Raw genomic sequence first — 144,179 nt, 5'->3', positions numbered from 1 at the left:
GACCTCAAGTAGCAGAAAACGTGATTTGGAATGACTTATATAACTTGTACATTTATTATGTCATGTAATAAAAAGTCAGCAGCAAGGAAGACTTCAGGCTTGTTGGATTCACACTGGTTTCCTCAGGTTGTCTTATTTATAGGTTTTCAGCAGCAGATGGGGCACCATGTTTTCTTCTTCAAGCAATGAAGAAGATGGAGGAGGATGGGAAAGGGAGCAGGAGAGGGAGAGAAGAAAATGAAAGGAAAGAAAGAGAGAGAGAGGCAACAAACAGGGAATAAAACTTTCTCTTCAATCCTACTTACATATTCACCCCTGAGTCAATAAGAATGTCCAGGTGCATTTATAGAGGTCTAAATAAAGGTATGTACATATAAAATATATTGATATATGTGGATATAAATATATTTATATATGTGGATTGGGGAAATAGATCTATGTGCATATATTTATTGGTTTAATATTAAGGTTACAGATGGACATTGGGCCTCCACTCAAGTACTTCCTCAATGCAAGAATACTTTGTTCTATTAAACTGACATTCCATGATGTTCACTTCCCCTTTACAATTGCTGAAAACAAATGGGTGCATAAGCAATTGTGGTAAAGAAAGCTGATGGTGCCCGGCTATCAAAAGATATAGCATCTGGGGTCTTAAAGACTTGAAGGTAAGCAAGCGGCTATCTAGCTCAGAAGCAACAAAGTCCAAAGGAAAGAAGCACAGCAGCCTGTGTGATCATGAGATGTCAAAGGGATCAGGTATCAGGCATCAAAGAACAAAAAATCAAATCATTTTGAATGAGAGGGAATGCAGATTGGGGACCCAAGACCCATCTGTAGGCAACTGAACATCCCTTTTCAGAAGGGTTGCAGGGAGGAGATAAGACAGTCAGGGTGCAGTGTAGCAACAATGAAACATACAACTTTCCTCTAGTTCCTAAATGTTTCTCCCCACCTACTATCATGATCCCAATTCTACCTTACAAATCTGGCTAGACCAGAGGATGTACACTGGTACAGATAGGAACTGGAAACACAGGGAATCCAGGATGGATAATCCCTTCAGGACCAGTGGCGAGAGTGACAATACCGGGAGGGTGGAGCGAAGGTGGGGATTACAAGGATCTACATACGGTCTCCTCCTTGGGGGATGGACAACAGAAAAGTGGGTGAAGGGAGACATCAGACAGTATAAGATGTGACAAAACAATAATTTATAAATTATCAAGGGTTCATGAAGGAGGGGGGAGCAGGTAGGGAGGGGCAAATGAGGAGCTGATACCAAAGCCTCAAGCAGAAAGCAACTCTTTTGAGAATGATGATGGCAACAAATGTACAAATGTGCTTGACACGATGGATATATGTATGGATTGTGATAAGAGTTGTACGAACCCCCAATAAGATGATTTAAGAAGAAAAAGAATGGCCAGGTGACGACCTTGAAGTGACTGACTTCAGCCTGAAATTTTAAAACAATCATTAGGAATGAATGATGAGCTTAGCCTTGGTTTTTCAGCCTTAGCGATATTAGAATTTGGGACCACATAATTCTTAGTTGAGGGCGCTGCCCTGTGAATTACAGAAGACTTCACAGTGGATCTCCAGTCTGAGGCCAATCACCCCATGTGAGAAACACTGACTCAGACTAATCGTCTGGGGCAGAATGGGCATCAGGTCTTTCTTGCCATCGTGTAAATGTGAGCCAGGGCATTTCCACTCCTTAATGGCTTCTCTTCATGGGGTGCTTTGGTAGACGCCAGTCATTTAACGAAGAAGAAAAACATTCATTCAAGGAGTTTAACAATTCTCAAAAACCCAGAAACCCAAACCCACCATTATCTAGTCTGTTCCAACCCATAGCCTTTCTGTATAGGGTTGCTGGGGCTGCAAATCTTTATAGGAGCAGATAACCTCATTTTCCTCTTCTGGAGCAGCTGGTGGGTTTGAACCACCGACTTATAGTTAACATCAACGTGCTTCTGTGGCAGCACCACCAGGACTTCTTTGAGGTAGGTAGATATTAAACTATTCTACCATTAATTATCTAATTTTAATTGTGATATAAGGGATGATATAGAACTCTGATACTTGACCGCATCAGTACTGATATAATTGGATGTCAACACCAAATGTTGTGAACATTTTGCATCAGCGCTCAGAGAAACATCGGAATCTGACCAGATGCACGTGGATTTTGTAAACAAAAGCAGTTTGTGTTTCTGTCACTCGACATTAGTTGGCGTTGTTGGTTCGTACACGTTGTTTAAACCTTTTGTGGCTGTCCTCCAAGCGGTTTTGCTTTATGTGTTTTAGTTTTTGTGGCTTTTTGAACTGTTTTTAGATAAAAACATGGGTCCTAAGAAAGAGTTTTTAGAAAAGAATCATTGTGATAAGGAGCTGGTTAACCGTGTTATCAATGTTGATGATAATTTAGTAAACCCCTTTAGAAAACAGTTAAGGAAATGCCAACAGCAGACCACATTAGACAGATTTTTTTTTTAAGAGAAAGCCAGCCCGGTCCTAGTGAAAAATGGCAAAGGGGGAATAAAAATTTCTGGAAAGCGATTTTCTGGAAGGCGATTCCCCTTCTAAACAAAGGCTCTGTCTCCACACCTTCTCCCCACATCCGTGTCCACAGATCCAGATCCTCATCAGTCTCAAGGTATGGGACATTACTGTAGTTGTCGAAAACTGTTTTAATATTGTGTTTCTTATTTAAATGATATTATTGAACTCTGAACTTATTTACTTTGAAATTTTTGTGTAATGTTTTGTATAAAAAGTCAAGCTTAGGGTAAAAACTTAGTGGTGGAGAATGGATTAATCCATTTTCAGTTATTTCTTATGGGAAAAATTGATTCGGAACTTGACTGCATCGCATCTCAATGTTCCTTCTAGAACAGATTAGTGTTGAGGTCCAGGGCTCAACTGTAACTGGAGGATGTATCTCCTGGTCTGGAGAGATACCTTAAACAAGAGGGGCATTAGCTAGGCAAACAAACAAACAAACAAAAAACCCAACAACAACAGACTAAACGACACTTCAAGAAGAGAGTACATGTATAACGACTGGAGATAGAAGAGAGGTCTTTTGGGGAACATAAAGAAAATCAAGGTGGGACAGGGCAAGACAGAGGGGTAAGGTGTACAGAAGCTTGGCTGGGAGGAAAGCCATGTCTTGTAAACCATGTTGAAGCTTACAGCTTATATATTAAAAGCACCAGAAAGCTACCCAAGGATTTTTTTTAACTGAGGTTAAATTGCCATAACAGAATCATCCACTTTGAAGTGAGAAATCCTGTGATATTTAATATAGTCATAGTGTTATATGTATAAGCAATACCCCTATATAGTCCCTAACATTGATCAGCACGTCAAAAGGAACCTCACACATCCATTAAACAGTCACTTGCCCCCTCTGCCCAGCCCCTGTGCAATACGTGATCATTATGTCATTGTGGTTGCTTCCCCTTAGCATAACGAGGTATACCTACATTGTAGCATGTCTCAATGCGTCATTTCTTTCTTTCTTTTTTAAAATCATAGCTTGGGTGAAAGTTTAAAGAACACCACCATTTTCCACTCAACAAATTAGACCCATTTTGTTTCTTATAATTGCAGTTTTCCCAATGTAACAGCACTCCTTCCACTTCCTCCCTTATAAAAATAAAAATCTCACTGCCGTTGAGTGGATTCCAACTCATAACAACCCTGCAGGACAGGGATATGGTGGTACGGAGTCTTCCATGTCACCAGCAAGAACTGGTTTTGAGGTGGTGAGTGTTGGGTTGTGGATGTAGAGTGGCAGAGTTTGGAGTGTTAAGTAGGCAGAAAGGATGTGGAACGTAGTCAATTCCCCTGGGAGATATTAGGGTATGTAGGAAAGTGGGGTGGAGAGGGTAACAGGAGGGAGAAGTGAAAATGAGTACGAGTTCTTCAGATGGAAGATCTTTGGCTATTTTAAATTGTTAGTCGGGAGTGAGGGAAGAGGGTCGAGATTTGAAAATATAAGAGAAAGCGAGGTGGAGATGGATCATGCAAAGTTATTAGAAAGGCAGGAGGGAATGGGACTTAAACACATGAGCCACAGAAAAGAGAAGGAGTGCCTTTGTTATCATAATCAGAGAGAAGGAGTAAAGATCTGAAATGCAAGGGGACGTAATGCATTAGTAGCCAGGAGTTCATGGACAGAATTTCTGCTTGGTCCTCTTGTTAATGGAAAATAGGAAACTCGGTGTCTGTACCCAGGGTGAGAAAGAGCTTCATTTGGTGAACGCTGTGTAGGGTTTCTAAGAGCCAGAACCGACTTGATGGCAGTGAGTTTGGCATGTTTATTTGGTGTTAAAGTTAAGCAACCGTTTTCACTGCAGGCCTTTTCAGACTCTTAAATATACAAGAGTTTATGGAGGATGTCCAAGAGGGACCATGAAGAAATAGCATGACTCAAATGTGTTTGAGTCCAGAGCTCTTTATGCGCACGGCAGTTCATGAAGCAGCGTTTTCCAAGATCCCCTCTACAAATACCGAGCAGCATCAACCCCATTGTTTTATGATGGGGGAACAGAAACCCAAAGATGGGACAGGGACTTTAGGAATCGCTTGGCACTGATTATTAGCAGCTGTGGAAGACACTTTGACAAAGCGTACACTGGGTTTCCGTAGGGCGAGCTGCAGTGTCAGTAGCCCTCTCAGTCTTGTTGGTACTATACAACTCCAGCCCCTGGTGGCAACTAGGACAACGAGGCTGGACTTTGAAATATAAAGGGAGACAGATCCAAACAGCTATACAACTTTAGGTGTGGCATGAAATGATAGGCAGTTTCCTTTGATGAAGCTAATTATTAACACACTTGGATGTGAGCTAAAACCAAGAAGGGGAGAGTCTACTCAGACACATCTTGGGGAAAAAGTGATGTTTCCAACAAAAATAGGCTAAAATCCCCAGTGCCTGGAGCCTCTATGGGACCAAGTCTCCTCTGACATCGATGGAATGATCTTAGGTTAGATTCTACTCAAATGGCAGCTGGGGGTAGTGGTGGAAGGAAAAACTTGAGTCAGGACACAGCTCTGTAGGCTCTGAGTTCAACCTTCCTGGAGTCCATCACATACCTGCATGTATTCAAGGGGATCATTATGACATCGTTCTCACAGGGAATGTGATGATTTAACAAAATAATAGGAGGGTGAGTTTAAAAAGTGTTGCTAGTAGGGGTCTATTTCACACATGCTCGGTTTATTCCAAATAAGATGTGTTTAAATGTGTCTGCAGACAAGTTCTCTTTGTTATATACTTGTCTTAGTCTCATTTGGGTTCCTTAAAAATGCTTTTTGTGCCATAAAAAAAAGATGTGAGTTCAGGTCTGTAGAAATCGTGAACAAAACTCAAGTGACCATATCTCTAAATCACTGGAGCTTTGCAACAAGTTTGCAACATTGTCCTACCTAAAACTTCAGTTTTAGATGGATCAAGCCATACGTGGAAGGTCAGGGAGACCTCAAAGATGACTCAAGAGAAGGGAGGCCATCAACCTTTATAAGAAACTGGCTAAAACTTCAGAGCAGATGGAAGAAGACCCCAGCATTATCACTGATGGGGAAGCTGCAGAAGTGGGGAACTCCCGTGGATTGGCAATTCCAATCTCAAGCAATTATCTTGGCCTCAGGAAACTTTCCGCTTGATGTGTGCCAAAAGCATTGTGTGATGAAGATCAGCTAGCTCAAAAGATCTTCAGAGCCTACGGACCAAGTTGTCACTGGGGAAGAGTTTTCGATTTACCAATATAAACCAGAGAACAAGTTCAATCAGAACAGTGCTCCAGAAGGTGTTTTCTGGGCCAATGAAATTCAAGATAGAGGTGCGAGCTCAGAAGGTCATGACAACTGTTTTATATTATTGTTGCTTTTTTGTTTAGTTGGTCTTTTTTTTTACTCTAAAGGGGTAATCTTGATATATTTCTTTTCAATGGACAAAGAACTACCACAGGGGCTTAGTGGAAGGTTTAAGAAAATAAAATTATCATCGGTGAGGAAATTTGTGTTGTGGAATTGCTTTCATTTCTTTCATTGTTAATGGTTGTATTGGCACTTCATCCACATATCGTACACTCCAATAGTTCAGTCATATCAAGATGAGCTGTACAAGCTTTATACCACAGTCAGTTTTAGAACATTTTCTTCTTCCTTGTACTCTTTGTTACTTGTGTAATCTTTTTTTTTCCAATTTTGGCGAAAATATGCACAACAAAGCATTACTTTTCTAGCAACACAATGTACCTTCTCATTCTCTGGAGGTACCAAGGGCTGTCCCAGGAGAACTGTGTTGGGAAACCTTACACTATCTACCCTACAGTCTTGATCTTGACCCTTCACACTATTTTGTTCCCCAAATTCAAAGAACATTTTAAAAGAATGCAATCGGAGTCGCTTGAAGACACCCAACCTACTATTGGACTGTACAAGTTGAAGAGCACAGATTTTTTTAATGTAAAGTTCAGAGAGATAGAAAGATCACTTCACAAGTCGATAGCCCTAAATGGAGGACATATTGAGAAAACAATAGTTTCATCTTTTTAATATTTTTGTTCAACAAAAGTTACTATGCTTTTTGGACTTAACCTATATGCCCTTGTATTTATGAAGGGCTTGACTAGGGCCAGTCAAACACAACAGTGCCCAGTCCTGTGCCATTGACTTCGCTGAAGGGCTTCCTCTTTTGCACTGACTTTGCACTTCACCAAGCAGGATGCGTTTCTCCAAGAAGTGGCTCCTCCTAACTTGTCCAAAGAATGTGGTTACTGCACATGACATGCCTTGGCTGGGCCTAAAACCTGGTTCTCCCAAAGAGAAGGTGAGGATTTTATCACTGAAAAGGTAATGCCAGCTCTCCCTGGGAGCAGTGGTGCCGCCCTGTTCCATTTCACCAATCAAGCAGCCCCCAAAGCTACTCTGACAAAAGGCAGAAGCATAGATATAGGTGTTAAGCAAGAGAGAGAAGCATGATTGAGAGACACTACACTGGTTTTTCTAGTGGCTTGGGTCTGTGAGATGTCCCTGTGATCCTATTAACTCAAACCAGCTCCAATTTGGAAACAAAGTGATAAAATGGTTGAGACACGTTTTAAACCTGAGTCCCCTGGTTTCTATTCCACAACTCTGATTATTACCTCACAGGGTTTGTTTGGACCTGAGTATAAACCAAAAAAAAAAAAAAATCTCCTCCCAGAGGAAGGAAACCAAATATCCGCTGCAAACAACAGATTGTGTCTGGGATTAAGTGTTCCTAGTTTCAAGAGAGGCAGACTTTTGACCTTCCAGTTGCTGCTGTCCAAGCCTGACTGCCAGGCTGCTGAAGGTATAGCTGAGGCTCAGGGCACTGGAGCCTCTGAAAGCACTTTGGTGCCTCTTTATAAGAGTTTTAACTCAGTGGATTGTAGATGACATAATCTCGATTTTAAATACAATGAATCTTTTTTGTTGACTCTGATTATGTCATGAATGTCCATCTTCCCAAGCTTCATTGTGTATATTGCTTTTTTTCCTGGACTTTGAACTCATTTGAACCAATTCAGTCATGGCCATTAAAAGGAAATTGAAACAGTCTCAATTTTTAAAAAATTTGTGTTATTCTAAATGATAACTGGAACAAGGACCATAACAAGTCAAAGTTCAGGAATGGGAAATTCAGAGGAGACATAGTGAGCCCTTTCAGGAGCCTGCGGTTGAAGATGGGATTGTTGCCAGGCTGCGGATGATGACAGACATTTCATTTCCAAGGGGATTAGGTGGCCACCATCTCTGAGTGAAGCATCGTTGTTTCTGACTCTACCCACATGCCAATGGGCAAGAGATTTGATTATTATACAGCGTAGACACAACCCTTGTTTGTCAATTGGGAAGTGGCATTTCTAGCAGAGTTTGGGAAGTTTCCCTCTTCTTGTTATAGTTCCAGTTCATCCACATTTTTAAAAGTTGGAGTCTGCTGACTAAACTCTGATGGACTGATTGAAAGCCCTGCATTTCAGTCTTCTCTTCCTGCTGTGGAAGACCTGCCCTGGCACAGCTCCGACTTTAGTAGGCCGGAGGAGCAACTGGGGAGTTTGTTAAGCTGCCACTGGATGCCTCCTCTCCTGGAATTCTGACTCAGTTGGTCTAGGAGGATGTCCAAGAGTCTGTTAATCGACCTCCCACCGGATTCTCAGGAAATGGATCTACCTTTGACAACACTCTGTCCTCGTTTTTGATTCAGACTCTCTTGGAAGAACCCCAAAGCTGAGAATGTATGGGTGGATAATTATAAATATATATATTAATTATAAAAAATACATATTTTTTCCATAAAAATGGAAAGTAAGGTTGTATGGGCTACTTTGTCTATCTGAGTCTTGATTGCCTTGCTTGCTGAATGGGGCCGATATTGAAAATACCTCTTCTTTAAAGTTATTGGCTAGCTCAGATGAGGCAAATATACGTGAAGGCAGTTTATGAATTATATAGTCAATAGTACTAATTATTTTGTATTAAAATGGAAAATCATACTGGAATGAATCTTAATAATTATGTAATCTAAAACATATATTTTCAGCTAGCAAGAGCCCCAGCAGGAATCATGTTTTATTTTCCACTTTATTCCCAGCTCTAGCTCAGTGCCTGGTGTGTTAAAGCTGGCTCAATTTTGCTTGTTAAGAGCTCAATGTATTTAAGATTTTGAATGCAAATGAGTCATCATCCAAGATGCTGATTGGCTGACACCAGTTCTATTTGGTGGGGTACTAAATAATAAAGAGGAGAACGCACTGATTATTAATGCAGAGAGCATAGGAAAAACCAATGAATAGGAGCACAAAAATAGTACCAATAATTACAAGACTTACAAAGGCTGTTATATACTTTATGAGTCAAAAATGAAGTGTGTGTGACATGAAATGAATCATTCTGACTAAGAGAAGGAATCTTACTTATTCAAATGTATTTTGTCAGCAGTAATCCTCTCATGAATAATGTGTATCCTGAAATAGGAGTGATAGGTTTTTTGGTCTACAAAATAGATACAATTCTTACTGTAAAAAAATCATAGTAATTCAATATTATATTAGCTCCAGCACACTTAAATTTTCTTAAATCTTTGGCAATATATGGCTGACATCATACATTGAATTTAAAATTGGATGGACCGGAGTAAGAACATCATGTTTTTCTATTTATCTTCCTCTGGAGTAATCTTTAGTATTGCTCTATGCTATTTTCACAAATTCCTTACTCTTCCTATTACCATACTCATATTTGTAATAATTTCTAGTGTTTTTATCAGTAGGAGGGAAGGACTATGTTTCTTTGATCAACTGATACCTTGTTTCTAGCACAAAATTGAGATCAAACTATTTGTTTTGCCATCGCCATTGATTGATTTGTTAAGACTCCTAGTGGTGTAGTGGTTATGCCTTGGGCTGTGATCTCCATGGTCAGCAGTTTGAAACCGCCAGTGGCTCCAAGGGAGAAAGACTGGGTTTTCTACTCCCCAGAAGGAGACTACTATACCTTTCTTCTGAGTAGGCTTGAGCAATCAGCATTTCAGTTACAATTCAAGTGGGTTGACTATTTGTACCACCCCAAACCTCTCATTTGATTTATGTTGTTCCTTTGCTTCTGAGCTGCAAACTACGGAGAGACCCACACAGGAGGCAGGCCAACGGGTATCCAAATTTCTCCTTCATACTGATAAGCTGATGGCAGAATATGACTCTGGAGTCGGCTGCCAAGTGGGCTGCTAAGTTTCCCTTATGAATTAGTGTAGCCAAGATTTCTTGTTAACTTCCATGATCCAGTTTCACTTTTTCCTTATGCATAAAAATCACATTTTAGATGGGTCATGGTCACTAAAATAAAGTCCATATTTCCCAGCCTCTTTCTAGTCAGTTATGACCATATGACCAACTGCTGACTAATGGGAGGGACTCTTGAAGAAAGTTTTCTTTGTTTTCCTCTCTTCTGCTGACTGGAACGTTGGTGTGATGTATGGCATCCAAGAAGCTATCTTTGACTACCTTATACCACAGAGAAGTGGTGGTACCTACATTTGGCAATGATGTGACAATATGACCAAAAAATCATACTCTCTCATGGTTATGAACTACCATATTATCCTTGAGCTACTTACGTCTGGATTTCATTTACAGAAGAGAATACATTTCTGATGTAAACAATATATATTTTAGGTTTTCTGCCATTTGGAGTCTCAAACTTAAGCTTAAGTAATACTGATGATACCAAGCTGTGTGGGCAATCATGAATCTCCTCCATAGGAGCAGCATCTGAACCTAATGGCATTCAGGAGAGAACCAATAAAAATTGATTCATATTCTCTCTCTTCCAAAGAATAGAAATGACTGAAATAACAAAGAGAGACCAGCAATGTAACACCAATGGAGACCACTTTACATGGGAATTAGAGAAAGGAAGTTGTCCTGAGGAAGTTATTTGAACTTTTGGAAAATATAGATGCATCAAATATTGAAAATTGTGTGAGTGAGAGGAAGAAGCTCAGGGGAAGAAAGAAGGTGGGAGAAACATTGAAACTAGATATCATAAGAGAACATTTCTTCTTTTTTTAGGCACAATTGAGTCACTTTTGGCTAATAGCAAACTTATGCACAACAGAATGAAGCTGCCTGCTCCTGCACCATCCTCAAAATTGTTGTATTTGAGCTGATTGTTGCAGCCACTCTGGCAATGCATCTTGTTGAGGGCTTTCTCTTTCAATCTGTCTCTACTTTACCCAGCATAAGGTCCTCCTCTACGGGATGGTCTCTCCTGTTAACATGTCCAGAGTATTTGAAGTCCCACCATCTTTGCCTTTAAGGAGCATTCTGGCTGTACTTCTTCCAAAACATGTTTGTAACCTCTTTGGGCAGTTCATGGCTCTTTCAATATTCTTCACTAGCATCATACTGTATATACTAGAGTATAACCCAACCCGAATATCAGCCACAAAACTGCATTAAAAATGTGCTGAAAAACTCGGCTTATACATGAATATATATGGTAATTCAAATTTATTGATTGTTCTTTTTCTTATTCTCTGTACAACTTTCATATGCTTATGAGGTGATTAAAAATACCATAGCTTAAGTTAGGTGATCTTTAAGTAACATTCAGTTGGTCACATTTCTATGGAATGGGTACAAATGTGGGTCTCTTCTTTTATGTATTATTTATTTATTTATTAATCATTTTATTAGAGGCTCATACAACTGTTTATATATGAGGATGGGGAAATAGATCTATGTGCACATATGTATAGATTTAGTATTAAGGAAGATATGGAAATTGGGCCTCCACTCAAGTACTCCTTCAACGCAACAATAATTTGTTCTATTAAACTGGCATCACAATCCATATATACGTCAGTTTTGTCAAGCACATTTGCACATTCATTCACCTCATAATTCTCAAAACATTTGCTCTCTACTTAAGCCCTTGACATCAGCTCCTCATTTTCCCCTCCCTCCCTGCTCCCCACTCCCTCATGAATCCTTGATAATTTATAAATTATTGTTTTGTCATATCTTGCATTGTCTATTGTCTCCCTCCACCCACTTTTCTGTTGTCCATTTCCCAGGGAGGAGGTTTTATGTAGATCCTTGTAATCAGTTTCCCCTTTCCACCCCACCCTCCCTGCACCCACCCGGTATCGCCACTCTCACTACTGGTCCTGAAGGGATCATCCGCCCTGGATTCCCGGTGTTTCCAGTTCCTATCTGTACCAGTGTCCATCCTCTGGTCTAGCCAGATTTTTAGGGTAGAATTGGGATCATGATAGTGGGGTGGGGAGGAAGCATTTAGGAACTAGAGGAAAGTTGTATGTTTCATCATTGCAACACTGCACCCTGACTGGCTCATCTCCTCCCATGACCCTTCCGTAAGAGGATGTCCAATTGCCTACAGATGGGCTTTCGGTCTCTATTCCGCACTCCCCCCTCATTCCCAATGATATGATTTTTTGTTCTGATGATGCATGATACCTGATTCCTTAGACACCTTGTGATCACACAGGCTGGCGTGTTTCTTCCATGTGGGCTTTGTTGCTTCTGAGCTAGATGGCCGCTTGTTTACCTTCAAGCCTTTAAGCCCCCAGACTATATCTTTTGATAGCCGGGCTTCATCAGCTTTCTTCACCGCATTTGCTTATGTACCTGCTTTGTCTTCAGCGATTGTGTTGGGAAGATGAACATCATGGAATGCCAGTTAATAGAACAAAGTATTCTTGCATTGAGGGAGCACTTGAGTGGAGGCCCAATTTCCATCTCTACCCTAATACTAAATCTATACATATGTGCACATAGATCTATTTCCCCATCCTCATATATATAAGTATATATGTGCTTGCCTTTATTGAGACCTCTAGAAATGCTCTTTACCTCCAAGCTCTTTCCTCTATTTCCTTTTACATTCCTCTTGTCCCACTATCATGTCCAGCCTTCATTAGGGTTTCAGTAATTCCTCTCAGTTACATTAGCCTTGGTCACGCCCTACTAGGCCTCCTACACCCTCCTCACCACCTATTTGGATAATTTGTTGTTGCCTTGTCCCTGGGTTTGTTAACACCACTACCTTCCCTCCACCTCTCCCTCTCCCATGTCCACCCCGAACTGTTGGTCCCATTGTTTTCTCCTCCAGATTGTTCATACTGTGGATCTCTTCTTGTCAGTTGACCAAGTAGCTGTCCTCCCCTCTTTGTATAGATAAGTGAGAGCTTCCAGTGCCTCCTCAGCTTGTTGAAACTGTTCAGTTTGTATCCCATCAATTCCTGGAGACTTATTTTTGGCTAATGCCTCAGTGCAGTTTAAACTTCTTTCAGTACCATTGGTTTATGACCATATGCTGTACATGTAATGGTGGAATACTGACTAGTTCTTTTTGCTACAGTGCAATCTTTCCATCTTCTTTTGGTACTTCCTGCATCATTAATATTTTGTCCATAGGATCTTTTACTATTGCAACTCAAAGCTTGAATTTTTTCTTGAATTCTTTCGGTGTAAATTGTGAAGAGAATGTTCTTCGATTTTTAAAAATATTCTAACTCCAGGTCTTTTTGTATTTAATTATAATATTTTCTGTTATCTCTTCATGCTTCTCTTTGAAATTTTCTGTTCAGCTCTTTGACTTGATTCTTTCTCCAGTTTCTTTAGCTACTCTATGAATAAGTACATTTTAGAGTCTCTTATGACATCCACTTTGATCTTTTCTCTCTTTTCTGTCTGTTGATGTCTTTGTGCTTTTTTCATGAACGATCTTCCTAATGTTCTACTACACATTGCTCATGAAGTCTTCCGTTGTTAGTGTTCAATGCGCCAAATCTTTTCTTGAAATTCACATGGAATACGTCCAAGGTTGTGTTTTGGCTCTTGTGAACTTGTCTGAATTTTCTTCAGCTTTAACCTGGACTACATATGGCATGTATTGAAGGGAACACTCCTTGATCATCCTAAAGAGCTGCAAGCTCTTCTTACTTCCAGCTATCACGGTTGTGTTACTTGCATATTGAAGGTTGTTAAGCTTTCCTCCAATCCTTTTTTATATGGTCTAACTTCTCTGATTATTTCCTCAGCATACAGATTGAGTAAGTATGGGGAGAAGACACAACCCTGCCACACATCTTTATTGATTTCAAATGACTGCCTCTCGATGCACATACTGTTCACGAACACAATGAAGTGTTCTGGAATTCCCATTATTTTCAACGCGATTCATAGTTGGTTATGTACAGAAAAAAGTTCCTTTCATGATGAATAAAACCACAAGTAAGCACTTTTCTGGTATTCCCTGCTTTGAGCCAAGATCCACCTGACATCAGCAATGATATCACTTGTTCCATGCCTTCTGAATGCGCTTGGAATTCTGGCAGCTCCCTGTCAATGTACCACTGAAGTCTTTATTGAATGATCTTTAGACATTTTTACTTGTATGTGATATTAACGGTATTGTTCATCATTTCCACATTCAGTGTGATCATTTTTTCTTTGGAATGGGTACAAATTTGGATCTCTCCCGTTCAGTTGGCCAGATAGCTGCCTTCCAATTTTTTTGGCATAGACAAGTGAGTGCTTTCAGTGCTTCTTTGGATTGTGGAAACATTTCAATTGGCACGCCCATCTATTCTCAAATCCTTCTTTTTTGGCTAATGTCTTCAGTGCGTCTTGGACTTCTTCCTTCAATACCATTGGTTCTTAACCATGTGTTATCTTTCAAAATGGTTGAATGTTGATAGTTCTTTTTAATATAGCGATTCTTTGCGTTCCTTCCATCTTACTTTTATGCTTGCTGCTTTGGTCAATATTTTGCCCACTCTTTTAATATTGCAACTCGAGGCTTGCATGTTTTCTTCAGTTATTTCAGCTTGGTACATGCTGAATGTAACCTTCCTTTTCGGTTTTCTAGCTCCAGGTCTTTGTATCTTTAATTATTGTTCTGCACTTTGTCTTCTCAACATGCCTTTTGCAATTTGTTGTTCATCACTTTTACTTCATAATTTCATCATTTTCTTTAGCTACTCTGTGATCAGGACCAAGTTTCATATTCCCTTCTAGTATCCACTTTGATCTTCTCTTTCTTTCCTGTCTTTTTAATGATCATTTGCTTTCTACTTGTATTATGTTTTTGATGCCATTCACAGCTCGTTAGGTCTTCTACCATTAGTGTTCAAATTTATTAAGATTAAAAAAATTGATTTTTCCATGATTGACCACTGGCCTTGTTTGGCAACTGATATTGAGTGTCTCCATCATCTCTTTCCACAGATGTAATCTATTTGATTTCTGTGTATTCCATCTGGAGAGAGCCCCATGTATAACAGATTTTTTATGCTGTTGGAGGAAGGTATTTATATTTATTTGCAATGAATAGTTGTTGGGCTTATAAAATTGCAAGATTCTGCATTCTCCAGTTTTGTTTCTGTCACCAGTGCCATATTTTCCAACCACTGTTCCTTCCTCTTTGTTTCCAAACGTTGGTGTTCTAATTGCCAGTAATTATCAATGCAACTCAATTCAGTCAACTTTAAAAAATTGACCTAAGACTGGAATTTTGGTAAATTATTAACTTTATGCATTGGCAGCTTTAGGATTTAGTACATAAATCTGAGTCATAGATATAGTGGCTGGATTTCCTAGTATGCAGATACGTATTATCCTATCACAGATAGCATTGCACTTCAAAATATATCCTGATACGTCCTCTTGTAAAATGAATGCAAAGCCATTTCTCTTGAATCTGTCATTCTTGGTGTAGTAAAACATCTGATTGTGTGATTCTAAATAGCAAATACCAACCAGTCCATCAGCTCACTAAAGTCTAGGATATCAATCTTAATGTGGACTATTTCATTTTGATGACTTCCAATTTTCCTAGATTCACACTTCGTACATTCCAATTATTAATATGGCTGTTTCTATTAGTTTAGAGCTGTGTCCCATAGCTAGTGAAGTCTTGAAAGCTTTACTCCATCAAGTCATTCTGGTTGACTCTACTTTGAGGAGGTAGCTCTTCCTCAGTCCTAGTTTGAGTGACTTCCAACCTGGAGGCTCTTTCCCCAGCACTCTATCTGAAAGTATTCCACTGTGACTCATGAGGTTTTTAGTATCTGACAATGTTCTCCTATCAAAAAGGCTTTCGGTAACTATTTTTACAAAGTTGAAAACATATTCCGCCTTTGTAAGCTATTCTTAGTCTGGAATCGCTGCTGAAGCCTGTTTATGTTGGGTGACCCTCTAATATTTGAAATTCCACTGACATAGCTTCCAGAACCATAGCAACATGCATGCCACCACAGTACAATAATCTGACATATACATGGATATATCTTAATATATACACAGTGAGGAGAAAAGAAGCTGGCGATAGGAGCAATTGTTTTCTCGAGGCTGGGATATAAAGCCCTACGTTTTAGATCTGAAAGATACCTACGAGAGCACCTGGTCCAATAATATTCAGTAATATTGATAGATACTAGAGTGGTTAAGAATCCCCCCCCCCCAAAAAAAAAGATTGTAACAAGATTCCAATGAGTGCTATTGAGAAAAACCAGGACTAGAACTCTTATCTCTCATAGGCCTGGGACTTTCCATGAGGACTTCGACAAATTGGAAAGGGAAATAGAGCTATATAAGTTGAAAAGGATGATATCAACAAAAGTTGAAAACTAGAGATTGCTCAAGTGTTCCACAGATATTAAAGCAGACCATTGTGGTCACAGTCAGGGATTCATGTTGTGAAGCAGGAGGATTAGCAGGACCTATGTATGTAAATCTTTTGCATGCCCGATAGAAGAATTTGAGTTTCTATTTTGACAAAGGAGGGACGTAGGTTTTCAAAGATGGTGATTGTTATGAAGCCCTCTATTGGTTGTTCTTATATGCTAATGAGTTGGCTCCAGCTCATGTGACTCTGCCTACCATGGAAAGTACACTTGCCTGGTTCTGCATTATCTTCATGATTGCTGATAGGTTTTAATCCAGTAGGAAAATATTCTGGTTTGATCCATAAGGTTTTCATTGGCTAAGTGTGACGTTTTCACAAGTTTTTTTTTACCTAGTTTTTCTGATTGTGCAATTTTTGCTGAAACCTGTCCAGAATGGATGACCCTGCTGGTATTTGAAATATTGTTGACACAACTGCCAGCATCACAGCATCACGAAAACCAAACGAAACCAAAAACAGTATGACAAACACGGTTGGTGGGTAGCTCTACCAGGCCCTGTAACTACACTGTGAACCCTGATGGGCAGAAGAACTTGGCGAAAGCACCTCCCCAAGTCTGTCTGGGTTTCTGAGAGTGGTTCAAAGAGTCTGAGCCCCTTAGCACAGGGGACACACCCACTCACCCAGCAGACACGACTGGCATTCTCCTCCTTGATTTGATTGTCTGACATTATCAATGCTGTCAAATTTCAAATTTCATGCTGCTGCATACCTAGGGAAACTTTGCACATCTTTTTTTAAAAAATTACTTTACTGGGGCCTCATACAACTCTTATCACAATCCAAATGTACATCCATTGTGTAAAACACATTTGTACATTCGTTGCTCTCATCATCCTCAAAACATTTGCTATTCACTTAAACCCTTGGCATCAGCTCCTCATTTCCCCTCTCCCTGCTCCTTCTACCCCATGAACCCTTGATAATTTATAAATTATTATTTTGTTATATCTTACACTGTCCAAGAAATCCCTTCACCCACTTTTCTGGTGTCCATCCCCCAGGGAGGAGGTTATATGTAAACCCTTGTAATCAGTTCCCCCTTTCCACCTCACCTTACATGCACACTTCTGGTATTGCCACTCTCACCGCTGGTCCTGAGGGATCATCTTCCCTGGATTCCCTGTGTTTCCAGTTCTGATCTGTACCAGCCAGATTTGTAAGGTAGAATTGTGATCATGATAGTGGGGGTGGTGGTGGTGGTAGGAAGCATTTAGGGACTAGAGGAAAGTTGTATGTTTCTTTGTTGCTACACTGCACCCTGACTGGAATGTCTCCTCCCTTTGGCCCTTCTGTAAGGAGCTGGCCAGTTACCTACCAATGGGCTTTAGTTCCCCACTCCACACTCCCCCTCATTCACAATGATATGATTTTTTGTTCTTTGATGCCTGGTACTTGATCCCTTCGACACCTTGTGATCACATGGACTGTTGTGCTTCTTCCTCGTGAGCTTTGTTGCTTCTGAACTAGGTGGCTGCTTGGTTACCTTCAAGCCTTTCAGACCCCAGACACTATAACTTTTGATAGCCAGGCGCCATCAGCTTTTTTTCACCACATTTGCTTATGTAACCTATTGTCTTCAGCGAATCATATTGGGGAGGTGAGCACACATGGTATGATTTTTCGTTCTTTGATGGCTGATAATGGATCCCTTTGGCACCTCATAATCACACAGCTGGTGTGTTTCTTCCATGTGGGTTTTATTGCTTCTGAGCTAGATGACTGCTTGTTTACCTTCAAGTCTTTAAGACCCTAAACAATATATCTTTTTTTCAACACTATATCTTTTGATATCCAGGCTCCATCAGCTTTCTTCACCACGTTTGCTTATGCACACATTTGTCTTCAGTGATCTTTTCGGGAAGGTGAGCATCACGGAATGCCAGTTTAGTAGAACAAAGTGTTCTTGCATTGACTGAGTACTTGAGTGGAGGCTCAATGTCCATCTGTTACCTTAATACTAAACCTATAAATACATGCACATCTATTTTCCAGTCCTCATATATAAGTGTATTTACATAGGTACATGTCTTTATTTAGACCTCTATAAGGGGTCCTTTGCCTCCTAACTATATCCTCTATTTCCTTTTACTTTCCTCTTGTCCCACTATCATGCTCAGCCTTCATTTGGGTTTCAGTAATTCCTCTTGGTTACATTACTCTTGATCATGCCCTACCAGGCATCCTACACCCTCCTTACTACCGATTTGGATCACTTGTTGTTCCCTTGTCCCTGAGTTTGTTAACACCACTTCCTTTCCCCCAACTTCCCCTCTCCCATGTCCCACCGCAACTGTTGGTCCCATTGTTTTCTCTTATAGATTGTTCATCCAGCCTATCTTATTCAGATAGACCTGCAGAGATAATGCCAGGCACAAAAATAAAACAGAGCAAAACAAAGCAACAAAAGAAAACAACAACAACAAAAAGCCAATGTAAAAAAAGAACACCAACAAAAAAGCGTGTAGTTAGTTCAAGGACTGCTTGTTGGCCTTTAGGGGTGTTTGTCGAGTCTGATGGGGTGCCAAGCCCTGGTCCCAAAGTCTATTTTTGGTATTCCCTGGGGATATCGTTGCTCTGTTCCCCAGGCTGTTCTGTTCCACTCCCTTAGTGTTTTGCCTTGGTGGGTATGGTGGGATCAGATTGGGTGGAATTCCCACACTGTGTTTCCAGTGTTGTCCCCTGAAGAGCTATGGGTCAGTGAGGGATGTCATGTCTCATTTTGGGGCCAGCCATATGGTCTTCTCTCTGCATTGGCTGCTCTGAGCGGGAATATTGTCCTCAATGCTTGGTGAGCCAGGATAGTTTTGCACATCTTATGTTCTGCCAGGAACAGCTTCCCTACATTCTTCGCTGTAACAACTCCCCCTTAACCTATTAGCAGTCAGGTCAGGCCAGGTTATGCTGCAGTAAAGAGAAATTCAAGATTTTAGTGGAGTAAACCTAGGAAGTGCACAAAGTGTATTTCTCATGCATGTTACATATTTATTGAAAGTCATCAAAGGGACTTCCAGGACTTAGTCTGATGGAAGCACCACTGGAAAACAGGCTTCCATGATTTTAAAGGCATGGAAAAAAGAAAACAAAGCAATACAGCTTTTAAAATCAGGTTCTGATCCTTAAAGCCTTTCCTCTAGGCAGTGGTTCTCAATCTCCCTAATGCCACGACTCTTTAATACAGTTCCTCTTATTGTGGTGACCCCATAAAATTATTTTTGATGCTACTTCATAACTGTAATTTTGCTACTGTTATGAATCAGGCAGCCCCTGTGAAAGGGCCGTTTGACCCCAAAAGGGGTCAGAACCCACAGGTTGAGAACTGCTCCTTAAGAAGAAAGGGGAGGTGGACTTACCTAGCCCAGCCTGGTTTCATGGGGGAAGTTAGTCAAATCCTTCCCAGAGAGGAGAAGATAACACAGCTTAGTGCCGCTATCCACACTTCATGTTTATCGATGACCCCACAAATCCCATCATGCTCTGTCTTTCCATAGTGACACAAACACACATCTGTTCTCCTAATTCTTCATCGCTTGCTATATCCCATGGACTGGGTTAAGCCTTTTGTTCAATCCTACCCTTTATGTAGTCAGTAGTATTATTAGTCAGTAGTATTATTAGCCAATTTTACAGAGTAAGACATAGAGGTAGAAAGGTTAACAGTAAACCAAGTGAGATGGCAGGGATTAAGAACACCTGATCCCCAAATCTTTGATGGGAAGCCCCTTGGAACCACGCTGTCGCTGATGCCTTTACTGCCTGGTGTTTTGGACCCATAGAAGACGCTGTTAGATGATGCTGAACTGGGCCCCAAAGAGAATCCTTTCACTCTTTTAATCCAGGTAGGTGGGGCATTCACTGTTTTAGACAGCGGCCTCTGCTAGAGAGGTGACTATATGCAATGGACTTCTCCAGATGCAATACACAGAAATAAAATTGCCCATATCTTTGAAAAGAGATGATATAAAATTGGTTGACATTCAACCATTTTAGGAGATAGTGGATAATTAAGAACCAATGATATTGAAAAAATATTCCCAGCTGCATTGAAGACATTAGTAAAAAATCTGGTTCTAAGAATTGACTAAATACCAGGTGAAATGTTTCAACAAACTGATACAGAACTAGAAGCATTCACTCATCTTTGCCAAGAAATTTATAATCTAGAAGACATCCATATTTGTGCCCATTCAAAAGAAAAGTGAGTCAGCAGAATGTGGAAATTATCCAGAAATACCTTTAATATTAGACCCAAGTAAAATTTTATTAATGATATTAAAATTTAAAAACGTTGCAGTAATACATTGATAGGGAACTTCCAGAAGTTCATTGCAGAGTCTTGAGAGGTCATAAAATGAGAAAAATCATTGTTGATATCAGACGGACCTTGGCTGAATTCAGAGAATATCAGAAAGATGTTTATTTGTGTTCCAAAGGCATTAAACTATTTGGATCATAATAATATCATGAAGAATGGAATTCCTAAATAGTCATGTTCATATGTCTCCTATACATAGACCAAAAGGCATTCATTAGAACAGAATATGGGGATTGTGAACGATTTAAAATTTGCAAGGTGTGGGCCATGCTTATATCACTTTACCATGTATGCTGAACAAATATTCCAAGAAGAGGGCTACATGAAGACTTAGCACAGCATAAAACTGGAGGGAGGTTCATCACCAGCCTGTGGTGTGTAGGTGACGCAATCTTGCTCGCTGAAAGTGAGCATGACTTGAAGCACTAACCGGTAAAGACAAAACACTTCAGCATTCAGTATGGATCACACCTTAACATAAAGAAAACAAACATCCTCACAATTCAACTCACAGACAACCTCACAATAAACAGAGAAAGGATTGAAGTTGCCAAGGATTTCATTTTACTTGGATATACAATCAACGCCCATGGACAGAAAAAAAAAATCAATGGATAGAGTGTACTGAGGAAAACTGCTGCAAGAGACCTCTTTAAGATGTTAAAGACCAATGAGGTCACTTTGAGGACTAAGGTATGTTGACCAAAGCCATGGCATTTTAAAAGTCTTCATCCATCTGGGAAAGTTGGACATGGACTGAGGAAGACTGTGGATGTGTGTCTTTGAACTCTGGGGTGGGTGAAGAACTCGGGCGAGATCCGTAACTACCAGAAAGAAGACCGAAAGCATCTGGGAAGAGGAATGACAGTGATGTTCCTTAGAAGGAAGGATGGTGAGAGTTGATCTCACAGATGTTGCATGTATTATGAGGGAGCTCCAGTTCCTGGAGAAGCACATCAGCCAAAAAAAAAATAATAAATAAGAGGAAGACCATTAACAAGATGAACTGATCCAATGGCTACAACCATGGGCTTAAAGAGCAACAATTGTGAGGATGGCGCAGAATCAGGCAGTGTTTCATTCTGGTTTTTATGGGGTCCCTGTTGTACAGGGGAAATATCTAGAGGGCATTTAACAAGAACATCAGCATCTTTTATATACATATATGTAATAAGAAAAGTTAATATAGCCGTACCGTACATACTTGTGTATAATAAGCCTTGCTTTTCAGCACATTTTTAATGCAGCTTTTGTGGTAAAATTAGGTGCCTCGGCTGATATTCAGGTCAGCTTATGCTCAAGTATATATGGTATCTTCAATCCTACCACACATGCAAGACGACTTACTTTTAGATGGGGTAACTGAACCTGAAGGAACCAAGTCTATGCCAAGGACTGCATCGTCTCAGCCAGCAAGGAGGACCCTAAGTGACTGGAGTTTGACTCCTAACCCTGCATTTCTTCCATATCTTGACGTTATTCATTCCTGGGCCGTAGTAACGCCTTAAAGGGGAAAAATGAAAGGAGGCACTTGACTGCTTGTCCATGTGTGTTCCATGAAAACAAATGAGCTTTCCTGAAACTTCTGAACTCTGGAAAAGCACTTTAGTCTCTAATTCAGACCTGCTGGAACCATGTTCATACCGCCTTGAAGAGTAATGTTAGTGGGCGGTCTGTCTCCTATGGTTCAGCAAGGAGGTGGACGGGATGTTCTTTATCCTGGGAAAGATAAATTGCCTGTTTGGAAGGAAAGCTAAGACAAAAGGCCCTGTAGGACAGATAATTCTCTGTTTGTGATGGGTTTCTGCAAAGATGAAATCAAAGGGAACATGGGGAGCCCCGGGTTGCCTCCACCTGGAGCACATAATGGAACGGGGGCAGATGCCTGGGTGCTTCACACACACAGTGTTCATTAGCTGGCCCTGACCCTGGTGGTGGTGCAGTCAGCCAGCCAACTCGCTGGGACTCACTCCTCCACCTGCGTTTGCACAACCTGATTCACTGCGTCCAGACTGTAGGCCCCTGGGAGGGCAGATGATGGTGACCATCGATCACAGAGACAAGGCCATGAAGATGGTCTTGCTGAGGCAGTGTCACCTTCAGAGGAGTCCAGTGAAGGTGGGGGAAATAGGAGACGATGATCCAGCCAGGGAACAGGACTGGGCTCAGGAGGCGCAGAGTTTGTAATCATACAGAAATCTCCCAGTGTTAGCCAAGCGTCCTGTATGGTTTACAATGTGCTTAACCAATGACATAGTGTCTCAGAAGAACTGAAATTGATTTTCTCATAGGTCAGGAGGTTAACATTTCAAATTAGGGTCTCTGACTGGTTGAGTCCTTCCTTGTAGGCATTCCTTGCTTCCTTTGTGTATAAACAATCCTGATGTGGCATCTGTCTTCATTTCTGTGTGGGCTTCTATATTTGGGTCTTACCTGCTCTTTTGATATCTCAAAGTGATTAGATTTAGGACCTACCCTACAATACATTGTCTCAGATACTGTGGACCTATTGCCAGTCCCAGGAGAAGGCCATCATGCTTAGAAAAGTAGAGGGTCAACAGAAAGGAGGAGGCCTTCAACCAGATGGATCGATGCAGTGGCTGCAACAATGGGCTCACACAAAACACAATTTTGAGGATGCACTGAACCAGGCAATACCATGTTCTCTTGTATATAGGGTCAATATGATTCAGAAGCGACTTAATGGCACCTAACAACTACTACTCAGGCAGATCTAATTAACATAACAAAGACAACCTCACTTTCAAACAAAACTATAACCGCAGGTCTAGGGGCTAGGGTATATTCCAATATATTTCGGTTGAGCAACAATTTAATCCATAGCACCCTTTGTTGTTATAAGGTTCTGACTCAAAGCGACCCTACGTACAATAGAAGGAACCACTGGGTGGGCCCTGAGGACATACCTAGGAACCATGTGGCTTGTTTGGTGCATATTACAAAGGGTATCCACCTTTAGGGTCCTTAAAAGTATTTTTAGGTATTTTTTTCCCAATTTGGATGTCAGACTTCCTCCTTTTTAATTTTTTTAACCAACAGTCATGCACCTGTGTTCTTCCAAGCATGTCAGTTCCCTTTCCCCTCTCCTGACTTGACTTAATTTCTTCTTCATTTTATTCTTGATTTCATCCCACATCTCCTCTGTTCTTTGGTCATTAGTGGTCAATGTATCAGATATATTCTTGTAGTGGTCAATGTATCAGACATATTCTTGAGATGGTTTCTAAATTCAGGTGGGATATACTCATATTTACATTTTGGCTGTTATGGACTGGTTTTTTTTCAACTTCAATTTGAACTCATAATATGAGAAATGGATAGTATGTTCTTAAGTCAGCCTCTGGCCTTGCGCTGACTGATGACACTAGGTATCTCTATTGTCTCCACATTTGTAATTGGATTCATTCATTTGTATTACATCCACTGAGGTCCACTGAGATACATGGTTATGATGTTGAAAAGATATTTGTAATGAACAAGTCTTGAAAATGCTATCATGTGGCCTGTGGTGAAATTCTATTACCAAGGTTATATTTTCCAACTGTTAACCCTTTTTCCTACTTTTCATGTTTTGCATTCCAATCACCAGTAATTGTCAATGCATATTGATTGCATGATTGAAAAAGTACACCCCTAAGAAGGTGATACAAATCTTCTATGCCCTTATGTTTGGCATTAGGAGTTGCTTGCTGAAGTGAGGAGGACTTGAAGTACGTGCAGATGAAGATCAAAGATTTGATAGTATAGATTATGTAAATAAGACCCAAATCCTCACAACTGGTCAGTAGATAACATCATGATAAATGGAGAAAAGGTTGAAGTTGCCAAAACTTGTGTCTTGCTTGGATCCACGATCAATACTGAGATAGTTAGTTTATTGTGCCAGCCTGGCCGATAAACACAAGTGGGATTGATTGAGGGGCGGAGAGATGGATGGCTCGGTGAGCCTCGCCTTTCTTGTCTCTTGCTCTTTGATCATTGGACCAGTGTGAGGCTGCCTTGCTTGTTCTGTGCCTCAATTTACAGGGTACACTACCTGTGGGACGCCTACCCTGTGGACTGTGTTGCTGTAAGTTGAGGTTCCTTTAAGACCACATGACTGGAATTTACATCTCTTTGTTCTGGGGACTGATGGTTGGTGACCTGGCTGACAGTTGGTGACCTGCCTGGCTGTTTGCTACCTGTGCTGGGATAGCCTAGCTCTCTCTACAGAGGACTACCTGATGGCCCTCAAGACTTGACGGACTGCTAGTGTCTCCCAACTCTCTCACGGGAGTGAGTTGCACTGAGCCATTTGTACTGCTTTATAATTTAACTGTTCATTTCTTGCATTATATATCTATCTGTATATAATTTAACAGTTCATTTCTTGCATTATATATCTATCTTTATAAATATATATATATGTATAATTATCAGCAATCTGGTTTTAGCTCTCTAGAAAACCCTAACACAAATACTTATGGAAGCAGCAGCCACGAGACCAAAAAGAAGTTGTATTTGGTAGATCTGCTGCACAAGACCTCTTTAGTGTACTCAAGAGCAAGGCTGTTAATTTGGAGGACTGAGGTGTGCCGAACTCAAGCCAAGGTATTTTCAATCACCTTATATGCATGTGAAATTTGGACATTGACTAAAGAAAACTAAAGAAGAATTCAGTCATTTGAAGTGTGGAATATTGAAAGCACCATAGACTGCTAAAGGACAAACTAATCTCTCATGGAAGAAGTAAGGCCAGTGAGCTCCTTAGAGGCAAGCCTTTGTCTTCCATACTCTGTACACATCAGGAAAGACCTGGAGAAGGACATCCTGTTTGGTAAAGACGAAGAGCAGTGAAAGAGAGGAGGGCCCTCAAGGAGCTGGATTGATACCATGGCTGCAACAATGAGATCAAACATTGTATCCATTGTGAGGAGGGCACAAGCCAGGGCAGTGTTTCTTGTTGTTGTGCAAGGGGTTGCTATGGTCCGGGACCAAATTGCTGGCACCTAACAACAACAGCATCACACCAATTGATTTTTCTTTTACTCATACACGATTGCTTCATCCTTGTAGGTTGCTTTACATATTTCTTTCCAAGCAGGAGAGAAATTCATTTGAGGTGATTGAAAGCAACAAGATGTTGCAAATGCACCAGCTGTGGGCCATGATGAGTTCAAGCAGGACATTCCAGTCAGAAGAATCTCAGGATGACCTCTTAGTCACCAGTGCTTGTGCCTTGTGATACATGAGTTGAAGCAGTGCCCTGGAGTCTACTTCAACCCGTGGGCACTTGCCTGTGTGTCGGCTTGCAGCTGTGCTCCCTGGTTTCCAAGGGCTCTTTCTGGTTTTAATTCCAGAAGTACATTGCCATACCTTTGTGCTTGGGTGCTCCTGGATGAACTTGAACCTTGAACTTTGAGTGATGAGCCAAACACTTTTAATTTTGCAGCACCCCAGGCAGCATTCCCTGTTAGACATAGGGTCACATCGCTCATCCTGGATCCTTAACCATTTCTTTTGCAATTTTTTCACAAAGAAGAGAATTCCGTGTCCTGAATGGGTGAGTACCACATAATACTTATCAATGCATATCTTACTTTTCAGATGGCATAAAAGGCTTCCAAGAAAAATGGTCGTCAGGCAAGGTAGCCACTGGCAGAGAAAAAGGAGTGCTGTCAATTTAGGATGCTTTGTTGATGAAAGGAAGATAGAATAGTAGCCAAAAAAGTCCCAAAATCTGGGGTTCAATTTTTTTAAACATTTTATTAGGGGCTCATACAACTCTTATTACAATTCATACATATACATACATCAATTGTATAAAGCACATCCCTACATTCTTTGCCCTAATCACTCTCAAAGCATTTTCTCTCTACTTAAGCTCTTTGCATCAGGTCCTCTTTTTTTCCCCTCCCTCCCAGCTACCCCCTCCCTCATGAGCCCTTGATAATTTATAGATTGTTATTTTGTCATATCTTGCCTTATCCGGAGTCTCCCTTCCCCCTTTCTCTGCCGTCCATCTCCCAGGGAGGAGGTCTCATGTGGATCCTTGTAATCAGTTCCCCCTTTCCAACCCACTCACCCTCCACTCTTCCAGCATCGCCCGTCACACCCCTGGTCCTGAAGGTATCGTCCACCCTGGATTCCCTGTGCCTCCAGCTCCCATATGCACCAGTGTACAACCTCTGCCCTATCCAGTCCTGCAAGGTAGAATTCGGATCATGGTAGTTGGGGAGAGGAAGCATCCAGGATCTGGGGGGAAGCTGTGTTCTTCATTGGTGCTACATCGCACCCTGACTGACCCATCTCCTCTCCTAAAACCCTCTTTGATGGGATCTCCAGTGGCCGACAAATGGGCCTTGGGTCTCCACTCTGCACTTCCCCCTTCATTCACTATGGTATACACACACACAAACACACACACACACACACACACATATATATATATTTTGCATGATGCCTTATACCTGGTCCCTTTGGCACCTCGTGATCACACAGGCTGGTGTGCTTCTTCCATGTGGGCTTTGTTGCTTCTGAGCTAGATGGCCGCTTGTTTACCTTCAAGCCTTTAAGACCCCAGACACTATCTCTTTCGATAACCGGGCACCATCAGCTTTCTTCGCCACATTTCTGGGGCTCAATTTTAATGCCACTGAGAAACCCCTTGTACATGGTTAGAAGGTGACTCCTTAACTTCTGGGGGCAAAAATTAAATTCTGGGCCAGGGGAGGTGGGGAAAGAAATACTTCCAAGTGTAGGCAGCTGCTTACAGAAACAAATATTTTGTTCCCAGTCTGGGAACTTCCCCCTAATCTTAAATTGCTGGGACTCTTAAATATGAATTATAGGGCCTTATTGTTCTCTTGATTTTGCATGTGAGTTTTTGTTTTGTTCTGTTCACTCCTATCTGTCTGTTGCCACACTTACTCATCAGACTGCTTGGGTTCAAATCCCATGGCTTCTACCTTTCTAGGCCTGAGTATGGCAAAGAGGAAAGACTGAAGGGATAAGGCCCTGGAAGTACTGGACGATTATGGGACAATTAAATTCCCTCCACAGTGGCTTTTCTGGTTGGCTCACTAATGCATCCCACATGTTCCCTGCACTAGCCGGGGAAAGAAGGCTCCAGTGTCAAGTTGCACCTGAGACCATGTCAGAGCAGCTCCCTGCTGACATCTCTGCATGCTGGGCAGACAGACAGGTTTGCAGGGCAGGACAACATGACCACTGGTCAATGGATTATCTCCGTGTGTCAGGCGTGAAACGCAGCGTGGTCTGAGGGGTCCAGGCAGAGGAATAAAGGAGCATAGTCCTTTCAAATGGTACTCTGGGTGGGAAAACTCCTAGTGGTTGAGGCCAGAGCGACCCAGGTCTGTTAACGACCTAAGACTATAGCCATTTTCACTCTGTCTGTTGCTTTTCCGAAGTTATGTGTTTGGGTTGTTATTGCTGTTTTCCTTAACCCCCATCCATTTATTGCTTTAGACACACTCTGTGTCATCTTCATGTGGTCCACAGAGCAGGGAATGTCCTCACTCTCATTTTACCAGCGTGGATGCAGAGATTCAGAGCAGCAAGATATCCATCTGGCCTTGTGCCACCCAGCACGGAGGCCACAAAACTTGAACGTGTACTCCCTGTGGGTGGAGCCTATGCCCTTGCCTTGTGCTGTTGGAAGCATGGGCTGAGAGTTACAGTCTCAGTCTTGGATATTCACAGGGCGCATTTCTCCTCTTTCCTGTAAGGTCGCTATGAGTCAGCAACCAACTCGATGGCAGTGAGTTCAGCAAAGTGACAATGTGTGGTAGGAGAGGAGCACAATCTCTAAGGAGAGTGATCTTAATCAATTCCCTGTCTTGACTGACAGAACTGAGGGAATCTTTATCTTTTACCTTTACCACTCTTGCTGTGGTGATCTTTTTAAAATTTATTTTAGCCATACTTTCTCTCCAATGTAAAGCCATTTCTGCCTGGCATTTTCCTTAGCATGTGCTGTGAAAAGAAAACAACTTGGGGTGCAAGGGGCATAATCAAGGATGAGGGTAACCTGTATCAGAGAAGGCAGACAGGGAAGGCTCTCTCAGGGCCAAAGTGAGAGAAAATGAAGAGGAATGGGAAGGAGGTTTTCAGATAGCAGGAATGGCATATGCAAAGGTCCTGTGGCAGAAAAGTGTTTAGTGTGTTCTTGAACTTGGCAGAAAGTTATTAAGTCAAGTGAGCAAAGAATGGTGTCAGGCAAAGTGGGAGAGTAACAGAGGAGGTCAGATTTTGACCTTGCAGTCCCAGAGTAAGGTGGCTGAATTTCACCTGCAACTTAATGGAAAGCCAATGAACACTCTACAGAAAGAGTGACATAGTCCACTTGAACTGTTAAGAAACTCACTCTGACTGCTGTGTGGCACATGGCCTGACAGTGGAAACACAGAGACCGGTTAAGGGCTGTGGCAGTTGTCCAGGGAAGAGATGGTGGCCTTGACTTGCATAGTGACAGCAGAGAGGATAAAAATTGGAAGCCGTTGAGACAGACTCAGCTATAGGAGGCAGGAGAGTGGTGTGAATGGGGCTGTGAGACTGAGGCAAGACCCAAGAGGGTGCCTGAGTTCCTGGCTTGTGCAGACTGGGGTCATTCATGGCAAAGGTACCTGGTCTGGGGCTGGAGGAAGGAAGGTTTCTAGTGCAGGACATGCCTAATTATTTCCCGTCCCCCACTCCAATTATTAAATACCCTGATCATGCAATCAAAGCTGATACAGCAAGGCAGGCAGGAAAGTCAATGGTGTATCTAATGCTTGGTGACACTGAGCATGGCTTCTTAGCTTGCCTTGAGTCGCAGTCATGTCTCGGAGACTAGAAAAGGAGTCATCTAGACTGAGACCTTGGGTACCAGTTCCACTTGTGATACTCATTACTGAGGCAAAGAAGACCATTCAGCATTGCATCCTTGGAGACACTTGCCAGGTTTCTGTGGAGCTCTAGTGGCTGTAAGGAGCTTTGGTGGCATGGCATGTTATAGGCTGCTATCTATAGGGCCAGCAGTTCAAACTCACCAGTCATTCTGTGGAAGAAAGAGGAGGCTTTCTACTTCCACAAAGATTTACAGCCTCAGAAATCCAAAGAAGCAGTTCTGCTCCATTGGGTAGAGTCTCTATGCATTGTCACCGGCTGAGGGGCAGTGAAGTTTGGTTTTGGTGTATAGTGGTGGCGAGTGATTGAAGACATTACAGAGGGTTACATTCAAACTGAAGCTTGGAATGTGGGTAGAAATTTCCCAAGCAAAACCTGAGGAAAATCCAGTTTAGGCATCTGGAATAGAGAGTAAGAAGAATGGGATGTGTAAAGGCTTACTCATGCATAGGGACTGAAGAGTTGCTGCCCAGTATGGCTCGAAAGTAAAGTCTGGGAGGGCGGGGGCCTGACTTGCTATGCTAAGGAGTTGAACCTTTACCTAGTGTGACATGAGTCACTAAGGCAGTGGTTCTCAACCTGTGGGTTGCCACCCCTTTGGGGGTCAAATGACTCTTTCACAGGGGTCGCCAATTCATAATAGTAGCAAAATGACAGTGATGTAGTAACAACAAAAATAATTTTATGGTTGGGGGTCACCACCACATGAGGAACTGTAGGAAAGGGATGTGGCATTCCGAAGATTGAGAACCACTGAGCTAAGGGCTTTCAAGCAGAGTGGAAGTGGAGAGGGAATTAAAAGATAATGAAATTATTCCATGAATTCCTTTTGGAGCAAAGGCACCACAATCAAGCTTGTGTTCAGGAGCAGTTCTCCCCTGCCCTGGTTTCTGACCCCAGGGTGGGAAATGGATTAGGAGAGGGTCAGCAGGCAGAATATGGGGGGGGAGGGGGTTGGCTCAGCTTGGAGGCTAAAATAATAATTTGGAAGAGTGTTTCCAAAGCGCTTGGGGCAGGGTTGGTCCACTCCATGGTGCTTCCTCTGTGCCCCGATGGAGGGCTTATGTATGTGGACCCATTGAATCCTCACAACACTCCAGTTCGGTCAGTTCCACTGACTATCTTTATTTTTAAAGTTAAGATACTGGACAGAGAGGGATTAAATAATGGGTCAAGGTCACATAGCACTTAGTAAGTGTGGTGATTACATAATCTCATGTCAACTTGAGGGCATTAAGCATGAAGGGATTGAGACGAGCTTGTGAATCAGCTCACAGCCTGATGATGTCTCCTGTGGGCATGGCCTTCTCGTGAGGATTCTGGGAACTTCCTCTCTTTCTCTGCCTTCTTATTCCTGGTTCTCTCGTCAATCTGGCCTAACACAGTAAGTGACACAGCAGGGATCTGAACCCAGGAGCTCAGATTCCCGAGGAAGGATAGATATCAGAGCATGAGAAGAGATGATGCTGTGTTGGACCATTGGACATAGAACTGGCCTTACTTGTGGTCAGTGGCAAGGAGGGGGAGGGGCTGTTACAAAGGACAGAGTGGAGTAGCAGAGAGCCTGGAAGTTGTGGCTTAGGCACTGGGGTCGGTGGTGCTGGAGACAGTGTCTGTCAAGCCTTCAGCTGGGTTACACAAAGGGAAACAACTGGGACCAGCCAATTAGGTCGCTTGTGTGACATTTAGAGAGCCCTCTGTAATACTGGTTCAAGCACACTTGGGCTTCCCAGTCAGGGTTGGCATGCCTCTATGTATGGAATATGCAGGCTTTACCAGAATGTCACAGGGATGACCGTCTTGACTTTCTGACCTCCCAGGGATATTGTGAACATCAAAGGAGATAATGAGAGGCAACCTGTGGTGTGAGAAGCCAGAAGACATGGGCTGAAGGTTTGAGCCTGCCTGTCGCAAAATTCCAGTGGGAAATCAGCTAATGCTGTCATGCCTCCGTTTCCCCACTGCTACCTTCAGAGCTTCACCGTGACAAGGATGCGGTAAAGTCAGCATATGGAGGCACCTTGTAAGTGGTTAGACACCCCACAGACACGCGGCTACTGGCTCTGATACTAACTGCATGCCACGGGGAAGATGCAGGCCTTAGGAAGCACATACATGATCTGAGGATATCACTGCAATTGATAAGGATGTATAATTGTTGAACAAAATCAATATCTTGACCCACACTTTAAGTAATGTTCTGAAATCACTGAACTTGAGGCTTTATAAAGAGGTAGCATGTATGAAGGGGATTACAAAATCATGGGAAAATGATCTTCCTATTCAATTTTCCATGAATTTATGGAAGCTCCTTTCTATTAAGGATGAATTACACCTAAATCTCCTAGTATTGGTCCCAGAGAGGGATTCAGCCATGGCACAAGCAATGGCCCAGACATCAAGCCTCAGACCAGCCCACTGCTGACAAACTCAGCAGTTCTGATGCATAATAACTCTATATGGGGTTTCCAAGGCTGCAAATCTCTATGTGAGCAGGTAGTTGTATTGATCTCTTGTGGTGGGTTTGAACAGCTGACCTTGAGTTTGCAGTCTACCAGGGCTCCACATATCAGCGAATGATTCAGAAATATCCCCAGGTCTTATTGGGTTTGTAATTAGTGAGGGAAGACTGCCAATAATCAAATAAAGTATCTAAGTTTAGATTGTATTGAGTGCAGTGAAGGAAACAACCAGGTTGCTGAGCAGTGAGTGGGTTGGGGAACGGAAGTCACTGGGTATTTTGTTTGGATGGATGGTCAGAATTGGCCTCTCTGGTGAGTGACATTAAACTGAAGCCTGAATGACCAGGAGGAAGGTAGAGGGAGAGAACATGGTAGGAAAGACCTTAATTAAGTGCCAATTGGCCACAGTCATTGTAGTGTTATGATGGGATATAGTCTGGAGTTTGGCTTTCTTCTGGATTCCATGGGAGCCATTAGAAGGTCAGAACAAGAGGACAGCGTCACCTGATGTAGATTTCTTGAGTGCCCCTGGTACTTCTGAATGAAGCTGGGATGGAGACAGGGCAACCACAAGCAGGGCAAGACCAGATAGGAGTCTGGGGAAATCATCCAGGTGAAAGGGGGTGAGATCTGGGGAAAGTGCCACCCAAAGGAGTGGTGAGAAGTTTGGGAGATGTTTTGAGGATGGAGGCTACAGGACTTACTGATCTTAGGGATAACAGAAAAAGATGAGCTGAGAAAGACAACAATTAGAAAGAAGCCCTTGAATTAAGCCTCTCATTCCAGGTCCTCCTATATGTGTTTTCTCCTGTGAAATTTGAGTTTTACAAAACAGAAAAAAAACAAATCCAGTTGCTGCTGAGTTGATTGTAATGCATAGTAGCCCTATAGGACAGAGGTCTACAGGGCAGCCCTATAGGACAGAAGGCTATAGGAGACCCCCACAGGACAGAAGGCTATAGGACATCCAGATAGGACAGAGGGCTATAGGAGAGCCCCATAGGAGAGAGGACTATAGGACAGCCTTGTAGGACAGAGGGCTATGGGACAGCCCCGTAGGACAGAGGGCTATGGACAGCCCCATAGGACAGAGGGCTATGGGAAAGCCCTGTAGGACAGAGGGCTATGGGACAGCCCCGTAGGACAGAGGGCTATGGGACAGCCCCGTAGGACAGAGGGCTATGGGACAGCCCCATAGGACAGAGGGCTATGGGACAGCCCCGTAGGACAGAGGGCTATGGGAAAGCCCTGTAGGACAGCATAGAACAGTCCTATCGGGTTCTCAAGGCTGTTGTCTTTAGAGCAGGGGAGTTCCGCAGCTTTCTTCTACGGAGTGGCTCCTGGGTTCAACCCCCTGGCATTTCAATTGGCAACCACATGCTGAACCACTGCATCACCTGTGTTCCTTGACTCCCCAGGGACCTAGTGTTTACGCATACCCAGGACGAGCTTAGCTGTCAAAGTAAGCAACATGGGTCAAAGAAATAAGGTTATGGAGTAGAAGTGGGAAGAACATCGCAGCTTCTTTTCCCAGAGACCACTGATTGAGTGGCTTTTTCTGAATGGTTTCAATAAGCAAAGCCTGTTATTGCTATCGCTAGGTATCATTGAGCCTGTGGTCTACTCCTGGGGGCTCCATCTGGCAGAGTAGAACCGTCCTATAGGATTTTCTAGGCTGCAGTTGTCATGGAGCAGGCCACCCAGCCTTTCTCCTGTGGAGCCATGGGGCACACCAATATGTTGGTTGACATCTGATCATTCATCCACTGTACTACCAGGGACCTAGCCTCACAGGGGGCTGGGGGGGGGAGTCCTGGAGTGTTGGTCAGACATCCATTCCAATTCTGCTATTTATTCTCCGATATCATGCCTGAGAGATGTTCACTGGGTTGCATCCTTCGGAGACAAAGGACACAAGAACAAGATGAATCCCGAGTCAGTACAGACACTATGTGAGGGAGTCAGCATTTGCACTAGCGAAGGAGGAGAATTTCTGTGAAGCATTTCCTTTTTTTGGGAACATTTTATTAAGGGCTCGTACAACTCTTATCACAATCCATACATACATCAGTTGTGTCGAGCATTTCTGTACATTCACTGCCCTCATCATCTTCAAAGCACCTGCTCTCCACTGAAGCTCTTTGCATCAGGTCCTCTTTTTCCCCCTCTCTCCCCACTCCCCCTTCCCTCTCTCTCACAAGTCCTTGATAATTTATAAATTATTATTTTGTCATATCTTGCCCTGTCCGACATCTCCCTGTACCCCCTTTTCTGTTGTCCGTCCCCCAGGAAGGAGGTCAAATGTAGATCCTTGTAATGGGTTCCCTCTTTCCAACCCCCTTTCCCGCTACCCTCCTAGTATCGCCCCTGGTCCTGAAGGTATTATCCACCCTGGATTCCCTGTGCTTCCAGTTCCTATCTGCACCAGTGTACATCCTCTGCTCTATCCAGACTTGCAAGGTAGGATTCGGATCATGAGATTGTGTGTTGGGGGGTGGGGGTGGGGAGAGGAAGCATTTAGGAACTTGAGGAAAGCTGTATTCTTCATCAGTATTGCAAGGGGATCTCCAGTGGCCGACAAATGGTTTTTGGGTCTCCACTCTGCACTCCCCACTTCATTCACTATGGTAAGATTTTTTTGTTCTGATGATGCCTTATACCTTATTCCTTCGACACCTCATGATCACAGAGGCTGGTGTGCTTCTTCCATGTGGGTTTTGTTGCTTCTGAGCTAGATGGCTGCTTGCTTACCTTCAAGCCTTTGAGACCCCAGATGCTATCTCTTTTGATAGCCAGGCACCATCAGCTTTCTTTGCCACATTTCCTTATGTACCCATTTGTCCTCAGCGATCGTATCATGGAGGTGTGTACCCAATGATATGATTTTTTGTTCTTTGATGCCTGATAACTGATCCCTTCGGAACCATGTGATCACACAGGCTGGTGTGTTCTTCCATGTGGGCTTTGTTGCTTCTGAGCTAGATGGCCGCTTGTTTATCTTCAAGCCTTTAAGACCCCAGACGCTATATCTTTTTATAGCTGGGCACCATCAGCTTTCGTGAACCATTTCTTCCATCCCTCTTCCAACCTCCTACTTCCAGTTGGGTGTTACTTCTCCATCCATGGTTGATGATGGAATTGAAAGAAATATATACTACTGAAAGAAATTCTTAATGAAAGGACCCAACAGTGTCGACCCTAAAGCCTTGCATACCAGACCCATATTAACCCTGAAATAAGAAAGCCAACATTTAGTGGAGCATTTATTATAAGGTTTCATAATCTCCTATTCAACAGCAGCTGGTGGTACAAAGTGTGGAGTCCACTGGATCGGATTATGTAGCAGATGGTTCTGTTTTCAAATTTATTGAAAATGTTCAGATCCTTTTTTCCTCATGAAACCCCCATTTCCCATCTAATATTACCCCCAGAGCCTGCACTTCAATCTGGGTCATAGTTTGCAAATTTGTGTTTTTCTCCTTTTCATCTTCTAATAGAAAGAGAATTCCCAACTGTCACCAGCATGCAGAGGGGTCAGGCAATATCTGCACCTGGGCATGGAGTAAATGCTGTTGGAGCCAGGACTTGCCTCTCTTCTGCCAGGGGTGGGCTCAGATATGCCCTATTTGGAAAAAGCCTTAAAACCCAGCTCCAATGACCTTGGGGTTTGAACGGAGTGTTCCTTTCCCCAGGCAGCACATGTTAGCACATCAAAATCCTCCGTGGCAAATTAAAGTCCCTTTAGCAGAGAATAAAGGCACTAAGGAACTGTGTTACTGGCCCATTATGTGTCCCTAATTGTGTCTGCTCACTTCTGGGCTGGGTTTTACATTCATTGTCCCCAGCTCCCTTTCCCACCACTGTGATTTAATGGGTTCCTCTTCTCCCTCCACTCCAGCTGCCTGCAGCTGTCCGCCACCCACCCCAGTCTTGCCTTTTGAGTGTCTTCACCTTCCTGCCAGCATTAGGAAATTTAATTTACAACAAAAAAATGTTCCCTGAGCCTCCTTTTGCGTCTTCATTTGTTATTATTGTTGTTCAAAGCACATTTCTGGTTTCTTTCACCACCCCCCCTCCCGACCCCACTGTTCTCCAGGCACCTGTTCCTAGAGCCTTCTTTGTCTGGGGGGGTGTTACTGGGAGGCAAAGTGAACATTCCCAGTAGAAACAGAGAATCAAGGCCAGACTTCAGAAGAGGGGAGTCACCACCACCTTCTGGGGCAGGAGGGCACAAGGGGGAGGATTGGAACTTCGTGTTTGAGCTTTCATGGGGCCCGTCTCCAGGTGCTGTTATTCACACAGAAGCATGACCCTTACAACAGCAGTGCAACGTGACCGATTGTGCAAGGCAGTGGCTCTCCAGTCAAGGAGCTGGAAGAACTAGAATCCTTGACCTCACACCTCTGGGTTTTGCTCATCTGCAGAAGTTTTGTATTTAATGAGTAATAAATCATGCCTGCCTTTCTATCTAAGGACTGTGTGTGTGTGTGTGTGTGTGTGTGTGTGTGATTATCTTATATGAAGATTGGGTGGGCTGGCTTGTCATTGGTGAGGCCAGCCCAAGTGCTGTAGCAGTTTCACTTTGAACTGGTACCCATAAGTAGAGCACTAATTAATAAATTCACTAGGGCCATAGCAGAGCGTTAGCCCAGCCTGGGTTTACGAACCCCTGTGCCCCTAACCCCTTGCAATGGAGTCTTCTACCAGAGGGCCCCACCTCCCAGCGGCACTTCCTTTCCATTTGTCGAGACGTGGATGCGATTGCACAGTCCATACTCCCAGGCAGCTGGTCCTGGTGTCTGAGCGACCATGGACCGGAGTGCAGCTCCCAGGGAAAACCATGTTCACTCAAGAAGATATTGCTTTATCCGAAGGGACAAATCATTCCCGGGTCAATCAAATGCCTAACAGATGGATCCTCAGATAGAAGGCCAGAAACAAACTGGGAGGTCTCAAGCTTCTTTTGTCTGGTTATATTCTCTTGAGTCTAGATGGCGAGAAGCTTGTGCCTCTGGATAATAACGTGTCTAAGGTGGTACCTGCCCGGTAACGTCAGGCTGTGAGCCTGGCTAAGAGGAGGTCTGTGATCATGAGGAGAAGACAATTCTTTTCAAGGAGCTTTTCTGATTATATACTCTTCTCCATGTGCATTTGTATACGATGTGGAGGAAGTCTTTTTCGGTTGAATTATTCTAAGAAATATTGTACTTAGTGATAAATTTCAAGTGGTAAGAAGTAAGCTAGTAAGGGCATACTTAAGCAGAAGAGGGCCACTAACCATCCTACATGGGACAGAAAAGGAACCTGTGTGACTCCCAAGGGAGCGGGGCTGGGAGAGGGGGCCCTCAGAAAGATTGGGAAAGGAGTGAAGACCTGGGGAGACTGGCCATTGCTGCGGAGAAGGGCAAGAAGGGGTGATCCCTGGTGGCTCAAGAAAGGCAAGAGATTGAGAGAACTAATGTTAAAGCAGGAATATCTTAGACATAAGCAGGCATATTTAGACATAAGCCCTCTCCTTCCAAAGTCATTATAAAATTGTTGGTAGAGTTTCGAAAGCATTGTTCCATGGGTGTGCCTATGCTGAGTACTATGTGATTCAATCAGGCAGGAGCCGGATTTGTGGACCGCAACCTGGCGCCGAAGGGCTCGGACACGTTTCTGGATTTCCCCAGGCCACTGTCATTGGTGATGGAGTTGAGTGTAAGAGGTGGTTTAAAGGAATTTCTTCCAGAACAAAGGGATAGGGAGAGATCCAGCTTACATCTGCACTTTCTGTCCTTTTGTTATTCCTGAGCGTTTTAGAAAAATCTTGTTTAAACATTCCAGCTTGGTCTCAAGCTGTAGTACAGACTATCATGTGTCCACATATGAGCCAGAATGTGAAATGGGGGAGAAGCACCTCTCTCCACCTCCTTGGGCCAGCACAGTGGTGATGTGGTTCTTAGTGGGAGAATTTAATGAGTTGGGTCAACTTTGGAGGACAAGTATCAAGCCTATAAGTCTCATTTTCTTTACCCTCACACCAGTAAGAATATTCGCTCTCTACTGACATCCCTGAAGGATCTGGGGTTTCATTTTTATTTAAAAAGACAAGCTAATGTTCCTCAATCTATCTCTGATGTCGTCTGCTACCCATATGTGCAATTTGGTAACCATAGTTCAGGGCTGTGTTCTGGGAAGATAGATGAGCCTTCTGGAATCTTACCAATCTTAAATCCTATCACGATACATGTCTGAGAAAGGTTTTCTTAAAATAGAAATGTCATTATAGACTCCACAGTGTTAATGTTTTAAAAAGCTGATAAATTAATAAGAATTCAATCTAGCCATTCCATTAAAAAATCTGTCTATGCTTTCTAACTACCAAATTACTTTCTCAGAACTAATTGTCCGACTGCATTTAATGTATGCTTTATGGATAGCATCTTTGGGCTACGTAAGATTATGGTTCAGGGAACCAAATGAATGATATATTTGGTGTCCTGAAAAATTCCTTCCTTAGTGGTAGTAATTTCTTAAAAATAGTGTTACCGGCAAGGTTATCTATATGGAAGGAACATAAACTTACTGAAACTAGTTCAAATATAGGGAGAAATTTTATGGCTGTCCGGTGACAGGAAGGAAGTAACATCCTACTTCATGAACACTGGAATTGGAGAGTCAAAAATATTGCTTCTACCTCTCATTAGGCTGAATGAAATGTGTTTTTCAAGTCCCTGTGTTGTCCATTTAGTTTATCTATCAACTACCTTCTCCCAAATAACCAAAGGGATCCATTATGGTTCATGACCAACAAGAGCCACCTGGTCGACCGACATGGTGGATTCTGGAGAGATCATTGTACTGGGCAATAATTGCCATGGTCTGAACTGCCTGTGTTGGGGTAGAGGGAGGGTAGACTGGCATAGGGGGTGGTAGAGCTGAAACTACATCTTAGACATAGAATAACTTGATTGTCTAAAGAGTGTACAGGAGATGCCAAAGGAATCCAAATGCTCTCTGAGAGAATACCCACCAAATGAGGCTGAGCAGATAAAGAACTTAGAGAGAAGATAATTTTGCTTTTGTGTATTTAATTTTTTTTTACTTTGCACTTTAAAATGGGATTTCATTTGGGGTTTGACTTTTGGGCTTTTATTTCACTTTGGATTGAATAATTAGAGGGAGTTTATGTTATGTAACTTTGGGATTGCCCTCATTGTATTAGTTGGGTTCATTGTATAACCTCTGGCGAGCTCTACCCGACCATGTGGCTGGGCATAATTGGAGATGGGAAGTACAAGAGAGAGTGATTCTTTGGCCTATGATAAAATTGGCCTTGGAGGTAATAAATGACTCTTTCCAACCCAGAAACTTCTGGGGCAACAGTTGAATGGCTCATTCCAGAGATTCTGGGAAGGATATAAACAGTGGTAGGTATCTTGAAGGCTGGGTAAATAATGGTCCTGGTTTCCCTGGAACTGGGGGGATTTCAAGGATATGGAAGTTTCCATGCTAAAACTGGGAAAATCTAGCACAACGTGAGAGTTTGTTGATCTTCTCTGAAGATGAAGTAGAACAGCTCGGCAATATGACTCCTGACTCGGCTCTTGTCTCTGGTGGTAGTGATGGTGATGATGCTGAGGAGGATAAAGAGGAGATAGCCATCTTGATGCCCACAGATCTTGGCTGTTAAGTCTCAAAGATCAGAAGACAATGAGAACACGGGGTCCAGGTGCACATCGTTCTGTCCCACTCCTCCTGTTTCGGCCGTGCTCCGTGGGAGTTGGACCTGTGGTCATATACGTGGGTGTGTGTCCCTTTGAGATGGGTTAGTAGGGGAGTTATGTGTATGGTCTCCAGAGCCAGGTATCCCAGATCTGAATCCTTATTCTCTACTTTAGAGCTGATAGATATTAGATAAGTCATTTGATCTCTTTGTGTCTCGATTTCATCACTAACAAAATTGGGGTAATGATGATTTTCCTTTGCTCAAGGTTTTCAGTGAGGATTAAATGATCTTAATCCCATGCTTTGAATACTGTCTGATACATGGTCCACAATAGACAAAAAGATATCTCCCTGTTGATAGAGGAGAGATAACAAATCGGCTGCATCGGAGTCTTAAACTTTCACTGAGCCTCCTGTTACTAGTGGGTATGTCTAATGCATTCCTAAGAGAAATGTGGATCATTGTTTTAGTCAGGGAAGTGGGATCAGAGACACTTTGGACCTGGTGACAATTCAGAACCATATCCATTCATCACTATGATGACTGAGAGAGGCAGTAATAGTCTGTAGTAGTATACAAGGCAAAGTGGGGAAACCTTGCCAGCACCCAGATCTGACGGTTCCGCTTTCAGTGGCCCCAGAAGGAGGCTCATGCAGACCCCCAGCAGGCTCTTCAGTCTGATATTCAGTGTTTTCTGACCTGTTTCTATCAAATGACTATGTCTTTATGTTCTTGGCTCTGCTTCCTCTATCATTCCCATCCTTTCAAACCTTACATCAGAAAGTTATTAGGAGGACCATATGAGAGAACAGGTAATGATATTTTCTAATCATATTATACAGAGGTTGGCAAACGTTGAGAGAGAAGAGTCCGTTATGTCCCTCACAATAATTAAAAATTATTCAGGAGCCATTAATATATTTTCACAAACAAATGAAATCTCCGTTATCTCAACAATATCCTTGAACATTTTTCAGTGTTAGCTCAGTTACATATACATACCCAAAGAGCTGCATATGTAATTCAGGAGCCAAAGTGTACCAATCCTGGATGAGTCTATAACAAAGCACTTCAAAACTGAGTGAATTAAGCAGAAACAATTTATTATTTCTTATAATTATGTACCATCACTTGTCTGTCAGTTTGCCACCCTGTGGTGGTTATGTGCTCCTTCAATGCTGGAAGCTAGGTCACCGGTCTTTCAAATACCAGGAGGGTCACACAAAATGAATTTGTTTTAGCAGAGCTGTCAGACTAAGAACAGACTACAAGAAGTAGTAGGCTGTCCACTTTGGAGGAATTAGCTACTGAAAACTTGATGGATAGCATTGAAATATTGTCAGATTCTGAAAACCTTGCCACTCACAAAGAGGAGCAAAACATTGTCAGAGAGAGAACCAGAAGAGCTCTTCAGATGAGAAGGCATTCAAAATATGACCGAGAAAGAGATACCTTCTCAAAGTAGAGTTGACCACAGTGACTTGGATGGAGTAAACCATTCAAAAGGTTCTTTCACTGATAGGAAATGAGGAGAAATAGCTGCAAAAATCAGTTAATCAAAACATGGAATATGTGAAGTATGAATCTAGGAAAATTGGAAGTCATTGAAAATGAAATGGAACACACAAAAAGTGCACAAATCTGAATATAATTGAATGGCTACAGTGTATGGTATGTTAGGTGGGGGTCAATAAATTTTTTTAAAAGATAAGAAAGAAAATATCAAAGTGGATGTCAGAAGAAGCTCTGAAAATTGCTCTTAAGAAAAAAAAAATTGCTCTTAAGTTTAGAACAGCTAAGGAAAATGGAAGAAATTATGATGTCAAAGACCTGAACAGAAAACTTCCAAGGGTAACTTAAGAAGAAAAAGTAAAATATTATCATGAAATGTGCAAAGATCTGGAGTTAGAAAACCAAAAAGGAAGAATATACTCAGCATATCTCATATGGAAAGAACTCAAGAGCCATGAATTCCGTTATTAAAAGATTCAATGGACAAAGTATTATATGATGCAGGACACACCAAGGAAGATGGGAAAATTGCACAGAGCGTGAACCAAAAGGAGCTAGTTCACAATTTAGCTATTTTAAGGGGTAGCATTTGAGCAAGAATCAATAGTGCTGCAGGAAGAAGTTCAAATGGCGTTGAAAGCATTAGCCTAAAATTAGGCTCTAGGAATTGATAGAATACAAATGGGAATGTTTAAAAAGGCCAAGGGAGCCCTGGACACACTCCCTCATCTGTGCCAGGAAATTCGGAGGACAGCTGCTGGAAGAGTGCTGGAAGAGATCTAGACTGTGCCTCCTTCTAAAGAAAGATGACCCAACAGAATGCACAAGTCACAGAGCAACATCATTCGTATCAAGTTAGAGGACAGTATCATTAATATCACATGCAAGGAAAATTTTGATGAAGATTATCCAATAATGGTTGCAGGGAGCATTGACAGGGAGCTATCAGAGGGACAGGGCTGATTCAGAATATGAAATGGGACAAGGGATATCATTGCTGATGGCAGGGGGATCTTGGCTCAAAGCAGAGAGTACCAGAAAGCTGTTTCCTTGGGCATACTATGTTAGTGCAGTCGACAATGTGGATCACACCAAACTATGCATAACCTTGAGAAGAAAGGGACTTTCAGAACACTTCATTGTACTTATGTGGGACCTCTACATGGACCAAGAGGTAGTTTTGCGAACAGAACAAGGGCATGCTGCTTGATTTGAAATCAAAATTATTGTGCATCAGGGTTGTACCCTCTCACCATACTTATTCACTCAGTATGCTGAGAGAATAAGCAGAGAAGCTGGACAATGCGAGGAAGAAGATGGTGTCAGGATCGGAGGAACGCTTCTTAACAATCTGTGAGATGTCAACCACACAACTTTGCTTACCGGAAGTGAAGAGGATTTGAAGCACTTGCTGATAAAAATCAGGGAGCGCAGCCTTCCACATGGGTTGCAATTCAATGTAAAGAAAACGAAAATGGTTACAGATGAACCAAGAGGTAACATCATGATAAACAGAAACATTGAAGTTGTCAAAGATTCCATGTGTTTTGGTCCACAATGAATGCTCGAGGAAGCAGCAGTTAAGTGATAAGACAATACACGGGGTTAGGTAAAGCTGCTGCCTAGACCTCTTAAAAGGGTGGAAAACGAGGATGTAACCTCGAGGGCTCAGGTGCCTCTGTCCCAAGCCATGGTATTTGTCACCACTTCATTTGCGTTTGCAGATTGGACATTAAAAAAGAAGACCAAAGGAGAAGCCATGCCTTTGAATTGTGGTGCTGGCGAAGGATATTGAAAGTACCATGGACTGCCAAAAGCAAAAAACACATGTCTTGGACGAGGACAGTTAGACTGCTCCTTGCTCCCATGTAATTTGGACCATTTGTCAGGAGACATCAGTCCTTGGAGAAAGACATCAGGTGTGATGAAGTTAAGAGGCCATGGGCAAGAGGAAGGACCTCAAACGATGTATTGATACCATGGACACAACAATGGCCTCAGGCATATGAATAATTCCTGTGTGGACAGAGCAGATCTTGGCAAAATTTTCTTCTGTTGAACATAAGGCTGCTTTGAGTTGGAATGGACTCAAAGGTACCTAACAAAGTGATTCTGTAGTCTGAACAAACTCCACTGGGAACTTCTTCCGGTGCCGAGTGTGACTGGAACTTCCAGCATGACTGCATTATCAACAGCCTCCTCTGCTGGTTCAGCGTGACTCTCCTGCGCTCTCCTCCCACTGAAGTCCCTTCATATGGCTAGCTAGACTTCCTTGCAACCTGGTGATCTCAGGGGCTGTAGATAATGCCTGGTGATGAAAAGAGAAGCAGATGCGTAGGCTTGAAATGCTCAGAAGAACCTTTTGGATAAAGCTACAAGATCAACCTAGATCCCAAATAAGAGAGATTTCTTCCATTTCACGATAGCTGGAATAGCACACATGTCCACATCTGCTTTGTCTCAAACAGCATTGCCTGCTTTCTCTCCTGGTGTTTCTAATTCTTTGCAATGGCCCCACGGATCAGAGATAGTGCTCAGGTTTACAGAGTTTATGGAGGAAGTACATAGGGTACAATGCAAGTGAGATCCGCTGAAGCTACAGATGCTCCATGGGGACATGCTACAAAGTCCCTTCAGGGCTGCTGATAAGAGCCCAAAGGGCAACCACTATGCTGTAAGCCCCAACCCGGAGTCACTCAGCTCCAGCTCTGTGGGTCGGGAGCTCAGCTCTCCCAATTAAGTGCCCAGAGGCATCCCCCAAAGCACTCCGCTTTACTTGCTCTGTGGACTGGGGAGTCTAGCGCCCTTCCCCATGCTCTGGATCCAGGTTCTACTGTTGCTTTTCTGCCGGCCCTCAGATGTTAAAGCTGTCTGTCCTCTGGATCAAGGAGGTGCATTGCACAGGGGTGTCAGGGTCTAGAGGACAGGCTCCACTTCTAGCTATTGCTGATCGTGAGCCTTCCCCAGCTCCTACTTCTCATGCCAAATACAATGAATCCTGTTAACAATTAGTCACAGGTGAGTCCTATCAATGTCTTCCCCAAACTTCTTACCCAGACCCATGTAGAAAAAGATCATTTGGTGGAATTTTCAGAGACTTTGGCCAGAAGAGCTACTTAAACAATTCACTGCTCCTGCAACACAGAAGGAAGAAAATGATGGTGGTCATCACTGGAAACTCTCTGTTACCGATAGCATTTCAAAAAATTATAAGGCACCCTGGAAGGAAAGTGTTAATATTGTCAGTAGATGTGCCTGTTTGCTTACAGGTTCTGCCTATACCAAGATCAGTAGGATAGTGTCTGTCCTGAACAACTGGCCTTCTAGGAGAGACAAGAAAAATGCACACATGCATTGCAGCATGATGTATAAGGAAGCTTCAAAAAGCTCATAGAAACTGGAAATAAAGATCATGTGACATTTTACATACTTTTAGAAGCACCCTTTCATGTGTATGTTTGTGCTTGATGAAGTGTATCAGTGTCAGATATTTATATACATGAAGCAGTACATTTTTGTTCTGTTTCAGGGTGGGAGGCAGTTGGAAAGACGGCGATCTAGTACATTTGAAGGATGAATAGCAATTTGTGTGGTATGTAGGGATATTCCAGAAACAGAGGAATCACGAATGAAGTAGACATTTCAATGTGCATAGTTGGGGTAACATTTGGGAGTCTAGAATTTTGGTGGCGAGTGAGTCATCAGAGATGAGATTAAAGAAGCAAGTGTGGAACATACCACAGAGGGCCTGGGCTGCCATGCTGTAGAATCAATTTATTTTAAATATGGGCAGTGATTTGTTTGTGTTTATGATTTTAAGTTTTACTTTGGCAGCCTTCACAAGAGAAATTCAAATGCAACAACTAATGCTTAACCAACATTTTTTTTCCTTTTTGGCCAGACTGTCTGTCCTAAGCACTTATAAATCATTTGATATCCTATGAAATGTTACCATTGTTATTCCTGCTTTACTGGTGAGGAAACTGAGGCCCACAGAGAACAAATAACTTGTTCAAGATCTAACCCTTGGAAAGCTTGCAGCCTGTCCCCTTCGCTACTCTTTTGAGTTTTTGGGGGTTTTTTTCCTATGTCATCTTTTCTGTGGCCGGTTGCTTGGTGTGATGAGAGACTGAGGGTGAAATAATCATTGAAGTAACCACCTGAATGTTGTAGTGTCATGGGGGTGGGGAGGGGTGGGAGGAAAGCAGCAACAGTGGAAGAGATACAGATGAATTTCAAAGATATTAAGAAAAGACAAATAATATAATTTAGTGAATAATTGCATGAGAGTAAGTACAAATGTATTACTACAAAATCTTAGAAATCCTTGTTGTCGTTACGGGCTGTCCCATCATCAGTTCGGACCCCGAGGGATCTTCTGTACAGCAGAAGGACACACGGCGCCTCCTGCGCCGCCCTCACAGTGGTTTTTAGGTTTGAGCCCACTGTTGCAGCCACTGTCAAGCCCTCTTGCCATGGGCCGGCCTCGTTTTGCCATGCCTCCACTTTACGGAGCATGATGTCCTTTTCCAGGGACTTATCTCCTCTGATAATACATCCAAGTATGCGAGGGAGATTCTCAGGAACATCCTGGCTGTACTTCTTCCAAGACAGATTTCTTGGTTCTTTTGGCAGTCCGTGGTACTTTTGATATTCTTCTCAGTACCACAATTCAAATACATCAATTCTTCAATCTTCCCATTCAATGTCTAACTTTCATATGCACATAGGCAATTGAAAATACTGTGGCTTGGGTCAGGTACACCTTAGTCCTCAAAGTAACATCCTTGTTTCCGACATTTTAAAGAAGTCTTGTGGAACAGATTTACCCAACGCAATGCATCCTTTGACGTCTTGACTGCTGCTTCCATGAACGTTTCTTGGGGATCAAAGCAAGATGAAACCCTTGACAGCTTCAATCCTTTCTTTATCACAATGCTGCCCACTGGTCCAGTTGTGACTACTTTCCTTTTCTTTACGTTGAGTTGTAATCCATATTGGAGACTGCAATCCTTGATCTTCAAGTCCGCTTCACTTTCAGCAAGCAAGATGGTGTGATCTGCATCTCAGAGGTTGTTAATAAGCCTTCCTCCAATCATGATGCCTTCATCGTGAGGCACTCATCTTCATGTAACAAACAGTTTGATTAAACAAAATATCCAAATGTCAAGGTATTGTTATGTGACCGATTTTCCATGTAGGTATGTATACTTCTGAAAACAGTGCTTCATCTCTCCAAGCCTTCCCTGAAAAATTCTGTGTTCTCTGATTTCTACACATCAAAATGACAGTTTGGACATCTTTGAAGGAGCCATATCATGATCATCTTTAATGTTTTTTGAGCTATGGGAACAAAAAAAAGTCTGGGGCGGGGAGATCAAGTTGTAGAGAGAACGGGGTATGCTTTACCCATAATATCTTTGTAAGATAGCCCTGGTGACCACTGGAGAATCAGCAGGTGCATCTTTACTATTAAAAACCAAACAAACAAAAACCCTGCAGCGTTCCTAGCCTTTAATAAAAACCACGAAAGCAGTTTTAGTTTGTTTTAAAAAACTTATTCACAGAAAGCCTCTGGGATCATCCTGGTCCTTTAAGAAAATCTATCAAAATAACCTCTTTGGGAGCCTCTAAAGGGTCACGATAGCTTTCTGAGCTGACCTCTCACCTTGAATGTAAGTGGTCTGACAAGTAGATTCCCCATCAGAAGCCATTGTTCTGATTGGTCCCCTCGTCACCTGTCCCCAAGACACCTAACAAAAGGAAGACATATATATTACCGAGAGAACATTCCTGAAGCCATTCCCTGTTCACAGAGCTAGCTTAAGTCCTTTTAAAAATAGCAAACCCATGCATGTCTGAACTGGAATTGTCGTAGCGGTACTTTGCATACTTACTCTCATAAATGTAAACTGAGGAAACTGAAAGTTGGGGTTGAATTCAAAGTTTCTGATTTGGGTGACTTAGTGTGTAGTGGTACAAATATCAAGAATAGGAATAGAGGCTGGTTTTGTGTGGAGGGATAAAGAGTTCTGTTTTAGCATCTTGGCATTAAGGAGAGGCGTGGAGGAGACATAGACATCGTGGTAGAGCCAAAGGAAGAGGGCATTTCAGGGAGGGGAGTGTCCTTACTGCCAAGTGCACTAGGGAGGTCAAATAAGGTAAGGCCCATGGAGTACCACTGGACCTGAAATACAGAGGTCAACGTGACCTTTAGGAGAACCGAGTGAGTGGAGAGATGGCTGCTGGCCAGACTGCTGTGGATGAGGAATGGAGGAAGTGAAATCAGCAAGGGGTGGCCTAGATTTCCAAGAATTTGCCTAGGAGTGAGGGAAAGAGGTAGAGCAGGGATCTACATAGGGATAGAGGGTAGGCAAAGTATTTTGTTTGCCTGTTTGGTTTTTAAGATCAGAGACTTGGGCTCATTTTCTGAAGTGAGGAAAACCAAAGAGAGAGAGGCTAAGGATAAGGAGGAGGAGGAGGAGAAGGAGGAGGAGGAGGAGCATGGGCAATGAAGCTCAGTCTCCCGGAGGAGTTCACCAGGGACAGAGGATTTGCCTCAAGGAGGGGAAACTTTTCTCCTTTTAAAATGAGCGGGAAGAAAATGAGAATGTTTAGAGAAATGGATGAATTTCTCATTGTTGGAAGGAGGGTAGGGATGTGCGAACTTTCACAAGCATTTCTAAGAAGTTGTAGCACTTGCTCAAGAATGAGCTGGGCACCTGGAATCAGATAGTGAAGGTTGGAATAGTGACTGAGTGGTGGGTGGGGAGTTAAAATCATTAAAGCAGATCCCAAACCCAAATATAGTGTACAGCGAGTTCTTCGTTCAGTGCAGCAGGACAAAGTCATGGAAAGATACAGGGAATCATCTGAATGCGGAGACCATCATCAGGAAGCCGTGATAAACTGGCCAGGGGAAGCGAGGCGATCAATGAAAACCTGGCATTTATCCTTTTTCTCATCCTGGGTGCAGACATGCCTTTTCCCAACTGCATGCTTTACACTCCCCCTCCAAGGGAGCCTGTGGAGGGTCATTGGAGCGCACAAGGTGTCCAGATACACTGCATTGCATTCCATTTCGCCTCAATAGATATCAATATTCTAGTCTCAGGCTCTCTCTTTCGCTATTTCAGAATCCTTTGTCTCTCTGTGGCTGGCTTTTCCTATCGTTTCTTTCTTCCCCATCTCTGTAGGCAGTTCTCTTAGTTTCCAAAGTAAACCATCACATCTCACCCTTTCTAGTTACTTGTGAAAGGTGTAAGTCATTGAGTACAGAGTGCACTAAATCCTTAGGAATTCTTTTCTATAAAGAAAATGTACATGGAAAGACTCTGACTGCACTGGCTCTGCTGGAGTGGAAGCAACTTTCAGGGGGAAACAAACTGTCAATTTAGCCCCCTTTGGGCAGGTTCCCTTCTCATCAGGTTTGTGGTTGGATCACCAGAGAGAAGCTGGAAGTCCACTGGGTCTCTGTGGCCACGGAGGAGTTGGGAAGGCTGACAGCGGTGATCAGCAGTCTGTGGCCCCTGTAGGGTGGCAGTCTGAGGCGGCTCTGCTGTGTAGCTCCTGAGGGAGCTGGTGGCCCGAGCCATCCCAAGGCTTTCCGTTTTCTGCTGGGCTGGAAAGACGCTCAGGGTAAATGGCTTGGGCATTTTCCCCTTGTGGTGTTTGGCTTTGCTCCACTCAAATTCTAGTTCAGTCCTGGCAAGATCAAGGATGGTATAAGTGAAAAATAGTGGAACGAAACCTCAGAGCATGTTATGACCTTCAAGAAGGTTTGGTTTGGATTACGTTCTAGAAATGGCCTGAGTGTGGGGATTGTCGACTCTCCACCCCCAATATGGATTTTGAATGTTCATAGCCACTGAAACCCCCAGGGGCCGCATACTTTGCTCCTCTGGGTCTGGCCTGCTACCATTGGTATGAGGATACCAGGATCAAAGAAAAACAATGTTCTCATTTCAGGTGACACTGAGTTGTTTTCAACTCACCAATGATTGTCACCAGGAGCTGGATGGAGAGCTCCAGACTCATCGTTACTTTTAATTTTCAACCGATTCAGTAAGAAAGTGTTGTTGGGCTGTTACATGCTGAAGGAGATGAGGTCCAAAGAGTTCAACGTCTTGTTCATATTCTCAGAGATAATGGCGGGACTGGGACTTGAACATTTGGAGTGTTGAACTTCTGACTACGGGCTCTTAACCAATGTGCAGCCCTCCACTTCTCATTGCTTCTTTCTTTTACCTTTCTGTTTCTTACTAGCATTTCCCCATCTCCTCCCACTTCTCTCCTTTTCTCTTCTTTATCTCCAGCATTTTCTGATGTGTTTGGAGTGCCCCCAGAAGACAAGTGAGTATGGAAAGCTCTCTCAGAGATGCAAAGATGAGGAAGACGTACTCGTGACAACTGAGAAGTATTTGAAAAGTTCTGTAGGGATTTGAGATTGGAACCAACCCGTGAGCCTTTCCTTTGTGGAGTGAATTCTTAAAGAGTCTTCTCTCACAGTGCTTTCCAAATAAGGCACTCAAAAGTTTCTGACTCATACACACTTGCTCAAGGAGAGATGGGAGGCTAGGATATAGGTACCATAAATCATTGCTTGTTTCGGACTTCATATATTGTATGTCTCCAAAACCAAAACCTAACTCATGTTATTGAGTTGAATTTGACTCACAGTGACCCTACAGGACAGAGTGGAATAGCCCTTGTAGGTTTCCAGGGCTGTAAATCATTATGAGAGTAAAAAGCCTCATCTTTCTCCCATGGAACAGCTGTTGGTTTCAAACGGCTGACCTCGCAATTAGGCAACCCATACTGCATGCTTAATCTAAAAGGACGTATGGCTGCAGTCACATTAAATCATTCAGGGATGGCCACATGACCCAGGAGAGCCCCATCAGAGATCTCCTCTGCATGGTACTGGCATGTCAGCGAAGGCACTCTCTTTTTGTTGGAAACATTGCTGCCAGGACAGTGTAGGTGGAGTGTCATCTGCTTCAGTGTCTGCACATACTGGTTCTTACAAGAAGCCCAATAACCTCCCCTGGGAGATCCACCGTTTACTAGCAAAGTGATTTTTGGGGGGGCTGGAGGGTGACCGTAAGGTTTATCTTGCCCATTTTACCTCCATTCCCCTTCACTTTTTCACTCCCTGGCTCTCTCCATTCTTCCATCATCCTTACTGGGCATGGATTTGGTGTCTCTGTTGACTTTTATGCCCCCCAGGGACTCATATCTTGAGACGACGTCTCAAGACCTTTTCCTATCACAGGTGGCATCTCCTCTGGAAGAATCCTCTTACCAACTGCTCAGAGGTGGGGTGGGGGCACTACATCTCATCACAAATTAGTAGCCCAAATATCAAGGGAGGCATTGCTAAATAAAAAGATACAGGGTGTGGTAGATGCACTAAATGTCATACATCATGGAAGAGAAAGGTGGAGAGGCATTTATCTAAGAAGAGACTTGATGTGCAATGGACATTTACAACTGCTTCTGGCCCCATCGAATGTTGGCTGATGGGTTCTCTCACTGGTTCTCGGGGTCTCTTCGTATAGAGGCATTGTCTAAAAGTTCTCCAGAGATTAGACTAGCAGCCCTAGTTAGCAAGGACTGGGGGCTAACAACTGAAATGGTAGACTACGACAATCCGGAACATAAACTAAGTTTCCCAAGGCTGTCAATTGCTAGATGCCTGAAATTATTTATTCTCTTTAAGCCTGTTTTCTAAATGAAAAACAGAGACTCACAATACCTTTCCTGGCATTGTTGAAAGCATTTCATGGGAAACCCATTTGCAAAGTGCCGACTTACTGTATATTCTGAGTGAGCAAGTTTCCTCTCTTGAATTCTTCCACATTCTTCAAGATTCAGCCTCGATGTCATCGGAGATGCAGCTGTCTTGCACTGTGCCTTCATAGCTTTCCTGCTGGCATGATTAGCCCCCTCCCTCTGCTTCCTAGGCATCCTAACATACCATTCTTAATATCCTTATTGTAGAGGACATTAATATATTCGTGTCCAAGTGTTGCCATAACAAAGCACCATAAACTGGGTCACTACAAACAAGACATGTATTGTCCCACAGCTCTCTGAAACAAGGCGTCAGCCCAGCCATGCTCCCTCTGAATACTCTAGGGAAGGGTCTGTCCTTGCTTCTCTCTGTTTTCTTCTGGTTGACCTTGGAATTCTTGGTTTGTAGCTGCATCCTCCCAATCGCTGCCTCCATCTTCATAAGACTTCTACTCTTTGCACTCTCTGTCTCCTTTCCTCTATTGCTAAGAACACCAGTCATGGATCTAGGGCCTGCTCTAATCAATATGACATTTTCTTAATTTGATTATGTCTATAAAGACCCTATATCCAAATAGGGTTACACTTGTAAGTATCTGGAGTTAAGTCTGTAATATGCCTTGTTATTGCTGTACTTGTTGTTAGATGCCATCGAGTCAGCTCTGCCATATAGGACCACAGAACGAAACACTGCCCAGTCCTGCATCATCCTCGCAGTAACGCCTATGCCTATGTCCAAGCCCATTGCTGCAATCCACCTCTTCAAGGGCCTTCCTCTTTTTCAACGCCCCTCCATTTAAAACATAATATCTTTCTCCAGGGACTGGTCTCTCCTGACAATATGTTCAAAATACATAAGAGGACTTAGGGAGCACAATCTAACCCACAACATAAAGTGGTGCTGGCTTGTTTTTATTTCTGTGGCTCAGTTAAAACTAGACCATCTCACATTTATATTTCTATCCCAAGCTCTCAGTGAATAATAGGAAAGCAGTAAATATTGGTTAAACACAGGACTTTGAAGTGAACAGAGATTGTCCTAGGTAACCAGATTGACTGTATTCAATACTCTAAACCTGAAAAGGTTTAAAATCGATACATATCTATTTACATTTAATACATATTTATCATTTTAGATACTAGTGGAAATGGATTTATACGTATCATTGATTATCCAACATCAGCCCTTGATTCAATTTTAACACTTACAGAGGGTTAAACCTGGTGAAAACCTGTCCATTGGATCAAGATCTCAAAAGACAGGGAATTGAGTAAGACAGAGAATGCCTTTTCCTTTTGTGGAAAATCTCTTTGAGGGATGATAATTAAAGACCCAGTGTACTGTAAAGTGTCTTTTTCAATCGGAAAATAAACCGAGCTTCTGAACTGCTTTTGGAAAAAACACAATTTGGAGGGCTTTTCTGACCTCCATTCTTCCTTCTTCAGTTTTGGGGAGAGTCACAAGGGGCAATTAACAATGAAAAGAAACAGATTATAGATGTGGGGAGAGACTGAAAATATAACGATTCTAACTCTCAATTGTGCAAAGCCTGTGGCATTATGGAATTATCTAGAACTTAAGCTCATCATCTTTCTTTATTTGATCTCTAACCAAGTAACTACTGTAGACTAATTTAATGTTCTTTGAGTCATCAATAATGGCTTGCAATGTGATAGTTAACTTCGTTTGAGAGTTTGATGAGATCATTAATAATATCTCTTGTCAGTCACTTAACTCTAGTTAATAACTTCCTTGTGACTTTTGTCAAATAGAGTTTCCCCGAGAGATATTAATTTCCAAAGGTTCGTGGATGCCATTCAATTGTTTGCCAACGACAGAAATAACTTCTCTCCCCTCTCTCCCTGTGGCATGTTTTGAGGTTTTGCCCTTACTTCTAAGAAAAAAGCAATCATTGTGTAAACCAACTACTCATCTGTGTTTGGCATCGAATTTTAACATAAAACCTGAAGTAATATTTTCTAAAAGGAATAGTTTTATGTGCTTTTCACAATAGCAGCATGCCAATACCAACGATTCCAAAATGGCAACCTGTTATTTTACAAGTTATGTAAGTCGAAGAGAGGAGAAAATACACTCGTACCACCTCTCTTTGGGAACAGTTTCTTAGAATTTTCCTGACTAATAGGAGATCACGTCGGGCTGCTCATTTCTCTTCTGCTGCAGCTCCGGCACAGAACCAGTCCAAACCCACTTCCATCCCAGAGCCAACCCGAGTCTTCAAAGGGAACTCTATTTGTATCTGTTCTGTGGTTGGGAGGAAAACCTTGGGGGAGGGTCAAGTTCCAAAGCTGTCAACTAGTGGGGTACTGCTGAGGCTTGAAGGGAAGCATTTGAGGGCACAGAACGAGAGAACTGCTTTATATATGGAATTGTGCTCATTCAGAATCTGTCACTGATCCAAGAACCCCCCACCCCCACTTTAGAAAAAAAACAAACAACAGCTCCCAACATCCTCTTCTCTTGTGGGTTGGGCTAAAGTGCAGAACAAATTCACTTTCCATTCAACAATTAATACACATTCATTTGCATGCCATTGGCTGCAACCCCTACAGTGTAACATCATTCATCCCACTTCATCCTTGTGTTTCCTGTTTCCTTTCTTCTTCCTTTACTCGCCCTTCTGAACTTGGTCCTTGGGCAATTGCTGCCCTTTGGATCTCAAATGGTTGATTGTTGTAAGGATTGACCTCACTAGTATTGTTCACAATACAGACATATTATTTGGAACCTAGCGCCTTAATACCACAATATAGTATTTCAAAGCAACCTAGCATCTTAACACCAGAGAATGGTGCCAGAGAATGGTGCCTATTCCATGGAAGGGACGCCATGAGTATTTACTGGATTAATGTATACTTTAAATTGGGTCAAGAGGGTTTGGATAAACTTCCAAATGATTGATAAGCAACGTATTGACTCTCGCCACTCACTCACTGTCATTGAGTCAATTCTGACTCATAGCAACCCTATGAGATGGAGTAGAACTGCCCCCGTGGGTTTCTGCGATTGTAAATCTTCATGGGAATAGAAAGTCTCATCTTCTTCCTGTGGAGTAGCTGATGGGTTCATACCGCTGACCTTATGTTGAGCAAACCAACTATGCAACCAGGCCTCCTTTTTCTTTTTAAAAAAAAAAAACTGATTAGGAAGGTGAATGAACGTTGTTTTAGATGACAGAACTTCCTCTTCCTTCGCTTCTTCTCTCGTCCTCCTCCTCCCCCTCCTCCTCCAATTGTATGACTTAGTGGGGGGAAAAGGAGACACTTGCACAGGATTCTGAAGAATCAATGCCACTCTTGTGTTTTTGGAAAACAAATAGTTGTCCTTCAGTTTGGGTGGGGAATTGGTTCTAGGACCCCCCACAGATACCCAAACCCAGGAATGCTCAAGTCCCTTTTCTCAAATAGCATGACAGTTGCATTTCATCTATACAAAAGTTGTGGGGCTGTACCTGACCAGCTCTGGTTTCATAAGGGGAATGAAAAAATCAAACTCAACATCAGCCAAGTCCAACTGTGAGGTGGAGGTCTGACAAGGGAACCCAACAGGTTACAATTTGGAATGAGAAATGTTTGGGATACAATGCCTTGGTTTGGACTACCTATTCTTTGCCATGCTCGTAGACATGCCTCTCTTTGGTTCTTGATCTGTCAGTCATGAGGCCCCTTTGCCTCTGTTGTGCTTGGGCAAGTATGACAAAGTTCATTTAGAGCTGCCAGTAAATGCTGAGCAACCTCAGTCTGCCGTAAGCATCAGTGTTGAGATGCTCTCCTGTAGCTCCGTGGGTAGCGAACATAGATACTCCAATTAAGTGCCTAGGGGCACCCTGCTCTGTAAGTGAGTCTCTTGACTGAAGGCACTCAGCTCGACTCACTTCATAAGCCAAGAAGTCTATTTCCCTGTCCCCTGCTCTTGGGTCTGCTGCCACCACTCCTCTGTCACTGTCCCTTTGATGGTTCTCTGGTGTCACAGCTCTATCTCCTGGCATGACGTTCATTGCACAGGGATCTTGAAGTCCAGAGGATGAGTTTCATTCTTGGCTCTTATTGCTAGATAGAAGTGGGATTACTCATCCCTGATTCCAAAATGACTCATTTGGTTCCATGCGCCCTTTTTGCCTGGTCCCATCCAGTCATTTGGCGAGAGTTACAAAGACTAGGGCTAGAAGGGCCATATCGAGGGATTCACGGTACCACATGACACTCACACCTCCTCGCATGCACTTTGGATTAGTTCTAGCTCACAACCACAATATAAATGCTGAGTAAAGAGCTCCTTATATCCCCTCTTAACCTTTGAGGCATTGCTTTGATCAGTTGGTGTCTGTGGCTTGTGAGTTCTTCAAGGGCCTAGAAACATTTTTTTTACTTGTGAATTAGGTGGTTGTTTTACATTTCAGGTCAATTTTACATTCAACAGTTTAAACGACTTAACAACGCTCTTTCTTTGATTTCTCTTTTCCCTTTGCCTAAGTTAATATCTTCATTAGTTCTATTTCCCTTCACCTAACTTAATTTCTGTTAACTCTCTATTTCTTAATTTTCCTTCCCTGTCCTCCCCTCTCACAACCCCTGCCTTGGTAACATCCAAAGCCTTTTCTTTGGGGTACAAAAGTCTTTGTTATTAGACCGCCACCCTTATAACAGTGTTCTCATGTTTGTCCTTTTGTGATTTCATTCAGAAAATGTTCTAGAGGTTCATACATGTCATGAGATGCTTTGCGGTTTCATCAGTTTTTTAATGATGCACAGTATTCCATTGTGTGCATGTACCAGTTTCCCTGCCCATTCTTCTACTGATGGGTATATGGGTTGTGCCCAACGTCTTGCTATTGTGAACAATGATATGATGACCTGATGAACTGTGTGCACATATCTCTTTATGCCAGGACACTCAGCAGAGGGATTGCTTGTTTGCATGGAATTTGAGTTCCTAGTTGTTTCAGATGGCTCCGATCGCCTTGCACAGTGATTGCACATATTTACAGGCCTTCTCAGCAGTGCATAAGGGTCCCCATCACTCCACAGTCATTCAGAATTTATTTTCAGTTTCTTCCTTTTTAAAACTTGGCTATTATTGCTAGTGTACGTTAATATCTCTTCATTGCTTTGATTCGCAGCTCCTAGGTGGTTATTGGTCATGAACATTTTTTAATATGTTTGCTAGTAATTTGGATGTCACCTTTGATGAATGGTCTCTTTAGGTCCTTCTAAAAACCTTTCTGAGATCTAAGTTTAAAAACAAAACCAAAAAATGTTCCAAAATAGGAAAACAACCCAGAGAAAGAAAATTTAATAAATTTTATTTAAAGAATAGTGTGCATTATGCCAATTTCATTACCGGAGTGAAAAGTAGAAGTATTATTGTAAAAAGGTCAATTTTGCAGGCAATTAAGCAAATCACAACCCACCAAAAAGTCAGTGAGTTGAAAATGATTTCAAAAAGCAAATTAGATGATTTTTCTTTGAGTTTTCATTACAAAAGTTATATTTAATGCGGTATACGGGCAAATTCTAACATGCTTGCTGTGATGTGGGATAGACTTCCAGAAATAAAAGTGCTCAGGCTTTTGAAGGCCTTTCAAACAACCCTGCCTCCTGTATTATCTCCATTTGGCTATTCCACAGGCATTTTAACCTTGGCATGCCCAAGGACAAACTCATCTTCTCCCTTCACTGGTATTCCCTATTTAAGTTGGCAACCCCCTGCAATCCAAACTGGAAGTCATCATTGGCTTCTTGAGTTCATCCAGGCCTACACATATTCCCCTATTCAATCAATCACCATTTCCTATTGGCTTTATTGCCTCGCTATGTATTAAATTCATCCGTTCCTTCCCTTTCCTATCACGCTGCTCTGTTTGGACCCCTGCTTATGCCTTACCTTAACCTGCGCAATAACCTCACAGTGGTCCCCCTGCCACTACTCTGTCTACCCCTGGCTTCCTGGTGTTACTTCCATGGAGTGGGCTCTGACCCATGGTGACCTTGGGTACAAAAGCACAATGTGTTGCCCTGTGCCATCCTCGTAGCTCCGTCATTGCAGTGACTGTGTATTTTGTGGGATTTCCAACATAGAAAGCTCAGCTTCTAGCCCTAACGCCTATATTGGACGGTTCTGTGGTGATCCATAGAATTTTCATTGTCAGTTTGAGAAGAGGATCACCAGACTTTTCTTCCTAATGTGTTTTAGTTTGGAAGGGCTAGTGAAACCTGTCACCCAGGGCTGACCCTGTTGGTACTTAAAGTACCAGGGACACATAGACAGACTCCTGCAGTAAGACAAAGTGAGCGATGTTGGAATCTTTTTACCCTAGTGTTCAGTTGTTCGTTTTTTTTGGTTTGTTTGTTTTCAAGAACTCAACATTTTAAAGTTAAGATTATAGAGCTGTTAAAATTCAAACTAGGCCTCCCCATTCATTCTCCTGCTTAAATGCTTCAATGGCTCCTTAATGAAAAGAAATAGAAAATCTGAGCTCTGTGCCTTTGCACACAAGGCCCACAAAGCGCCTGCTTTTACTTATTTCCCCAACCTCCTCTCTCAGTTCTCCAGGCTGGGAGCTTGATAGCCAACCAAATACATTCTGGACAGTGCCTGATCTTCTTGACTCAGGATTTGCTCATCTTGGCCTCAGCTTAGGTGTTACCAGTTTAAGGAAGCCTTCAAAGAACATTCCGCACCTGGACAGACTTCTTTTCCTTGTAACACACAGCATCCACCTTTATCACAGACTCTTTGTTGCTGTTAGTTACTGTGGAGTCAGCTCTGACTCCTGGCAGCATATGTATAATGGAATGAGATGTTGCTGGGTCCTCTACCATCTTCGTCTCATTGGTATATTTGAATCTGTTATTATGGCAATGGTTTCAGACTAGCCCATTGAGGATTCCCCTAGGCTTTACTGATTCTCAACCAGTCAAAAGAGTCTTTTCTAGCAACTCACAGACTTACCCTGTATGCAACAATGCAATTAACCATTCTTCGTTACCTACTGGGATAAAGATGGGGCTTTCTACCCCTGTAAAGAGTTACAGTCTCCAAAACCCCGAGGGCCCATTCTGTCCTATAGGGTCACCATGATTCAGCACTGACTCGAAGGCAGTATGTTTGGAGGTCTTTTTTCTTTTTCTAACCTATGTAATGAAAGCTTTATAGTTTGGAAGAGCTGCGTCTGATTCTCGAATTCCCGTTACTTATTGCAAAACAGAAATCAGCTTCTTATTCAGAATCAGCTTATTCGGGGCACTTTTTCTCAAATACTAACCATTCTGGGAGACTAAGTTTTGACTAAAATCTTCAAGTAAAACCCAGGCAAATCCAGCGTGGGACTCAAGAATGGATTACCCAAATCAACAAGGGAAGCAGGGGCTTACTTGTGCTGACTTGCTAATCAGTAGTGAGCAATTTCACATGCTTTTCACCATATTCTTGTGCTTACTTTGCTGACTGGGTACTCTGGCCTGGTCAGGGATTGTAAATTTGTAACGATACTCTAATTCTGTAGAAAGGTGATCAATGGGATTGAGAGGGAGAGATGCCAGTCACCCCTAGAAGCAGAATCTTTGATGTGGTGGGAAAATATGAAACATTTCACTACATGTTAGTAACAAAGCACCAGGAAACCTGTAATAATAACCTTGCATATTGGGTAATCTGCTGTTGCAGATATGTATTTAGAATTATTCTAATGTGACCCATTAGCAGAAGACCAATTGAGAAGCAAGGCACGCGGTCTTTTGAGTGAGGATTACAACCTCTGTACGACACAGCTAACACAGACATACTTACATGCCACCAAGGAGAGTACAGTGCAGGAATTAAGTTCTTCCTGTGATTTACTAAGAATGTGTTGAAATTTGACCAGGTATGGTTTAGAGATGTGTCTCTATCCGGCTCTGGTCCAGATTTGCTTTTCATTGAATTTTCCACTTCTGTAGATGCTGTTCTAATAATCTCTGATGTTTTCATCCAGAAATTCCCTCCAAGTATCAAAATCCCATACTGCAAAGGAGCCTCATGCTCTTCCTCTGCACCTGCTCTATGTCCACGGCCAAGTTATACCTAGAATTTACTGTCCTGGTGTCCTTTTCGTATCTGACTTGATGGGCCTACATTAAGGTATACCCAAGTACTCCACCTTATGTACATTAAACAGAGACATTTTCCACTTTCATAACTAAATGTCATCATTTCTAATTTGCTAAAATAAAGATATCCTCTTGGTTTCTCAAATACTTTTCTGCTTAGAACATAGGCCTTATTTCGAAGCTTAGCAAACAGCATTATAAATGACAATAATATCGACGCCAGAGCTTAATTTCGGGTTTTATTGGTTTCCTGAGAGTCCTTGGATGACTGATGACTACAGGGTGGAGGTTCCAATACACTCAAAAAAGTCCTTTGGAAGAAATATGTAGTGGGCTGTCAATGAATGAAGAAAAGATGGTAAGAGAAATATGGAGTAATATTGAAAAGTAATATGGGCAAAATATTGAAAGATGCAGAGAGCACCAAAAAAGATGGAAAGAATGCAGTCGAGTGGGATGCCCAGTGGTTCTCCGGTCGCCAGGCAACCTCTGCGAGCGGAGCGCTGTGCTGGACCCGGAGCGGCGCGTCCACTGCCAGCGGCCCGGCCCGTGGTGCACCCGGCCGGCCGAGCTTGGCCCGAACCCCCTGCTGGTCTCAGGGATCCGGGCACGGCCTCCATGGCAGCTCCGCCTGACGCTCCTCCAGGGCCGCAGCTGGCGCCCTTAGTCGGCGGCGCCATGAAGCACTTGCGCCATGAAGCACTTGCCGTACTTCTGCCGCGGCCTGGTGGTGCGGGGCTTCGGCCGCGACTCCAAACAGCTGGGCATCCCCACGGCTAACTTTCCAGAAGAAGTAGTGGACAGTCTTCCAGCTGATGTGTCCACGGACATTTACTACGGCTGGGCCAGTGTGGGGATTGGAGCTGTCCACAAGATGGTGGTGAGCTTTGGGCAGAACCCCTACTACAAGAATACAAAAAAGTCCATGGAAACTCCCATCATCCATCCCTTCAAAGAGGACTTCTATGGGGAAACCCTCAGTGTGGCCATCATTGGCTACCTGAGACCGGAGAAGAACTTTGATTCTTTAGAATCACTGATTTCAGCAATTCATGGTGATATCGAGGAAGCTAAGAAACTGCTAGATTTGCCAGAACACTTGAAACTCAAAGAAGACAATTTCTTCCAGGTTGCAGAAAGCAAACTGCTCAATGGCCACAGCTGAGAAAACCATCGCATGTATTCATCTGCTGTCTCCTAACTCCGCCGCCACACCTGGGTTACTTTTAAAAAGCAGGCACTTCCCCACAGCTGTGAATGACTTTGAGTAGAACACTGTCGTTACTGCATTGTGCTCCAACTGTTAGCCTCGTCGTGCCACCCTCCGAAAAAGATTTATTTTTTTAAATCAAAAAATGTTTTTTTAATGTATGTGGCTAAATGTATCCCTAGGAAGATCTGTCTTAAGTTCTCATGATGGAAATAAAGTGCATATAAATATGGGCAAAAAAAGAATGCAGTCACTGAACCGAAAAGAATAATAGATGTATTGACTGGATTTCCTTGTATGCAGATTATATTATGCTATCACAGACAGCATTGCACTTCAAGATTGATCTTGAAATGACCTTTTTGACCACGGATGGAAGGCCAGTTCTCCTGATTGTGTCATTCCCAGGATAGTAAACCCTGTGATTATCAGATTCAAAATGGCCAATGGGAGTTCATTGCAGCTCACTAAGCTCTAGAATGTGCATCTTTATGCATCCCATTTCATTTTTAAAGACTTCACATTTTCCTAGGTTCATGCTTTTTACATTCCAAGTTCCAATTATTATTAGATTTTTTCAGCTGTTTTTTTCTCTCTCATTTTGAGTCGTGTCCAAATGGCAAATCAAGGACCCAAACACTTTCCACCCACAGACTTTACTACTCAAGAACCACTGGAGAAGATAGTTCTTCCTCAGGACTAATTTAAGCATCTTCTGACCTGAGAGTCTTGGCCTCTGTCACTATCTTTGACAAATTTCCCGTCTAGTCATTAGGCCTTTAGTGTCTGACAATGCTTCTATACTATCTGTAAAGTTTCAGTGGCTACTTTCTCTGAAGTGGACAGCCTATCCCTCTTTAGTCTGGAAGTTCTGCTGAAACCTGTTCATGTTGGGTGGCCATGTTGGTATTGGAAATATAAGTGATATAATTTCTAGAATCACAACAATGCACAGGCCAACATAGTACCACAACTGATAGACAAGTGATGGACATTTGCCATTAAAAGCATGGAATGGAACCAGTGACCCAGAGACAAACAGGAAGGCAAGAAAGCCAGGTCTTCATTGTGAACACATCGAGATTTAAAGATCTGGTGGAAAAAAGAGGGATTGGCAAAGAAGTTTGAGAAAGAAACTGAGACAACGGGAGATGAATCAGAACTATGAGACAATAGGGGTAGTATTAGTAGTAGCTTCAAATGGTGACATGCTTCAAAAACAAAGGTGGTCAGATTGTGTATGGTGGATTGCCACTAACGGGTCAAGTAAGATAAGAGCAAGAAGCTGACAATGTGTGATACAGTCTTTGACTTGACCTGAGCCAACTTAATGGGAGGAAGCAGAAGACTGTGTAACTGGGTTTCAGGAGAGAATGAGAGGTGAGAAAGTAGACCGTACATATAATTGTATGTAAATAAATCCTCAGATATCTTGCTATGAAGGCAATCATAGAAATGAAATGATATGGTAAAAAGTAGAGTATACACGATAAAGGGAAATTATATATATAATATATAAATCTTATATATATATAATTTATATATATAAATATATAAATAATTTATTTATATAAATATATATATATATTTAATTGAAGACACTAGTATTATACCTAGTTTCTCTAATTCCAGAATTCATTTTTTAACCTCTGTTCCACATGAGTTCCCATAATTACATCAAGTGGGAAATGAATACATAAGCTATGGCTTATTCATTTTGAAGATGAACGCCAGATACAATCATACAAAGCTATAAATCAATGTCCATGATGCAAATAGAATTCCTAAATGTTGACATCACACCATCAATTTCTTCATCTCATCACCTCATGTATCCATCACATGGACACATAGGAATTCAGGGAGTGGCAGAAGCCGCCACTCCACTTTAATAATTTTACCCCGAGGATGTCAGCTTTTGAACTGAGACATTGGCTTCAACCTTCCCTGAGCTGTGCGACATCTGTGCTCCATAGCTTGAAAGCCAAATAATTGCCTCATCATTTGTGAATATTGACTTTGTAGATGCATAGTCAAATCTCAGTCAAAATGGAAATAAAATGTAATAACATGCATGATGACATTAATATATTTATTCAATCACTTATCCAGCAAACACTGTGTGTCCATTCTGATAAGTATTGTGCTAGACACTGATGTTATATAATGAAGAAGACACAGTCATTGTCCCTGGGACTTGAGTGGGGCTTTGAAGAAACCTATTAGAACTAGTTGTGTTAAAGCAGACTAGAGGCGATGTTAGCGACATCACAGAGTTCTGGGGTACCCAGGTCCTACGAATTAAATTGTGGGCCTCAAAAAGATATGTTTAAGTTATAACAACTGGTAGCTTGGACTATGATGGCCTCATTTGGCGATGACATCAATGCTGATATGATTAGTTAAGGGGGGTCATACTATTGTTTAAGTGAACCCTAGTCCAATATGACTGTTAACCTTATAAAATAATGGGAAGAAGAGACAGCGAACACAAAGGGAAGCCAGCCAGATGATGACTGATGTAAAATTTGGATTTTCAGGAACCACCAGAAGTTAGGCAAAAGCAACAAAGACTCTCCCATGGAGCCTTCAGAGGGAACATGGTCCGGGTTATACTTGGAATTTGGGTTCTAAAAGCAAGCATTATAAGAGAGTAAATCTGCATTGCTTTATACCACTCATTTGATGGTTACATAGCTCAGTTGATTGTTTCAGAACCCAGGAAACTAATACACCTTGTAAATTGAAGCAATCTAGGTGTGAAGTGTGTGTGTGTGTGTGTTCAAAGGAACTTAATGGGGAGGGGAAGGCTGAGCTGGGCCATGAACAGTGATTACAACATACCTGGGACATGGCACAGCATCAACAAAGACGGCAATACATCGGTTTATGATGTGAACATCACACGTGATCCAAGCACTGTAAATGCATGAGGCATTCAGGGAAGATGAGGGGCAGAGAAGCAGCAGGAGCTGAGGCTGATAGCACAGGTTGGCCTTGAGCATTTAATCAATCAACTAAGCATTTTTTTGAGGATCCACTATATATCAGGGACCTGGGTCCCTTGTTAAGGAAATAATGGTGAGCAAAAGTGACCTGTCACTTGTCTATCAGTTTGTTGCACTGTCGTGGCTTGTATGTTGCTGCGAGCTATATCACTGATATTTCACCTAAAGTGAACAGGTTTCAGCAGAGCTTCCAGACTAAGAACAAACCACAAAGAAGGAATACACTGTCCACTTCAGAGGGATGCGCCACTGCAAAGCTTATGGATAGCATCTAAACATTGTCAGACACTGAAAAGTTCATGAATCAAAGCAGAACCCTGTCAGAGATCGGGCCAAAAGTTGAGCCCCTCAGGTCAGAAAGTACTCAAAATATGACCGAAGAGAGTCTGCCTTCTCAAAATAGTGCCAACTGTCAGGATGCTGATGAAGTAAAACACATGGGAATAAAATCTTCAGGACTTTAATTTGCCGATGGGCACAACACAAAATGAGGGTGGGGAAGCTGCAAAAATCTATTAATAATTGGAATTTGGAATGTACAAATTATGACACTAGACAATTGAAAGTCATTGAAAATGAAATGGACTGCATAAGAGTAGACATTCTAGGTATTAGTGAGCTGACATGGACCGGTATTGGCCATTCTGAAAAGTGTATCGTTTCCTATGCTGGGAGTGACAGGTTCAAGAGGACTGGATTTGCATTTATCATCAAAAGGGACCTTTCAATATTAATAGTGATGTACAATGTTGCCTGTGTTAGAATATCTATCTGCATACCAGGCAATCCAGCCAATCAAACTATTATTCAAATTTGTGCATGAATGACTAAAGCTCATGATGAATAAAAGTGAAGAATTTTACCAGTATTTTCTATCTGAAACTTATTAAACAAGCAGTCAATATGCATGGATAAGTATTGACAATTGAAATGCAAACGTTGGAAACTAAGAGGAACAATAGTTGGAGATCACAGTCAGTGCTAGAAACAAAGCTGGAGATTACATGATAGAATTTTGTAAGACCAATGCCTTGACTTCTTCATGGCAAATGCTTTTTTTTTTTTCAACAGCACAAAACGCTAGATAGATGGACAGGTAGAATACACAGAAAGACAATTGACTACATCTGGAAGAGATGACGAAGAAGCTCAATATCAGAAGCTCATATTTAAGTTCAAGTTGAAACTGGAGAAGATTAAAATAAGTCCACAAGAACCAAAATATAACCTTGAGTACAGCCCACCTAAATTTCCAGAATATCTCAAGAACAGATTTGATGATTTGAACCCTACTGACAGAAGACCAGATTACCTGTGGAATGACACCAAGAACATCATACAGGAAGAAAGAAAAAGGTCACTGAAGGTACAGGATAGAAAGAAAAGTTCAAAGGGGGTGTCAGAAGAGATTCTGGAACTTGCTTGTAATCACTGAGTAACTATTAGTAGGCAAATGGAAGAAATAATGAAGTTGAAGGGATGAACAAAAAATTTCAAAGGGCAGCTTCAGAAGACAAAATAAAATACTATAATGAAATGGCTAAAGATGTAGAGTCAAACAACCAAATAGGAAGATCATGCTCAGCATGTCTTAAATGGAAAGACCTGAAGAGAAACCTGAAGCCATGAATTGCAATACTGAAAGATTCTAAGGCCAAAATACTGAAAGATGCAGGAAGCATCGAAAGAAGATGGGATGAATACACAGAGCCACTGTACCAAAAAGAACTAGTTGCCATTCAGCCATTTCAAGAGGTAGCATGTGATAAAGAACCACTGGAATGAAGGAAGAAGTTCAGGACACACTGAAGACATCAGTCACAACAAGATCCAGGAATTAATGGAATATCTATTGAAATGTTTCAGCAAGCAGATAAAGCACTGGAAGCACTCCCCTATGACAGGACATCTGGAAGACTACCACTTGGCCAACTGATGAGAAGAAATCCTTATTTGCACCCATGCCAAAGAAAGATGACTACACAAACTTCCTAAGTTATGGAACAATATTATGAATATCACATGAAAGTGAAATTTTCTGAAGATCATCCAACAATCGTTGCAGCAGGACATTGACAGGAGGCTACAAGAGATTCAGGCCAGATCCAGGAAAGGACATGGAAAAAGGTATCTCTTTGCTGATGTCAGATGGATATTGGCCCAAAACAGAGAATACCAGAAATATGTTAACTTGTGTTTTATTGACTATGCCAAATCATTCAACTGTGTGGATCACAACAAACTATGGAATTGAGAAATACGGGAATTTCAAAATACTTAACTGTGCTCATGTGGAACTTGTACATGGATCAAGAGACAGTTTTGTGAACAGGATAAGGGAATGCATTGTTTGGATTCAGAAAACGTGTGCCTCGAGGTTGTATCCTTTTACCACATTTATTCAATCTCTATACTAAGCAAACAATCAGAGAAGTTGGATTATATGAAGAAGAATATGGTATCGGGATTGGAGGAAGACTTTTTAACAACCTTCAACATGTAAATGGCATAGCTTGGCTTGCTGAAAGTGAGGGAAGCTTGGAGCGCTTGCTGATGAAGATAAAGCGCACTGCAGCCTCTGGTATGGATTATGTCTCAATGTAAAGAAGACCAACATCCTCACAACTTGACCAGTAGAATCGTGATAAGCAGAGCAAAACGGAAGTTGTCAAGATTCTGTCAGACTTGGATCACAATCAGGGCTCATGGAAACAACACGGAAGAGATCAAGTGACACGTTGCATTGGGGAAATCTGCCACTCATTAGAGCGTTGAAAAGCAGGAATACTACTTTGAGAACTAAGGTGTGCCTGTCCCAACTCATAGTATTTTCTATCACCTGATATGCAGGTGAAAGTTGGACATTGGATAAGACAAAAGAAGACTCGATGTGTTTGAATTATGGTGCTGGTGAAGAATGTTGAACATACCATAGACTGCCAAAAGAGCCAACAAATCTGTCTTGGAAGAAGTACAGTCAGAATGGTCCTTTAAGGCAAGGGTGGCAAGACTTTGTCTCACATACTTTGGCTATACCATGGAGATGGACATCCTGCTTGAGAAGTTAGAGGGACAGTGAAACAGAGGAAGACCCTGGACAAGACATGTCAACACAGTGGCTACACCAATGGGCTCAAACACAAGAACCATTGTCAGGATGGTGTAGAACGGGCAGTGTTTTGTTCAGTTGTGCATAGTGTCACTACGAGTCAATACTGACTGGATGATACCTAACAATGACCAAAATAGGCACAATCCCTTTCCTTATGGACCATTCAGCCTTGGGTAAAAACCATCGTAAGATGACCGGATCTATGTGTTGGAAAGCCAAATCTGATGCTCTTGTGGCAGGGGTGGGGGTGGGGGATGGATTTGACAAAACTGAAAGTGGAAGTGAGGACATTGTGCATGAAGCTGGTGCTGTGGTCTAAATAAGGGGAGATGAACAGTGAAAACAGGCGGAGACTGTTTTGTTGAAAATAGCATATCCCTGGTGGTACAGTGATCACAGCTTGACTGCTAACCAACAGATCAGCAGTTCAAACCCACCAACAACTCTGCATGAGAAATAGTGCTGCTTGCTTCCATAAAGAGTCACGGCCTTGGAAATCCTGTAAAGGTCACTTTAATTTAGCATCAACTCCATCAACTTTTGTTGTTGTTGTTGTTTGTTTTGGGTTAAGATTTAGCCATATGGCAATCAACAATCGATGAGAATTTCATTCATTTATTTAGAAAATGTATATTGAAAGGCAGTGTGTTGTGGTAAAGAACATGGGCTTGGAAGCTATGTAATCTGGCTCTTCTATGCAGTATCTGGGCAACCTCACAACATTATTTTACTTCTATGTCAAAGTCTCCTCCCCTCTAAGGCAGACCCAACAGTGACAGAATTTACCTGTACTGGGGTTGAGAAGGTGTTGGGAAACATATGACCATTTGAAACCCCAGAATGTGACTTAACTGAAAAATAGGATCTTCGCAGATGTAGTCACACTGGACAGGTGTGGGGCTTCATCCAGGGATTGGTGTCCTTATAAGAAAAAAGATTCATACATGGACAATGCTACGTTTTGTGTGTGTGTGTGTGTGTGTGTGTTGGGGGATGGGGGAGGCACAAAGATTTAGAGCAGCAGTTCTCCACCTGTGGGTCACGACCCCTTTGAGGGTTGACCAACCCTTTCACAGGGGTTGCCTGATCCATAACAGTAACAAAATTACAGTTATGAAGTAGTATCAAAAATAATTTTTAAAAATCGTTTCATTAGGGCCTCAGACAACTCATCACAATCAATACATACATCAATTGTGTAAAGCACATTTGTACATTCGTTGCCCTCATCATTCTCAAAACATTTGCTCTCCACTTAAGCCCTTGACATCAGCTCCTCATTTTCCCCCCCTCCGTCCCCACTCCCCCTTCCTTCATGAACCCTTGATAATTCACAAATTATTATTTTGTCATATCTTACACTGCCCAATAACTCCCTTCACCCACTTTTCTGTTGTCCACCCCCCAGGGAGGAAGTTATATGTAGATCCCTGTAATTGGTTTCCCCTTTCCACCACGCCACCCTACCTCCACCCTCGTGGTATCTCCACTCTCACCACTGGTCCTGAAGGGATCATTCATCCCGGATTCCCTGTGTTTCCAGTTCCTACGTGTACCAGTGTACATCCTCTGGTGTAGCCAGATTTGTAAGGTAGAATTGGGATCATGACTGTGGGGGGAGGAAGCATTTAGGATCTACAGGAAGGTTGTATGTTTCAACATTGGTACACTGCACCCTGACTGGCTTGTCTCCTCCCTGTGACCCTTCCATAAGGGGATGTCCTGTTGTCCACAGATGGGTTTTGGGTCTCCATTCCGCACTCCCCCTCATTCACAATGATATGATTTTTTGTTCTTTGGTACCTGATCCCTTCGCCACCTCGTGATCACACAGGCTGGTGTGCTTCTTCCATGTGGGCTCTGGTGCTTCTGAGCTAGATGGTCGCTTGTTTACCTTAAAGTCCTTAAGACCCTAAACACTGTATCTTTTGATAGCTAGGCTCCATCAGCTTTTTTCACCACACTTGCTTATGCACACATTTGTCCTCAGTGATCATGTAGGGAAGATGAGAATCATGGAATGCCAGTTTAATTGAACAAAGTATTCTTGCATTGAGTGAGTACTTGAGTGGAGGCCCAGTGTCCATCTGCTACCTTAATACTAAACCTATAAATATATCCACATATATCTATTTCCCCATCCTCATATATGAAAATAATTTTATGGTTGGGGGTCACCACAGCATGAGGAAATGTATTAAGTATTGCAGAATTAGGAAGATTGAGAACCACTGATTTAAAGTGAAGCAGCCACAAGCCCAGGAATGCCAAAGATTGTCAGCAAGGCTTCAGAGGGAACAGAGTCCTGCCAACACCTTGATTTCCCATTTCTAGCTTCCAGAATTGTGAGAGAACTGATTTCTTCTGTTTAAGCCACATCCAACCAGTTTGTGGTCATTTGTTATAACTGCCCCAGGGAACTAACCCATAAGATTTCCATGAATATTAACATTTATTAACACATATAAAGTGCTTAGAACAGTGGTTGTCACCTAGTATGTGCTTGGTAACATAGAAGTCATTATTACTGTATTCCTGACACTATTCTTTAAGGTCTTTGGGCTACTTTACTAGATGAAGAAATTATCCTGTGGAATCGATTGTTGCTATTACTGGGTGGGTGGGTGCTTGCTGGGTTATGAGTCTTGATGGGCAATTCCCTTATTACCAAGCCGGTCTTCTGAGAGCAATGGGCCATTTCACTGGGTATCATCTGCTTTGGAAAGCAACGTCAACATCCTGCATCACCCAATGCAGCACGCTTCTGTCTTCTGTCAGGCATAAGGGACCTGATTTCGCCACTACATTTCCTGCTTCACCCAAGAAGAGGTGTAGGATTGTTTGAGTTTAAGGTCCTGTCATTAGTAGACAGAAATGATTTGCTTATCTTGAAGCCCTGATTGACCAGGAAAGACCAAGGTCAAAGATTTTCAGTTCCTCCCTGGGAGGACAAGAAGTGGAACATGATCGTGAAAGGGGCACCCTGCACCCCGGTTTCTGGTGGGGGTGGGAGGGTGCCCAGGCATGTGTGGCAAAGATGGACTGGCCAGATTCTTTGTAATTGCCTACTTCCATGTCTAGATCCTTGAGATGGTTAACAGTTCAGAATGCATGCACTATTCCACTTGCTCATCTGTGAGTCCCCAATGCTCGGCCAGGGAGCATGTTTGTGGAATAGATGATTCATTTATTGTGGAACAAATAAAGCTTTTGTCTTATGTAATAAAAGTGAATTCTTTATGCTTCTAGGAACCTTCAGCATCCTTCAATGCCAACCTTGTAGAGTTGATCTTATCTTATTTCCCCTTTGAAAATGTAGTGAGATGCTCACATATACGAGTAACATTTATTGAAGGCATACCAAGAACCAGGATAGGTTAAGGAATTCATAACCATCTCTTTCAGTCATCCTGGCAGCCTTGTGAGGTGGCTGCTACTCAGTTTGTTTGATAAATTAAATGCCTATGATGTGGAGAGGTGGATTAGTTGCCCCCTAGGAACATAGTTGGTCACTGACTCCTTGGCCAAGGTTAAAATTCAGGTCGATGACGACTGAACTTTTCTGTCTCAAAAACAGCAGTGGCATCCCCTATTTCACAATGGGGCTGTTTGTTTCCACAAAAATTTACAGTTTTGGGAATCATACAGAGCAGTTCTCCAAAACAAACAAACAAACAAAAACTGCCATCAAGGTGATTCTGGTTCAGAATGACCCTCTAGAAGAGAGTAGAACTTCCGCGCTGTGTGGATGAGACAAAATCTGTACAGGAGTGCACAGCCTCAGCGTTCTCCCCTGGTGCAACTGGTGATTTTGACTGCTGCCTTTCCAGTTAGCAGCCCAGAGCATCAGCCAGCACACTGCCGGGGGTCCTCAGGGAGCAACTCGACTGTCCTAAAGGATTGCTGTCAGTCAGAAGTGACTTGATGGCAGCGGGTTGGGTTTGGTTTGCTTTGTTTGGTTTTGCTATGCCTGGAAGGGCCAGCATTTCAAACCAGCAGACCCATCACAGAAGACAGATGAGGCAGTCCGGTGCCATAAAGATTGTCCACTTTCTGTCCTACCGGGCCAGTAGGAGTCGGAATTAGCTGGATGGCAGTGGGGTTGGCTCTGGTTGTCTGAGAATTCTGTAGAATGGACAGCCAGCCCTACTATTTAGATCAAGAGACCCTGGGGTGGAGGTGGGGTGGTGGTATACTGAAAACTTGACTTTTGAATGAACCATCAGAGGATATAATGTGTTAAGCCAAAAAATAGTAACACTCGCTTCATATAAACATTTCCTTCGATCCCATAATGCTAGAGAAGAAACCTCCAAATTTGCCCCTGGCTAGATCTTCCTATTTCTCCCACCATTGGGTACAGTGGATTACAACAGCCTGTCTGGTCTAGGTCCACCCAGTGAGCTGGAAAAACAAAACGAAACAATCACACCAGGGGACTAGTTGGTACTCTTTGAAACCAAGCTGGTATTAGAAGGTTTTTCTTTCTGAACTTTTGCGCGTGTGTGTTTTCACCGATTTTCCTTATTAGCTCAGCATTGTGTAGAGACAGTGCTGGTGCCAGTCTTTTGTGAGTTTGGGCTTCTTTAAGCTCTAAGCACAATGGGGGTGACTTAAGGACAGCGCTTCAGCGTCTGACTCTCCTTGGTTTTGTGGGTTTAAGTTAATGCTATTTGAAAGTTTTTGTGTGTGTGCGGTTGAATATATACTATAACTTGTTCTTTTGTGACAACAAGATTTATGCTGGCCGAGCCTCACATACCACTGGAAACTGGAAGGAAATCGACAACGTGAATCTCTGAGAGTTTTAAAAAGACAGCGGCCGTTATCTGGCGGTGAACGTGTCAAGCTGCTCTTCAGCCCCTGCCCGTCACACTCAGTGGTGAGGTCAACAGAGCAAACAGCCTGTCGGAGGTTGACTATTCACACCAGTTCTTCAGTGAGGAGGAATTTGGGAAGGGAATGGGATGGGGTGGAATGGGGGCATGGATCTGGTAGAACTGTATTAAATACCAATTTACTTCCTAGGTTTCTAGCTCATTTTTCGCTACAGATATCTTGGCCTGAGAGGCCAAGGGATTTGAACAAAGTATAGCGCTGGCATTCCATTTTGTATATCATTTTGACTCCAGGGAACTGCCCGTGGTAAAAATGAGCCGTGGCGAGGTGGTTGTTTCATGCTACAGTTAACAATACTAGTCTTTTATAAATCATAAATCCTCTTAACCTCAAACAATTTGGAGGCACCAACCGTAATCTATAAGGTTTCAACTCACAGAGATTTCATTTCTTCTTGGTGCCTTTTTGGGCCATTAGGCAAATATTTATGTGAAGTTCTCAGCTATTATGGAATTGAAAATCACTTTGTATGAAATAGAAACTTCTTGTCTATACCTTCTTAGTATAATTCCTTTCAAGAAGAGTTCTCCTTTTGTCGCATACTTTTCTGTCTTTTTGACAGCCGTTTGATATTCATTTAATTTAATATGTGATTTTTAATAAACAAATGTCAGGTCGATTTTTTTAAGGGAACAGTGAGGTTGGCAAACTCTCATTCTTGAAGTCCTACTTTTGGTGGTATTTTTCTGTACCAAGTTTGTTTATTTTTGGGAAACTATAGGAGTCCGTGGCAATGATGACTTGATATTTGGCAGCAATTGAAATTCTTTGGCCTGGGCAGTTCTAAGCAGCACTGGAGAAGCTGAGTAGGAAAGGAGTGTGTAGAGGAACGCTGGGCACTTAAGACAATCAGTGGAAAGGCTAACAATTGGACTCGGATGCGGAGAGGAGTGCGAACAGGTCTGGGAGGAAAGCTCAGTAATGGACTCCTTGCCTTCCCGTGGGAGACTCGGATCAACTCCCGGCCAGTTCACCTACGTGCAGCCACCAACCTTACGCCACCGGAGGTTTGCGCATTGCTAGGACGCTGAAGAGATTTCAAGCAGAGCATCCAGACCGAGGAAGAAAGGTCTGGTCATGTACTTCTGAAAATCAGCCAGGGAAAACTCTGGATCTCAGTCGTCTGATTCCCAACGGATCGTGGGAGAGTGCAATACCAGACAGCGAGTTGTGTCCTTGTGCGTGGTCGGTCATGAGCTGAGAGCCCACTGGGGGACAGGAAAGAAAAAAAGGGGAAGACCGAGGTTGAGTACATTGCACACATATTCAGAGCAGTTCTTCCCTGAGAAGCTGTCCAACAGACTCAATGGTACTATGGATCGAGGTCCCAGTGGGTACCAGATATACTCAAGTATAAGCCAACCTGAATATCAGCGGAGGCACCTAATTTTACCACAAAAACAGTATTAAAAATGTGCTGAAAAACTCGGCGTATACTCGAGTGTACTATACACAGTATTTCCTACCTTGCACCTGTTAGGAGCTCTGGTGACCTTGGGCAGCTAACCACAAGGTCAGCAATCGGCGACCACCAGCTCCAGGGGAGTTGATGAGACCATCAACTCCTGTGAAGAGTTACAGACACAGAAACCTATCGGGCAATTCTACATTGTCTTGTAGGGCTGCTATGAGCTAGAATCAACTAGATGGGGTCGAGTTTGTGTTTTTTGAATTTTCCTCTGGTTGCTCTCACGCTGATCAAGAGTCACAGTTCCTAGTTTGTTCACATACTGTATCCTTGGCTTGGGAAAGGCAGACCTTCCCCCAACAATTCATTCCCTGGAACTCCCCAGAAAGGGGCTGTTAGTCAGAAGAGGAGAAAGGTGGGCAGTCAAAATCAAACATGCACTCCTTGTTCTCATCCCATTTGGGGAACCAGGCAGAAAAAGAATCAAACGGCATTTTCTTCTCAAACCACACGTAGGAATTCCAAGGGTTTCAATAAGTTCCTTCTCAAATTAATTTTACCTCAGGGAGGGGAATCTGATCATCTTAGGAATACAATGGAGCCATTGTGAAATCCCTTTGGCTTCAAAGTGCAGTGTCCTGGGAACAATACCCTTGATTCAATTCCACCGTGTAAGGCATGCCATGTAGAAAATGGCTTGGGTGTTTCTCCAAGCCCTAATGAAAGTTAATGATGGAGAACTGGGGCTACATGCTTTTTTATATGGTTGCTTATTATGAGCTATTTAACTTTTACAGCTTTATTAGATGTTTTATGGAGGGTTTCTTCCTGTTTCATTACAGCTTTAGAGGATGGTCATGTTTGGCCCAGAAGTCTGAGAGATGAGCACAAATGCTTGGGTCCATATTGCTGGTAAGCAGTTTCTGGGCAAAATCGGGTTTCATTGGGCATTTTGGGTGCGGGTGGAAGTGATTCTCTCGAGTGAGGCACAGCAGAACTGTCTGGCTATGAGGAAGAGGGAAAGGGGCGACATGTTTCACAAACTAATATTTTAGATTAAAAACTTTTTTTTCTTTTGTACAGAGGTCCCCTTTGGGTAAACGTGAACATTTGAATTAGAAATCCCTCAGAAACTGATGGAACTCCCCAAGACTCTGGTCCTCAGTCACTCAGGTGGGGAACTGAACCTGCCCTTGTCCCCCGTGTAAGAATAATCAAGCATTTAAGACCAGAAGGGCAGCATTGAACCAAGGACAAAGCGCAGAAGAGGGTTGACTAGAACACAGGAGGAATGGGTGCTGGAGACACAAAGTACGGTACCCTGAGACTCGAAACAAAGGCCAAAGTCGGCCAGGTCTATGCCCTTGGGCTAGCAGTCAGATGCCTCTTCTCATTCTAGGGAGTTTCTGCCTTTAAGACCAGGTGAGTTTTAGGTAAAACTCACTTCATTTAGTGGGGATTCCACATCAAGTCCTTTTGGTGTTGCCTATGGAGAATGTTGTGTGTCTGAAAAGAACAGAGTCTAAAATCCCAGTAGGCTCCAGCACACAGACTGGACCACCAAGGCCTGCGTAAAGCTAGATCAAAGTGTCCAATTAGGAGCATAGTGCTGGGAATATCCTCCCTTGGGTCAGTTAAAAAAATACACCTGAAGGGCAAATACATGTGGACTAAGCTCCTGGTGAATCCCCCCTGACCATGGACCAGAGATGTGAATAGCATTTCTATCAAGCAGAATGCGTTGGAAAGTGAACTGCTGCAGATGCAGCTAAGTTCAAATTTATTACCTTTCTCATTTGATCTCTCTCATGATCCATTTAATTTTGTTGACGTTTTAATATTTTCTGCTTTCTTTCTCATTGATCCTTTTATCTGTTTTACTTTATTATTGTTGTTAGGTTTTTTTGTTCATGTGCTTGTGTATATGAAATCCAAGAGAGGTAAATCTATAGAGATGGATTAATGGTTCCTTGGGGGCCTGGCAGGGGAGGTTGGGGGAAGATGGGGAGCTAATAACAATGAGAATAAGAATGAAGAAAATGTCCCAAAACTGATGTGGTGATGATTGTACACCTCTTCTTGATGTGGTTGAATGGTTGAATTCTATGACATGTGAACTATATGCCAATAAATGGCATACCCATAAGAAAAGTGCTAGCGTCTTGAAGTATTGCAATGAATGAGTTGAAGCAAAATGTAAGTGACTTGTTGCGTGTGAAACTGATGAGCCGCTCTATCAGCCTTCACCTAACTCATGAGAAAAAGGTTTAAAACAAAACAGTGGCAGCAACGAATGAATTAGGAGTTCTCTCCCCACTTACGGATCCCTAGCAGCATGGTAATTAATGTGCTTGGCCGATAAGCAAAAAGTCTGAAGTTAGAACCTGCTTCTTCAGGGAGCAATATGGCAGGTCCCAACGAGTCAAGATTGACTCCCTGCAATGGGTTTGGTTTCCTTCCTTAAAGTACTTGTGGCTTATTTTTTTAAATGAAACTAAAATAATATTTACAGTGTATTTATTTCATCTTTGGGAGAAAGATGAGGTTTTGCATAAAGAGTTATCTCTACTCACAGCTCTCAAAACATTACAGACACAGAATGACCTTATGAGACAGCGTAGAACTGTCCCTGTGGGTTTCTGAGACGGAAACTTTTGATGGCATGAGAAAATCTATTCTTTCTCCTGGGGAGTGGCTGGTGGTTTTGAACTTTGGATCTGATCTTGTCGTTAGCAGGCCAACTTGTAACCAGCAGGCTCCTGTAAAGGGTTATAATCGTGGACACCAGAGGGGAATTCTACCCTGCATCCTGAAGCTCCCCATGATTTGAAATGGACTCAATGGCAATGAGGTTTTTGATCCCTATCCTTATTATAAACCAACCGGGAAGGTAAAAATCCTAACAGTTGCCAAAAATCCTAACAGAGGTGTTCCGAGTCTGTTCTAAGCACTTTCCATGGCACGGTCTCATTTACTACTTGCATCCCAGACTACAATCAACTGCCACTGAGTTGACTCTGAACCAGGGCTGTGCATCTTCACTGAAGTACATCGTTATTGTCACATCTTTTTCACTCGTAGCAGGTGTGGGTTCAAACTGCCAACCTTTAAGTTAGCAGCCCAATCATGAACCCATTGGGCCACTAGGTCTCCTCATTGTTACCAGCAGGCTGTGGATTATTATTAAAATGGGCTCTATTTTATAGAGAAACAGCCAAAGAAAGCCCACCACTGGGGAGTTGATTCTGCAAAGTTTAACCCTAGAAGACCAATGAGAACTGCTCCATAGGGTTTCTGAGGTTGTACCTTTTTATGGTAGCAGATTGCCTTGCTTACCCTGCAGAGCCCTGGGTTCAGACAATTGAGTTTGCAGTTAGCAGCCCAGTGCTTAACCCACAGCACCACCAAGGCTCCTCCAAGATAGGGAAACAGCTTTAAAAGAGTTCCCCACACCTCTGCTTCCATGCCCAATTTATTTCTGACTCTTTTCACAGAGATCTCACTGCTTGGAGATTTGAGGTGTATGTCATCCAAATTACCCAGTGATCTTGGAAGCATGTTGTTCTTACTTTCCAGCAGGCAGCGTAAAATCTACCAAGGGCACACTCGCTGAGATTTTTAAAAAAATCATTTTATTGGGGGTTCATACAATTCTTATCACAATCCATACATCCATCCATTGTGTGAAGAACATATGTACATTTGTTGCCATCATCATTCTCAAAACATTTGCCTTCTATTTGAACCCTTAATATCTGCTGCTCATTTCCCCCTCCCTCCCCACTCCCCCCTACCTCATGAACCCTTCATCATATATAAATTATAGCTATTTTGTCATATATTACATTATCTGGCATCTCCCCCCGCATTCTTCTCTGCTGTCCCTCCCCCAGGGCTATATTTTAATCACACTCCCTATTTGCTACCACTCCCAAATTTGCCTTGTGGACACTTTTCCATCATCCTCTGACTTCAGCTTATTATTATTATTTAGAAAACAACTCCAAACTCCAGTTTCTTGTTCTCCTTTGGCATCTTTGCTGGGAAGTCAGAGATTTTCTTGCAAACCCTATAGAGTTAAGTTGAATTTTACTCTGCAAAGCCCAAATCCTTTCTTTTAGCTATTTGGAAACCAAAGGCTCATGCAAAGAATGCCTAATGCCTTGACCATTATTTTTTTTTAATCAGAGAATCAAAATTTGTATTTCCTACTTAATTTTGCTCATGCTGCATGGAAGAACTCCCTTGAAATGCCTTTCCTCGTACAAGCCCCCTTGCATGGTCCATGTACAACTTGGCCTTGGAAGCCATCTCTTATGTTAGGGTAGAATGTAACATCAGTACAATGTATACCGGGCTGAAAGAGTTAACCTGTTGAAAATAACAATATTAGAAATATAACATAGCTTCATATTTAGTTTGTTGGAAATATAGAATAGAGTTAGCCATATCCCTTGCAGTATACATTCATTCGAAGCTCAATCGGGAGGGATGTTCTCACTCAGGGAAGTGGTAAGCAAGGTCATTATGGTAAGTGGCCTGGCACGGAGCTTCCCCCATTGAGAAAGACAATGGAGCATGAGACATCAAAGGATGGTGGTCTGGTAACGGCTGGAGAAATGTAGGTATAGATAGATTGTTGTTTCCCCTGATCATGGCAAACCCTGACTTCTTGTTGTTGTTACATTGGTAATCATTGCAGAACTTGCTTTATTTTCATCACACTGGGATATATAACTCACTTGATTTTTTTAACTGGATTTTTGAAGCAGTTTGAAGGTCACAAACCCCGTTGTTCATTCTGTCTCATGGTTACAAAATAAACTTAGAGTTTCTTGACTCACCCTGGTCTCTGTCTGTGGCTGAGACAGGACGAGGGCCATCCTGGACTCTAGCTCCTGGCAGCACTATTGCTATTTGAGGGCCTACTATGTGTCAGACTGGTAAGCACTCAGTATTACAGTGTTCGATTCAATCCTCATGACAGTGCCAAGGGATGCATGTTATCATATGTTTTGCACCTGAGGAAACAGGTTCAGAGAGCTTAAGAAGCAGATCTGGGCTTTTAGCATAGATCTTCACTCTCCACGGACTAATCTTATTTGTATTACTCCATGAAAATATCAGGGATGTCCAAGCTGGGTTCGTTGGGGAGTTTTCTGAAGTATTGTGACATCTGAGGGGTGGTGGCGGTGGCATTTGTGACGAGGTATACCATGATTGGGATCAGTTTCTGCCCTCTGACTGCATTGGCAGGGAAGTCTCCATCTCTGACTGCATTGGCAGGGAAGTCTCCATCTCTGACTGCATTGGCAGGGAAGTCTCCATCATGTGTTTTGACTGTTCTGCTCTCCTATTCCAGGGTCTAAAAGTCCCCCTCTCCCATTGCCCAAGTAGCGACGATCTCAGGCCGACTCTCAAAGAATATACCATGAACACCGCCCCCACCCCACCGCGCCCCCGAGAATCTGCAGGATTCTCGCTCATTGTGCACCTTGGTGTTCCTTGTGTGAGCACGTGTGTTGTATGCCTTTGTGCCCACGGTGCCTTCCTGCTGAAGCAGAGAAGGCTAACAGAAGACAATGTGCTCATCGCAGTAAACTTCATATTCATGGGGGTTAGTATGCACCTTGATGTGTATATTCATTGTGTGTTCTCTGTGCACAAAGGAGCCAAGAAGTGAGTGTGTAAATTGGGGAGAGGGATGCATGCATGGGAGGAAGGGAAGAAATACCCCAATTCCAGGCTTAAAGTTTAATTGAGGGGAAAAAAGTGAATTCAATTCCTAGGAGGTGAACAACTTAAATTGACCCTGGACTAGTGGTATGTTGTCTTAATTAGTATTATTTACCTCTCAGGTTCTAGTGTACATGGAAGTGGCCACACAGAACTCAAAGACAAGATTCGTGATTGCAGGGTTTCTTAAGGAAGTTGCCAGGTTGTAATGCAAGTGAGAAATGTTCAGGATACAGGCTACAGTTGTTTATCAGGACATGTTACTAAGTTCTTTCAGGTCTGCTAATTCATGTCCAAGGGGACAGACCATGCTGCTGTAAGTCTCGACCTGAGGCATTTAGCTCAAGCTCCATTGGTCAGCAAGCCCAGCTTCCCCAAACAAGTGCCCACGGGCATCCCATGCCATATGTCAGGCTTGTCCCCTAAAGTCTTCAGCTTTACTCGTCCCATGGGCTGAGAAGTCCACAACTTTGCTTCATGTTACAATCCTGTTTCTGCTGCTATTGTCGCTCCTGTGCTGCACAGGCATCTAGCGTCCAGAGAGCACGCGTCACCCTTGGCCCTTGCTAGTAATGCGACCACTCATTCTGGTTATCAAGGAGCTCATCTTAGATGGCAGGGCAACATTCCAGGGAATCCTGTTCACAGTTCCTCACAGGTGAATCCTATCAGTGTCTTCCTTGTCCTTCTTACCAGACCCAGGCAGGCACAGGTCATTTGGAGGGAATTAGAGATTTGGGCTGGAAGAATCTCATCAAATAATTCAGTGTCCCTGCAAATGGTGTCAAAATGCATTAAACTTGAAAAGACTCTGCATTAAGCAAAACCAGGGGGTAAAGTACGTCCAGTTTGGATCCTCCCTTGGAGTCTCTACAAAAGGGACCACATGATAGGGCGGGTTATCTATTGTGAGAACCCGAGAGCTGTTTGCATGAGCTATCTACCTTTCCAACTTCCTTGGACGCTAGAAAGTGTCAGTCTTTAAGGGATATCAAAATATGAGATCAATGTCAAGAGGTCTGGGCGGAGTAAGCAGTCAGAAATGGAGTATGACGGGGCTCATTGCTACACACTGAGGGATGTCACTGAGTCTCATTGGACTGGCATACTAGGGCCTTGGTGGCACAGCATGAAAGCACTTGGCTGCCAACAAAAAGGTTAGTTGTTCAAATCCATCCGAAGACTTGGTAATCTCCTATAAGGATCAAAATCCAGAAAACCCTTTGGGGCAGTTCTTTTCTGATGCATGAGACTACTATGTATTAAAATTGACTCTGGGGCACCAAATGGCATAACACAAATAGGCATAATAATAAGCCAATATCCTCTACAGAGCTTTTACATGAATCAAGCTAAAGGATATGAAGCCTTATAGTCATAAATTATAAATCAAAACAAATTGTGGATTCTGTTGCTATCTGGGAACCAAATAGTCATTTGCCTATGTTGCACCCATGTTCCTGCTAAGTGGTTACATAAAATAAACAACCTGTCTAAGCTGAGACACAGAAGATTGGAATTTGAGTGTTGCATTTGTCACATATTAGCGGAGTAATATTTGGGAAAACCATTTTACCGCTTGAGCCATCTGCACATGGCATAATGATAAAACTCCAGAGCAAAGTCCTTGCCATCAAGTCCATGGCTGCTCATAGAAACCAGTAGGGCAGGGTAGCCTGCCCCTGTGCATTGTGAGACTGTGACTCTTTATGGAGCAGACAGCCCTGTCGTTCTCCCACAGAGTGGCTGGTGGTTTCCAATTACTGACTTTGTGGATCACAGCCCAACAAGTAACCACTCCGCTACCAGTTCTCATAATATTTCCTTCTAATTTACACACAGAAAAGTTTTTATGTATTACATAGGCCTTGAGAGCAACTTGTAAACTTCAAAATAGCCACACACAAAAAGTGATTTATTAGCAGGTTCCTTAGGAGCTGCCAGGAGGTCCTATTTTCCTTTTTCTTCTCTTAGTTCTTGTGGGAAATACACATTTTCTCGAGACACATAATTCCTGGATCCAGATGTGTTATTGAATTATGTAACACTGAACAGTTGGGCTTGTCAATTATTAGACAATGTTTAACGAATGGCTTTTGGCTGTATTCCGAATCTAGCCGTTTTTACTTTTGTACCTGCAAGTTAAATAGACAGACATGAATCAAGTCACTCCTCAAAGAAGGAGCTCGTACAATGCTACATGGTAGATTAAAAAAAAAAAAAAAAGGATGATCTGTTTCTCCAAAGCGCTCTCAGTCTAGCTGGGAATCAGGCAAGTGAAAAACAAAAACAAAAAGTGGTCCAGGCAGACGAAGATGACTCTCGCACAAGGATGACATGTAGATTTGGGAAGCTGCAGGCAAAGTGAAGAGAGGGGCCCTATCTCTGTCTGGTTCAGGGGCAGTTGCCCCAGATGCTGAAGGAGATTAGAGGGCAGGCTGAGTGAAAGTTTCATCGTGTGGACAGGAGGGGAAGACGAGAGAGAGCGGCACAGAGACCTCCAAGGGAACTGAGAAGGGTCCGCACACGTTGCATGTGGTGAGATTGCAGCTAGAGCGCTGTGCATGCTGGGATGCTGGCAGAGACAAAGGTAAGAGTGAAAGAGATACGGGCCAAGTTTCTGAAGAACTTGTGACTGCAGGCTAAGGATTTGGATTATTTCTCTACAGGAATAAGAACGTATTATAAAGGAGTTTCAGCATGGACACAATCAAGTATGTATTCCAAGTAGTTCAGTGAAAGCCATGTTTAGGTATCTACTAGACACGCTGCAAACTCTGACAGATGAAAGCTAACCTATCTTAAAGATCCCAGGCTTCTGAAAGTTGTAATAGAGAGTGTGGGGAAACAAGAGATTTTTTTTCCCTGTCCTTGATTGTTTTAGAGAATAAGAAAAACATCACCAGGGAGGCAAGCTCATCTATCCACCCATTAGAGCAACCTCAGACAGAAGCCCTATAAGCCATGGTGTATGGGCAAATATTCATTCACCTCAACTCACTTGCTTCTGCCCCACACAAATGTTGAGGATGTTTTTGCACGAACTCTGTGGCCTTGACGGTTGCCAGCTCTATATACTTCTGTGAGCAGACAGCAACGAGGAATCTCTTTCCGGCTCTCGCTAATAGAAAAATAAATTTCCGTGGGAGGTAAAAACATACTATGAGGAGGCTTTCAAAATTCATGGAAAAATGTAAAGACACTGGATATTTTTTTTCCTCTGAGGGTTCTTGCAGCCCCCTCGTATATAAAGCAAAAATCCTCCGGGTCTGTGGAAAGTTATGGAAGGAAAAAAGGAGCACGTTTCTTAGGCTAGAGAACTGAAGATCATTATCTACAAAAATGATTTTTTATGGGAACCAGAAGAATATTTAATAAGATACAAGTAGATCTGAGCTTTGAAAGCTACGAGCCGAGATCATGAGAAGAGAACATTCTGAAATGAACTACAATGGGATGCAATGTGAAGACCATCCCTTCACCAGAGAAAGGAACTAGGTGTGAGGGCAGGAAGACAAAGCAGTCGTTGAGGTCATTTACCCACTCAGGGCTCTGTCTCCAAGGCTGCTCTCAATCTCTCCATTGTCAGAATGGAGAGAAGACACGGAATTTGCCCTCTCACAATTAATCAGTCAAAGATGGCCAACTGCTCCGAAATTGGCTCATTGGTTTCCTAGGCAATTGGAATAGGGAGATCAGAATCCTTACAGGCTCAGATGGTACTGAAAGAGGGGGCATGTAGGAATGCCTTGGGAGCCATTTTCTTCTCGGTACATGGAGAAACAGAGACATGACTGCGGAGAGGAATGAATTAAGAAGACACGCAAAGCTTAGACAAAAGACCACAAGGTCTGGAGAGAGATAGACACACAGAGAAAGTAGCTATCTTGGTCCCTGACAGCTTTCCAGTTTCTCATTCCAGTCTCCCAGGAGGCCTCATTAGATGCCTGACTTTGGGTTCCATGAATTGCACTTGTATTATTTTAAAAACATTCCACTTTTGGCTTACCCTAATTTGAATTGGATACTACTATTTGCAATGAAATGCTTTTTGACCATAAAAAAATTGCAAAAATACTAAAAGCTAAACAAAGCAAAACAAAACAAAAATCCAACCCTAGTGTAGACTTCTCTTTTCAAAGTCAAATGGAAAAGAGCTTCTACTCCAGCATTCCTTGATTTCCCACACACAAAAAAACAACACATACAAATTCAAGCATTTTAAAAACAACGCCCAATAGCATTGAAGGTTTAGGCTGATAGTCAACCTAATTCCAGATTCAAAAGTATCAGTTTCCAATTCTTAATTGGCTTAGCCATTGAATGGCAATTGCTTTGTGAGCTAGTCTTTCTTCTCAGAGCAATTGCTTTGGGTGTACAAACACTTGCATATTGGAAATTTCAACCTGGATATTACAACGCTATCTCATAAGTAGCCAAACTCATATTCTTTCAAGCTAAGTCAGCCCTTTCTCCAGCAAATAGCATCCTTTCCATAGTCCCAGTCATGTCAGCTATAAATATGGAATTAGAGTATAATATACCCTTCTCAATGTCATCACCAAATCCTACTGTGAAAACCATAGGAAAGAAACAGACTCCCAATGATGTTTGACCTCGTGCAATAACCCCCTAAGCTTTATTGTTAGTCTCTTTCTGGGCAGTCCTAATAGATTCAAAGTTCTCCCCTATCCAATCTACAAAAATGTAAAACCTCAATGTGTGTGTGTGTGTGAATGTGTTGCAAAGAGACTGAAAGTTGCTGAAATAAAGAATTTTAATAATAGTGCATCATGAGGTTTGGCTTTAAATAAATGCCATCAGTTCAGAGTATTAGATAATAAAGAGCTGGATATAGGTAAAGAGATGTGTTGTATGAAACTGGGGCTTCAAAAGAGATGAAGCACACTGTCCTACCCTCCCTCCAATCCCTGAGTTGTGTAACTAGAAGATTTTGATTTCATCACATGACCGAGGATAAGGCCACAGGCAACGCACACACTTGGTCAAAATGCAGAATACACTTTTCATGTTAAAGAATATTGTAGAAGGGAAAATAAGCCACACAAGTCTTGTGGCAAGGGTGAAGGGCTCACAGCAGTGGCTCTCAACCTGTGGGTCTCTACCTCTATGGGGTTCAAACGACTCTTTCACCGGGGTCGCCTAAGACCATCATAAAACCCATATTACATATTGTTTTGTGATGAATCACTATGCTTTAACTTTGTTCAATTTGTAACAATGAAAATACATCCTGCATATCAGATATTTACATTACAATTCATAACAGTAGCAAAATTACAGTTCTGAAGTAGCAATGAAAATAATTTTATGGTTGGGGGGTCACCACAACATGAGGAACTGTATGAAAGGATTGTGACATTAAGAAGGTTGAGAACCACGAGTGTAAGCCAAAGTATCAGAGACACCTCAAAGGACAGAGGCTTAGTCCTTTCTCATAATGGTCTAGCGATCGAATGGTCCAGGTTGGGAAGCAGTTCTGAGGGATCCAAGCCCCTGCTGATTCGGTGCTCTGCAGTCATGGAGAACAGTGCCAGCCGAGTGTCCATCAGACCAGTGCTTGTCTGAGAACTACGTCTGATCAGTCATTCATGAGATACCTGCTGACTTTAAGAGTGTTTATCTCTGTATGCTGAGCAAGAACGATTCTGGACTCTAGGAAGAAGACCGTGGCATCAGGTTTGAACGGGGCTTTTCACCAACCAACGATATGCGGGTGATGCAACCTTGCTTGTGGAGTTTGATTCCTGTAGTTTGGACATGCTACCAGGAAGAGCCAGTCCATGGAAAAGTACATTGCTCTTGGTAAAGGATAAGGCAGCTGAAAAAGGCGATCTTCAATGAGAGCGATTCAGAGGCTGCAACAATGGGGTCCAGCATAAGACCGATTGTGAGGATGGCGCAGGACTGGGCGGAGTTTCACTCTGTGGTACACGAAGTTGCCATGGGTGGGAACGGACTAGAAGGCATCTAACAAAAACATACTCATCATTGTCTTCTCAATCTCGTTATACATTTAGGGGTTCATGCTGGACCCTGGAACTCAGGGCAGGGATTGAGGCATGGCAGGGCATGAAGGTTATTTGCCAAATAAATGATCCTCCTACTGTTTTAAAAAAAAAGTGTTTATCCGATCTCATTTCAGACTGACAACAGTTTAGAGATTAGTTATTTTGTTGCTGACCTACCACAATTTTCAGATTGCCCAATCCCATAGTCTCTGACAAGATGAGAAGAAGGTACCCAAAGGCTTGGCGCTGCTCCCCTGGGTGTCTCTGGCACCGAACCTGATGCCTCTGGTGCCAGCCTCTGCCACTTCAGACAGAGGTCTGGAACACGCTCTTCCGATGACCCCGAGCAGGTGCTCTCTGTTTAAGGGGACTCTAGACACCGAGAAATGGCTTTCACACAGGTATCATTTTGTTTTTTAGCTAAAGGTGCTAAGGAAGATGAAGGATGATGTGGAGGTTGTACGGGCTTATTTCATTCCAAGAGAAATGCAGTGAACAGAGAATCACACGTCGAAGCAAAGTTTCTAGACTAGGGATATAAGGAAATGCAATACAACTTCAAGTTAAATTTAAAAACAGTAATGGTACGTATCTAGCTTCTCTCTTCCTTGAGCAAAATATGCCAATCTTGCAGAATTTTGAGAAGACATAAAGAACTATGAATCCATAATTGCATATCCAATCAAGTTAACTTTTTAATAGTTAAAGGTATCAAACAGTCTTGGATTTGATCAATCCTACAAATAAATGAGGATAATGAGTCAGGCATTTTAGATACGATGGTAAATGAGGAAAGTGTGCATAAACCAAAGAAATAGATTGACAATGTTTCTTGAACATTTGACTTGCAAGACATTCTCTAAACTAAAGAAAAATAAATGGATACAGTTAATAGCATAATAGTATAAACGTGAGAGTTAAATCCAGTGAAAATATAAAACATATAAACTAAATGACTCCGAATATGGATTAAACACTCTATGTAAATTTCTTTTTTAAAATAAAAATGTCAAGTGAACAATAATTTAGTATCATAAATGATTTGAGTTTTAAACCCCACATTATTTTAAATGAAGACCATGGCATGAGGCTAGTACAGAAGAAAATAGCACAGAGGGAGTAAAAGTGTTAAATAAAGAAATTAAGATATTTTTTCATGTATAAGAAAGACAAAGCAAGGTTAAAATTTCTTTAGAAAAGATTACAAGTAGCCATTAGTAGAATTAAAAGTAAGCTTTAAAATCATATAGTAACACAAGACAGTAGATGATCATATCTATTAGTCTTAACTAAAAGTACTCATGGATAAATTTATTTTATTAAAATACAGTCTGAAATTAGATCAGAAGACAAAATTGAATCATTTATTTAGAAGGAACACACTTAGCACAACTTGGAAGTCTGAAAACAGATTCATGAGCAGTGATCGTCTGCCCATCAAATAGATTCTACATGGGGATTCTGCGACTGTAAATCTTTATAGAAACAAAGAACCTCATCTTTCTCCGATGAAGAGGCTGGTGGGTTTGAACAATTGACTTTAGTGTGTTTGCTAGATATTTTAAATGCAGCAAGAAATAAAACAGATGATAATATATTAATATTGAAGCAAACTTCAAGGAGAAACATTACATGTCAAAAATCATTATTTTGACAGTAAAGATGTAACTATCATAAATTTATTCTTGTTAAATACTGTCATTGAACTAGATCAGGCAAAGGTTATAAGTACAAATAAAATTGAATGAGCACCCACTGAAATCTTTTCTTTTTAGACCAAACCGAGAATAGTGAAGTAAGAGATAGTTGAAATGTTAAACAAAAAAATTATACTTTAAAACAAGAAAAAAGCATTTTTCTTGAACAAAAGGTCAATTTATGGGAGGAAAAAGAAAGGAGGTACCAGGAATAAGTTAAAGCTGATTTTATAAGCCACTGAGGGGAAGAACCCAATATAGAAAGCCACGTGTCATGTGGAAGACCCTGCAGCTCAGGACACCATCCTTAATAAGCATTAGTTCACACGTAAAAATGAACTCACAACCCAAACGGCCCTAAATCCTTGAGAAATGTGTACCATACATGAGGAACATGGAACTGATCAAGCACAAAAACTCTAATTAAAAAATAGTACAGGAACAAACCAATCAGTAAAGGAGTTTTAAAACTAGAAAGACACAAAGCAGTCATAAGAGAGGATATTATTGTTAGATGCCACCCAGTCAGTTCTCACTCACAGTCACCCTCCCTTCACCTGTTTGAACATCATGGGGCAGCCACTGTGTCCATCTCTCTTGTTGAGAGCTTTCCTCTTTTTCTTCGCCCCCCTCCTTTCCCGAGCATGAAGTTCTTTTCTTGGGTCTGGTCTTTTCTGATATCAGGCCCAAAGCACATGACACAAAGTCTCATCATCCATGTGCGGTCTCAAGATCTTTTTGATTGCACTTTTTTCCAAGAACAATTTGTTCTTTTGACAGTCCATGATGCTTTCACTATTCTTTACCAGCACCACAATTCAAATGCATAGATTCCTACTCAGTCTTCCTTATTCAATGGCCAACTTCCACGAGCCTAGGAGGCAAATGAAAAGTAATAATTTAATAATATTGACCCTTTTTAAATAATTAAATCATTTTATTAGGGGCTTGTACAACTCATCACAATCCATGCATACATCCATTGTGTCAAGCACTTTTGTACATTTGCCCCTCATCATTCTCAAAACATTTGCTTTCTACTTGAGCCCTTGGTATCAGCTCCTCATTTACCCCCTCCATCCCTCTTCCCCCTTCCCCATGAAACCTTGATAATTTATAAATTATTACTATTTTGTCAGATCTTACACCATCTGACATCTCCCTTCACCCACTTTTCTGGTGTCTGTCCCCCAGGGAGGAGGTTATATGTAGCTCCTTGTAATCTGTTCCTCCTTTCTCCCTCACCTTCCCTCCACCCTACTGGTATCACCACTCTCACCTCTGGCTCTGAAGGGATCATCTGTCCTAGATTCCCTGTGTTTCCAAAACTTTAAAGATATCTTGTGCAGCAAATTTTCCCAGTACAAATTTTCCCAGTGACTGCTGTTTCCATGAGCATTGATTGTGGATGCAAGTAAGATGAACTCCGTGGCGACTTTGGTCTTTTTTCCATTAATCATGAAGTTACCCATTGGGCCAGTTGTGAAGATTGTCATTCACTTTACGTTGAGCTATAATCCATACTGAAGGCTGCAATCTTTGATCTTCATCCATCAAGTGCTCCGTGTCTTCTTCACTTCAACCAACAACGTTGTATCAAGTGCACATATCAGGTTGTTAATAAGCGTTCCTTCAATTCGGAACCTCATTCTTCATATAATGCAGCATCTCTGATTACCTGCTGAGCATATAGATTGAATAAGTATGGCGAGAAGCTAAAACCCTGATGCACACCTTTCCTGGTTATAAATCATGCCGTATTTCCTGTTCTGTATGCACAACTGCGTCTTGATTCATGTATAGTTTCAATGTGGAAATGTTCTGAAATACTCATTCTTCGCAAGAGGATCCATAGTTTGTTATGATCCACACAGTTGAATCCTATGAATAACTAATAAAACAGAAATAAACATCTTTTTGATAGTCTTTGCTTTCAGTCAAGATCCATCTGACATCAGCAATGATATCCCTGGTTCCAGGTCCTCTTCAGAATAGAGCCTGAATCCCTTTGGTCCATACACTGTAAAATTTTACTTTCATGTGAGATTAATGATATTGTCCTATAGTGTTCACAGTCTGTTGGATCCCCTTTCTTTTGACCAGATGCATACATAGATGCATCTAAACCCATGAGTTGGCCAACCAGTCTTCCAAATGTCTTATCCTAGACAATGCTAGAACTTCATCAGCGTGTTGAAGCATTTCAGTTAATGAAGCTGGGTTTTGGCTAATGCCTCAGTGCAGTGTGATCATCTTCCTTCAGGACCAGTGGGTCTTGATCATATGATCCCTCGTGAAATCGCTGAATGTAGATCAGGTTTTCTTGGTACAGTGGCGCTGTGAGTTCATTCTATCTTCTTTTGATGCTTCCTGGACCTTTCAATATCTTGCCCATCGCATCTTTGAATATTGCAACTTGAAGCTTGGATCTTTTCTTGAGCTCTTTCAGTTTAAGGTATGCTGCGCTTCTTCCCTTTTCTTTATAATACTTTATGTCTTCTGTCCTTTAAAATATTCTATTAAACTCCTTCATTTCATCATTTCTTCCATTTGCCTTAGCCACCCTGTAATTAAGAGCACATTTCAAAGTCTCTTTTGACATCCGCTTTGATCACTTCTTTCTTTCCTGCTCTTTTTAATGACCTTCTACTTTCTTCATGTCTGATGTTCTTAATGTCAGCCCACAGCTCATCACATCTGTCAGAAAGGTTCAATGCATTAAATCTTCCTTGAGATGTTCTTGAAATTCAGGTGGGATAGATGTCTTATTTTGGCTCTCGTGGACTTGCTCTACTTTTCTTCAGCTTCAACTTGAACTTGCATATGAGAAATTGATGGTCTGTTCCACAGTTGGAACATTGTAGCTGCTGATATTGAGCTTCTTCATTGTTTCTTCAAAGATATAGTCTGATTTCTGTGTGTTCCATCCACAGAATCCCTGGTTACCACCATTTGTGTTATTGGAAAAAAAATTGCAGTGAAGAAGTTGTTGATATTGCAAAACTCTATCGCACTATCTCTAGTTTCATTTCTATCACCGAGACTACATATTTCCAACTAACATTCCTTCCTCTTTGTTTCCAAAATTTTCATTTGAATCATCAGTACTTATCAATACTTCTTGATTGCATACTTGATTAATTCCAGACAAAAGGTATTGGTAAAAATTCTCCAATTTCTTCACCATTCGCTTTAGTGTCTGGCCCATAAATTGGAATAATTTTTGTATTGATCAGATTTCTTGGTAGAACTCACCTTTTGGGTTTTTGAGGCTGAAACTCTTGACAGGAGTAGAAAGCATGATCTTTCTCCCAAAGAACTGCTGGTGGCTCCTTGTACTTCCCGCTGCCATCCAGTCCACACTGCCTCATCCGACCTCTGTGGGACAGAGTAGAATTGTCCTGATGAGCTTCTGAGACAGTAACTCCTTACGAGAGCTGAAAGCTCCATCTTTCGACCCCTTTTGAAGATGAATGTCATACCCTTGCTGTTGATCAGTCATTCAGCAGATTTTCTGATTCAACATGGCCAACACTAGTCCATTTCATCTCCCAAATACCAGGGATATCAATCTTTATGTATTCTCTTTCAGTTTTATATTCCCAACTTTCCTAGATTCATACTTTGTACGTTCCAAACCCCACTTATTATTTGAGTCATGTCCCTTCGGCATGACGGCATGAAGTTCCTGAAGGCTTTCCTCCCACGGGTTTTATGCCACCCTCATTGCTGCGGTAAACTCTACTTGGAGAAGCCAGCTCTTGCTCACTCTTATTTTGAGTGTCTTCGCATCCTAGGGCTCATCTTCTGCCACTAGAGCTCTGTTTCTATTCATGAGGTCTTCTGTAAGTCACAATGTTTCAGTGCTGTCTGCAGGGCTTTTGGTGCTTCTGTGTAGTCTGTTCTTGGTCTGGAAGCTCTGCTGAAATGGGTGTACTTTTTGTCACCCTGTTGGTATTTGAAAATGCCAGTGACACAGCTTCCAGTAACATGCAAGCTACCACGGTAGGATAAACTGACAGTAAGTAGTGAATAAGAAAGAATAAAACTTTATAAAACAAGAACACACTTGTGGCTGTAAAAAGAAAGAATACTAGATAACCGAGGAGGAAGTATAAGAAGACATCAGTTTATGGAACGTTTTAATTATATTCTAATTCCATTTCCCATGAACGATTTGAAGTGTCCTCATCTGTGTATCATATGTGTGTATGTATCTATGCACATACAACTGTACATGTGTGTTTGTGTATGCACAAAACCAAAAAAAGCCACTACCACCGGGTAGCTTCTGACTCATGATGACTCTGTTCATCAGCGTAGAACTGTTGTCTTGTTTTGCTGAGGCTGTAAACTTTTATGGGAACAGGCAGCATCATCTTCCTCCTGGTGGACACACAAAGAAAACAGACACTCTGTACCTGATCTAGATTACACGCCGCCGAAGTTTCTCCGTGCTGCTCTACCAGAGATGACCCGAATGAGCACTTTCAAGAAAGGAGGTGTATTTCCTCACCGTGCTGGATGCCACAAGTCTAAATTGGGGTCTATCTTATGACTAATGCAGATTTTCCTAATTTCTATGTCTTGTAGACAATCTTTCCATCCTCACATGAAGTCTATCTTCATGTGTGTGTGTGTGTTATGGTCTTTTCAGAAGAAGTAGACATGGTTAAGGTCCTAAATGCATTAATATGGCATAATTAACAAAAGAAAAGAAAAACATATTTCCAACTAGGATCACATCCATAAGGACAAAGTTCTATATGTATGTCTGTGGATACAATTTAATCCATACCACACAAGTGCTTTATATAAGGAAAACACTCTAAAATACAGCACAAAACATAAAAAGTGGAAAAGAAGAAATATAAGAGTTGTAAAGTCTAGAGCAAAGGTCCCAACATTCACCTAATAGAAATGTGATAAATATATAATAATTAAAATAGTGAGGATATAATATTTCAAGAGTATATCATGTGATAACTAAATTTGAAAAGAAGAAAACTATACTTAGATTGTTGGAAAAGTTTAGAAGATGACAGAATTTTTAAAAATTCCTTAAAACTCTCAGAGGTTAAATGGCCCATAGATAAATGAATATCAGATTAAAATAGCTTTTTGTCAGCAACAAGAGAACAAGAAAAAAACAGAAAATATTTCAAAATTCTGGAGGAAAAATAATATTGGATGTGCAATTTCATACCCAGGCACTTTTCACCAATGTTGCTGTTAGGTGACTGCTAGTCAGTCCTGAGTCACAGGAACCTTTGTACAACAGAACCAACTCTGTGCCATCCGCACACTTGTCATGCTTGCTCCCATTGTGGCAGCCGCTGTCTCAATCCATCCATCAAGGACCAAGAGTCACCTGCTCTTTCATTGGTTCTTTACAAGGCACGATGTTCTTTTCCAGGAACTGGCCTCTCCCGACAAGTCCAAAGCACATGAGAGGAGGTCTCGCCTCTTTGCTCCTCAGGAACATTCTGCCTATATTTCTTTTTTTTTTTTTTTAATTTTTTTATTTTAACAATTTATTGGGGCTGATACAATTCTTTTCACAGTTCATACATATACATACATCAATTGTATAAAGCACATCTGTACAGTCTTTGCCCTAATCATTTTTTTCTCTTTTCTTCTTTTACATTTTATTAGGGATTCAAACAACTCTTATCACAATCCATACATATACATACATCAATTGTATAAAGCACATCCATACATTCCCTGCCCCAATCATTCTCAAGGCATTTGCTCTCCACTTAAGCCCCTTGCATCAGGTCCTCTTTTTCCCCCCCCTTCCCTCCCCATTCCCCCCTCCCTCATATGCCCTTGGCAATCTATACCTCGTTATTTTGTCATATCTTGCCCTATCCGGAGTCTCCCTTCCCCCCTTCTCTGCTGTCCCTCTCCCAGGGAAGAGGTCACACGTGGATCCTTGCAATCAGTTCCCCCTTTCCAACCCACTCACCCTCCACTCTCCCAGCATCGTCCCTCACACCCTTGGTCCTGAAGGTATCATCCACCCTGGATTCCCTGTACCTCCAACCCTCATATGTACCAGTGTACAGCCTCTGTCCTATCCAGCCCTGCAAGGTAGAATTCGGATCATGGTAGTTGGGGGGAGGAAGCATCCAGGATCTGGGGGAAAGCTGTCTTCTTCATCGATACTACCTCACACCCTAATTAACCCATCTCCTCTCCTAAACCCCTCTATGAGGGGATCTCCATTGGCCAACACCTGGGCCTTGGGTCTCCACTCTGCACTTCCCCCTTCATTTAATATGATATATATATACATATATACACATACATATATACATATATACACATACATACACACACATATCTTTTTTTTTTTGCATGATGCCTTATACCTGGTCCCTTGGGCACCTCGTGACTGCCTATATTTCTTTCAAGAAAAATTTGTTTGTTCCTATGGCAATCCATGGTACTTTCATATTCTTGGCCAACATCATAATTTAAATGCATTTTTCCTTCTTCAGTGTTCCTTACTCAAAGTTTCTTATGCAAACTTCCATACGCACAAGAGATGATGGAAAATACCATGGCTTGGGTCTGGCACATCCTAGTCCTCAGAGTTGGCCTGCTTGCTCTTCAATACTTTAAAACCATCGTGTGCACTAGTTCTCCCTTATGCAATATGTTATATAATTTATTGACAACTGCTTCCAAGAGCATTGATTATGGATCCAAGCAAGATGAAATCCTTGACAACTTCAACCTTTTCTGCATTTATCATGATATTACCTATTGTTCAGTTGTGAAGATTTTGATTTTCTTGTACTTGAGTTGTAATCCATTTTGAAGGGTGCAATTCCTGATTTTCATCATCAAGTGCTTCAAATCCCCTTGCTTTCAGAAAATAAAATTGTACTATCTGCATACTGAAAGTTGCTAATAAGCCTTAGACCAATGCTAATGTCACCGTTCTTCATACAGTCCAGCTTCTCAGAGTAGTTGTTCAGTGTGCCAACTAAAAAGTTTGGTGAAAGGATACAACCCTGATTCATATCATTCCTGATTTTAAAGGATGTGGTATTCTTTTGATCTGTTCTGTTCTATTGACTGCCTTTTGATTCATTTGAAGGTTCCACCTAAGCATAATAAAGTATTCTGGAATTCCCATTCTTCTCAATGCTATTGACGGTTTTTAAAAATTATTAGCAAAGTGTAACTAAAACTATGTTGAAGAGTTAAGGAGGTAAGAAGCAGATATGAGAAGTAAATTTATGATAAGCTTCCTGTCTTATTTGGAATGAGGAAAAAATAAAAATATGATTAACTCAAGATTTTAAAATTAATTCACTTGAAGGTTATAAGAGTATATACTTGTTGAAGAGAAACAATGCGTAAACTAAAAGCAGTAGAGAAAATAGAATCCAATCCAATTCAATGAGCTGTTCAAGAGATATAAAATAATGACCATATAAGAGACCTACATAATGTTATAGGAATAAGTATCAGTCAGTTTTAGTACACATTTAACAAGCATAGTTTAATACCATGTAAAGAGCTCTAAATTCAATAAATAGTTAAACAAGTACCAAATTTATTACATACTGTGCCAAAAGGGAAACTTCATGAAAGTTGATATTATATAAACCATGTTGACTAATTGCAATGAAATATTAAAAATTAGTCAACTATATATTTCTCAAAGATCCCAGCCATATTTTCCATGGCCTCATATGTATATTAAAGGTGGACACTGAATAAGGAGGATCAAGGAAGAATTGATGCGTTTGTATGGTGGGACTGAGGAAGAATATTGAAAATGCAGTGGGCTGTTTAAAGGATAAACTGATCTGTATTGGAAGAAGTATGGTCAGAGTGCTCCTTAGAGGCAAGGATGATGTGCCTTAGTCTCCTACAGATTTTGGCCATGTTGCCAGGAGAGACTAGTCCCTGGAGAAAGACATCATAATTGGTAGGGTGGAGGGGCAGTGAAAAAGCGGAAGGTCCTCAACAAGATAGATGGAAGGAGTGGCTGTCACAATGAACCTAGGCCTTGGAAAGATTGTGAGGTTGCCACAGGCCTGTGTGGAGTTGGTTCTGTTGTGCTCTGAGTTGGAACTGATTCGAGGGCAGCTAGCAACAATATACATACACACATACATACATATATACATACATACACTCTGACTTATGAGCCTACTATATGGAAAGAGAAAGAGAAAAACAGGCAAGAAAAATAATCTGTAAGTTTCTGTCCATCATACATAAAGGTTCCCTTCCATCTTTCTATACCTATATAAATATAAGCTATATCACTCTAAATCTATGAAAAGCTATATAGCTATTGGTCAGTACAGTAATGGTGACTCTGTTCTGCCCGGACTGAGACACAGTTCTGTTTCCATCTTGTAGAGTTTAGACTTGCATCAGATGCAGTCTGGCTTTGGCTTCAGCTCTGGTAGTTAATTTCTAAATTCTTGGAATGCCATGCCTGATAGGAGTGTCCTTATTTGCCTAGGGAACTTGGACCAACCAGAAAATAACAATGTGACTCAGGGCCATGGTAGCAATGCTTTTTAGGGTAGGCATGTTGGAGGCATTCACAGAAGCTGAAAACTGAGACTAGCCACATGTCTCTTCACATGACAACATAATGGAGCCCCAATAAATACGCAGGACACCAAGATTTCAGGGAGCCTCCCTGATGAGCAATGTTCTGTGAATATTGCTGTACATTGATATTGGATAAAACTGTGTTGCCCATGACTCTACAGAAAGAAGACAACATTGCTACTCTGCTTGGACCCGGCCCATGGCTGACTGTAATCTCTTTTCTTTACCTGTAGGAAAATTAGTACATAAATAATGTTTGAATATTAATTATAGCTTTCTGTGAGTTTTGTGTGTCCTTCTAGCAAATCATTGAAATACCTAGACTTGCAGGTGTATCTTGCATAAAGGTGATCTTATATGATTATGCCACCTAAACTAAAATTTGGCTAAACTAAAATTTTGTTGGCTAAAACTCTCACAATCTCTGATTTGAGCAACATTAGCTTTTTCTTTCAATTTCCTTCTTTAGACCAGAGTCTCCTGGGACCATTGGTGGAAACAGAACTAATGTTCGAGTTATGAGTTACAATATTTATTTCTCTCAAGCTCAGGTGGCTTTGGCAGGGGTCACATGCATTCTGTGACCTACCTCCATTTTTATGCCACTTACTGACCTTCCCTTCACATAGACTCAGTGTTAAAAATTGCCAAGTGTCACTGTGTGTTCATGTAATGTGAATGTAAGGTAGAGTCATGTGGTAAAGAGCATGTAGTAATACAACCTTGCATTGAGATCCTTTTCCACTGTCTTACCTTTGTGACTTTAGGTATGTCAGTTCACTTTTTTGAACCTTACATCATCTATCTATAACATGAAATTTTGATAAGGACATCACAATACTTTTTAGGAAGATAATATATTCAATATAAAATAACAGCACAATTTTAAACTATATGGCAGGTATTCATATATCTTGGGTTTCTTCCCCTTAATTTATAGGCAAGTTGGAATCAGACTATCTACTAATAGTGTCCCTTTGAAAATTTTGTTTTAAATTTCACACAGTGAATTGACAAGTGAATTTTAGAATCATAAAGAACTAGGATTGAAGGATAACGTATTGCCAACCTGTGATATTCAGATGAGACGGCCTTGTTTGCTAAAAGTAGGAGGAATTGAAGCACTTGCTGATGAAGAGTAAGGATGGCAGCCTTTAGTACGGATTAGAACTCGATGTAAAGAAAATAGAATTTCTCTACTACACCAATAGATATCACCATGATTTTTGGAGAAAAGATTGAAATTGTCGAGAATTTCATCTAGCTTGGATCCATGATCAATGTTCATGGAAACAAGTCAAGAAATCAAATGGTGCATTGCATTGGGTAAATTTTTTGCTACAGACCTCTTCAAAGTGTTGAAAAATCAAGATGTTACTTTGATCACTAACATATGCTTGACCCAAGCCATGGTATTTTCAATTGCCTCATATGAAAGTTGGACACTGAATGAAAAAAGAATGGAGAAGCATTGACGAATTTGAATTATGGAGCTGGTGAAGAATCTTGAGAGTCCCACGAACTGCCCCAAACAAACAAACAAACAAACAAACAAATATGTCTCTCTTTTATATATGTAACCCCCAACAAATATGCCTTTGAAGTACAGCCAGAATACTCTTTAGAAGCAAAGATGGCAAGACTTTGTTCAATTACTTTTGACATGTTAATCAATAAAGACCAGTTCGTGGAAAGGGACAGTGTGCTTGGTAAAGTAGAGGGACAGTGAGAGAGAGGAAGACTCCTAAACAAGATAGATTACCAGAGCAGTGGGATCAAGTTTAAGAACAATTGCAAGGAGGGTGCAGGGCCAGGCGGTGGTTTCTTCTGCTGTGTACATGAGGTAGGTATGCATCAGAACTAATCTGAATGCACCTAACAACAGCAACAACAACAACAATGAAAAATGGCTAGAGGCTTCTGTTAAGTTGTGCAGCATGACACTTGTAAATTTGAACAATAGACTAGACTAATATGCTTAATGACCTGTATGTTTTTTTGAGTAGGAGCTGAGTTTTATATATCCAATTCCTGTTATAGAGTAGACCCTCAAATATTTGAAAAACTAAGAGTATTGATTTATATGTCAGTGATCTTGTCTCAACATACCCTACATCTCGTGATCATGGTATCTCCCCTGCCAGGTAAGTAAAACATACGCTAGTTTTCAAAGCACATTCACCATCAAATTTTGTTTTAATCTGAGCAAAAGGGATAAGGTCAGAAAAGTATTACATCCTTATTTGTAGTTGAGGAAATTTTGGGAGTTTTGGTAGCTGCGCTAAGGACACAACTAGAACATCAGAATTCAAGTTTTCAGGTGTGAAAACGGAGAGGAATAACCTCTAATTGGGAAAAAAAATGCTCAACAAGATTTATATAGAACAGTGGTCCTCAACCTGTAGGTTCTATCCCTTTGGGGTTAGAACAACCCTTACACAGAGGTCGCCGGATTCATCGCAGTAGCAAAATGACAGTGATGAAGTAGCAACGAAAATAATGCTATGCTTTGGGGGGTCACCACAACACAAGGAACTGTATGAAAGGGTCACGGCACTAAGACGGTTGAGTATCACTGATAAAGCAAAAAAGGGGAGAAATGCCCGGTACTAAGTGACTAACTGGACACTTTGACCTAGTTTCTTTGGAACCCTTGGTGACCCAGTCCGTGTGCCATAGACGACTGGGACTTTAAACTCTGTTCTTTGGAGGTACACAACATCTTTCATAGGCCACACCAGAAGGACTCAATGTGGAAACACCACTAAGTGAAATGGTTTTACCTTGAACTTACCTGTAGCCCTTGGACTAATGGCTGAAACTCCCCAGTGTGAGAAATAGACGATTGCGAACCCAAGGGCATAGAGCTGGCGGGCGTTGGACTTTGGTACAGATCTCTCATCTTCATGGTGCCCAATGAATGCTACTCTCGGAATAAGCTTACTATTTAACGCTCTCCTTATTTTATGATGACATGTATTAATCTGGTATACATGGTTCTTCCATTGTGAATGAGTACTATTGAAAATTTTGCCTATTCTAAGGAGCGTTCTGGCTGTACATTTCCCAAGACAGATTGGCTTGTTCTTTTAGCAACCCATCGTACTTCCAGTTTTCTTCTCCAGCATCACAATTCAAATGTATCAATTCTCCAATCTTCCTTATTCAGTGTCCAACTTTCACATACATATGAGATGATTGAAAATACCATGGTTATTTAAAAACCAGAAAAGAAAATACCATGGCTTGGGTAAGGCTGACCTTAGTCTGCAAAGTAACATCTTTGCTTTTTAATACTCCAGATAACTCTCGTGCAGCCTATTTTCCTTATGTAACTCATCTTTTGATCTCTTGACTGCTGTTTCCATGAACATTGATTATGCATCCAAGCAAGACAAAACCCTTCACAAATTCACTCATGATATTGCTCATTGGTCGAGGAGTGAGGATGTTGGTCTTCTTTACGTTGAGTTATAATCCAAACTGAAGACTGAAATCCTTGATCTGCATCACCAAGTGCTTCACCTCTTCCTCAAGACTGTGCCATCTGCGTCTCAAAGATCGTTAATAAGCCTTCCTGCGATCCTGATGCCTTCTTCATAAAATCCAGCTCCTCTGATTATTTGCTCAGCCTAGAGATTGAATAAGTATGGTGAGAGGATGCAACCTTTCCAGATTGTAAGCCAGGCAGTATTCCCTTGTTCTTTTTGCGCAGCTGCTTCTTGACCCATGCACAACTTCCTCATGAGCACAATGAAGTGTTCTGGAATTCCCATTCTCCTCAAGGGAATAGCGTAAATAGCGTCCAGTAATTTAAGAGTTATATCTGTATAAATCAGCAATTCATGCATTGGATTCAGAGCTGGCCTAAAGCTGTATAGTTTCCTTTTCCCACCATTGTTTTAAGTTACTACTGGCTAAGTAATGAAACTGTCAAGTTGTAGTGGTTACACATTGGGCTGCTAGTTGCAAGATCAACAGTTCAAAACCACCATCCAGCTCCTCGGGAGAAAGAGGAGGCTTTCTACTTCTGTAAAGATTTACAGTGTCAGAAGCTCACAGGAGCAGTTCTAACCTATCCCATAGGGTTATGATTCAGTATCAACTCAATGGCAGTAGAAGTGGTGCCCCATGGTGAGAATTGCTAGTGTTCTCTAATATAAAGTAACAATTATGTCTCTAAGGTAAATAAGAGACATATATAAATCATATATACATATATGAATGGACTTTGGACTTGCACTTAATTCTAGCCCCAATTGAAGAACAATTAATTCTTATGACATGGCCCTGCTTGACTCTCATCCCCATGAAGAGATCACGGATGAGATGGACGCTATAGCAAACTGTGGTGAAGAAACCTGGTGTCCAGCTATCAGAAGGAATAGTGTTGAGGTCCTAAAGTTTGCCTTAAAACAATTAGTCATCTAAGTGAACAGTCACCTAAGTGAAGTATCAACTCATTTCACATGGAAGAGGCAAACCAGCCTGTGTAATCAAAGGCTTTTAAATAATAAAATCCAACTTTGAAGGTGGTAATGGTATCAGAGCTTTAATCGTGAGCACGTGGTTTGCAGAAGGCTGTGGACACACTGGAAGTACAAAATCTATTTGCAAGTCCACACGTCCGTTAAGCCGCCAAAGAATCCCCTCAGGTCACAGTCGAGGGATGTGAGCAGCCTTATGATCAGGCAGAGACGATAGGAAAGTCAGTTTGTTCTAGTTTTTCATATTTTCTACTTTCTTTTTGATTGGGGTTTTCATCTGTTTTATTTTTTTTATTGTTGTAAGTTTGTATTGTTTTATTTTTTTCTGTAAATGAAATTCAGGATAGGTAAATATATAAAGTGACTGATTAATGTTTCCTTCGGGATATGGCAGGGAGATTGTGGGTGGGGGGAGCCTAATAATAATGAATTCAAAGAACAAAGAAAATGTCCTAAAACTGATCGTGTTCATGATTGTACAACTCTTCTTGGTGCGACTGAACAATTAAATGGTATGATATGTGATTTATATGTCCATAAAACTTTTTTTAAAAAAACCCAAACAAACCCAAACTCACTGCCATTGAGTCAATTCCAACTCATAATTAATTATGAGTCATTATCTCCCTTCTAGCAATACGAATTTTTATATAATTCCGAACTCTATGCCTGTGACTATGATCCCATTTTAGAGGGAGTTCTCTGTTGGAGGATTAAGCTGTGGGGAAGTCCTGAACTTCGTGAAGTGTGTGAACCAAGCTGCACCTTTGTTTTCTTGGGGGCATCTTTAAGACCAGTTTATTCAAAGTTAAGACTTAAAGCGACCATCATCCTTCCTTTTCCTTGGGGGTATGATGAGCTGAGAGACAAACCACGCCTCAATCAGAGCCATTCCTCTTTAAGAAGACCCACCTGGGATACACAGAAATCCCAGGACCCTTTGGAAGAGCACGTCAAACCAGGAGCACCTGTGACTGTGGCCCAGAGACTCAGAAGAGCAGCACTGAGACTTTGAGGTACTTTTCTCTCACATGGCTTGAAACTATGGGCTTGGGAGACTAAGTAAACAGGCAGGTTGGTGTCCTGTTCCCTGGAGCCAAAGGCCAACGGGCCACATGGCCAAGTGACTGAGGACCAGACAGAGACTGGGCTGCTGGCTGAGGGGTGAAGTTACGGTGGAGCAATGCCTGTGTCTGTACTGTTTGCTGATCTTGACTTGTGACCGATTGACTTCCCTAACAAAGTCCTTTAAAAAGAAAATAGAAAATGTGAACTCTAAGTGACAATTTCTTATATTGGCCTGCCCCCCACCACCACCACCACGGGAAGGGGGAAAGGTAGGAAACTGACAAGGGGAGCAAAGGGGCTTTCCATTGGCCTATAACATTTTGTTTGTTTTATGTAAAAAGAAGAAGCAATGGAGACAAAATGTGAAAATCTGTTTCTTTCTCATATCGGATACAACATAGATGTGTCTGTTATTACTTTCCATTACATATTCAAAGTTTTCAAATTTAGCAAAAAGAAAAAAAAAGTCAGAAAGGGGTAGTACAACCGAGGGATTAAGAACACAACTTTCAAAGACAACAGGACTGATCTCACTTCTGCCATTTAAAAAAATGTCCACAGTGAAACAGATAGCCACCCTGCAGGACTTCTCGGTGCCTGCACTATGCTGATGAGTCTTGTGAACCTGCGGGGAGAGAATACAATATTTAGAACTTCTCAGACTTGATCTTGGAACATGGAGAAACCTGCTTTTATCAAAAATATATACTTAGAGTAATTTGAATAATCAGTTGTCTCCAATTATTCCATTGCTATTCAGTCAAACTGTGTGTCTTTCCTAATTTCACACATCTAAGCTTCCTTTCTTTGAAAACGGAGAATTCGTCCTCCTTCTCTTCAACCTTTAGGTAAGTGGGTGCTAAGAAGAAAGGTTCTTCTGAGCAGCACAGTGGGGTCAGAGGACTGAGAAGCTCTGTAAAGACCAACAAGGTTTTTGATATAGGAAATTTCCAAAGTCTTTTTAAAAAAATCTATTGTTTTTTTTTTCAGTAGGCTTTGTCATTTCTAGCTCAGGTAATATCTATATGTTTTCTGGGCACAGATTTAAGCCCCATTTCCTCCCCTTACTCATAGATTCATTTTCAGTTTATTTTATGCAGTGTTCGTGCTTCATCTGAACCTAAGGATCTTCATAAGTTAATGTTTTCTGCAGAGTATATTAAGCTGTAGTTTCCATACCCCAGGTGGCTTGCTACTCCTTGCAAATCCTATGAAGGCACCTCAGAGATTGTCATTCACGCCTTTCGATCCATTTTCACTTCTCCAGGTCATCAAATACTGTAGGTGACATCACTCTATCTTATGGAGCTGGGCTTGAACCCTGACTTGACCACTTGGCTGGTTCACTTTGTACCTCTCAAAGATTATTCCATCCCCTGAAATAAGAGGAGATATTACTACTGCTGAGGTGAATATATTTAAGGGGGATTCAAGAAGTTAATGGGAAATGGAATTAAAAAGAATAGTGTTTTATTCTGCCAGCTTTTTGAAGTCACCTTATATATACTGTCTTGTACTCACCTTACTGTAGTTCATCAATTCCAAGGTCTATGTTTAATTTATTTTTTCACATTTCAACACTGTTCACATCTCAACACCTTTGGGGGATAAATGCATCTTGGAATTGGGAGCTTTTTTATATTTCAAAAAAAAAGAAAACATCAGCTATCATTCCTGTCTCCCCCGAAAAGTCCATAAGGTCCTTCAACTCGGGAGTTGTCTCTGGCATTTCCTTTATATTCTTCCTGCCTTGTACATACTGGCCCTCAGAAACCCGCAGGGACAGTGGTATGCATTTCCTTATTGAAAGGAGCATGGCACATATAAAGAACAATAGACTCTGACAGCACTGCTGCTAAATTCTAGTAATTCTCCTTAATTCTCCTTTCCTCCTTTGCTCATAGTGTTCTTCGTATTCCCTGTCCTGTATGGTTAGCAGAATGGCTACAAAAATAAAATGAGATACCGCAGTGAGAGAATTTTATAAACCACAGAGGAGTACGTAAATCCCTTCTGTCCTTGGATGGCTTTGGCAAGCTGTTTCTATATTTGGCCTTCTACACATTTCATAGTGAGGGTTCTTTGTAGTCTGATAGCAAATTGCTCAAGGATGAGATTGCCATAATTTCAATAAGCTTGTTTCATTTTACTCAACACTGACAGATTTCTGATACAATGCTTGTATTTACCCTGGGTCTAGTGGCCTGAGTTTAGACTTGTAGCTTGCCAATGGAGAATTAAGCCTTTTCTTCTACATCCTGCTTCTGACCTTGGTCGCTATTTGACCTGGGATAAGTTCAGATCTCATGGAGGGCAAGCTGTCCAGACAGAGAACATTTAATGATGGTTTACCTTGGATTTGAAATGTCCACCGCCCCTCCAACCCCACGCCCAATGATTTATGGCTGTGACACAGTCTCATTTTATATAACTCCAAATAAAGGCTCATTTGTTTCCCTTGGCTTCTTTGAAATCACTAGAACTGCTTAGTCCATATATTTAACTTTTGCAAATACTCCCCGAGATGTATCCATTTTATGTACCAAAGCCAATTCTACTTTGTTGATTAGCTTGGTAATCTCTGGGTCCCTTCTGGGATATCAAAACTTGTGCTCTCATGGTAAACTGTGCCAAGAGTGAAAAGTAAAATATAAAAATTGGACCCTTAAACTCAAAAGACCCATGTTTCACTACCTAGAAGATGAGACCAGAACTCTAGGTCTCCGTGTACTGATCCAGGAGTGGATCATGAGCAGCATTAAGGTCTCAAGGCTAAGGGCAACAGGCCAAGACTCTTCTTTGCTGAGGTTGAGAAATGTCTATATCATATCAACTTTTTAGTTATAAAAACAACTGTTAAACATTGTCTCTTTTTAACACTAATTTGTCTGGTCAGGTCAGTCATAAACTAACCAACACAGCTCTTATTCATTTGTAATTCCCATTGAGCCCAGTTCCTAACCAGTATTGTGCTATGAAAGAGACACACTAAGGGTAGAACCCTACCTTCCAGGAATTTACAGTCCTTGGGGACACTTAACAACTGGGGACAATTACAAATATCGGCTGATTTTGTTTCATGTTGAGATTTGGGTAAAGAGAACAGTGGAGCTACTTGACATTTAAAGGCCCAATCTGACTTTTCTGATAGGCAATTGGGTTTTTAAAAAGAAGAATTGTACTTTGGTATAATCTATGTACAAGCTTCAAAATAATTGTAGCAGCATGTTTTCTCTGGTTCTTGAATTTTGTGTAGGTAAGTGAATATATTACTTGACTAGTTAAGTATGGAAGGAAACCAAGAAGGCCAAATCAAGAAACTCAAAAATATATTACTTGAGTAGTTAAGTATGGAAAGAAACCAAGAAGGTACAAATAACTTGTGCTATCATATGTCTACATTTCCTGAAAAACTATCCATGATGAATGATCCCCATGCTTTGAAATCTTACTTAAATGCTAAGATGGGGAAGGAGGAGAAGAGTTTACACCCTTACATTCATCCTTACATTCTGCTGTCAATCAGTTTTGAGGTTACCTGTTTGCTGAATCTTCTAAGCCATTGAGGCCTTGGCTTCTAGAGAAACACATTTGCGATCCTTAACATGCTGTGTAATGGAATCTATCATGACTACCTTCAAAGATTACGTTCTTCTTTAATGTGGGATGACTATCTGACCCGAGGCCCAAGTGACCATTACTGATGTCCTTCCTGTCAGGCACACTGCTCACATTCTTCCCGATGAAATGGGATTTAAGTGCAATCACGGAGGTAGTCGGCTTTGAGTGTAGGGAAGCATGATTCGACCCCATGTTGATGAGGGAGATCTGTACAGACTCAAGAAGGACAATAACGTGAAAGCAACAGCTCATGTACCCACCGCCTTTCTTTCCTGCTGATTTTTCTGAAGCTGTTTAAAGAAATCTTGGACTTCTGAGAAGAAACAAATTTCTTCTGCCAAGCTTTCTTCTCAAGGCAGTGTTTCTGTTATTTGCTTTTGGAATGTATGCAACCAAGATCTATGTCTATAGTCTAGTACATTGAAGGATATGAGATAATACAAAACATAAATGATGTGCCTCCTCGATTTTCCAAATACTTTAGATAGATGAATTTTTTTTTAATCTGGTTGAAATCATTTAAATTGAGACTCAGCTCTCCATATTACTTTATATGAACACAGAGTCAATACATCTTTTATTAGGGGTTATTAATCATAAAAAATAGAAAGCAGATTTCAAATTAATTTTTGTGCCAGATTCCTGTAGAAAAAGGAATTTGGTGTCCCTTATTTACCCCAGTATATTCTCAGAAGCAGCTGCTGTTGACTTGGCCACAGGACAGCCTTTATTTGCTGATTTTGGGACATTTATGTCCAAAGTTGGCTGAGTTCTGGAAAACTGAACTTCTTGGAATACAAGACTACAAGGCCATGAGGCGTGAGCCTCTGAGGCACCTGTGAGTGTTGCTCTCTCACTTGTCAGTAACCCAGAGGCCTAGGTTTCCAAAGATTATGCCCTAAACCCAGAGAAGGTTTTCATGGCTTTTAAGTACAGCCAAGATAGGTAGACACGGAGTCTCTCCTGGCCTTCTGACCAGCTTTGGAAATTACACCCTGAAGGAAAAATGGGAAAGTGTCCTCCATTCTTGTGAGTGTTGACCAAAGCTCAATTTGCTCACTAAACTTTACTAAGGGGTACTCATTAGTTTAGGAGCCAACTGATTTCCATGCCCCTGCCTTGGGCAACTACCCTGGTTTGACTTTACACGGTTTTGAGATTCCTGATAAATAGAGGACCAGAGAACTCTGACAGTGATGCAGTGGGAGGCACCAACAGCCCTTCTATGATCTACTCTAGTTTAATGTCTTCAATGGCCATGAACCAAGAATTTCTCTGGGATCTAGTCCCAATCACCTTGATAATCTATCAATTCCAAACCATTTGAAGTCCCTTTTCGCTCCAAACCAACCCTCACCCTCGTGTCTGTGTTTTGGTGCCAGTGTTCCTTGTACCTGCAATGTCCTCTCCACACAACTGCAAGTGGTCCTTTCCTTCTTCCGTCTTATCATTAAGACACTGAACAGGTATCACTTCCCCAGAAGCCTTCCCTGATGCTGATCAACCAAGCTTTGTTCATGTGTGCAAACGACATTATTTTATAACTGTCTAGCTGTGTGTCTGTCTTCCCCAAACCCCTTCTAGATAGTGAGCTCCTTGAGGGCAAGTACTGTGTCTTTTGTCTCTAGTTCTGACACCTGAAAAAGAAACTGGAGTACATTAGATACTCAAAGTAAATCCTGAATACCTTGAATGGATAAAAAAGTAAGTGTCCCCGGACAAGAAGGGGCTGCAGCTTTTGATCAGGTGTTTTATTTATTGATGAGTAGAGAATGAACCACGTCATAGCAATAATAATAGTTCTATCAGTTCACATGTTACACGTATCTTACAAGTATTTTTAATGTGTAATTCCTGCAACAACACTATGAGACAGGTATTATTATTATCCACGTTGACAAGATAAGAGGGTGATGGTGACAATGATGTCCTGATCACACTTCAATGATAACTTAGTGACCTTTAAAAAATACATGAAAACACAATGGATTAATTAACTCCAGAAAAAAGGAATAAGTACCTTTCTTGTGGCCACACATGGTCCCACAGTGTAAAGCCTGGACCTGCAATCCATTGCTATCCAGAGCAGATGGAATCTGCGAACTCACCGATATTTTGATCATTTGGAGGAGGATGTAGACAATGGCTCACTTGAAGACCAACTGAAATTTTCCCAACTGCAGTTAGACTCTGAATTACTCAACTGGGACAACTCTAAAAGCAGTAGAATCAGGAAATACTTCATTCAGTCAAGGGTTGGCAGTCTGTAGATTCATAGGTTCCAAAGGCAAGAACAGCTTGTTAATCTGGTATTGAACTACCAGAAACTTCTATTCACAATTATTGCTGGGAAAAGGTAATAGATGCAGAGTGAGGACTCAAGGGGATTGCTTGGTCATAAAGTGCCTTCTGAATCATCTAAGGAAATTGGAATTATGTTCAGTCTAGGCCCAGTACTCAATTTGTTTTCTTGTCTTTGAACACTCTTTGCATCTTAGTAGTACTCTGAACACCACATAAACTTATATAATATAAAATATAAATGTAACTGTTGTATATATTTTAATTACCTCTCTAAACAGGAAGTTTATTATAATTTCAAAAGTAGAGTTACTTTTCTTTAAAACTAGCTACCATTATACATAATGACTGAAATGCAGATTCATGAGAAAATACCCAATGCATAGTAACTTTGAGTCATCATATACATCTCAATTTATGTATACTATGAATTAATTTGATAAATATATACCATGTATTGACTGTGTGCACAGGTTCTGTTTCGGTAAACAGAGGTGAATCAGACATACAAAGTTCTTGATCTTTTTATCATGAGTGAGTCATTGAAGATTGTTGGTGATACAGAATGAAAGGAGTCCTGATTTTCAGAGATTGATGCTATTGGAGATAAGAACAAGATTCCTAGGTTGAATAAAATAGAGGAGAAATAAGCTACAAGCAAACCACTGAGTAAGAAAAATAGAAAAAAGTGGGGAGAGGCGCAGAAGTGTCACATTGCTTGGAAATAATATACTTTAGTAAGATCGTTGGGTCTAAAATATTTGAATTTTATCCTGTAGAATACATGGCAAATAGCTTGTAACAATATATTGATACTATTGGCAGGAGTCTGGTGGTGTAGTGGTTACACATTGGGTTGTAGCTGCAAAGTCGGTAGCTCAAAATCTTCAGCAGCTCTGAGGGAGAAAGACAGGGTTTTCGACTCTCATACACAGGTAAAATCTTTAAAAATAACAGGTACTATTCTACCTTGTCTCATAGGGCCGCTGTGAGTTGGTATCGACTCATTGGCAATGAAATTATATTGACTTGCAGCACACTGGAGCGAATTTTATGAAAAAAGTACTGTGAATAATATTTGATGTCCACGGTTATCCATTAGAGGAGGAATGGCAATTCCAGTGAAATGACTTATTTACCAAATTACCAGCAGAATATTAAACACCACCAGCCACCCAATTAATCAGTATTTGTTGATAATCTTCTCTCACTTGGACACTCAGTATTGCTCAGAACGAAGCTTGGCACCAGGAGAAAATAAAGAAAAATATAAGGCACAGTTCCTACAAAATAGTTGAAGATAAGTATATTGATGACACATTTACATTAAAGTATGTACTCAAGAAATACAATTTCAGCATTTCTCTTTTTAACAGATTTTAACGTATGGGAGCGTCTTAGTTCCCTCCAGACAATTTAAAGACAAGGGTGGAGAGCTAGAAAGAGATCTTGCATTATTTCCTCCATGTCCTGGGAACAAGGCACAATGAGGGGTTAGGAGAAGTCGATCAACAACTGAAACTATCAATGAACCAGGACCTTGGTGCAAGACAAGACAGGCAGAGTACTCGTGAAGAGGTGGACTATGACTTATGCTCTTCGGTCTCCTATTCCCTTTCCATTAAGAGACTGCAGGTTAAGGGTCCAAAGTTTGAATTGGCTCTGGATGTGGATTGTCAGTTCACTAAGACCACTGGGGAACTGGGATTTGCTTGCTTTAAAGTTTCTTCCAAGGCATATTTAATAAGCAGATGTAAACCTATATGTGCTTCTTCCAACAAGTCTTGGATTCTTGTGTTCCTTGATGCTTACACTCTTTTCCCAGGGTATCTTGAGCAACATAAGTTTTACTGAAGGAGGACTTTTGGCTGGAATGCGTTCCCACCACGCTATCTGTTATTGAGTCTGTTTTCTTGAAATGACTTGCTCCAGCTTGTTTATTTATGATAGGTCTGTTGTGGTAAGCAGAAAATTTAGTTTTGGGTTGTTTGTTTGTTTTTTCAAAAACATTTCTTGTTTTCATCTGATTAAAGCAAACTGCATGCCAATGGTTGAAAATTTGAAAAATGCAAGGACGTATTAAAACAAAAAGAAAATCCAAAACACTTTTAAGTTCACCACTTACTGTTATTATTTTGGAATATTTTCTTTCATGTTTGGTTCTATATGTATATCTGATAGACACAGCTTCATTTTTCCGTGTCTTTATATACAATTAAAATGTAAGTTTAAATATGCATCATCTGGGCTGATTTTGATTTTTTTGAGAAACATTTAAACTAGCAGGGCTATATAAATATTGTCTATATTTCTCATTACTTATTTAGAAGTCCATTTCCATAAGAAGATGTGGTGTCCATTGTATAAATCTTTTTCAAAACCACTGATACTAATATATCAATTTGAATCCCTACAAATATGGCAGTACTAGTGCTATTTTACTGTTTGTTGGCTTTCTGCCATTAACTTCAATTTAATAATTCAGGAGAATAAACCCTCTATATTCATATTTTTGATACGATTTAGAAATCTAGTGAATTGTGTGATGTGTGGTAAGAGAATTGATAGATAAGTGATTCCAAGTCCTTATTTGTCTGCATTCACCTTAATTTATGTTCCACTGATAGTCAGTTCCTGGCTTTCTTAAGGAGTATCTCTGCACCTGCAAAGTATCCTTCTGCATCACATATTTTCTTTTCAACAATTGTCTAATGATATTTCTTAAGAATCCTCCATATTTCAGATTTCTAAATCTAGAGATGAATTGATGAAAATTAAAGGGACTCATTGTGCAGGAGTATACACACATTGACTAAAATCTAGTGTTTAATGGCATGCATTGAAAATCTATATTGATTGCCACCAATATGCCATGGATATAAGAATTACCTATGGCTGCTAAAAGAATTTCACCTCATAGAAACCATATAGGACACCATATATTTGCTCCACAGGATTTCCAAGACCATGAATCTTTATAGAAGCAGATGCCGCATCTCCCATAGACTGGTGAGTTCAAACCTCCGACTTTCAGTTAGCAGCCTACTGCCTAACCATTGTGCCAGCCACGCTCTATGTTCAGTAATAAGGATACCAAAAACAAACAAGATCCACACCTGGTTTCTAGTGTAGAAGTCATCACTCTTATGAAAACCAACCACTCTTCTTAGGTTCCACAAAGTTAGGCGGAAAAGTCTTTTCCCACAGATTGGGAAGACAGCCAAGCCATTAGAAAGTCAACCGTCACACAAAAATCACACCTCACTGGTAGCAGAACCTACAACCCCTGGCCCAGCATCAGGACAATACTTAGAGGTAATTCACTAAGGGTTGGAGGCTCAGCATCGACCCGCTTGAGTCAGAGAAATTCCTCGATTCCCAGCCTTAGAGTCACCCCCACCATTTTGTGAGTTTTATCTTCAAAAGTCCCACCCGGTTCACACTCAGAAAAATAAATACTCATTTATGCGTTTGGCAAGGCAAGGGAAAAGTAAACAGTTTGAAATAGTGTTATTTTCTTTTCAAAAACTAACTTATCTCGAATAAAACTCCTTACCAGAGTCTCACTAATGTGCCTCGGGAGGATGGCAGGGCTTTCTACTCCCACACTGAGTTACAGTCTTGGAAACTCACAAGGGCATTTCCACCCTGTTCCCTATTCAATGCAGTGAGTTGTTTTTTTTTAATTTAAACATCGTTGTTCTTATTTATTTCTCCCTATTGTGTCCACTTTAACATTATCTTTGGAAAGTTTTCTTGCTAGCACTGACAGCACTGTACATTTTGTCAAAATTTTCAACCAAGTCACAGAAACATTGGCCTTCTCTTACATAGGCATTTCTTTCTTTTTGGGAAAAAAAAAACATTTTATTGGGGGCTCGTACAACTCTTTTCACCATGCATCCATCCATCATCTCAAGCACATTTGTACATTTGTTGCCATCATCATTCTGAAAACATTCGCTTTCTACTTGAGCCCTTGAGATCAGCAACTCATTTTTGTTTGTTTCTTCACTTACATGGAAGAAGCCTAACTGGCATGGGGTTTATCAGAGCCTGACTTACATGGTGGCGTTCTTGGGACTGCTAACAACAAAGTCCATCATTCGAATCCACTGGCCACTAAGTGGAAGAAAGATGAGGCTGTTTGCTCCTGTGAAGACTTCCAGCCCCAGACACCCTCTATAGGGTTGCTGTCAGTCATTTTCTGTCATTACTGTGGAAATCTCAGAGAAGATGAAGTAGAATAAATACCAAATACTACTCACAGGTGCATCCTATTCTTATTTTAAGAAAATCAAAGGCAAAGAAAGACTTGCAAGAAGCTTCAGGGGTTAGAGGGTAGAACGGAGTTGGTGGCAGTGGGGATGAGTGAGATAGACATTACTCTGTTTGATACAAACATTAAACTCCTACTGGTAATTCAGGAAAATTTAAAGGTTATTACAACACAATGTGGTAAGTTAAAAGTACATGTAACAACATGTACAAATTCCCAGAAAAAAAGAGAATGAATGGCTTCCAAAGAAATGAAAGAAGCTCAATGTGACTGGAATATCGAGTTTTGGGGTTTTCCAGTTACCTAGAGTTATGTAGCAAGTGACCTTGACATTTAATGGTTAAAAAAGTTAGAATAACAAAATTTAAATAACTTGATTTTTGTTTCAAAAGCCAGAGACCAGAAGACACTGGAATACATCTTTAAAGTGCTGAAAGAAAAGAACTCAACATAACATTTTATACCAAGTCAAAATATCCCTAAGGAATAAAGAGAAATAAAAAGAATTCTCAAGTGAAGGTAAACAGAGAATTTGCCATCTTCAAATACATATATTAAAAGAAGTCTTCAAACTCTCTCTCTCTCTCTCTCTCTCTCTCTCTCTCTCTCTCTCTCTCTCTATATATATATATATATATATATATATATATATATATATATATATATATATATATATTAGGTTCAAGAATGGTAAAAGAGAAACAAAATAGTAAATACAGAGAGTAAATACAATAGATTATTTTTTATTTTTCTTATCCAAAATTCCTTAAAATGAAAAAGGGACAAAGATATAGATTTCATGTAAAAGTAATAAATCTACAAAATTAGGCTCAGTTAAATGAACTGTCTTATTAAAAAAAATGACACCCATCTCATCAACGGAGGCTGGAAAGAGATAATTCTCTGAGGATACGTTGGTATTTATTCCTATGACTGTGTGATTATTCATGCTGATTGAAAAAATACAGGAAATAGATAACTAGGAAAACTATGTCCATAGAAATGGTAGTACTTTTTATTCTAAATTAAGCAATTTTCTCACGGTTTTCAATGGTTCAATTCTCTTTTATGTCTTGGCACATTCTACATGTTGTTGGTAGGTGCCTGTTTGGGGCTGCATGGTTGTCTAGAGTCACAAATCCATTGACACTCATAAATGTATAGGAAAGAACTTTATATCAACAAGCAATCTTATATCAGCAGAAGGCATCCCAGCTCAGTCCAACTCCAGTCCATACGTCTGTTGCTAGTCTATAAATCCCTCTTCAGACTTACATAGTTTCATGTCTGTGACATAGAATGGTGAAGCAGGAAGAGCACAGACTGATCACATGGATCCAAGTTCGCTGGAAACATAGCAAGACACTGAAGCTCCAGGGTCCAGCAACCCACCAGGGGCCACCGCTGGGAGCAGACGCAGAATCTCAGCAGGCAGGGAGGCAAAGTGGCAGAGAGAGAAGTTGCCAGAATCTCTCTTTTCTATCAAAGGCCACGGCCAATGGCAAGATTCAAAGAATTTGACTACTGGTTTCCTGCACAAATGACAATTTTAAGTATAAACCAATGATAGACTGAAAAGTGGTTTATTATTTCATACTTCAATACTTAAATAATACTTACAGAATAATAAAAGAACACAAAACTAGATTATCAAAAAGAGTTTTTGTTTGCTTGAGTTGAACTTGTTTGTCCCTGAAGACTCCCAGTCCATCTAATTTCTTCTTTTCCTCCTCTTTTTTGTTTTGTTAATAATTTTCTTTGGGTTCTAGTCATTAATTAATTAATTATAAAATGCATATTAAATATCTAATAAAACAAATAGAGAATTCAATCCTAAAATATATTGATAAGAAAATTTAAAAATTAAGTATGAAGAGTTCAGTGTATGTAGATGCCATGCGTGACAGCTATAACTTGCAGTAGAAAGAGTTCAACTATCTTGATTGCTAAGATATGTATATTTTACTTGAAGTTGTAAAATATTAACTCTAAATACATGATGTTTTCAGTATCGTTTTTAGCCAGAGTCTATGTAACATGTCAAATGAGTTTTTCCTGCATGTGTCTGGGTACGAGGGATTTGTGCATAATTGCTAAGAGTATACGTTGTGATGGCCTCTTCCTGGGTATAAAAGGAGCTCCCTGAGAAACAAGAATTCGTGAGCTCATTACCAGCACGTCGAGTGGAGCACATCCTCTGGACCCTGAGATCCCCGTGAAGTAAACTTCTCTGATCCAGAAGACAGCTTTGGTGTCTACAAACTCTTAAAAGAATGAAAAGATAAGGGATAGCCTGAGGAAAAAAATCTTGGTAAACATCAAACTTATATACAGAATATGCAAAGAATTTTCAAAGAAAGAAAACAAACAACCCAATTTTCTTAAATATTGGAAAAATATTTGAACAAATACTTTACTAAAAAAAGATATCCAAATGGAAAATCATACATGAAATGATGCTTGATCTCAGCGGTCTTTATTGTTGCTGTGGGAACAATTGAGTTTGCTGACTTGTACGGCCTTCTGTAGAGCAGAATGAAGCACTGCCCAAACTTGCATCACCCTTACAATTGTTGCCATATTTAAAAAAATACAGTTTTATTGGGACATAATCCAAGTATCAGACAAACCAATAGTTCAATAATATAAAAAAGAGTTGTACAATTATTACAACAATCAATTCCAAAACATTTCCCTCTATTTTGTACTTCTTTTTATTGGCTCCCCATTTCCTCCCGACCTCCCCTGCCACACCCCCAAGAAACCATGAGTGCAGTTACTGTCTCTATAGATTCACCCATACTGGATTTAATATTTCAAAAATTATACAAAATCAAAGAAACAAAAAAACTAATGACAAAAGAAAATAGCGATAAAGCTCAATTAGATAGAAAAATATTAAAACGTAGAACAACTTTAAAATGGGTCAGCAGAGAGATCAATGATAAAGTGTTAAATTTAGTTCTTTTTTTTCAACTCTGTATCAATTTTATTGAGTGTATTATTTTTTTATTGACCCCCTATTTACCAAGCATGATATCCTCCTCCAGATATATTTCTCTCCTGCTGAGTTGTCTAAAAGATGAAGTCTTGCCATGTTTGCTTCTAAGGAACGTTTGTGTTGTGCGTCTTTCGAGACAAATTTATTTTCTCATTCTTCTGGCAGTTCCACTTGCTATATAGGCTACATAGTAGATCCCGACTTATGGGGATCCATGTGTGTGACAACAGAACTATGCTACCTAGGAGTTTTAATTGTCTGATTTTTCAGAAGTTAATTATGAGACTTTTCTTCCAAATCCTAAGAGTGGCCTCGAACATACCCAGTCCAGATCAAGTCCATAAATCCGGTATTAGCCCATATTTCTGATATCAATCTATAAAGTCCTCTTCAGACTCAAGAAACATATGCAATGATGGTGAATGCAGAAGATCACAGGCCAGTGGGTAGAAAGTCTTTGGATCCAGTGTCTGGAAACATCTTAGCACTGGCAGGGGTCTCTCTGTGGCTTCTCCGGCTTCCGAGGTCTGGTTGCGTCCATGTGGCTTGTCTTCTGCAATGTTTCCCAGCAAGTAGCAGAGAGAAAGAAGAGAGGAGAGAGAGAGAGAGAGAGAGAGAGAATGCCTTCTGCCTCCAAGGAGGAAGTACCAGATTTCCCAGAATTCTCAGGAGAAGCCCAGGCCCACACAGAAGTCTCATTGGCTATCTCCAGATCAACATCCTAGACTCCACCTCGACACTCTTAATCCTTAAATTGACACCAGATTAGGTGACTGTCACACCATGCAAGAAAAATTTTTGTATACATGTGAAAGGAAATTAAATTCTAGGTGCTTTATGTTATGCAGAAATCCTTCCTGGAGTGCAATAGAGCTATTTAGAGCCATTTGGGGATGTTATTTAAGAAAGCAATATTGTTGCTAGGTGATGTTGAGTTGATTTTTGCCCCAGAGCAACTGAAGGTGAAAGAGTAAGACGGCCCCATATGGTGTCATAGACTGTAATCTCTATCAAAGCCTGTGGATGAGTTCAAATTGCCAGCTGATCTGTTTGCAGTTGAATGCTTAGCCACTGCATCAGCGTGGAGGAAAGGCTAGGCATGGGTAGTTATTATTTTTAAAATAGGGGACTATACGACTGCTGTGTTTGACCATTTTCTGTCCAGTGGATTTCTAGGGGTGGGTGAAAGTCAGGAAAGAGGTATGCTTATACTGTGTTCTTGGGAACTGAATCGTTACCTTTTCCCAGTATGTGAGTCTTTCCTTTGCTTACCTGTCTACTGTCACCACCTTTGTGTAGTATTGTCAACAGCCTCTATGAAATAGAATCCTGATCTCTGGTCCTGGGCTTTTGCTCTCCATGTACCAACTGCCTCTGCCTGTTTTCCTGGGTCCTGGCATAGCCTGCTCTTGAATTCTACTAATTTATCTCCCTTCCTGTTCCACATGTGTCTCCTTGGAAGCTGTGCATGACGAGGCAGAAGTGCCATCCAATAGTCAAGCAAGTTCAAGTATGCATGCTTTCTGGTTCCCATTCCTTTTCAATATGTTCCTTTCATGGGTCAGGACGTGCTGTGCTTTCCCTTGGACCTCCTTTTTGCCCATTGTTTGACTGACCCACTGCCTGCTCTCTGTTGCCATTCCTTCAGGAGATTGTTTTGCGTGGGGCACTGAGATTTGCCTTATATCTTCATGCTTCCCAAGTTGTGACTCATTCAAAATCTCTTCATTCCCAACTAATTTACACTATCAGTGAAAATGAATACAGCAGTGCCTAATCAGGCTCAGATATGAAGGAGTTTCAAAAAGTTCATAGGAGAAGTGAACTGAAAGACAACAGAACTTTTGTAAGAACTTTCTGAAGGCCCTTCCTATATTCCTCAACCCAACCAAGCCATGTGCTGTTGAGTCAATTCTAAATCAAGGTATTATGGATTGAATTATGTATCACCAAAAATGTGTGGTATAAAATACTACATTGGATACATTTGTTCCAATTCTGAAGAAAAGTGATCCAATAGAATTCAGAGATTATCAAACAATATTGTTAATATCAGATGCAATAGAATTTTGCTGAATGTAATACAAAAGTGGTTGTAGCAGTGCACTGACAGGATGTCACAAAAGAACATAGAATGAGAGCTATCATTGCCTATGTGACGTGGATTTGGGCTGAAAGTAAAGATTACCAGAAATATATTTGCTTGTGCTTCATTGGCTAATCAAAAATATTTGGCAGTCTGGATAATAACGGATAGCATTTGAAAAATGGGAACTTCAGAACCCTTTATTGTACTCATGTGGAACCTGTGCATTGACAGCCATTTGAACAGAGCAGGAGAAGAGTGTGGCTTTATATCAGAAAAAAATGTACATTCCTTTATCGTACTTATCCTGTATGAGTACTGAGCAAAAATCCCTGAGAAGCTGGACTGTGTGAAAAACAAAGTGGCATCAAGCTTGGCGGAAGACTCATTAGCAACTGTGGACTGCCGACGACACAACCCTGTTTACTCAAAGTACAGAAGAATTGAAGCATGGCTTGATGAAGGTCAAGGGCTGTATCCTTCAGTATGTATTACACCTTAACATACAGAAAACAAAACTCCTCACATTTAAAACCAATAATCGCATCATGATAAACTGAGAAAATAATGAAGTTGTCAAAGATTTTATTTTATATGGATTCATAAGCAACCCATGGGAGCTACAATTAAGAAATCAAATAACATATTGCATTAGGCAAATCTGGAAAATATCTCTTTAAAGTGTTAGAAAGCACATATGTCATTTCGCAGACTAAGATACACCCGAACCTACCTATAATATCTTCATTCATCTCATACGCCTGTAAAAACTGGACAACGAATAAGAAAACCCAAGGAACAATCGATACATTCAAATTATGGTGTGGAATTGTGCAGACCATAACAAACTATGGATAGCCTTGAGAAGAATGGGAATTCTAGAACACAGCATTATGCTCATGGGGAGCTTTTTTATTGATCAGTTCTATGTACAGAATAAGGGAATATGGTTTGGTTTAATATCAGGAAAGTTGTGTGTTAGAGTTGTATCCTCTCGCCATACATTTCAGTCTATGTGCTGAGCCAATCATCAGAGAAGCTGGCTTATATGAAGGAGAATGTGACATCAGCATTGCATGGGGGCTTGTTAACAATTGTGGTATGCAGATATGAAACAATCTTTCTGGCTTTCTGGAGGAGTTAAAGCACTTACTGATGAAGATCAAGGACTGCAGCCTTCAATACAGATTATAACTCAATGTAAAGAAAACTAAAATACAGCTGGCACGTACGTAAAATCATGATAAAATAAGAAAAGATGGAGATTGCCACGAATTTTGTCTTGCTTGGCTCCACAATCAATGTTCATGGAAGCAGTAGTCAAAAGATTTAATGAAGCGCTGCATTGGGTAAATCGGCTTCACAAGACTTCTTAAAACTAAGATGTTACTTTGAGAACTGAGGTGTCCCTGAATCAAGCCATTTTTTTCATCACTTCAAAGACATATGAAATTTGAATAATGAATACAGAAGAAGAATCAATGCAATTGCATTATGTTTCTGGTATAGAATATTGAACGTACCAAAAGAACAAAGAAAACTGCCTCGTAGGAAGCACAGCCAGGATGCTCCTTAGAAGTACGGATGGTAAGACTTACCTCTAGGATGCTCCTTAGAGGTAAGATGAGACTTTGTCTCACATACTTTGTACACGTTGTCAGGAGAGACCAGTCTTGGAGACGGACATCATCCTTGGTACAGTAGAGGGTCAGTGACAAAGAAGACCTTTGACAGATGGACTGACACAATGGTGCTTCCAAGGCTCAAGCATAAGAACAATTGTGATGCTGGCCCAGTTCTGGGCAGTGCTTCGCTCTGTTGTACATAGGATCACTATACGTAGATAAAGACTAGGTGGCACCTAACAACAATAACAAGTCAAAACTTGAATTCTACAAATTAGTGGGTTGACTAGAGCCAACCATATCAATTTCTGGATAGTCAATTCTGATTCATATTAACCTCATGTATCTCAGAGGAGAACTATGCACCATAGCAGAGTTCTCAGAAATGAATTACCAGATTTTGTTTGGAGGCCCCTATGGGACTCCAGAGCTTCCAATCTTTTGGTTAGCAATCAAATATGTTTATTGTTTGTGTCACTCAGAGGACCAGAGATAGAAGATAAGACCTGGGTCACATATCAAATTTAAGGATCCCTGATTTTTCAGTGAGCTCAAAAATTTTCCATTAGCCTTGGGTCTTTTTATGTGAGCCCCTAAGAGATTGACTCCTCCAGAGAGGCCCTACCATCCTCCCCAAACACATCATTCCTCTCCAGCTTACAGCTCACGATCCATCTACTCTTCCTTCGTCATCAATTCCCTTAATCTTTCTCCACTTACTGCACCACTGGTGGTCCGGGATGTGCAACCCAGATGTTTTCCCCAAACAATTAGAAGATTATTTTTCAAGTGGCTTTAAAGAGCAGATGTTCCAGTTCACACACAAATCCATCCCCCACCTCCCCCACCTCTCCTAAATGCTGAAACTTTTCTCTGCTCCAGAGAGCACATCGTGTTGCTGCCGTGTGTTTGATCAGAAGAGCCTGAGCAGGAACAGGAGAATCCCACACTGATGGCTGTTTGGCAGACTAGCTCCTGGGTGTGTGCGCTCCTCCCTGAGTATGATCCCTTGACAGCTGTGAACAGATGTTCTTGATTGGTGGAACAGTTGTTCTCCTCTGGCCCCCAAACACCAAAGCTTCATCCCAGCCATGGCTTCAGGTGAATCACATTTCATTCAAGAATCTAGGATCTTTCTATGTTCAGACACCTCCATCTTTATTATTTCATCCAGAGTTTTGCATTCTCAGCCTGGAAAAATCTCTTAATTAAAATATTTTCCTCCAAAGCCTAGACTTCACTTACAGGTTGTTCCCAACCCTTCTCCTGACCTGAACCTATCATTTGATTTACTGTTTCTAGTGTCTACCATTCCAGACTCCAGTCCCTATCAGAATACTGAATCATTACAGTCCCACCATTGTGCTATCTCGCCACTAGACCCTTCTGCATGCCTGACCCTAATTTTAATCATTCCCTCTAGCTAGAGCATTTTACCTGCTCCATTTCCCCATGACCGCCTATGTCTGCTCATATGTTAGGTCTCTGCTTAAACATGGTCTTCTCACTGACTTCCACTAGTCAATCAAAAATCCCACAGGAACTGTGGTAACTGTAAACCTGTAAGTATTTCTCCACACGATAATGGTCTTTTTATTTGCTTTCAATGTTGTTATTAACTTACTCTATAAATCTCAGCAAATATGTTTCCACGGTATCAAAAAAACAAAACAAAATAGATTCTGGGTTCCTCTCCCTCCCTCTTTCTCTGAGAGTATTTGTTGAACACCTATTATATAATCTATATGATGTGATGGAGATTACGTATTTATTCTACGTGAACTACAATCATTTAGCCAATAAACTATTACACAACAGTTAGCCATTTGGAAGTTTTTTGACTAGAATTTTGTTGTTGTTGTTTAAAGATTGTTTTATTAGGGGCTCTTATAGTTCTTAACAATCTATATGTAAATTGTACTTTCTACTTCTGATTAGAGTTCTAACACTCACTTTAGCCTAGAGCAAAATATACTAGATACTGGGGTTTTTTTTGCACCCAATACTTATTTCTTTGCTTATCACTATCTTTCGTTAACACTCCTTCCTTAGTTCAATTTATACTACTGAATCATTCTGCTAAGGTCCATGAATAGCACTACTATTTAGTACTTTCTATTAAGGTCTGTGAATAGTTTGCAAGTTAAAAACAATCTCTATTTTATCCACACTCTTGAGAGCTTAACTAAATATGTGTGTGCCTACAGAGATTATTTTCCACATAACTTTGAATACATTAAATCATCTGTAGGAAATCCATATTTTACTTTTGTTCTTCTACATATATTTTCTTTGCCTTTGATAGACTATATATTGAATATGTATTGAGATGTTTGTTGTGTGTCTTTAAATTATATGACCTTCTCAGTCTTTATCAAAGTTTGAGTAGATCCGTGGGTCACATGACCTCCACAAAGAATCCTCTTTTGTGAGACAATGCTTTGATCAATTTAGTACTTTCACAAATTTAAACAATGAGTGTCCAGTTGTAGAAAATGTATTAAAATTTGTAAGGGTTGCTTTTGGGTTATCGTCATCATTCATTTATTCTAGAACTGTCTTGTAATTTGGGGGGAAATCTCCATCTCTCTCTCATGCTATTAACTACTCTTTGAGCAAGAAAGAGAGAGAAAAATCCTTGTCTTTTTGTGTGACATTATGAGGAAATTTGTTTTATTGTCCTGTCATTCACAATTTCACCTTTTCAGTTTACCCAAGCCAGTTGCTTTCATTTCATTTACTATTTCATTTCAAGTTATGTTTATATCTTCAGGACATTAGTTCCCTTCCTTTATCCACCTTTGACATTTCATCTATGCTCATCTTGTTTGATAATTTATTATTTTTATTATTTCAAATCTTTCCCTTAGCTTTTTACAGCTATCAAAATAATTATTTTGAAGGCTTTATTTTAAAAATCATTTATCTTTAGTTCATTCATATTTCAACAATGGAAAGAAAAATATATATTAATTCCAGCTTTCATCAGCAGGGAATTTTATTTCAAATAACAGATTTTTCAGGCAGTTAATACAGGGTGGGTACAACAACTCACAAATATCACTGACCAGCCAGCTCCACTAGATCTTTGTGCTTGGTCACATTTGACCCCTAATTTTCACAGGATTGGTATGTATCTATGGACATCAGGTGTCTATCCAGATGAAAAAATGGGGTTCAGTTCTAAAGGTCTTTCTCCCAGTAAGCTTTTGTCATTAAATTCAGGAAAGGTGTGTCCGTCACAAGGACTTTTGCTTTTCTCTTTGTTCTGGACTATGTTGCATGACTTTTCTTTTTTTTCAAAATCATTTTATTGGGGATTCATACATTTCTTCTCACAATCCATACATCCATCCATTGTGTCAAGCACATACGTACCTTTGTTGCCATCATCATTCTCAAAATATTTGCCTTCTACTTGAGCCCTTAATATCAGTTGCTCATTTCCCCCTCCCTCCCCTCTCCCTCATGAACCCTTCATAATTCATAAATTATTATTATTTTGTCTGATGTCTCCCCCCGCCCTCTTCTCTGCTGTCCATCTCCCAGGGAGAGGCTACATGTAGATTATTTTAATCAGTTCCCCCTTTCTACCCCACATTCCCTCCACCCTCCAGGCATCACCACTCTCACCACTGGTCCTGAGTGAGTCAACTGTACTAGATTCTCTGTGTTTCCAGTTGCTATCTGTACCACTGTACATCCTCTGGTCTAGCCAGATTTGTAAGGTAGAATTGGGGTCATGATAGTGGGGGGTGGGGAAAAGCATTTAAGAACTAGAGGAAAGTTATATGTTTCATTGTTGCTACCCTGCACCCTAACTGGGTAATCTCCTCCCCACAACTCTTCAGTAAGGGGATGTCCGATTGGCTACCGATGGGCTTTGAGTCTCCACTCTGCACTCACCCACAATTACAATATGATTTTTTGTTCGGTGATGCTTGATACCTGGTCCCTTCGACAGCTCATGGTTACACAGGCTGGTATGTTTCTTCCATGTGGGCTTTGTTGCTTCTGAACTAGATGGCTACTTATTTATATTCGCGTGCGTAAGACCCCAGATGCTATTTCTTTTGATAGCCAGGCACCATCAGCTATCGTCTCCACATTTGCTGGTGCACACGTTTGTCTTCATTGATCATATCAGGAAGGTGGGCACCCACTGATATGATTTTTAGTTCTTTGATGTCTGATAACTGGTCCCTTAAACACCTTGTGGACAGACAGGGTGGTGTGTTCCTTCCATGTGGGTTTTGATGCTTCTCAGCTAGATGGCCATTTGTTTATCTTCAAGCCTTTAAGATGCCAGATACTATATCTTTTGATAGTTGGGCACCATCAGCTTTCTTCAACACGTTTGCTTATGCACACATATTTTCTTCAGCAATCGTGTCAGGAAGGTGAGCATCCTGGAATGCCAATTTAATAGAACAATGTGTTCTTGCATTGAGTAAGTGCTTGAGTGGAGGCCCAATGTCCATCTGCTGCCTTAATACTAAACCTATAAATATATGCACATAGATATGTTTCCCCACGCTCTTATATAAATATATTTACATATGTACATTCCAGTCTTTAGACCTCTATAAATACCCTTTGTCACCTAGTTCTTTCCTCTATTTCCTTTTACTTTCCTCTTGTCCCGCTATCATGCTCAGCCTTCATTTGGGTTTCAGTAATTTCTCTCAGTTACCTTGCCCTTCCTGAATCCCTACCAGGTCTCTCATACCCTCCTTGCCACTGATTTTGGATCACTTGTTACTCCCCTGTCCCTGGGTTGGTCAGCACCACCTCCTTACCCCTCCTCCCCCTCTTCCGCATCACCCAGGAACCATTGGTCCCGTTGTTTTCTCCTCCAGACTATTTATCCAGTATATCTTATCTAAATAGATTTGTAGAGATAATAATATGTGCCAAAAATCAAGCTATAGCAAGATAGGCAATGGATGAGAACACAGCGATAACAATGAAAAAAGGAAACCAATTACCCATAGAAGAATAAATTAATTAAAAGAAAAAAAATTTTTAAAGAAAGAAAAACCTGTAAATATAAAGGTCTGATTTTTTATCTCTAGGCATGTCCTTCAGTCAGGTCCAATGGGGTACCAGACTTTGTCCCCAGAGTCTGTCCTTTGTACTCCCTCTGAGACTCCCTGCTCTGCTCCCATGGTTGCTCTGCCACACACTTTTAGTGGTTTGCCTCCGTGTCACAGGGTCAGTCTGGTCCAGTCCCAATGCTGAGTCTCCAGTGTTGTCCCCCTTAGGGCCCTGGGCCATCAATGGATGGCGTGTCTCATAGTGGGATCAGCCATATTGTCCACTCTGTCTATTGGCTGTTCAGAGCTGGAATATTGTCCTCCAAGTAGAAGGCAAATGTTTTGAGAATGATGATGGCAACTAAGGTAGGTATGTGCTTGACACAATGGATGTATGTATGTATGCTCCCCTAGCTGCAGCTTCAGTGCCGTCCTCTCAAGTAAATTCTTCTGGGGGAAGGGGCAGTTGTCTACGTAGCTGGTATGGGGCCGAGTCCTCAGACCCCTCCACTGGCTCCCCACTCCTTGCCAGCACACTGCATTTGTCTGGCACTGGCTTTATATCTGGTCCCTCTTTCCCCTGTGGAGACTAACAATACCCTCCCCTTGGGTGGCTCAGTGCCCTATTCCACCATCACACATCCTTTTTTCCTTTCCCCTTTTCTCCCTCACCCCCTTTTTTGTTGGCTACCATACGTACCCTAGATTTGGTCTGGCCCCTGCCATACTACTTGGACCGAGAGAGAGAGAGAGAGAGAGAGAGAGAGAGAGAAAGAGAGAGAGAGAGAGAGAGAGAGATCTCAGCGGACTCATGTTATACTTGTCCTTTTGTGCTTGGCTTACTTAGCATAATTTCCTCCAGTCTTCCTGGGCGGTGATATGCTTCATGCTTTTTAGCAATGCATAGTACTCCATTATATGTATGTATGTACCACAGTTTTTTAATCCATTCATCTGTTGATTGAAATTTGGGTTGTTTCCAACTCCTTGCGATTGTGAACTGTGCCACAGTGAACATTGGAGCACAGATGTCTGGCCATGGTTTGTTTCTTGCCTCTTCTGGGTATATGCCCAGTAGGAAGATTGCTGGGTCATACGGTAACTCAATTTCCATCTCTTTGAGAAATCACCAAATCGATTTCCATAGTGGCTGTACATACCTACAGGTCCACCAGCAGTGGATGAGAGTTCCTACCTCACCACAATCCCTCCAACACTTTTTGCTTTCTGATTTTTTGAATTGGGCTATCTTTGAGGGGTTTAGGTAGTATCTCATAGTTGTTTAAATTTGCATTTCTCTTATGGCTAATGATCAGGAGCATTTTCTCATATGTTTATTGGTCATTTGGATTTCAGATTCTATGAAACTTCTGTTCAGGTCCTTTTCCCACTTCCTCAGTGGGCAATTAGTTTTTCTCTTATTGAAAGATTGCAAAATATTGTAGATTTTAGTAATAAGGCCTTTGTCTGATGTATCATCGCTAAAGATGTTTTCCCAGTTGATGGACTCTCTTATTACTCTCTTGGTGAATTCTTTCGATGTACACAGGTGTCTTATCTTCACTATATCCCACTTCTCTATTTGTGACTCCTCTGTATTTTTTTCCTTCCCTATTTCCGATAGCCGATGTATTCCCTGTGCCAAGGTTCTCAGGTTTGTCTCAATTCCCTCATTAATTGCCCTAATTGTTTGGGGTCTTATCTCAAGGTCTGTGATCAACCTTGAGTTTATTCTTATGCATGGAGTGAGGTAAAGGTCTTGTTTTATTTTTCTGCAGGTAGATATCCATTTTTTTGCAGCACCGTTTATTGAAGATGACATCTGCTTCCCATTTAATATTTTGGGGGCCCTTATCAAAGATCAGTTGCCTGTATGCTGATATTTTTATTTCTGGGGCTTCAGATCTTTTCTATTGGTCTGAATATCTGTCATTATGCCAGTACCACACTTTTTAAACTACTGTGGCCGTATAATAAGTGTTAAAATCATGTAGAGCAAGCCCTCCCACTTTGTCCTTCTTCTTGAGGAGTTCTCTGCTAATTCTGGGCTTCTTCCCCCTCCATATGAAGTTGGTAATCTGTTTTTCCAATTCTTTGAAGAAGGATGGTGGTATTTGTATCAGGATAGCATTTAATTTATATAGTGCCTTGGGCAGTACTGACATCTTTACTATATTCAGTCTGCCAATCTACGAGCATGGGATATTCTTCCATTTGTTGAGGTCACTCTTGATTTCTTGAAGTAGTGTTTTATAATTTTCCTCATCCAAATCTTTCGTGTTTTTAGTCAGGTATATCCCTAGATATTTCAATCTGTGCTTGGCTACTTTTAAGGGTACTACTTTTTAATCGTCTCTTCTGTGATCTTGTCTGATATGTAGAGCAGTCCAATAGACTTCTTTTTGTTGATTTTGTAAAGGGCCACTCTGCTATATTCCTCTATTGCTTCCAAACACTCTGCTTGTGGAGTTTAAGGGATCTTCAGTATATAGAATCATATTGTTTGCAAATAATAATTTCGCCTCTTCCTTACCAGCTGAATACTTTTAATATCTTTTCTTTGTCTTATGTTGTTAGCTAGGATCTCCAGTATGATGTTAAATAGGAGTGGAGACTAGGGGCATCCTTCTCTGGTCCCCTTTTTCAGTGGAATTTTTTTGGTCTTTTCTTCATTAACTACTACATTAGCTGTTGTTGTTGTTGTTTTTACACATATGGCTTGTATAATATTGAGGAATTTTCCTTCTATTCCTATATTCTTAAGTGTCTTAAACAGAAATGCGTGTTGGATGTTGTCGAATGCTTTTTCCACATCTATTAATATTATCATGTGGGTCTTATCATTTTTCCTGCCAATGTGGTGAATAATGCTGATAGTCTTTCGTATGTTAAACCATTTCTGCATCCCTGGAATGAATCCCACTTGGTCATGGTGAATTTTTTTTTAAATATGCTTTTGTATTCTATTGGCCAGTATTTTGTTAAAAATTTTTGCATTGATGTTCATTAGGGATATTGGTCTATAGTTCTCAATTCTTGTGGCATCTTTTCCCGTTTTAGGTATCAAAGTTATACTATCTTCATAGAAAGAGTTTGGGACTTTTCTGTCTTTTTCTATGTTCTGGAAGAGTTTGTCTAGGATTGGTGTCAGTTCTTCCCTGAATGCTTGGTAGAATTCTCCTCTGAAGACATCTGGCCTGGGTTGTTGTTGTTGTTGTTAATCCCTTAGTTACACTGTATATTTCTTCCATTGCTATGGGTCTGTTGAGGTTGTTGACATCCATCTGGGATAGTCTAAGGAGGAATTATGTTCCAAATATTTTTCCATGTCTTCCAAATTGTTGAATTCATTAGAATATAGACCTTCATAGTAGTGTGTAATTATCCTTTTGATTTCATTATAGTCCCTTGTAATGTACCCGTTTCATCCCTCATCCTTGCAAATGTTGTTTGTTCCTTCCTTTCTTTGATTAGGTTTGCCAGAGGTCTATCAATTCTGTTAATTCTTTCAAAGAACCAACTTTTAGCAGCATTAATTTTTTCCATAGTTTTCTTGTTTTCCCTCTCCTTTACTCAGCTCTGATTTTTATTATATCTATCCTCTTGCTATTAGTAGGGTAATTCTGTTGACTCTGCTCTAATTGGCGTAAATTTTGTGCCAGCAAACCATCCACGAGTCTCTCTCCTTTTTTAATGTGTGCATTTATTGCTATCAGCCTTCCTCTGATAAATGCTTTTGCTGTATCCCACAAGTTTTGGTATGTCGTATTTTCATTCTCATTGGTTTCTAGAAACTTCCTGATTTCATCTCTGATCTGGGTAAATACCCACTCCTTTTGCAATAGAAAACTGTTCATCCTCCAATTGTTTGTCCTTGTTTTCTTCACTGTCCTTCTGTTAATTTCCAGCTTTATCGCACAATGATTGGAAAGAGATGTCTGTATAACCTCTATGTGCTTGAATTTACTCAAGTTCAACTTATGTCCTAGCATGTGGTCTCTTTTTTAATATGTGCCGTATGGGCTTGAAAAGAATGTGAATTTTTTACATGTGGGTGGAAAGCTCTGAAAATATCTATCAAGTCAAGTCATCCAATTGTGCTATTTAGATCTGTATCCTCCTTGTTGAGTTCCTTACCCAATGATCTGTACTTTTCAGAGATTGGTGTATTAAAGTCACCAACTATAATTGTTGAGCCTGTGATCTCTTTTTTTCCTCTTTTGGAGTGTTTGATTTAGGAATTTAGCAGGTCTCTCATTAGAGGCATATATGTTTATTATGTTCACTGGTTCTTGGTCTATTATTCCCTTGAGCATTATATAGTGCCCCTCCTTGTCTCTTATTATGGCCTGTATCTTGAGGTCAATTTGGTTATATATTAAGATCACTACCCCTCCTTTTTTACATTACCATTTGTTTGGTATATTTTTCTCTAGCCTTTAATTCTCAACCTGTTTTTGTCTGTAAGCTTGAGATGAGTCTCCTGGAGGCAGCAGATTGGTGGGTTATGTTTCCTGAGCCAGTCTGTTAGCCTCTGACTTTTAATGCCTGAGTTCAGGCCATTGATATCCAGAGTTATTATATCCATTGTGGACTCTGTGATGTCATCGTGTACCTTTTGTGGTGGTCATTTTCCTATCTACCTATCTTATCTGCTTATTTTGTGTGTGTGGTTTATGTTTGCCTTCATTCCACTATTGAGCTGATGCTATTCTGGGGGCTGTTTTCTCTTTGTCGCCCTATGAGTGGAGTTGTTCTATGTGATGGTCTTTTATTTGCCCTTGGTGAGTGTTGGTCTTCTGCCCATACTGGATCAGCAAGGATCTTTTGTAGGGCTGGGTTTCTCTTTATGTATTCTTTGAGGTTGTCCCTGTCTGGGAAGACTCTTGCTTCTCCATCTATCTTAATAGATAATTTGGCTAGGTAAAGTATTCTTGGGTTTGCTTTGTTTTCTTTCAATTGATGGACTATGTTACTCCATTCCCTCCTCTTCTTCATCGTTTCTTCTGATAGATCTGAAGATACTCTTATTAGGGTAGCTTTATACGTGACTGCTTGCTTTTCCCTAGCTGCTGTTATGATCTTCTCCTTTTCCTCATAGTTGGATAATTTGACGATTATGTGTCTTGATGACTTCTTGAATTTCAGTCTGGCTGGTGTTCCTTCAGCTTCTTGAATGGTCGCCTGATTTTCATTTATTAAGCTGGGGAAGTTTTCCTTTAAGAATTCCCTTGCTATTTTCACTGTTGATTTCTTTTTTTCTTGTTCCGGTAGTCAAATTCTTCTAATATTGTTTCTTCTCATAACATCAGACCTGGCTCTCAAGTTTTCTTCAGCTTTTTTGATTGTCTTATTTGACTGCTTTTCATGTTTTCTGATGTCTGCTTAGTTATCCTCTAGGTCGCTGGTGTGATTCTCTGCCTCCTCAAGGCTATTAGCAAAGTCTGTCAATTTGTCACTGGATTTTGTTATTTCATCCCTTAACTCTTGTATTTCCCTTTGGTGTGTTGCCTTTATCTCCTCTATCAGTTAATTTTTTTTGCATTGCTTCCCTCACATCCTTTAAATAACAAGCAGCATTTTGAAAATTTCTTTTTGTGGAAGGTCAATATCTGCTTCTTCTATGCCCATCATTAGGTTCATGACTTCTCCCGGAATTGTATTCTGTTTCCCCTTCTTTTTCATTGAAGCTGTTAGAACTGGTTGCTGTTTATGTGTTGTTTTAGAGGAGCCTGGAGACATCTTCCTGAGTCGAAGAGCCCTGGGCTCTCTCTTGGGAAATTCATATGAGTACTTCTATGAACTACCTATGAGTACTTCTATGAACTACCTGCCAGTAGCTGTACTGAGGGGTCAGGCTATTGCTATATCTTCCTAGCCATCCAGTATTCCATTACTTGGAATGTGTGTTGGATATTCCTCTCATGTGACATTGGTTGGGTTGTTGTGGGACCACAAGTGTGTCGCTTCCCTGGCCAATCTCTAAGTAGGCTTCACAGTTCTTGGAGCACCTCAGCCTGTGGTGATTGTCTCTGCAATGGTATTGCTGTGGAGGGTTTGTGGGTATGCCCTCCTTGGTGTAGAGCTCTGTAGCTGGCAGGGGAATTAATGTAAACAGAGAGATCGCCTTGGAGGTTGGGGGGATGTTCCTGCGGTAGCATTGAGCCCCACAGGTGGTGAGCATGCTTTTCCCCAGTCACTTGTAGGGCCTCGGGGATTAGGCTGGGAATGCCCCCACTTTTATTAGGGGAGAACCCTCTGCTGCTTGGTGTGTGGAAGAGGACTGGCATGAACACCCCAGCTGCTTGCCGAGCCAATAAATTCGGGTGGGAACTCCCCCAGTTGGGCCTTCAGAGTTGCCCTAGGCAGAGGGGAGTGGCCTGAGGCCGCTAGTGGCTTGGGGCAGGAAAGAGAGTGAAAGGAGAGGAAAAAGAAAGAGGTAGACACAGACTGAAGCAATAATGCCAAGCAAACTGACACCCACTCACACACACCCACAACTAAAATGCATAGAGTAAACAAAAGTGAAAACAGTAATAAAAGAAAGAAACGAAAACAACTAAAAAGGAGAACTAAGTCTGCTGAGGCTGTGGCAGGAAATAGAGAAGAGCTACAAGAAGAAGAAAAAAGAAGAAAACATGAAAGAAGAACAGAAAGAAAGAAAAAATAGAAGAGAAAATGAAGGACAAGGAGAGAGAATTTTAAAAATAGTTAAAGAAATAGCTGACTCAGCTGTGCTATGTGTAGCACTGTCTCGTCCTGTGTGCAGCACTGTCTTAGGGGTCAGGCTGTCCACTGGGAGCACAGGGTTGCCCTAGGCAGAGTGTAGGGGCCTGGGAACCAGCAGTGGGATGTGAAAGGAATGAGAGGGAGCAAAGAAAATCATACAGGCAGAGAGAAGCGAAGAGATCAAAGACAGACAGAAAGAAAAAGAAGGTGGGGAAACAACTGTGTTCATTAATATTGGCTGTGATGGTAAAGAGGGAGGAGAGAGAGAAGGAGGAAATAAAGAATAAAAAGATTGCTGATTCCTTGAATGTGGGACCAGAGGGGGTTAGACCCTGCCCCACAGTGGCAGGTTGGTGTATCCTTTTAATGCTGGGACTCAGTGGTGCTGGGCAGAATTTCCCTAGTTGACGAGATCACCTTTGAGGTCTGACGGAGGTTTTCTCCGCAGTGCAGTGTGGTGTAGATGTTTGTCCCAGCTGCCTTGTGTGGTGTACAGCACTTCCACGGTGGGCAGGCTGGAGTTCCTCCTGCTATTTTGGGTTGATTTACCATAAGCGGAGGGTAGTGACCTGGAAGCCAATAGTGGCATATGCTAAGAGAGAGTGGGAGAGAAGAGGAGAAAGCGGGAAAAAGAAAAAAAGAGAAAAAATAAAGAGAAAAAAAAACCCAACACGAACCTGAGCTCATTGAGACTGACTGCAGTGGGAAAGATCGAAGGGCTAGTGAATAGAGTGAGAAGAAATAGAGTAGTAGGTAAGGAGATAACCGAAACTTGACCACCTGTCCATGAGGCTGGAGGAGTTCCAACCCTTCCTCAAGGTAGCATGGTGCTGTACCCGTTTGATGTATGGTTCCACAGATGCTGTGTGGGATTACTTTAAAGGCAAGATCGCACCCGTGGCCAGGGGTTACTTGGGTGCTGGAGTTCACTGGGTACCTGCCTTGTGCTATGTAGCACTGCAGCAGGGGATGGGGCTGGGGGAGCCAAGGTGTTCCCACAGCCCTGTCTAGGTACCCAGGACAGGCAGGGCTTCCCCAGCTATGTGTAGAATCACTGAGAGTGAAGCTGGGCTTGTTGCCCACTAGATCAGAGGATTTTGTGTTTTATTATTTTTTTTTATTTCCCTGGCCAACTAGAATTAAATCAAATCAAATTGTCTCCCACAGTCTCTAGGCTGGAGCTCCATGTTGTTTGAAGATGACACTTGCTATAGTGGGTCTTTGTTATGCAAAAAGCAGTCAGGCCCTGTAGCTGAGTTCTGGCATTCCTTAGCTAGGTTTCTTCTTATGCTGATTTATCTTAAGGGCCTCCTGCCTACTGCTCCTTGGAGCTGAGCAACCAGACTTGGGTTTGAGTTTTAAACCAATAATATATATTTCACCCATTTTTATTATTATTATGCTTGTGATGTGCTCCAATTTGGGGGCTGACCCCAGAGGGGGAGATCTAGCTTATCAGGGAGGTTGTTTCCTTCTCAGTCAATTGGAACTAAATTCACTCCCTAGACTCGCAACTTTCCACCTATTTCTCCCACACGGCGATCTGCCTGAGGTAAAAAAATCTACTTTTTCTTCTACTCTAAATTATGGCTACCTGCCACCACCACTCCCCAGGCTGTGAGCTCAAGGCAGCCAACCACTGGAGAGTTCCGGCATGGAGTTCCCCTCGTGTCTGGGATTCTGTCCCCTCTCTGGCATCAGCCTTGAGAAATGGCTGCTCCCCGGCTTGCCAAAGCTATAGTGCTTTAAAGCATTCTTGGTTTGCTTTGTGAGTGGAAATCCCACACAAAAATGGGTTCAGGAGAAACCATGGTACCCTCAAATTTCAGGACTCCACCTCTCTGTTTCCTTCACCTTACTCCTAATTTTCCCGTCTGGCAGCAAGAGCTCCGGATGGGTGAGTCCTATCGGGTCGCCATCTTTTCCCCTCCTCCGACTTTTCTCATCTACAAAGGAGATTGCGATCATATTTATTTTTCTAGCATCTATAGTAGAGGAAAGTAAGTAGAAAAGAATTGGGGAATGCATTTAAGTAAATCAAGCTATAATTTTCTTTTTAATTTCTTGCATATCCTTCAATTTCAAGTGTTTGAAAATGTTCATCTGAAGGCTCTTTTTGAATGCGGAGTACTTTCTCTTTCCTTATGAGTGACTTCAATTTGTTTCCCAGCCCTCAAATTTAAGAAGCACATCTGGTGGTGAAGGTGAGTGCAGGGTTTCTATGCTATGGTATTAGGGACTTCAACTATCTAGGCACCAAGCTAAGGTGCCTTGACTCATATCTAGTAATAAAGCTAGTATCTATCTATACCCTCCTTCCCCCTTTAGGCCTCTGTGTCGCATCAGATAGAGCGCTAAGTAGCAGCTACCAGCAATAGTTTAAAACTCTTCCTATAAAGGAAAGAACGACGCCAGTACCTATTTCATGTTTCTAATCCCTTGTTTTCTCAACATTTGGGTTGGTTAATCATTCTGGTTCTAGGCCCAGAGCTCAATATGCCTACTCATAATTTAGTGTCTAGGTTCCATTTAACGATCTTTGAAATCCCCACCCCCAATTCATCTAGGTCTTCTTTTTTTCTCACTTAGGATCTCTGGTTGTACTGTCAGGTAGGCAATGGGCTTCTAACTGCAAGGTCAGCAGTTCCTTCTATGGCAGAAAGAAGAGACTGTCTGCTCTCATAAAGATTGGGAGATTTGGAAACCCTAAATAAGGTCACTATGAGTTTGATTTTTCTTTTTTCTTTTTTGGTTTATGCCTTTTCTGTTTTCTCTTCTTTGATTTTGGCCAGAATGCCTATGTGTTCTGTGAATGCGCTAGCAAATCAAAATGGCCGAGATGACATGGCTTCAGTTCCTTACCACAAAATTATTTTATGTCACTTTCTATCTCTTTTTCTTGCTTGTGGAATTGAGTTTCATAATATATATTTTTAGATCCTTAAAGGAAGATATTCTATTTTTGTAATCCTCAAGGAATTTCAGATTACTACTACTAGTTAATAGTGAACATTAATTATATTGGCACTATTAAGTATGATGAACTGTTGTGGGTCTAGAGATGTACGGAGATGCCAATCAATAGAGTTACAACTGGTAGAACATTAACTACATGGGATTTTCCTATAGATATTGAATGGGACATTGGAGGAAATTTCCTCTGGATATTGGCTGGGACTATTTAAGAGTAAATTGGAAGAAGAGACTGAAAGGCTCGAAAACTCAGAACTTTTTAGAGAATGTCCAAGGCCTTCCAATAGTCACCTGGACTAGTAATTGCCCAACATCTTTTAGAGTCAGACAGACAGAAGTGTAAAGTCTAGACCTTCTATTAGTAATACAACTTTGGATAAGTTTTTAAAATTCTCTAAGCCACTGGTTCCTTTTCTGACCCCCAAAAGGATATAAAATAATAATACTGACTTCATATATCATTGACAGGAATCGACGAGATAGCATATGCAATGCTTTTAACACAGAGCCTGGTGCACACCAAACTCAGTGATAAAAGCTACGTGTTAGTGTCCTCTACTACTTTGTGGCAATCCATGAAAAGGCAAATTTTATACTTATCTTTATTCATTTTTTTCCTTTCTTACAAAAGATTTATTATGGTCAAGGTAAACATGGCTAACCCAAAGTAACCAAAAAGCTAGGGTTTAATTGTCCTTTGCAATCTCGGTTCACAGCACATGCCTTCTTTGTACCTTTGACTGTTGATTTTGTCACAGTATTTTCTGAGAATTGCTGTCCAGCTAAGGTCAAATTCTAACCAGTATTGTGCAATTAACAAGATCCGCTTACCAATGGTCATCAGATTAGGGAGGTCAGTTTTAGTGTCTTTTAGTCTAGCGATTTTTGTAGACTTTTTGTCCAGTTTTGCCAATTCTCTTAGTCAATTCTCTGGTTTCTCTTCTAACTTTTTACCATCCATGAAAAGCAGCTGTCCATCTAATGGAGTAAAAAAAAGTCTTAGATGATGTTAATTTCACCGGGGATGAAGATTGATGTATTTATTTTACACTGTGGTTCAACTTCAAAATGCTGAAAACCCTAACAGTTTCTTGTATGCTTTATACATTTTGGCCAACAGATACACAATTTCAGGACTTTATTCAACCATGAAATCATTCTGTAACTCTAAGCAACTTATAGGAGCATTATCATGTCATGTGCATCTTAGATATCAAAGAAACAATGTACTCTGGAGCCATAATAACCATTTGTTTCTTTCCCTCCCATCAAGAATCACTGTAATTATGGAATAATTGGAAAGTTATTTCTGTCATGTGTGGAGATTGAGTAGGCAATGCTAAATGAATCCTTTGGGGGCTCTTAAATTGTCTTCAGTTAAAATATATGAACTGGTTTAGAAAGGGAATTTGGAATAAAAAATACATGAAGGAATAAAATCATTTCCCATATTAAAAAACTGGTTTCCATACACTAGACTTGATTCTACTCTCTAAATAGTTGAGTTAGTTAAATCAGGTTAAATCCATTCCACCTGCATCAAACTATATGATGAGTAGCTATGTGGATTTAAAAAATAATGAACTTACTACCATCCAATCAATTCCAACTCATAGTAACCCAGCAAGAGTGAACATTTGAAATGTCCACTTTGTGGTTAGCAACCCAGCGCCTAATCCACGGCACTACCAGAGTTCCATGTGAGGATTAGACCTTCACAAACAGCAGTATGGTGTACTATATCTCTCTAGTCAGTGGATCTTTCGACCTGTATTTATACATACAAATACATTTTAGTGGAATTTATTTTTTAAGATTGAATGTACCTAGTTTTGTTGTTGTTTATTGACCTATAAATAAATCTCATATAAGTTAATGTCAAATTGTCCTGCACACCAGTATTACCCAAAACATTCATTTTAAAAAAATGTAGATTCCTGACACCACCCCAGAAGTTCTAATTGTGCAAATTTGGAATATTTATGTTAAACACTCACCTCTGAGAAACTATCTCTATAGTCTTGGGGCAACATTTGGGAAAAACTGATTTTCAAGATGTGCACCAAGAGATTGCATTGTGCCATCTGTGGGAAATTGGACATCCCCTTGCAGAAGAGTTGTGGGGAGGAGACGAGCTAGTCAGGGTGCAGTGTAGCAATGATGAAACATACAACATTCCTCTGGTTCTTGAATGCTTCCTCACCCCCACTATCATGATCCCAATTCTACCTCACAAATCCGACTGGACTGGAGTATGTACACTGGCACAGATAGGAACTTGAAACACAGGAATCCAGGACAGATGAACCCCTCAGGACCAGTGGTGAGAGTGGTGATACTGGGAGGGTAGAGATAAGGGGAAGGAGAAAGGGGAAACATTACAAGGATCTACATATAAACTCCTTCCTGGGGGACAGACAGCGGAGAATTGGGTGAAGGGAGACATCAGATGGTGCAACAAATAACAAAATAATATATAAATTATCAAGGGCTCATAGGGAAGGCAGAGAGGGAAGTGGGCTGGAAGGAAAAAAATGAGGAGCTGATACCAAGGGCTCAAGTAGAGAGCAAATGTTTTGAGAATTATGAGGAAAACAAATGTAAAAAAGTACTTGACACAATGGATGGATGTATGGATTGTGATGAGAATTGTACTAGCCCCCAATAAAATGATTTTTAGAAAAAGAAATAAAAAGTTCATTAAAAACAAGAGATTGCATCGTGTTTTGTTTTTTACTTTTTAAAAATTCATTTTATTAGGGCCTTATACAATTCTTGTCACAATCCATGTATACATCAATTGTGTAAAGCACATTTGTGCATTCATCACCCTCATCATTCTCAAAACAATTGCTCTCCTCTTAAGCCCCTGGCACCAGTCCTCATTTCTCCCCTCCCTCCCCAGTCCCCTATCCCTCATGAGCCCTTGAAAATTTATAAATTATTATTTTGTCATATCTTGCTCTGTCCAACATCTCCTTTCACCCACTTTTCTGTTGTCCGTCCCCCAGAGAGGAGGTTAAATGTAGATCCTTATAATCAGTTCCCCCTTTCCACCCCACCCTCTCCCCACCCTCCCATTATGGCCACTGACACCACTGGTCCTGAAGGGATCATCTGCCCTGGATTCCCTGTGTTTCCAGTTCCTATCTGTTCCCTTCTTTTTCAGAGGTTCCCTTCTGTTAACGTTTTGAGAAGCTTCCTCTGGGCCTACATGACTGCTCCACAAGTTCTTTCACATATTCTCTGCAGTCGGAAGCCTTCACTGATAGAATGTGGTTCCCTCCTGGAAGTTCTCTGTCTCACACATTTTTGTGTGTGAGCTTTTCAGAAGGTTCACCTGCTACAAGGGGCTCGTGCTACCAGCAATCAGGGGAGCACCGAGTGGAACAAATAGTTGAATGGCTGTCTACAAACGAAAAGGTGGACTCTTTGAATTCATGCAAAGTTCATTGGTAGGGATACCTGGTATTTTCATAGTTTTACTTTGACACATATTAGTAAGAATCACTGGGCAGCAACTGGTTTTGTTTGTATACTACCACTACACCCACAACCACATCCTTCCTGATATCGTTTTCTTTGTTATCCTAGAAGATATTGGCAACATTCTCTTTGAAGGACTAGATGGTGAATCTTTTAGGCTTTTCTTAGACATAAAACACTACTCTGTTCTATAGTGTGAAAGCCAACATGGAAAACACATAAATGCATGGGTGTTCCAGTATAACATTATTTATGGATTCTGAATCTTGAATTCCATGTAATTGTCATGTTCTACAAAGTAAAATTGGCTGATCATTTACAAATATAAACACCAATTTTAGATCTCAGGCATAAAAAAAACAACAACCAAGAAATGGGATGGATTTGCTGCCCTGTTCTAAGTCAAAGTAAATTGAGATTCCTAGTGACTCCAGTGTGCATCCCACTAAAACTGTGCTCATTGTGATTTTTATGAAGTAGATCATCACACTTTTATTTCCTAGGTAACTTCTGCCTCCTTCTAAACTAGGCTCCTTCTCATCCCATCCAGCATGATTTATTGTTAAGTTTTCTCTGGTCATCTGACTACTTCTGTTCTAAAACACCACCACCACCACCCCCAAACCAATCAAGTCCACTGCCATCTAGTCTATTCCTACTCATAGTAACTAGGCATTACTATGAAGATGTTTAATAAATATGATTGACATCTGAAACCAGTTGACTTTAAGTGTAGGTGGTTGTCCTGAATAATATGGGTAAGCTTGGTCAAATTGATTAAAAGGCTGAAAAACTGAGGTTATCCCTGAAAAAATACAAAATTCTGCCTGTGGACTGCAGCATCCACTCTTAACCAGAGAGTTTGCTGCCTCTCCTTCCTGCTGGTCTGCTCTACTGCCATTAAACATTAGCCAGCCAGTGCCCACAATCATATGAACCAATTCCTTGTAATAAATCTATAAAAATTTCTATAGAATACTATGTTCCCCTTTATTTGAACTCTGTCTGGTACATCTAACAATGTGTTTTCTCTAAATATTCCTATAGTTGGCGTCTCATCATTCAGTGATTCAGTTAAATTCTATCTCCTTACAGAACTCGTCTGTGTCTTCCCTCATTATTCCTCTAATTCACTACTTTGTTTGATTAATTTCTGCTCTGATTTTTTTAGTTTATTTCTCACAGCTTACATCACTATGAAAAACTTCAGTGTCTTTTACAGTTCCCGGTGAATATAGGTCTTGACCCACATTATTGAAGGAATTACTCGTTTATTAATTGAGTTTTACCTACTTGGCCTATGTGGGCATTTGAAGATTACATCCCTAATATTTATTTGCTTGTCTTTCTCCTGTTGAGTAGTTGGTGGGTTTGAACCACTGACATTGCTGTTAGCAGTCCAACAATAACTTGTGCATCCATTAAGGCACCATATTTTTGTCTTCAGTCCCACAATTAGTGGGACTAAATTAATCCCACAGTTAGTCCCACTAATAGTAGTTTTAGGTCAACAAATGATACTTCTTACCTCCCTCTTTTATTATCCATTCTAGAGTCCCCTACATTAGAAATGTTACGGGTCTACTAATTTAACTTCCATTACTTCCAACATTCTGCTGAAGATAATTTTTTAAAAACATAGCAGTACATCTCCTGGGAAGTGCCAGACATTTGAGCCAGATCCAGAAGAGAATGCATGGCAAGGGCTATCTTTGCTGATGTTAAATTCTCTGGCTGAAGGCAGAGAATACCAAAAGATGCTTTATTAACACAATGAAATAAGTAGATTTTGTGGATCATAACAAAGTATGGATAATACTTCAAAGGATAGAGATTTCAGAATATTTTATAATGCACAACATGCACATAGACCAAGAGGCAGTCATTTGAACAAAACAAGTGGGGTACTAAATGGTTTAAAATCAGGAAAGTTTTACTTCAGAATTGCATTTATTTAGCATACTTAATCAATATGTATACTGAGTAAATACTCCCAGAAGTTAGACTATATGAAAAAGAACTTGATTAAAGGATTGACTAAAGGATTGAAGAAAGCTCATTACAGCCTTTGGTATACATACACAACCTTGCTGGAAGTAAAACTTAATTTTCTGGAAGCAAAGAAGACTTGCAGTATTTACTAATGAAGGTTGAATACTGTAGTCTGCAATATGGATTACAACTCAATGTAAAGAAAACCAAAATCTTCACACTGGACCAATAGTCAACATCAAGATAAACAGAGAAAATATTGAAGATGCCAAATTATTTTATTTTACTTTGATCTATAATCAACACTTACGAACGCAGCATTCAAGAAATCAAGCGATATCTTGCATTATGAAAATCTGCCGCAAAAGACTTCTTTATAGTGTTAAAGAGCAAAGGTGTCGCTTTCCATAATGAGGTACGCTGACCCAACCTAGGAACTTTTCAATTGCCTCATGTACATGTGAATGCTAGACAATCAAGAACGACTGCAGTTGAATTACAGTGTTGGTGAGGAATGTTGAATATACGATGGGCTGACAGAAGAATGAGCAATTCTGCTTTGGAAGAAGTGCAGCTAGATTGCTCCTGGGCATGTTATCAGGAAAGACCCGCGCCTGGAGAAGGCAACTCTGCTTGGCCGAATGGATGGTCACAAAATGAGGAAAACCTTCAATGAGATGATGGGTTGACAAGAGTTGCTGCAACAATGGGCTCAAACATAACAACTGTGAGGATGGCATATAGCATTGGCCATTTTCTGTTTTGTGCTACAAATAGGTACTGACTTAACAACGCCCAACAAAACACTAATTTTACCTGATACCTGGCTTAGACCATATTGTTTGAGGGACTGACGATACGGCCACTATGTTATTCTCAGGCTGGCTGCTTTCTCTGCAGCTATCTCTTACTTGACTGTAGTTCTCTTCTTGTGAGGAGCCTAAAGTAGACTTGAAGGCAACCATAACTTAACATTTAATGAGATTCATATTATGTTCCCTGGTAATAACTTTCTGCCTTTAAAAACAAACATTTCTAGGCCAGAAGAGTACAGAATTAAAAACTTGGAAAGCACAAATTTTTGAAGCAAGTCATTAAGAATGATAGTAAACAGAACATTTTCTTCTTCCACCTCATTTCTCAGATGCATCTATCTATTGAAAGCTGTAGTGCAGTAAATGATTTAATATAATCTTTTTAGTCACAGTCATTGCATATTTCCTTAAATGATTTCTTTCCTGTTGGGTCTGAGAAAGAGAAAGTGGGGAAGATACCGGTGGGTTTGGGATTCAGCTGGAAGTGATTGTTAGCACGGTATATTGTGATTGCCATCCTGATGGGTATAAAATAAGCCACTGAAGAATGAGGAAGTGGGGCTTTCTCCACAAGCAAGAAAGAAGAGCCAGGAGCAAAGCATTTCCTTTGGAGCCAACAATCCCTGTACATTGAACCTCATGGTTCCGGGATACAGCTGTGGCATCAGAGGAACAACCAAGGAGTGGCAGCACCGGAACCAAGATCCACAACATGAAATAGTGGTGGAGGACATAAAGGAAATAAAGATGAATTCCTTCAGGCAGGACGTTGGCTTGCAGAGTAAGAAACTCCCAGGAACTAAATTGAGGGATCTGGCTTTGCTGACCCATGGATCTAGAACTAAGTGCCTTCAGGTTGAGGCCTGCTTTGGGAAATTATTGGCAATCTTAAGATTGTTTTGTAAAATTTTATAAGAAGGGCAGAGGCCGGAGGGACAAAGACCAGAGGGAGTCTTGATTGAAATGAGGCTGTCCCATCTGAATGATTTTACCCTGAGCTTTTATAACCTGTGTGTGTCCCCATTGCAATGAATCATTGAGCCACCTCTAAAGTAAGATTGTTGTGGGTGTAGCAGATGTCAACATTGTTAAGAAAGGGTAGATTATGAGGGCTCATCTGACTTCAGCTTCACAGAAATCTCTCCCTTGGGCGATGCTGACATAGATTTTTAATTTCCTTCCCCCTTGCAGAGGTAGAAGATGTCAGAATCCAGAACTCAGGGACATATAATTGTTTTTTATTTAATGTGGAAATTCTGTCCCAAAGAAGACAGTTCCTCTTCACAGAGTACTATCTGCAAGATGATACCTCAATTATACCTTCAAATGGCCTTCCTTTGTTTTATTAGACTGTAAGCTTCTGAGTAGCAGTATGTGACAGAACTCAGGATTACCTGGCCATGTTCTTATCACCACACCTTCTCTACTGTACAAAATTGTGATAGGTAGGTTTATTGTGCCAGCCTGACCAATAAGAATATGTAGAATTTATAAGGTCACAGTTTGATTGTAGGGCAAAGAGATAAATGGCTTGGTGAAACCCGCCTCTCTCTGTTTTGCTCTCTGGTGATCAGATCTCTGCCTCAATTTGAGTTACACTACCTGTAGGACACTCAACCCATGGACCATGTCACTAGAGCTTGAAGTTCCTTCGAGACCTGCTTTGCTACACTGCTGCTTTAAATATACATCACTTGAGCTGGGGAATGTCAGATTCTGCCACCTGGCTGACAGTTGGTGACCTGCTGCTTGCTGCCTGTGGCTGGACTGCCTGCATTGCTCTATAGAAGACACAACTGTCTGCTTCCTTGTCCTTGGAGCCTGAATATTTTGTAATGACAGTAGATAGATCAGCCTAGAAGAATAGAAACCCCCCCTGCTGGCCTTTGCACAGTTTTTATACCTATTACTATGGCTACTGTACTCATATCTTTATTTTACCATCACTGGAATGTCTAATGACTGATATCAGTTGTCCGACTCATTATGTCTACTTGATTTTTTAGTGTATAATTAAGGTTTTCTGCTAAGTTGGCTTGGCCTGGATTCTCAGTGGTTTGTCGGTTAACACCAAGTAATTTGCAAGAAATGACCTTACCCAAGGCAATAATAGTCAACAAATTGCAAGGCTCTATAATAGTATAAGATTAGGGTGGAATGGCTTGGGTTATACTGATTTGAAGTTTTATGTTCCTTCCCCCTTGTCTAGCTGGAAGAGAGCAGATGCTATCACTCCCCCCTTCACCACAGCCCCCCCCCCCAATCATTATTTTTTCATATTTTTCAAAAGATGTACAATTAATTTTGCAGTTAATTTTCTTGCTGTCTCCTTCCAATATAAGTGAATGCTTTGGGAAACTCACATGCTTTCTGCTGGATCTGAGCTCTATATCTGACCAATTGACCTTAGTTCTTTGGATTCAAGCCAGTGGTCTGCCATATTGGCTCTTGATCCTGGGAGTCATCAATGACTTATAAGCTAGGAGACTGAGGTTCTAAAGTTTAGAGAATACAATCTGGTACTCACTCCACCATCAATCCCACCAAACCTACTCATTCCTCTGCATTATTTATTTGGGTTTGTTTTTAATATCCTTTCACCAATCCACTCAACTATGTTATAATTTAGAAGTTATTATTTTTTAAACAGTTTTACTGGAACATAATACATATACCATACAAGACAATAGTTCAATCATATAAAGAAGATCTGTATAATTATTATCACATTCAATTCTAGAACTCTTTCTTCTTTCTTGTACTCCTTGTGATTAGCTCTGCATTTGCCCACAACCTCCCTTGCCATGCCCCCAAGAAACCATGAGTCCAATTATTGTCTATATAGATTCAGGCACCCTGGATTTCATATACCAATAATCATATAAAAAGAAAGAAACAAAAAACTAACAATAACAAAGTAAAATAAAACTTCAAATGAAGCAAAATCAGAAAATATTGAAAAATAGAACTACTTTAAAATAGGTCATAAGGAAGATCAAATGATAAGGTGTTAAACTTTAATCTTGCTACATCTACCATAACCTACTTTCCAATGAACTCTGTATGATAGCAAGCTGTTCACATTCCTGGTCTATGTTTAGGGGAGATTCACCACGGCTCAATCCACATGTATTTTCCCCCATTCTTTCTCTCTCTCTTTAAAACATTTAAATATGTAAAAATTGGGATAAAAGATGTTACTTTTTAAAATCAGTTTATTGGGGACTTGTACCATTCTTATCACAATCCATATATTCATCCATTGTGTCAAGCACATATGTGCATTTGTTGCCATCACCATTCTCAAAACATTTGCCTTCTACGTGAGCCCTTAATATCAGATCCTCATTTTCCCTGTCCCTCCCCACTCCCCACTCCCTCATGAACCTTCATAATTCATACATTATTATTATTTTCTCATATCTCACACTGTCCAATGTCTCCCCCACCCCTTCTCTGTTGTCTATTCCTTGGGAGGAGGTTATGTGTAGATACTTGTAATCAGTTCCCCTTTTCCCTCCAGGCATCGCCACTCTTACCACTGGTCCTGAAGGGATCATCTGTCCTGGATTTCCTGTGTTTCCAGTTCCTATCTGCACCAATGTACATCCTCTGGTCTAGCCAGGAAGATGTTACATTTTAACCTATGTGTATCTACTATAATTCTCTCTACAATATTCTGTCTGATGACAAAGCTATTCACATCCTTAAATTATGCTTAGAGGGGATTCGCCAGAGGCTTTATCAATGTGTGGATGCTGCTCATGGATTTGGGGTTTCCATTGTCAATCATAGCCTTCTGCAAACTGTGTGTTCACAATGTAAGCTCTGATACCATTCCTTCCTTCCCATTTGGATCATATTATTTACCATCCTTGGTTCACACAGGCTGGTGTGCTTCTTCCATGTTCACTTGGTTGATGCCTCACTTAGAAGGTTTCTTGTTTGAAGATAAGCTTTTAAGATTCTACACTCTATTCTTTCTGATGCCTGGGCACCATCTAGTGTCTTCACCACACTTTGCTATACAGCACATTTATCTTCAATGATATCTTTATGCGAGTGATTATAAAACAGAGCCATGTCATAAGAACTTATTATTAAAAAAAGAACTTATTAGATTTCAGCTAGAATTAATTGTGAGCCTAAGATCCATTCATATATCCATGGTTTGTATATGTCTCTGGTTCACCTTAGAGACATCATTGCTGTTTGATTTTAGAGAACATTATCCATGATCTCCCTGAGGCAGAAGGTAATTCTATTGATAGTGCCATTAATTTATCAAATTGTATAGAATTTAATGCACAGTTAAGAAAATGAGATTATACTAATGTAATTTGGCTATAAACCTCAACACATGAACCATTGACTTGTACAGATTAAACTCTTGACTAGACACTATTTACACAAACAGTGGTAATAAGGCAATACTTTTGATAATATTCACTGACAGTATCAGAACCATGGATACCAGATTAATACATATTTCAATAAAGCAAGGAGGGCATTAAAAAAGTAAGTATGTGGTATTCATTGGCCACCATTCATTGGGCAACCCCAAGGCAAGAGATCTGAGCCAAAGTCTGGCAACTACCAATTCTCTACTCCAGGTATAAGAGTCATCTGCTGCTTCTCATGCTATGAAGTTTTGGCCTTAATTTCAAGGGCTACAGGTACGTTTAAGATAAACCTAGTTCACATAGTGGGGTTTCCATGTCGAGTCCGCTCACTGCCATCTAGTCAATGCTGACTCATGGCAACCCCCCGTGGGTTTCTAAGACTGTAACTGTTTACCGGAGTAGAAAGCCCAGTCTTTCTCCTGAAGAGCTGCTGGTGGTTTTGAACTGCTTACTATCTGGATCTCAGCCCACCGTGTAACCACTACACTATCAGGGTTCCTTGTTCAGTTCAAGAAGTCTTTATTGCTCTATTCTCCTCCATCACCTTCACCTCCGTATCTTAGATGCACTCAGTCACTAATTATTTAATTTTATATCACTAATTATTTCTAGACTGTGGGCTCTCCTCAAGAGCTTTGGCTTAAGAAATAAGAATAACCAAATCTGAGTTTTGAAAACATCTTTCCAGGCACTGAATAGAGAATGGATTGATGTGGGTAAGACAGGCAACAGGAAAAAGATAGGAGGTTAATAATAGAAACTCTAAAGTTGCTCTAGGCTGTAGTGGATAAGGTGGCTTAATTCTAGAACTATTAAGAAAGATTTGATAATTTAAGGGTGACAGACATACAGAGAAATTCCTAGGTTCAGCTTGAACAAGGTCGAGAAAAATATTACATTAACTGATTCATTGACTCTGTGCTGTTCACATATGTCATCATTGGGAAGACAGGAGATCTTTTTTTCTTATATTTCACTCAATGTGGGCCTTAAGTAATCTGAGCTTTCATATGCATCTAGTTATTTTTTTAATTAAAAATCAAAATGTTCAACTTGACAGTGAATAAGATTTCATTTTACAGTTAACATTCTCCATTATAATGTTTTGATTATTCTTATTTATCTCAATATCTATAGAATCTTACCCATTCCTAGAAAACAGTAGGTCCTCTACATTTTGATGCCTAGTTCAATTATTAAACAATTCTTTTCTAAACGGAGGCCCTGAGCTTCCAGGACCCATATATGACTTTTAGGATGTAGAGTAGGGGAAAATGACAGATTCATCTCTATTTCTACTTTTTACCCTGTTTTTTTTTTCCACTTGGAATAAACTGAGAGTGTAGGGTGGACTCTACAGAGTCATAAAAACAATCAGTTGGGTTGGTTGAAAATCAGCTTGGATCATTTATCATTGCAAAGGACATGGTCAAGACAAAGGGAAATGGAATTTGGCTCCAATAGTTTCTAATAATCTCCTTTAATCTAACAGCACTGCTTTAGTAGAGCCATGGAATG

At 41.0% G+C, this 144,179-nt stretch overlaps 1 pseudogene; it reads left to right on the top strand.

The window, feature by feature from the left end:
- Positions 1 to 59,649: 59,649 nt before the first annotated feature.
- LOC142450748 (riboflavin kinase pseudogene) lies at positions 59,650 to 60,499 on the top strand (annotated as a pseudogene).
- Positions 60,500 to 144,179: the final 83,680 nt, after the last annotated feature.

Source organism: Tenrec ecaudatus, chromosome 6 (genome assembly GCF_050624435.1).
Source record: "Tenrec ecaudatus isolate mTenEca1 chromosome 6, mTenEca1.hap1, whole genome shotgun sequence".
NCBI classification, from domain to species: domain Eukaryota; kingdom Metazoa; phylum Chordata; class Mammalia; order Afrosoricida; family Tenrecidae; genus Tenrec; species Tenrec ecaudatus.
Note: the sequence above shows the minus strand (reverse complement) of the source record. Positions and strands in the feature narration are given on the sequence as shown.